Source organism: Xenopus tropicalis, chromosome 2, assembly GCF_000004195.4.
Source record: "Xenopus tropicalis strain Nigerian chromosome 2, UCB_Xtro_10.0, whole genome shotgun sequence".
Taxonomy (NCBI): Eukaryota; Metazoa; Chordata; class Amphibia; order Anura; family Pipidae; genus Xenopus; species Xenopus tropicalis.
In genome coordinates this window covers 14,477,202-14,603,064 of record NC_030678.2, presented here as the reverse complement: position 1 = coordinate 14,603,064, position 125,863 = coordinate 14,477,202, and the positions used below count along the sequence as shown (strand labels likewise).

Sequence of the window (125,863 nt, the reverse complement as noted above, 5' to 3'; positions counted from 1 at the left end):
GTTTTGTGCCTTTCCACAACTGAAATGGACTCATAAGAAAATATTTTATGCCTTAAACCCAGGCCCGGATTTGTGGCGCGGCTACAAAGGCATGCTGCCCAAGGCGCACTGATATTCTGCTCTCATACGGAGCAATGGGGCCCTCTCCCCACTGCTTCCTATGTAAGTTTAAATGAACATGCAAATGCGCACAGGCGGGGGGTGAGCGTGAATGGGGGCGGCCTTGGGGCACCCTGATGACCAATCAGGCGCTGCTTTAACCAATAGGTAACATTTAGTGAGTAGGGTCATTTTGGCAACAAAAATGTATTTGCCTAATTTTTAAAACATTATACTAACTAGTCATACTCAGAGTTCCTGGACCGGTATAACTCAGCCTTTATAGGATCCTAGAACCCCTCAGTGACTTCTGATATCCTTATCATTTACAGTAGGGGGTACATTATCCCTTATAATACATGAGTGATACTCAGAGTTCCCTGTATAACTCAGCCTGCAGCCTTGTGCCTTTATATGGGCACAGAACCCCTCAGTGACTGCTAATATCCTTATCATTTACAGTAGGGGGTACATTATCCCTTATAATACATGAGTGATACTCAGAGTTCCCTGTATAACTCAGCCTGCAGCCTTGTGCCTTTATATGGGCACAGAACCCCTCAGTGACTGCTAATATCCTTATCATTTACAGTAGGGGGTACATTATCCCTTATAATACATGAGTGATACTCAGAGTTCCCTGTATAACTCAGCCTGCAGCCTTGTGCCTTTATATGGGCACAGAACCCCTCAGTGACTCCTAATATCCTTATTATTTACAGTAGGGGGTACATTATCCCTTATAATACATGAGTGATACTCAGAGTTCCCTGTATAACTCAGCCTGCAGCCTTGTGCCTTTATATGGTCACAGAACCCCTCAGTGACTGCTAATATCCTTATCATTTACAGTAGGGGGTACATTATCCCTTATAATACATGAGTGATACTCAGAGTTCCCTGTATAACTCAGCCTGCAGCCTTGTGCCTTTATATGGGCACAGAACCCCTCAGTGACTGCTAATATCCTTATCATTTACAGTAGGGGGTACATTATCCCTTATAATACATGAGTGATACTCAGAGTTCCCTGTATAACTCAGCCTGCAGCCTTGTGCCTTTATATGGGCACAGAACCCCTCAGTGACTGCTAATATCCTTATCATTTACAGTAGGGGGTACATTATCCCTTATAATAGATGTGTACGTTGGGTACCCGCGTGTGTATGTTGGGTACCCGTGTGTGTATGTTGGGTACCAGTGTGTATGTTGGGTACCAGTGTGTATGTTGGGTACCAGTGTGTGTATGTTGGGTACCCGTGTGTGTATGTTGGGTACCAGTGTGTATGTTGGGTACCAGTGTGTGTATGTTGGGTACCAGTGTGTATGTTGGGTACCAGTGTGTATGTTGGGTACCAGTGTGTATGTTGGGTACCAGTGTGTATGTTGGGTACCAGTGTGTATGTTGGGTACCAGTGTGTATGTTGGGTACCAGTGTGTGTATGTTGGGTACCCGTGTGTGTATGTTGGGTACCAGTGTGTATGTTGGTACCCGTGTGTGTATGTTGGGTACCAGTGTGTATGTTGGGTACCAGTGTGTATGTTGGGTACCAGTGTGTGTATGTTGGGTACCCGTGTGTGTATGTTGGGTACCAGTGTGTGTATGTTGGGTACCCGTGTGTGTATGTTGGGTACCAGTGTGTATGTTGGGTACCAGTGTGTGTATGTTGGGTACCCGTGTGTGTATGTTGGGTACCAGTGTGTATGTTGGGTACCAGTGTGTATGTTGGGTACCAGTGTGTGTATGTTGGGTACCCGTGTGTGTATGTGGGTACCAGTGTGTATGTTGGGTACCCGTGTGTGTATGTTGGGTACCAGTGTGTATGTTGGGTACCAGTGTGTGTATGTTGGGTACCAGTGTGTGTATGTTGGGTACCCGTGTGTGTATGTTGGGTACCAGTGTGTATGTTGGGTACCCGTGTGAGTATGTTGGGTACCCGCGTGTGTATGTTGGGTACCCGCGTGTGTATGTTGGGTACCCGCGTGTGTATGTTGGGTACCCGTGTTTATGTTGGATACCCGCGTGTGTATGTTGGGTACCCGTGTGTGTATGTTGGGTACCCGCGTGTGTATGTTGGGTACCCGTGTGTGTATGTTGGGTACCCGCGTGTGTATGTTGGGTACCCGCGTGTGTATGTTGGGTACCCGTGTTATGTTGGGTACCCCGCGTGTGTGTGTTGGGTACCCGTGTGTGTATGTTGGGTACCCGCGTGTGTATGTTGGGTACCCGCGTGTGTATGTTGGGTACCCGTGTTTATGTTGGGTACCCGCGTGTGTATGTTGGGTACCCGTGTGTGTATGTTGGGTACCCGCGTGTGTATGTTGGGTACCCGCGTGTGTATGTTGGGTACCCGCGTGTGTATGTTGGGTACCCGCGTGTGTATGTTGGGTACCCGCGTGTGTATGTTGGGTACCCGCGTGTGTATGTTGGGTACCTATGGGCCGTACTGCTGCTCTAAACACATCTGCATTCTCCTGCCATAGGTTCCTTTATGCTGGTTCAGACCTTAAAAGGGTGGGTCACCTTTAAGTGAACTTTTAATATGTTACATTATCCCTTATAATACATGAGTGATACTCAGAGTTCCCTGTATAACTCAGCCTGCAGCCTTGTGCCTTTATATGGGCACAGAACCCCTCAGTGACTTCTAATATCCTTATCATTTACAGTAGGGGGTACATTATCCCTTATAATACATGAGTGATACTCAGAGTTCCCTGTATAACTCAGCCTGCAGCCTTGTGCCTTTATATGGGCACAGAACCCCTCAGTGACTGCTAATATCCTTATCATTTACAGTAGGGGGTACATTATCCCTTATAATAGATGTGTACGTTGGGTACCCGCGTGTGTATGTTGGGTACCCGTGTGTGTATGTTGGGTACCAGTGTGTATGTTGGGTACCAGTGTGTATGTTGGGTACCAGTGTGTGTATGTTGGGTACCCGTGTGTGTATGTTGGGTACCAGTGTGTATGTTGGGTACCAGTGTGTATGTTGGGTACCAGTGTGTGTATGTTGGGTACCCGTGTGTGTATGTTGGGTACCAGTGTGTATGTTGGGTACCCGTGTGTGTATGTTGGGTACCAGTGTGTATGTTGGGTACCAGTGTGTGTATGTTGGGTACCAGTGTGTGTATGTTGGGTACCCGTGTGTGTATGTTGGGTACCAGTGTGTATGTTGGGTACCCGTGTGAGTATGTTGGGTACCCGCGTGTGTATGTTGGGTACCCGCGTGTGTATGTTGGGTACCCGCGTGTGTATGTTGGGTACCCGTGTTTATGTTGGATACCCGCGTGTGTATGTTGGGTACCCGTGTGTGTATGTTGGGTACCCGCATGTGTATGTTGGGTACCCGCGTGTGTATGTTGGGTACCCGTGTGTGTATGTTGGGTACCCGCGTGTGTATGTTGGGTACCCGCGTGTGTATGTTGGGTACCCGTGTTTATGTTGGGTACCCGCGTGTGTGTGTTGGGTACCCGTGTGTGTATGTTGGGTACCCGCGTGTGTATGTTGGGTACCCGCGTGTGTATGTTGGGTACCCGCGTGTGTATGTTGGGTACCCGCGTGTGTATGTTGGGTACCCGCGTGTGTATGTTGGGTACCCGCGTGTGTATGTTGGGTACCCACGTGTGTATGTTGGGTACCCGCGTGTGTATGTTGGGTACCCGCGTGTGTATGTTGGGTACCCGCGTGTGTATGTTGGGTACCCGTGTTTATGTTGGATACCCGCGTGTGTATGTTGGGTACCCGTGTGTGTATGTTGGGTACCCGCATGTGTATGTTGGGTACCCGCGTGTGTATGTTGGGTACCCGTGTGTGTATGTTGGGTACCCGCGTGTGTATGTTGGGTACCCGCGTGTGTATGTTGGGTACCCGTGTTTATGTTGGGTACCCGCGTGTGTGTGTTGGGTACCCGTGTGTGTATGTTGGGTACCCGCGTGTGTATGTTGGGTACCCGCGTGTGTATGTTGGGTACCCGCGTGTGTATGTTGGGTACCCGCGTGTGTATGTTGGGTACCCGCGTGTGTATGTTGGGTACCCGCGTGTGTATGTTGGGTACCCACGTGTGTATGTTGGGTACCCGCGTGTGTATGTTGGGTACCCGCGTGTGTATGTTGGGTACCCGCGTGTGTATGTTGGGTACCCGCGTGTGTATGTTGGGTACCTATGGGCCGTACTGCTGCTCTAAACACATCTGCATTCTCCTGCCATAGGTTCCTTTATGCTGGTTCAGACCTTAAAAGGGTGGGTCACCTTTAAGTGAACTTTTAATATGTTACAGAATGCCCTGTTCCTAGCAACTATGCAATTGGTCCTTATTGTGTATTTTTATGGTTTTTGAATTATTTACCTTCCTCTTCTGCATCTTTCCCGCTTTCAAATGGGGGTCACTGACCCCGGCAGCTAAAGAACTATTACTCTGTGAGCTTCCATTTCTATTACTATTGTTATTTTGATTCCTTATTCTTCTATTCAGGTCCCTCCTACTCATATTCCAGTCACAAACCACTGCCTGGTTGCTAAGGTAAATATAACCCTAGCAACCAGATAGTTGCTGAAATTCCAAACTGGAGAGCTGCTGAACAAAAGGCTAAATAACAGAAAAACCCACAAATAATAAAGAGTGAAGACCGATTGCAAATTGTCTTAGAATATCATTGTCTACATCATAGTAAAAGTTCATTTTAAAGGTGAACAACTCCTTTTATATCATTCATAAGCCCCACAGATACATACTGTTTATTGTACCGAGATGTGAGGAACCCACAGGCCCCGGGCAGGAAACCTGAGATGCTGGATTGTTTGTACACAAGGGAAGGGAATGGCTGTGTAAGCAGGGAACAGCTGGGCCCTGACGGGGGACATTCCAGACAAGGATGTTCAGCTTCTCACTTCTACTGTAAATGTCAGGGGGGAAAGTCTATTGATGGCTAATGTTGGGGGAATTTATACATGGGGGGGTGAGCCCATGGCTGTGAGGTGTCCGGGGGTCAGAGGGGTCATTAGCTCAATGTATATCCCCTTAATGACACATGGGGCTTCTGGGAGGGTAAGTTATTTTACTCCTACGAATTTTTTTACGTCAAAAAACTCAGAGAGAGGAAGAGGAGCACCGCCCTGAGCCTTCAGCAAGGGGAGCGGATATCGTCCTTTTTTTGGAAGAGCCGGCACTCACTGAGCAAATATTCAGGCTGAATTCTTCATTAAAAGTAGTTTTATTGGAGAACCATAATTGCCTTATGCGTTTCATGTTCAGACAATTGATCATAGGACTGAGTGTCAGTGTGGCAAAAATTCTGCGGGGGTAGGGTTGCCCCCCAGCAGGTATTAGTCCGGCCTAGCTGGCAAATCGCAAGTTAAGCCCAGTGCCAGTATTACACATTTACTGGCAATATACCTGCTGGTAAGTCTGTAAGGCTGGCAATTCTACCTATAGATCCCTCCCTTCCCTGACTCTCTCTGTGGCCAATCAGCACCTTTTAAATAGAGACAGCGTCTGCCCCACCCATGTCCCCACCCCACCTGCCCATTTCCCTGCTCCACCCATTTCCCCACCCCACCTGCCCATTTCCCTGCCCCACCTGCCCATTTCCCTGCCCAACACTCCCATTTCCCTGCCCCATACTCCCATTTCCTTGCCCCATACTCCCATTTCCCTGCCCCACACTCCCATTTCCCTGCCCCACACACCCATTTCCCTGCCCCACACTCCCATTTCCCTGCCCCACACACCCATTTCCCTGCCCCATACACCCATTTCCCTGCCCCACACACCCATTTCCCCGCCCCACACACCCATTTCCCAGCCCCACACACCCATTTCCCCGCCCCACACTCCCATTTCCCCGCCCCATACACCCATTTCCCCGCCCCACACTCCCATTTCCCCGCCCCACACACCCATTCCCTGCCCCATACTCCCATTTCGCCGCCCCACACTCCCATTTCCCTGCCCCACACACCCATTTCCCCGCCTCACACTCCCGTTTCCCTGCCCTGTGACATCATTGCCTGCCCCCAAATAACATCATCACCTGTCACCCAAACCCAAAGGTCAGTATTTTAAAGAAAAATGATGGCAACCCTGTTGGGTGGTGGATATATTTACTTTCAATTCATTACCCAACTTGTTGGTCATCCAGTTCTTCATATCCATCCTAGGCCACGCCCTCTGAGTAATGCACCCCTATTGTAAAACATAAGGATATTGTAAGTCACCAAGAAGTTCCAAGACCCCATAAAAGTACAAACCAGTGAGCCGAGTATTTTTTACCAGTAATGAAACACCAACAGTGGGAACATTAATTATTGTAATACATCAAATCCATGAATATTCTGTAAATTATATCATTATAAACGGAGCTTAGTAATGTCATGAGTTATATTTGGTGCTTTGGCCTCAAACTTTTTGGGTCATGGGTTATAGAACTACTTGGTGACTTATATTATCCTTATATTTTATAATTGGGGGTACATTATTCACTATATCACACATTAGATTCAGTAACTCATATGACACAAATGATATTATATAAACCCCACTTGTCACTGATGACATCAGCTGTATCTCTGTACCTAATGGTGCCTGATCACCACTGGATTTCACTACAGTGACCCCTTCTCTGCTCCCCCTGTACCCCCCCCCCCCCCCCATCGTGCACATGCACGTTTATTTCACTCACATACGGAGCACTGGGGAGAGGACAGGCTGGAGTTTTCTGTGCATCCTGTTTCCTGTGCTCTTTATGGGAGCAAAATTTACATGTGGCTGGGCCCCCCCCCTCCCCTTGGCCCCTACCGCACTTACCTTTTACATGCCAGAGGGGGTCTGGGGGGGCTGCATTACTCTGTGGGGTATTGTACATATGGCCATTTGTGTTAACATTAAGGTCTGATCATTTTGTGAGGTTGGAACCCATACAGCCCCCGCCCTATGGGACTTTCAATATATATATATATATAAAACAGTCCACACGACAGCACCACACCACACAGCTGCCCCTGTGCACGGGATATCATATAAATATCAAAATAAAACAGCCAGCACCAAGGGTCTTTGTATTTCAAAAAATCTCTTGAGTATTATAATTGCATGTACAACCGACGTTTCGGTCCCTTTTGGGACCTTTTTCAAGGTCCCAAAAAAAGGTCCCAAAAGGGACCGAAACGTCGGTTGTACATGCAATTATAATACTCAAGAGATTTTTTGAAATACAAAGACCCTTGGTGCTGGCTGTTTTATTTTGATATATATATATACAGTATAACCTAGGGGCGAATCAAAGCAAGAAGAGAATAATAATATTCATAGGCAGATTTTCAATAAGGCTAGAGGCTAAGCCTCCCCAATCCTGTACTGTCCTGGAAATCTTCTCCTGTTCCTGCAAGCTTCATTCTGCTGTAATCAGTGCCAGTGTTATAGTGCCAGAATATCAATGTCTACATCATATAAAAAGTTAATTTAAAGGTCAACTACCCCTTTAAGCTAACTGATCCCAAACACAAATGTATGGAGAACCCCTCACAGAAGTGCCTGTATAAATACTTTTACACCCTAAGCATTTAGGGTAAAAAAAAAATACCACTCCCACCCGCACTACTGCGCAGTATCCCTGGGCGTCAGTGGGAACCGCAATATGTAGTGGGAGGTTACTTTTTTACACCAGCAGCAAATCCACTAAGTGTCACATTAGCTGTAGGTCAGTCTGTGTACGGCCCCTCTTTAGCCCCCCCAAACAAATATCACCCTCCGTCTATGATAATATTGCAGCTCACAGTCACTAAGGTGAAGGTGCAGTCATTATTCCAAGACACACAGTATAGCTGCCATGGGTCCAGCACTATGAGGCTCATAAATGTAAGTTCATTGGAGCCAAAAGCTGTTGGATCTGGAGATCGGCACATGTGTAATGACTGAAAAATTGTGGTGTGTATCATAATCAGGCCCGGACTGGGATTCAGTATCAGCCCCGGCATTTCAAGTGCACAGAAGCCCAAGCAGCTCCCCCCCAGCCCAATCAGTCCGGGCCTGATCACTATAATATTATGTGGTTTTGTGCCTTTCCACAACTGAAATGGACTCATAAGAAAATATTTTATGCCTTAAACCCAGGCCCAAGGCGCACTGATATTCTGCTCTCATACGGAGCAATGGGGCCCTCTTTTGCAGCCTTGTGCCTTTATATGGTCACAGACCCCTCAGTGACTTATAATATCCTTATCATTTACAGTAGGGGGTACATTATCCCTTATAATACATGAGTGATACTCAGAGGTCCCTGTATAACTCAGCCTGCAGCCTTGTGCCTTTATATGGTCACAGAACCCCTCAGTGACTGCTAATATCCTTATCATTTACAGTAGGGGGTACATTATCCCTTATAATACATGAGTGATACTCAGAGTTCCCTGTATAACTCAGCCTGCAGCCTTGTGCCTTTATATGGGCACAGAACCCCTCAGTGACTGCTAATATCCTTATCATTTACAGTAGGGGGTACATTATCCCTTATAATACATGAGTGATACTCAGAGTTCCCTGTATAACTCAGCCTGCAGCCTTGTGCCTTTATATGGGCACAGAACCCCTCAGTGACTGCTAATATCCTTATCATTTACAGTAGGGGGTACATCATCCAATATATATATGTATGATGTAAGAAAGAACAATATGTGCCATGCAGCTGTTCAGGGATACGTCTGTGACTAACTTATATGACTTTAAGTTATGTATTGCACTGTTGGGACGTTTGCTATGCCAACCACCCACGTCAATGGCATGCTTCAAATCCCTTTTTTCAATTAGCATCCTTATTAACATGCAGCCGGAGACAATGGCAGTGGGGAGATAGTTTGTGACATCCAGATAGCTGAGACAGGAGTCCTTTCCAAAGTTTGCCTACACATTTGGGGGATTCTTCTGTTCAAGCAGTGATAACACACATTTAATGTGTTTGCACAGGCAGAGAAAGGGACTCTGACGTTGGAAACTCTATTACTAGAAAGGCACAATGCAAACCACACAAAATAGCCGGAGACACATCACCAAATGTCACCAATGTGAGCGAGGAAAGTGGAATTTGATTGGGGTCCTGTTGGCCCCGGTCATGAGGCTAGAGGTAGATTTAAAAGAGTGCCTGCTTGGTGCAGTCAGGCAGAAATCCGCGACCCCCTGACAAGCCTTCTCCCAAGGCGCACTTTGCTCCGTTAGATGCTAATATAGGGAATTCAATTATGAACGGACTGGCAATTCTTGGGTTAATTATTGCAACCATTGCTTTTGTGACTCGCCAAGTGAGGTCTTCTCCACTGATGGCACAGAACCTGCAGCTTAGTGACGGTATGTTCCCCCCTTGCCCATCTCTGGTGGCATCACTATGTACCATGGGATAATAGATATCATTAGATAACCTGGGGGATGTAATTAGTGGCTCCTTCTAACGAATATAATCTGCATGGCATCTCCTTATTGGCACCAACTTGCTGGGATCAGTGTTTCACTCTGTTATTTTTATAGCCACTGGAACTTCTTTTTTAAAAGGCTAAAAATTGTGACTTTTTTTATTTGAATTTCATTTGAAAATTCTGTTTTACTGAAAATGTATTTTCTATGAATTTTGTGTCTTTTGGATCTTTTGTTGCCTATGTATTAAAAAATTCCCAGACTCATTCTATCAGAAGTTTGATGAAATTTGAAAGAGAGGTTGGTTAGTGCCTTTTGGATCTTTTTTGCCTGTTTATTAAAAAATTCCCAGACTCATTGTATCAGAAATTTGAAAGGGAGGTTGGTTAATAACTTTTGGATCTTTTTTGCCTGTTTATTACAAATTTCCCAGACTCATTCTATTGGAAATTTGATGACATTTGCTCTTTGATCCACAGATGGAAAAAAAGAGAGGTTGGTTTTATTTTTTGGCAAAAAGGGCAAGCTGTTTAAAATTGATTTACCTTCAAAAATATATCAAATTTGGTGTAAATTAATGATAAATGTGTCTAAATCAATGTATAACCTGCCGCAACCCATTCAAATGAATCGGATGAATTTAGCAGCAAATTATGGAGTAAAAAAGTGGTGCAAAAAACAAAAAAACTGTAAAACGCATGTCAATATAATTTCCCTGGTTAAACCGAATCAGGTTCTATTAGCCATCACAATTTCTTCTCTTTTCAGCGTATTTAGGAAAAATCTTGAATCGGAAGCATTAGACTGCAAATGAAAATCACATTGTTCCATTCATTTTCAATCGGCAAAAATGTTATAAAAAAATAATAACAAATATAATGTAAAATAAAATTGCTTGAATGTAAAAAAATCCATTGACTTTATAGGTCGGATGGGTTAAATTTGCCGTTTTTTTGATTGATCAATCTTAAAAATTTAAGTTCCAAAAATGTAATTTTGAAAAAATTGGAGATTGTGTTTACTTAACATTTGTTTATAATGAAATGTAATAATTAACCCCTTAGCGTATCAGCCAATCATCATGTCTAATTGGCTTCTTATGGTTCAAAAGATTTCCACCTTATGTTTGTCCCTTGACAATATGGGGGGCAAATATGTGCAAATTGGAAGCAAAAAAGAGTGAAAAAGAAAGGCAACATTGGCTCGGTTATGTGCTCATTTTTGAGCCATTCCTTCTGTTCCCCTAGGACTCCCTGTATGTTCATGAGAGTTTGTGTGATTCCTTCCCCCTTACTATTGGCTTTACTTGCCCAATTTCTCATTCACTCTAACTATGCTGTGTATTCCTGGTGCAAAGTCTGAGCAAAAATACTGAAAGCCAATTTGTATGAAATTCAGTGTTGTTATTGTGACCATCTCTGTCCCTCAGAGGAAAGATTAGAGACCCTCATGGAAGAGCTGGAGCCGGAGCAGCAGGAGCGCATTGTGACTTTTTTAGCTTTGTTGGATAAAGCAGAGAAAATTGCCAGTTCCAGGTTCGCTGGCAGAATTACTGGAGTCAGAGGTAAGGATTATTATTATTATTGTCCACCAGATCCCATAGTATATTCTACAGTGATCAGGAGGAGAAGTGCCCTAGTGCATCTCCGGCTAATTTAGCAATACTTATACTGAGCCAAACCGACATCTTATGTGGGGTCCGTTCCCAGATTCCAGGGGCCCCAGGACCAAGCAGCCCATTGCCACATATAAACAGTCACTGGATAGTGCACATTGCCCAGATTTGGATAGGGATTGGCAGCCTTACACATAAGCGGAGTATAGGCACTATAACACTGGCACTGATACACAACATTGGCCCCACTGTAACTAGAAATGAACAAAACAATGACAAAAGTAAAAAAATGTAGTAAGTGCAAAAAAAACAACAACAACAAATATATAAAAGCACAATGAGCATTTTCAGGGGGAAAGACCATCCATCTGTTAGGATAGGGGATAGGGATATTATAGATGTCAGGTGACAAAAAACAATTTAATTTCAGCTAGAGATTCAGCCTTTAGAGACTGTATAGTACCCTGTGTATAGTACCTGTGTATAGCACCCGCATATTGTACCCGCGTATTGTACCCACATATAGCACCCGCGTATAGTACCCGTGCACAGTCCCTGTGTATAGTACCTGTGTATTGTACCTTCGTATAGTATGAGTGTATAGTACCTGCGTATAGTATGAGTGTATAGTACCTGTGTATAGTACCTGCATATAGTATGAGTGTATAGTACCTGTGTATAGTACCTGTGTATAGTACCTGCGTATAGTATGAGTGTATAGTACCTGCATATAGTATGAGTGTATAGTACCTGTGTATAGTACCTGCGTATAGTATGAGTGTATAGTACCTGCGTATAGTATTAGTGTATAGTACCTGTGTATAGTACCTGCGTATAGTATGAGTGTATAGTACCTGTGTATAGTATTAGTGTATAGTACCTGTGTATAGTACCTGCGTATAGTATGAGTGTATAGTACCTGTGTATAGTATTAGTGTATAGTACCTGTGTATAGTATGAGTGTATAGTACCTGTGTATAGTATGAGTGTATAGTACCTGTGTATAGTATTAGTGTATAGTACCTGTGTATAGTATGAGTGTATAGTACCTGTGTATAGTATTAGTGTATAGTACCTGTGTATAGTATGAGTGTATAGTACCTGTGTATAGTATGAGTGTATAGTACCTGTGTATAGTATTAGTGTATAGTACCTGTGTATAGTATGAGTGTATAGTACCTGTGTATAGTATTAGTGTATAGTACCTGTGTATAGTATGAGTGTATAGTACCTGGGTATAGTATTAGTGTATAGTACCTGTGTATAGTATGAGTGTATAGTACCTGTGTATAGTATTAGTGTATAGTACCTGTGTATAGTACCTGTGTATAGTACCTGTGTATAGTACCTGTGTATAGTATTAGTGTATAGTACCTGTGTATAGTACCTGTGTATAGTATTAGTGTATAGTACCTGTGTATAGTATGAGTGTATAGTACCTGTGTATAGTATTAGTGTATAGTACCTGTGTATAGTACCTGTGTATAGTACCTGTGTATAGTATTAGTGTATAGTACCTGTGTATAGTATGAGTGTATAGTACCTGTGTATAGTATTAGTGTATAGTACCTGTGTATAGTACCTGTGTATAGTACCTGTGTATAGTATTAGTGTATAGTACCTGTGTATAGTATGAGTGTATAGTACCTGTGTATAGTATTAGTGTATAGTACCTGTGTATAGTACCTGTGTATAGTACCTGTGTATAGTATTAGTGTATAGTACCTGTGTATAGTACCTGTGTATAGTATTAGTGTATAGTACCTGTGTATAGTATGAGTGTATAGTACCTGTGTATAGTATTAGTGTATAGTACCTGTGTATAGTACCTGTGTATAGTATTAGTGTATAGTACCTGCGTATAGTGCCTGTGTATAGTACCTGTGTATAGTACCTGTGTATAGTACCTGTGTATAGTATTAGTGTATAGTACCTGTGTATAGTACCTGTGTATAGTACCTGTGTATAGTGCCTGTGTATAGTACCTGTGTATAGTGCCTGTGTATAGTACCTGTGTATAGTACCTGTGTATAGTACCTGTGTATAGTATTAGTGTATAGTACCTGCGTATAGTGCCTGTGTATAGTACCTGTGTATAGTGCCTGTGTATAGTGCCTGTGTATAGTACCTGTGTATAGTACCTGTGTATAGTACCTGTGTATAGTATTAGTGTATAGTACCTGTGTATAGTACCTGTGTATAGTACCTGTGTATAGTACCTGCGTATAGTGCCTGTGTATAGTACCTGTGTATAGTACCTGTGTATAGTACCTGGGTATAGTACCTGTGTATAGTACCTGTGTATAGTACCTGTGTATAGTGCCTGTGTATAGTACCTGTGTATAGTACCTGTGTATAGTACCTGTGTATAGTACCTGTGTATAGTACCTGTGTATAGTGCCTGTGTATAGTACCTGTGTATAGTACCTGTGTATAGTACCTGTGTATAGTACCTGTGGGAGAGGGAGAGTTGCTTCTCAGGTAAAGTTACAGCTGCAGATTCTAATTTTCAGGCTTCATTTCTGCACTGCATCAGTATGTAATATCTCCCGAGCCCTGTCTGCATCTGTGACTTGATCAGTTTTACTGTCTATCAAGAAAGCTGTGCTCTGATTGAAGAATCCACAATTAGAAAGATCCAATCAGAACGGAGCTTGCAGGAACAGAAGATTTGCAGGACAGTGCAGAAAGGGAGTGAGGTTTTTTTGTTTCTTTTAAGATGCCAGGCAAGTTTGGGGAGACTTAGCCCCTAGCCTTATTGAAAATCCGCCTATAGGCCTTACAGTTCCATTTCAAAGTGACCATTTGGCACATTTTATGGCAACCTGTATCATTTTTATATAGCTTTATATTCTTTCTATCTCTATAACCATTAATCACATGGAGGGGTGCTCACAGGTCCCACTACTTCTGGCAACTAGCATTTGCCTGCATAGAGCTTTTCATTGGGCTGGAGGGTTTGGTATAAAGCAGGGATTCCCAATTGGTTGCTCTGCCCCCCCCCCCCCGGGTGCCCCAGGCAATGGATAGGGAGACCCCACATGGCGGGGAGGTTTGGGGTGCGCGCTGAATTCCTGCCCTGGATACCCCTACAGTTGTACTAGGTGGATATTATAACAACATTTTTTGCTATATCTGTAAGGCTGTTGATGATGGAAGCCCAAATCCTGCACTAGAATGGGAGGGGGTTGAAAGCAAGGAAATTTCAAAACTCGCCATAATAATGGCCAACCTCTTGCTCTGCGACTATTGCTAAAGTGCAACTCCCAGCATTGCAACTCCCAGCATTGCAACTCCCAGCATTGCAACTCCCAGCATTGCAACTCCCAGCATTGCTACTCCCAGCATTGCAACTCCCAGCATTGCTACTCCCAGCATTGCTACTCCCAGCACTGCAACTCCCAGCACTGCAACTCCCAGCATTGCTACTCCCAGCATTGCTACTCCCAGCATTGCAACTCCCAGCATTGCAACTCCCAGCATTGCAACTCCCAGCATTGCAACTCCCAGCATTGCAACTCCCAGCACTGCAACTCCCAGCATTGCAACTCCCAGCATTGCTACTCCCAGCATTGCTACTCCCAGCACTGCAACTCCCAGCATTGCAACTCCCAGCATTGCTACTCCCAGCATTGCTACTCCCAGCATTGCAACTCCCAGCATTGCAACTCCCAGCATTGCTACTCCCAGCATTGCTACTCCCAGCATTGCAACTCCCAGCATTGCAACTCCCAGCATTGCAACTCCCAGCATTGCAACTCCCAGCATTGCTACTCCCAGCATTGCAACTCCCAGCATTGCTACTCCCAGCATTGCAACTCCCAGCATTGCAACTCAGAGCATTGCAACTCCCAGCATTGCTACTCCCAGCATTGCAACTCCCAGCATTGCAACTCCCAGCATTGCAACTCCCAGCATTGCAACTCCCAGCATTGCAACTCCCAGCATTGCAACTCCCAGCATTGCAACTCCCAGCATTTAGTGTTTTCCAGGAGACTGATTAAGCTACCCTATGTATTGGAAAGGCTTCCCAAGTGATCTTGGCTACATACTGTAAATGCTAATGGAAATATTGGAACCCTACATACATGAATAGTCTGAGACTTATAACATCTCCCCCCATTATAGCCGGACCCTTGTAAGCGTCCCTTGAGCCCAGATATTTCCTTACCTGACCGGAAGTGGGAAAGCCAGAGAAGCTTCTGCTAAAAAAAAAAAAAAAAAATTTTTTTAAAAGTTGCATATTGACTGCCCAAAAGCTAAACTTCACCAGGTTCCCCTTACAGCACCCCCAGTTAGCTGTCAACCCCGATGGCCCTGTAAGTCTAACAAGGTGTCTATCAAGAGGGCTCCCTTCACCTTTTGTATCGGTTATTGATTGCTTTATATGTTACTCTGTATGTCCAATGTATGTAACCCACTTATTGTACAGCGCTGCGGGGTATGTTGGCGCTTTATAAATTAATGTTAATAATAATAATAATAATAATAACTACGTCCATTCTCCTGATTGGTCACTCTCTGATCATCCTTTTTGGCTTAAATCCATAGCTACCACTTATGTGTTGACATAAATATAGGTGAAACCTTGAACTAAAACATATACAGGTATAGGACCCATTATCCAGAATGCTCGGGACCATTCAGGGTATTCCGGATAAGGGGTCTTGCCGTAATTTGGATCTCCATACCTTAAGTCAACTAAAAAATAGGATTGTTTTGCAACCAATAAGGGGTAATTATATCTTAGTTGGGATCTAGTACAGGTAATGTTTTATTATTACAGAGAAAAGGGAATCATTTAACCATGAAATAAACCCAATAGGGCTGTTCTGCCCCCAATAAGGGGTAATTATATCTTAGTTGGGATCAAGTACAGGTACTGTTTTATTATTACAGAGAAAAGGGAATCATTTAACCATTAAATAAACCCAATAGGACTGTTCTGCCCCCAATAAGGGGTAATTATATCTTAGTTGGGATCAAGTACAGGTACTGTTTTATTATTACAGAGAAAAGGGAATCATTTAACCATTAAATAAACCCAATAGGACTGTTTTGCATCCAATAAGGATTATTTATATCTTAGCTGGGATCAGTTACAAGGTACTTTATTACTAAAGAGAAAAAGGAAATCAATTTTAAAATTCTGAATTATTTGATTAAAATGGAGTCTATGGGAGACAGGCTTTCCGTAATTCGAGCTTTCTGGATAACGGGTTTCCAGATAAGGGGTCTGAATACCTGCATAAAATATACCTATAAGTGCTTATATAGGGAAGAGCTGATATGAATAGAGGTTCAGTTATGCCAAGGCATGGGCAAGTGTAAACTCCCTGAATTCTGCATACAGTAACTCCCTGTATTGTGGGGCCGGCATTGTCAGCGGAGGCGCTTGGGAGCTCTATTACAGGGTGTTTAGGCAGCCTTATTGCCTGGATACTCATTTTATAAATAGGAAGAATGTGAAACTATGTACATTAAGGGCCCTAAATGAGGGAACCGGGCTGAGCAACCGATGTAAATGTTACTCGTGTATAAACGGCATAAAGGCAAGGAAAAAAGGCCCCGTCCAATGAAATGCGCCCCTTTTGTTTGTATACGGCCTGGGTCAGCAGGTCAGACTCCTACATCGGCCCCCTCAGAACGACAAGGGGGTTTGTGCCATTTATCTGCACAGAGGTACAGTGCATTCTCTGATTGGCTGGAAATGTAAAGGGGAAGTTCACCTCAAAATTAATTTTTACAATGATGTAGAATAGTGGTATTCTCAGGCACTTTGAAAGTGGTCTTCATTTTTTTCTTGTTATTTTGAATTATTTGTTGTTGTTGGGCAGCTGTCAAGCTTGGAATTTTAACAGCTTAATGGCTTAATTACCCCAACGAGCGGGCAACAGTTGGAAGGTCAGAATGGAAGAAGAATAGTAAAAGGCCTGAATAGAAAGTTCAGAAATGATGATATAATAAAAGCATTACTATTAATCATTAGGGTTTTTTTTAGCTGTTTCCAGGGCCAGTCACCCTGACAACCAGATAGCATTTTCAGATGAAGGCCAGAATAAGACAGAAAAGGAAGGTTAATAAGTGTAGTAATAAAAACAAACTGACCAACTGAAAAGTTGCTGAGAATAGGCCCATCTATAAGCTTCCATATATACTTTATTGTTTATTTAAAGGTGAACTAAATTTGGACCAGTCACTAAAGCTTTAAATAGAGGTGTAGGTCTTACTGAGAGATTGAATAGTTAAGGGGCCCTGCATGGAAAAATCATAAAAAAATGTCATAAAAAAATTACAATAATAATAAAACTGTAGCCTCACAGAGCAATACTTTTTGGCTGCCGGGGTCAGTGACCCCCATTTGGAAAGAGGCAGAAGAGAAAGGCAAATTATTCAAGAACTATAAAATTAATTAGGAAGACCAACTGCAAAGTTGCTAGGAATAGGCCATTCTATAATAGACTAAACGTTAACGTAAAAGTGAACCTCCCCTTTAGATGTAGTTTTATAGAGAGAATGTCAGTGGGTATTGATACCCCAGGCACATTATATACAGTGAGAAGCAGTGGGTACGGATGGCAGATATTCAGGCCCTGGCACTATAACACTGGCACTGATACACAGCATTGGCCCCACTGTAACTACAAATGAACAAAACAATGACAAAAGTAAAAAAAAAATAGTAAGTGCAAAAAACCAACAACAACAAATATATAAAAGCACAATGAGCTTTTTCAGGGGGAAAGAGTTAACTTACTGTAACCCCTATTTGGCTGATAAAGTCAAGTTTGTCCAGCTAGTGAATAGCGCATGGGGTACATGTGACTCTGCTTCACAGAATGGGCCTTCGCTATACGGACGATTGTATAGGTATTTGGGATGAGGTGTTATCAGGGCCGGAACTAGGGGGAGGCAGAAGGGGCAGCTGCCTAGGGCACAACGACTGGGGGGGGAGCCTCTCCTTCCTACTCCTAGTCCGCGCTCCATTGTCATTGACCCGCCGCTTGTCATTACGGGGTGGGGGCAATGACCCATCACATCGCACCCCCCCAAACTGCACTTGCGCCAAAGCACACGCGAGGGGGGAGAAGGTGCAGGGCGAGGTGGTCGAGCGGCTTGCCTAGGGCGCCCAGTTGGGTGATTTCCATTCTCTATAGGATATGGAAAGGGATCTCACTATATACAGAAAAGTATATGTAAGTACTGGGGATTCTGTTACAGGGCTCAATTCCAAGTTCTATATAATAAACCCACTTTCTACCCCAACAGGACCCCCAGCCAGGGTTGGACTGGGGGAAGCAGGGTCCCCCGGGGCCCTACACCCTCCCAAGGTGCCTCCTCCAGCCGGGTTCCCCGCCGCGCACCCCTAACCCTTTCCAGCAGGGGCCCCTGTTCGACGTCCTCCCCTGAATGCACGTATATGAAACGCATCAGGGGAGGACATTGGACGCAAAAAGAAGCGGCAACAGGGTTGGGTCTAGGCCGCTGCGGCCCACCAGGGCCAGGGTCCACCGGTATTTTCCCGGTGTCCCGGCGGCCAAGTTCGACTCTGCATCCATCTGTTAGGATAGGGGATAGGGATATTATAGATGCCAGGTGACAAAAAAATTTAATTTCAACTAGTGATTTAGCCTTTAGAACTGTATAGTACCCTGTGTATAGTACCTGTGTATAGTACCTGTGTATAGTACCTGCGTATAGTACCTGCGTATAGTACCTGCGTATAGTGCCTGCGTATAGTGCCTGGGTATAGTACCTGTGTATAGTACCTGTGTATAGTACCTGCGTATAGTACCTGCGTATAGTACCTGCGTATAGTGCCTGCGTATAGTACCTGCGTATAGTACCTGCGTATAGTGCCTGCGTATAGTACCTGTGTATAGTGCCTGTGTATAGGTACCTGCGTATAGTACCTGCGTATAGTACCTGCGTATAGTACCTGCGTATAGTGCCTGCGTATAGTACCTGTGTATAGTGCCTGTGTATAGGTACCTGCGTATAGTGCCTGCGTATAGTACCTGGGTATAGTGCCTGCGTATAGTACCTGCGTATAGTACCTGCGTATAGTACCTGTGTATAGTGTCTGTGTATAGGTACCTGCGTATAGTGCCTGCGTATAGTACCTGCGTATAGTACCTGCGTATAGTACCTGCGTAAAGTACCTGTGTATAGTGCCTCTGTATAGTACCTGTGTATAGTACATGCGTATAGTACCTGCGTATAGTACCTGCGTATAGTACCTGCGTATAGTACATGCGTATAGTACCTGCGTATAGTACATGCGTATAGTACCTGCGTATAGTACCTGCGTATAGTACCTGCGTATAGTACATGCGTATAGTACCTGCGTATAGTACCTGCGTATAGTACCTGCGTATAGTACCTGCGTATAGTACCTGTGTATAGTGCCTCTGTATAGTACCTGTGTATAGTACATGCGTATAGTACCTGCGTATAGTACCTGCGTATAGTACATGCGTATAGTACCTGCGTATAGTACCTGCGTATAGTACCTGCGTATAGTGCCTGTGTATAGTGCCTGTGTATAGTACCTGGGTATAGTGCCTGTGTATAGTGCCTGCGTATAGTGCCTGCGTATAGTGCCTGTGTATAGTACATGCGTATAGTACCTGCGTATAGTACCTGCGTATAGTACATGCGTATAGTACCTGCGTATAGTGCCTGTGTATAGTGCCTGTGTATAGTGCCTGTGTATAGTACATGCGTATAGTACCTGCGTATAGTACCTGCGTATAGTACCTGCGTATAGTACATGCGTATAGTACCTGCGTATAGTGCCTGTGTATAGTACCTGCGTATAGTACCTGCGTATAGTACCTGCGTATAGTACATGCGTATAGTACCTGCGTATAGTACCTGGGTATAGTACCTGTGTATAGTACCTGTGTATAGTGCCTGGGTATAGTGCCTGGGTATAGTACCTGGGTATAGTATGAGTGTATAGTACCTGCGTATAGTACCTGCGTATAGTACATGCGTATAGTACCTGCGTATAGTACCTGGGTATAGTACCTGTGTATAGTACCTGTGTATAGTGCCTGGGTATAGTGCCTGGGTATAGTACCTGGGTATAGTATGAGTGTATAGTACCTGTGTATAGTGCCTGTGTATAGTACCTGTGTATAGTACCTGTGTATAGTGCCTGTGTATAGTGCCTGGGTATAGTACCTGTGTATAGTACCTGTGTATAGTGCCTGTGTATAGTGCCTGGGTATAGTACCTGTGTATAGTACCTGGGTATAGTATGAGTGTATAGTACCTGTGTATAGTGCCTGTGTATAGTACCTGTGTATAGTACCTGTGTATAGTGCCTGTGTATAGTGCCTGGGTATAGTACCTGGGTATAGTACCTGTGTATAGTACCTGCGTATAGTACCTGCGTATAGTGCCTGTGTATAGTACCTGTGTATAGTACCTGGGTATAGTACCTGGGTATAGTACCTGTGTATAGTACCTGTGTATAGTACCTGGGTATAGTACCTGCGTATAGTACCTGCGTATAGTGCCTGCGTATAGTACCTGTGTATAGTACCTGGGTATAGTACCTGGGTATAGTACCTGTGTATAGTACCTGTGTATAGTACCTGCGTATAGTACCTGCGTATAGTGCCTGCGTATAGTACCTGCGTATAGTACCTGGGTATAGTACCTGTGTATAGTACCTGTGTATAGTACCTGCGTATAGTACCTGCGTATAGTACCTGCGTATAGTGCCTGCGTATAGTACCTGCGTATAGTACCTGGGTATAGTACCTGTGTATAGTACCTGGGTATAGTACCTGTGTATAGTACCTGTGTATAGTACCTGCGTATAGTACCTGTGTATAGTACCTGTGTATAGTACCTGCGTATAGTACCTGTGTATAGTACCTGCGTATAGTACCTGTGTATAGTACCTGTGTATAGTACCTGTGTATAGTACCTTTGGGAGGGGGATGAAAACTGCAGCAAAAGTTCTGAGTTGATTCTCAGGTAAAGTTACAGCTGCAGATTCTTATTTTTAGGCTTCATTTCTGCACTGCATCAGTATGTAATATCTCCCGAGCCCTTGTCTGCATCTGTGCCTTGATTGGTCAATTTTACTGTCTGTCAAGAAAGCTGTGCTCATATTGGAGAATTCGCAAGAAGAAAGATCCAATCAGAGCACAGCAGAACTGGAGCTTGCTGGAACAGGAGAGATTTCCAGGACAGTGCAGAAATGGAGTGAGGTTTTTTTGTTTTTTTTTTAAGGTGCCAAAGCAGGTTTGGGGTGACTTAGCCTTTAGCCTTATTGAAAATCCGCCTATGGTGGGACCTACTGTAAAACAACAGCGATGTAACTGCTGTCCAACTGAAACCTATAGAGCAGATACATATAAATGTAACCTTGTCCTGCAGTTTGTAGAGATCAAACTTTCATTCATGTTCTCTCTGCTTGTTTTATTTCCAGCGAACACCAAATTATTTGGAAAGAAGAACAGAATGGTAAGGGGAATTCATTCATGTTCTGTACTGTATCACATGTATTGATGTATTGCTGGCCTCGGCTCATGCATTATCCATAGACACCAACAATATGATCACTAGGGGCGCTCTTCTACAGAGATAACAGGAGTTTAGTCGGTCATCCTGCGATGGAGCAAGTTGGGCAGGCTGTAGTAGTTCCACTGGTTGCAGTTGGTCTCTTCAGACAGACAGCCCTTCCCATTAAGACATGAGACTGTATCCATTCTCCTAGAGTGGTAGTGACTGTCATCTGGGGGGGGTGGGATAAAGAATACAGTATACAGAATATACATAGTCCAGTCAACAGGTACTGGGTCCAAATCGTTCCCATGTTAGCCTTCCCACTTGCATCACATCCAACCCCCCAGTTTGCTATCCCACTCCATGTTGTACAATGATACCCACAGGGCCAGAGTTCCAGAAGGCAACAGAGACATGGGAACATGCCTCTGCTGCCCCCCCCCTCGAGCTGCACCCTAGAAACATGCCTCTGCTGCCCCCCCTTGAGCTGCACCCTAGGAACATGCCTCTGCTGCCTTCCCCCCCCTCAAGCTGCACCCTACATGCCTCTGCTGCACCCGCCTCAAGCTGCACCCTAGGAACATGCCTCTGCTGCCCCCCTTGAGCTGCACCCTAGGAACATGCCTCTGCTGCCCCCCCCCTTGAGCTGCACCCTAGGAACATGCCTCTGCTGCCTTCCCCCCCCCCTCAAGCTGCACCCTAGGAACATGCCTCTGCTGCCCCCCCCCTTGAGCTGCACCCTAGGAACATGCCTCTGCTGCCTTCCCCCCCCCACGAGCTGCACCCTATATGCCTCTGCTGCACCCGCCTCAAGCCGCACCCTAGGAACATGCCTCTGCTGCCCCCCCCCCTTGAGCTGCACCCTAGGAACATGCCTCTGCTGCCTTCCCCCCCCTCAAGCTGCACCCTACATGCCTCTGCTGCACCAGCCTCAAGGTGCACCCTAGGAACATGCCTCTGCTGCCTTCCCCCCCCCTCAAGCTGCACCCTACATGCCTCTGCTGCACCCGCCTCAAGCTGCACCCTAGGAACATGCCTCTGCTGCCCCCCCCTCAAGCTGCACCCTACATGCCTCTGCTGCACCCGCCTCAAGGTGCACCCTAGGAACATGCCTCTGCTGCCCCCCTTGAGCTGCACCCTAGGAACATGCCTCTGCTGCCCCCCCCTCAAGCTGCACCCTAGGAACATGCCTCTGCTGCACCCCCCTCAAGCTGCACCCTAGGAACATGCCTCTGCTGCCCCCCCCCTCAAGCTGCACCCTAGGAACATGCCTCTGCTGCACCCCCCCTCAAGCTGCACCCTAGGAACATGCCTCTGCTGACCTCCTCGAGCTGCACCCTAAGAACATGCCTCTGCTGCCCCCCCCTCAAGCTGCACCCTAGGAACATGCCTCTGCTGCCCCCCCCTCAAGCTGCACCCTAAGAACATGCCTCTGCTGCCCCCCCCTCAAGCTGCACCCTAGGAACATGCCTCTGCTGCCTTCCCCCCTGCCCCTGCACATATAAATATACCCATACTGTACAAGGTCCTCTGTAGAAATGCTTTTAGACACTTCTAATATTTCCTATTAATTAGCTTCCTCCTTAGAAGGCCGTTTCATTCTATTTCTCCCTTATCCATTCCGTGCAGGAGGAACTACGAGAGGAACACTCCCATCCCACCTTCCATGTGGAAGAGCCAGTTGACCAGACTGAAGAGCTGACGGAGCTGAATCCTGTGCGAGGGAAACACTTTAGGAAGGCAGCCCAGTCCTTACCCAGGAAATCAAAAAAACGGGGTCAGTTTATGACATAAAAGCTTCCAATGACTGAAAGGAATTTGTGTTGGGAAATGGAGATTTTGTGCATTTCTGGTTTTGGCATTAATTGTACCGAGCAGGGAGATTTCAGGTGTTTGCCAGCTGTGATTTTTAGGAGCAAAAGTGCCTAAAATGGGCCCCATTAACCCTATGGTAATCATCATTAGCACCAATACTTGGCAAAGGATTCTCACTAGACACTAGGTTTGCCCAATAGCAGTAACCCATAGCAACCAATTAGATGCTTGCTTTTAAACAGTTGACCAGTAAATTCTGCCTGCTGATTGGTTGCTATGGGTTACTGCTTCTGGGTAAAACATAGTTTCTTTTATTACAAATCCCCCTTACTGCCTTATTTTATTAACTCTTTGACCTGAAGCCATATGATAAGTCTGATGGATGTTTAAGAAAGACATAGCAGTTTTATTATTAATGTTTATTATAATGGGTGTAACAGCCTATTTACTTATAGAAGTGTGCCAGAAGTATTGTCTCAGTGCAAAAACTCCCAGCAGAATGAAGGGAGCCACAATGGGCACTGGGCGGTTTGGTTGCCACCCCAATGGGAAATGTACAGAGCTCAATGGATCATTCCTATTACAAACAATGGGAGGTGATAGGATTTAACATACAGATTTCACTGTATGTATAAACACTGGGAATGAAAGGCAACTTAAGGCAACCCATAAACTTGAGTTTTAGGGCGACAGTTGTTGGCCTCAGATTACTTTCCCTGCTTCCCAAGTTTTCCTGTATTAAGTAACCGCTTCAACAAAGATATTTTTAATGGTTTTTCTTACTATGTAAGGGTGAAGACCACACAGAGCTACTAGTAGCAGATACTTGTCGTGGCTACTGAAACAGACAATGCTGATCATTTACTGATAATTGTCTCTACGTGTGTATTTTAGCAGAGGCAATTTGCAGTATTGTCTATGGCAGGGGATTTTCTGGAGTTTAGTAGGTGTGACAAGTAGCTGCTACTAAGTAGCTCTGTCTTTTTTCACCCTAAGGGGCACATTTACTAATCCACGAATCCGAATCACGAATGGGAAAAAAATCGTATTGAAAACGAAAATTTCATAAGATCGCAAATATCACGAAAATGTTTTTACGAAAAAATCGTATTAGTCACGATAATATCGTATTGGCGATCCGAAAGTCACTAAATTTTCGTAACGAACAATTGTAAACAGCGGTAAATCCTTTCCGATTTTTTTGTCCAAACGTCCGAAAAAGTCGTGCGCCGTCCGAAAAAGTCGTGCGCCGTCCGAAAAAGTCGTGCGGACGCCCGAAAAAAATCTGCGAAAATACGCTCGGAGCATTCGTGTTTTTGTAAATGTGCCCCTAAGGGTGAAGACACACAGAGCTACCAGTAGCAGCTACTAAAATAGACAATGCTGATCATTTACTGATAACTGTCTCGTTGTGTGTTTTAGCAGAGGCAATTCTCAATATTGTCTATGGCAGGGGATTTTCTGGCATTTAGTAGCCGTGACAAGTAGCTGCTACTAAGTAGCTCGGTGTGTCTTCACCCTAAAGCTGATCAACCACAGAAAGATCTGTTTTATTCAGACCAGTGCTGTCCACCCATTATAATGATATTTCAAAGTACATCGAACCAAACACTTTTTTTTTGTGGTTAAGTGGCCAACAAAAGAACTTATGTATTCGCCCTGTTTTATATTATCTCCTTCCAATGCAGAAATCAGATCCTGTATAGAACTCACATTAACAAAAAATGTAAAATATATTAGGCTCTCTGTAAAGAAAAACCCATGCCTATAAGGTTTACTGGCCATATATAGACAAATTAATTCAAATAATTAAAATTTATTGTTGATTATTTTAAAATTATACATTAATACTAAATAAAATGTAATTGATTAATCAAATGTTAAATACATCACTGCCACTAAGTCGCTTGATGTAAGTAGGCGGTGCCATTGCTAGGAATAGCCCCACTGTACATGAGATACGCAGCATAATTACATCCCCCAGAGAATGGCCTCAGTAACAGTATGAACTGGACAGAAGCCAGTAGTGACTAAATTCTGAAATATCCCTCCGTTTGTTGCAGCATGCTTCTGGAAATACTGCATTCAGAACAAGTAATTCCGTCTCCACTTCAAACGACCCAATTCGGCGACTAAAGGAACACGACAATGGAATTCTTTCAACTTGAAGATTCCGCACTGAAGTGAAACGCACGGAATGATGTTCTGCGCTTCCTCGTTTTTATGAAACGAAACATGAATCATTTTATTTTTATGTTATGGGAAAATGAACTTTTTTTCAAGTAATTTTATTCTGAAACCTTTCTGGAACGACATTGTGTTGAATGACGCGAGACAAAAGGCTTGTAAGGAGCTAAGCTTTGGGGGTAACTCTTGTACTGTTTGTGTGTTGCTATAGGAATCTTATCGTTGTAATTATGAACTCTGTGAAAGCCCAGGGTTACTGTATTTAGCATAGCAAGACCCATAGTAATAATAATTACTGACGTACAGGGACTACAAGCACTGACTGTACCAGTGTATGGCATATAGCGCCTGTATACACCCTAGTCACTAATATGTGTGTCTACTGACATCTTACTGGAGGGGGCAAATCTGTTAAAACTGGCAGATTATGGTGCCAATTCATAGCTTCTTGATTATATGGGCAGCCCATTGTATGACAAACAAATGATGGTCTTTATCAACCGATATCTGATTGGGTTTGAGCAGATATCAATCAGGCTGGCCTGAATACTCCAACAGATAAAGACTGCATTAGTCTAGGTATGTAGTCCCCTAAATAAATGCAGATCACTGGCCCATATAGTGTCCATTGTTCCAATGGCCAGGCATTAGGGTTTTTATGTTTTTTTTATTAAAAACTTTGCAAGAAAAGATTATGTTGGCCAATGATTCCAACTTATAGAATACAACCCAAATCCCCTTCCCCCCCAGTCTACTGGCTAAATGTCCTGATGAAAAACTTGTCAATTAGACAAAAGCAGTTATTAGTCTTAGGAAGAGTCTATGCCTTTTCCGGAAGGGGGCGATGGAAAATCAGAACTATTTACAGCCATAGGAATTTGTTGCTCCCGGGGGCCTGAAGGAGCAAAATCCAAAATAGTGAGCCTGGCAGGTCCAGAAAGCTCCAAGTCCCATGTAAGACATTAGGAACAAGATGGGGGTAACCAAACAGAGTACCGCTAGTTTGGAGAACTGGTCAATATATATTGCAGACATAATTCTTATGGCACAAATACTAAGAAAGGACAAATACTAAGAAGAATGTCTTTGTCAGAGAAAAGTGTTTGCCTGGTGTACAGCTCCCACAGTTAGTCATTACCCTAAAACCCCAAAATGCTGTATTTTGGCAAAACCAGAGGGTTTTAGGACCAACTACAACAGCGTGGGGATGTCAAACTAGTGGACCATCGGCCACTGGCTGAGAATGATGGGGGCTTCTCTGGGGTTGGTAACCTTTATTTACTGGAAACACTGCCCTTTCACTAATATCCTAAAACATTTTTGGTATCTAGACTACCTTTGCTGTTCCCAGAAGTAGCCCAAATAAGAATTCTAGAATGTTAGTATTTATATATAGTTAGATTGCAACGTAAGGGAAATGTAAACCCCTTAAAGCAAATGAATGTGATTTAGTGCTCCTGAGTACTTTTGCAATTTATAGGGTTTTTTTTTTTTTTTAGTTTTTACTCTGCTAATATAATGAATTTGAAATAACAGCACTCCCTGCTCTTCATTTTGGCTGTCTGGCCACAGTTGGTAGCAAATGATGAAAAAGACAGCCTTGTGATGTGGCCACACCCATTCCTCGCCCCCTCCTCTCTCCTCAGGATCACGCTTGCGCATCCATTTAACTCACTTACGGAGTCCTGCGAGTCCTGTCCCCAATGCTCTGTGGTACCCTCTACCCAAATCTGCAGAGACTGATGGTGGCATTAAAAGAATTGGCTACTGCAGCAAGGCCCATTGGGTTCAACTGCATACATCTCATTGGCCTGAAACCACCAGAAAATAGAGAGGAGATCCCTCCCATGTATTTACCCTGGGCAGGTGCAGTTTTCTCATAACAGGTGCACCGGCCGGGGTGCCTAACTTTTGGCACCTCCTAGTGCAGGGATCCCCAACCTTTCTTACTCGTGAGCCACAGTCAAATGTAAAAAGACTTGGGGAGCAACACAAGAACCATAAAAGTTCATGGAGGTGCCAAATAAGAGCTAAGATTGGATATTAGGGGTCTCTATGCACACTATCAGCTTACAGGGGGCTTTATTTGGTAGGAAATCTTGTTTTTATTCAACCAAAACTTGCCCCCAAGTCAGGAATTCAAAAATAACTCCCTGGTTTGGGGGCACTGAGAGCAACATCCAAGGGGTTGGGGAGCAACATGTTGCCCCCGAGTCACTGTTTGGGGATCAATATTCTAGTGGATTAGCCTTTCCTTCTCCTTTAAAGTCCACCCTTGCGTGTAACGCTTCAGTTGTTTCCTGCTCCCCTTACAAGAGCCCCTAAACTTGAGTTGACTGTCAATAGAATTTCTAACCTATTTGTACTGGAAGAAAATATGAATCGGAAACAGTGAGGGGCGGGCACAAAACTAATACCAAAAGAATTGCAATCAAACTAAAAGAAAAAATAAAGTAGGAATTATTATTAGCGCTGAGGACACTTTATTTGTATTATGAAGGAGTCTTGTAATGACATATAATTATAATAATTTATTATGAGCCTGTATGTATGAGTAGCACCATCCTATCAGTAGAAAGCGCAAAAATACTTTGCCAAAAGGGTAATTACCAAATCCCCAGATAGTTAGGTACTTGGTACTTTCTTTACGTTATCAAGCAGGAGATGCAGGAAACTGTGCCGATGGTGAAATACAACGACCAAAATATATTGTAACCTAAATATCCACGAACTGTACCCAGACTTGTAGGGGTTAAGTCATAGAGCTTCACTGTCCCTTTGTTTTCTTGTATTTAACATTGTGTTATTGATTTTATTTTCCATCATTCCTGCGCTGATATAGACTTTATATTAATCGTTATGGATTCATTGTATAAATTGTACAAAGTATTATTAGGCATGTTGTCTATTTCTATATTTGGTGCCGTGTCTTCTTGTGTCTTTTGATGGATAGTGAGTAGAATGTGTCTGGAATAAATATTTCATTCTGTTTGTAGAAGGAATTTGTTTTCTTTCACATTATGTTTTGGGGTTCTGTACCAGCCCAAGGCCCCACAGCCCTTTAGCAGGGAAGATCTGCGCCCCCAAAGATGCCCCAGTAGACCCCCATCTTCTTCTCTGCTGATTCCCAGCACATACTCTGTACTTATGTCCCTTACCTAAGCTTAGGGACCCCCCACACTATACTGTTTATATAGAATATAACAGTCACATGACTTGGCAGCTCTGAAACCAGTGCAAATTGCATTGGAATATAATAATCAGCCCTGTAGCATCAGCTTATATGACAGATGAACCTCATTGTGATGATTTGCAACGACCCCCAAGGTTAGCTTCTCAACAGCTGCCCAGAGCGCACTGAGCATGTGCAGTGTCACTGACACTTCTAACAAAATGTTTTAGAGATGCTGAAACTTTAAGCTGGTGTAGTAAGTTCAGTGTAGATCTGCACTTGCAGAGTGAAAGATATTTTATTGCGCAGGTCTCTTTAGAAAGTAATTAGAGGTTTCTTATCATTCCCATTCTTCAGTTCTGTGGAGAACGATGTTGTTACACACGCCACAGGCCGACACCATTACAATTTGGTTTTAATCTTTTATTTCAGTATAAATCTTTAAGGCATGTGAACAAAGAATACAGCAGGTACATGAGAAAACACTGAGAGAGTGGCCTGTAATGGAACTTATGGCTAAGTCAACACTTACATTTAACCCTTAGCGGGCAGAGAGCGCTCACAGCTTGCATAGACATGTGTCTCCAAAAGACATGTGTATAATCAGTACTGGGCTCATATTAGGGCAGGTCTCCAAGCTCAGATCTACAAACAGGCCAGGTTTTTCAGATAAACTAACTAAATACAATTTTTCCAAAAAATTATTAAAGTATTCTGACACATGTAGGGGCTTCAGGCTTAGGGCAGTGCTGTCTAACAGGTTCCAGAATCAAGGAGTGCTGAGTTGCAGTCAGTGCACCTGTATTACTCTCTGGTGGCAGCCGCTCCCTTATTTCTATTACTATTGTTCTGCTGGAACCTTTAGGCCAGGGGATCCCCAACCTTTCTTACTCTTGATCCACAGTCAAATGTAAAAAGACTTGGAGAGCAACACAAACCCATAAAAGTTCATGGAGGTGCCAAATAAGGGCTGTGATTGGCTATTAGGCAGCCTCTATGCACCCTATCAGCTTACAGGGAGCTTTATTTGGTAGGAAATCTTGTTTTTATTCAAAACTTGCCCCCAAGTCAGGAATTCAAAAATAACTGCCTGGTTTGGGGGCACTGAGAGCAACATCCAAGGGGTTGGGGAGCAACATGTTGTCCCGAGCCACTGGTTGGGGATCACTGGTTTACACTAATGGTAAAAGGGTTGTACCAGTGGAGAGAATGCAACTTACTGCCTACCTCTGCCTGAATGTGTGTGCGCTGACAGACATGGGATCAACATTCAGATTGGATATTGGGGTGAAAATGCATACTTTAGTGTTTCTGCACCCAGCTGTGTGCACACTGAAGGGCTGACCCCATGCCTAGGAGAACAAACATACAGGAGAGAGTTTAGCCTTACATGGTACAAAAGAAAGAAGTGCCCTCAGGATTGCAATTCTTTGGTTATACCCCAGATCCAAAGACTCTTAAAGCCCCAGTTCTGGTAATCCTCATTAGAAAGCAACCAGCAGGTAGCACGCACAGGTCTGTTATTTAAGAGCAAACATCTGATTGGTCTATATAGGATTCTAGACCAAGAGCAAAGTCAAAGGTTCATGAACTGCACAAGTAGATCATTATTATCAGAAATGCAGTCAGAATACTGGTCCATTCATTTGTCCTCCAGTACATCAGCACTGGTAGACATGGACAAATATTGCACAGGTTGGCATTATGAAAGGGGAGGAAGCTTTTGATATTCTAGATAGCAGATGTGGCTCTACAACTCCATTCACCTTCTCTACCTGGTTTAGACCATGGATGGCTGCCCCCTAGGGGTGGCATATTGATTAAAACCCCATAGGGAGCACAGAAAATAGACAAATTATTGATTGTCATCAATATACCATATAAGTTAAAATCACTTATGGTTCTTCTGAACCGTGTAGTATACAAATAAAAACTCAAATATATAAGTGTTTCTAGTCAAAGAGAAGAAAGGATAGAACTTCTGTATTCTATTCTACTGCATTAGAGGAAAAGAGAAACCTAAATGGTCCTGATATTAAATATAGACATAAGTAACATAAGTTTGTTGAATATTTCCTTACCTTGGACCTGAGGGAAGATGCCCTCTGCTCTTGGGGATGTAGGGGAGGTTCTGCGACTGCTTAATATACTTTAGATACCCTAAGCCAAGTAGAGACCAAGGTTGCTCCCATCCCCTACCTCAAGGTAACAGAAAGAAGATGTATCCTTTTCATCTTATCTCTTAGGGGAGATGTCCTCTACTCTTGAGGATGAAGGGGAGGTTCTGCTACTTCAGCTTAATCTGCCTTAGATACCCCAAGCCAAGAAGAGACCAAGGTTGGTTCTTTTCCCTATCTCCAAGGTTACAGAAAGAAGTTTCTTCCTTTTCAGAATCCCAGGTCTTACTGACTTGGTGATCCTCAACAGGGGGATGCCAGGAGTCAACTTTTGGATATTTTCATGGTGTATTGCATCATAGAAAAAATTCTCAATAACCTTTTAGACCAGTGGCTGTCAAACTCTTTTAGGTCAAGTCCCACTTGAAGGTTCAACCTTTGGCCAAGGTACCCCTTCAAGGTACCTCCCTTAGATCATGACCTGAGGACAGCTGTAGGAAAATATTAGTGCACAAGACATTCAGCTTCAGGTATCTCATCCTGACATTCAAGGTGGGCTATCAAGGGTATCTAGAAGAGCAAATATTCTCCCCAATGCTTACATAATTGGCCTTCAGGCTAAACCTACAGAGAGGGGCCAGTTCCACAGCAACAGTAGCTCCTTTGTTAACACTTACCAAGGTTGAATTTAGAGAATAGGGGCTCAGTTCATTGTTGGTTGACAATTCTGCTAAGGACATGTTTGGCTGACAAGGATTCTCTGAAGCTTATATCTAGCCCTGACCTAAAGTATCCTCAGCAAGGTATGCTATACAATATGGAACAATGCTTTTTTGGCAAACAAGAAGAACATTGGACTTGTCAGGATTCCATCTTTTCAGAGCAGTAAAATCTTGTTCCTCAAATGAACAGGTGTGGGATCAATTTTCCAGAAACCCAGTATCCAGGAAAGTTTCAAAATTCACCAATGCCATTACCTGTCCTATTTAAACAACATTTGCTAATATGTTTGAGTAGTCTTAAGGTATGGCGTTTCACATTACAAAATGATCTCTTTTCTGGAGAACCCCAGGGCCAGGCAATTCTGGATAATAGATCCCATATCCCATAAATGAACATAATCTGTTGCAAGGTTATACATTTCCATCAGACAAACAAACATCAATGTGATTGATTCACTTTCTGCTACATCTGGTAAATGGTATGAGTATTGGCCCATGTTGTTACCATGATAGAAGGGGTTACATGTTTGCTGCAAACAGGCGGTTCTAAAACATGGGCCCCGTGTCCTTTTCATTCTCACTGAATTTTTTTGGCAACTCTAAAATAGGCATATTCGATCTCAGAATCGGCCGGGCACGTGTTGGTGAACTCATCTCGGGCGAAAGCGCTGTTCAGGTATCTCCAAATGCCCGTCATGTCAGTCGGGATCTCAAAGTTCCTGTACTTTTTGGCTACAACCTTGAAAAGGAGAACGTTTGTAAAGATGGTGCATGAGATGTTTTTCTATATAAAATATTACAAATAGAAAAGGATGAAGTCTTTTGATGGTTCCTTTAGTCTGTTAGTTTCCCACCAAGCTGATACTATATCTGCCTGACTGGTAAAAAAAGATACTTCATGCCAATTTTATTGGTAGGACGGTAGGACAGAGGGACAGGTATTTACCTGTAAAGGTGTCAACCCTGAGTTAAAATAAAAGTTCCGCTAGTTGGTTCTAGGAAGAGCTTCTACCAAGTTCTGCTGGACTGGTTGATGGATGTGCCCTAAACCTACATAAGATGCTCCTTCTGCAACTGCCAATGGTTACACACATATGGAGAGATGTATTGAGGACAACTATAGCTGCAATGTGACACCAACTAAAACGATAATGTATGTACCAACCATCTTGCCTCTTGCAATAACTGCTCTGTGCTTGCTAAAGTAAAGCTGGCCATAGAAGGCGCCTGACCAAAATCTGCCGTCAGGGCTGAATCGGCAGAAGGAGGTAGAAATCCTATTGTTTCTACCTCCTTATCTGCTGTTTCAGCTCTGAACAGTGTGTGGCGGATCTGACGATGTCTCGTGCAACGATGGTCGCACGAAACATCGTCAGATCGCCACGTGTGTGGCCACCTTTACTGCCCTTGACAAAGAGCCATGGGTATGGATAAACCATTATCACACCCCAAGAAAAATGCCCTGTGTCTTGTCTTAAGGCCCCCATACACGGGCCGACATGGGTCCCTTGGACCGATTCGGCAGCTAATGAGCCCGTGTATGGGCAGAACAGAGCGGCCTGGCCGACCGAGATCTGGCCTGAAATTGGCCAGATCTCGATCGGCCAGGTTAGAAAATCCAGTCGGATCGGTGACCACATCGGCTCGTTGATGCGGTCCCCGAACCGACTGCCCCATAACCACCGTAGGTGGGGATATCGGGTGAAGATCCGCTCGCTTGGCGACATCGCCAAGCGAGCGGATCTTACAGTGTATGGGCACCTTAAGTCTAGTCTAATAATCATGACAGACAGGGGCTCATAGTGGGTACTGTGCTAGTCCATTGTTTCCTATTAACTAGGAGCCCATTGATACCAGAACCTTTCTGTCTAGTTTATGGACACATTTTTATCATCAGTTTATCTTCAAAACAAACCTTAATAATCTGGAGTTTGGGTAAAAGGTTGCAATCTGCTAATGTCAGTTCATTCCCATCCAGGAACTTCCTATCAGAGATGGTGATGTCCTCTGTGCTGTAGGCATCAATCTCATCCGGCAGTGGTGTGTTCAAAAAGTCATCCAGTTTTCTCAAGGACCTTAGGAAGCCTTTCTCTAAAGCTGAGATGCAGGGAAATGTAGGGGGCATTAGTTAGTAGCCCCCCAACACCAAATGCTTCTTATGAAGCAAACAGTACTGGTGGAGATCTAATTCAGACACAGCAGGATACAAATCTAGAATGATATTTAGACCAGGTAGATAAATAAAAGCTAAAAGCTGATTGGTTGCTTTGGCTTATGTCTTTAGATCAGATGTATGTAACCCCATAAAGCTGGGGGTACACAGAGCATTAAGCAATACTAAAAGCAAGTATTAAAAAGGCCTCTACTTACCGGCATTCAGATCTTTTCTAGGGTTCTTAATGTAGGCCGAGAATTTTGCAAACACATCATTCCCTGCTGAGCTGGATTCGGGGTGCTTTGGTGCAAGTTTGGGGTATCTTAACAAGGCAATCAGAATTGCATATTGGTACAAAGGCAGTAATATCAGCGTCGGACTGGAGACCTTTGGACTCACCAGAGGATCTGACCCCCAGAGCCATGCTATTGGCCACTCCTCACTCCACTGCCACCAACCACCCTCAATGCTGTTGATACCACCCACCCCACTGGCAGAGACCCAATCAAATCATTTTAACACTGAGCACTGTCCTGTTTATTATACTATTCCTTGAAGTGTAGAAGTGTCATATATTACCTCGGCATTGTCAGTCTTTCTTCCAAAAACTCTTCAATTTTATTCACATCGGTTTTGACTTCTCCATCAAATGTCATGAAAGGTGGATTTGTCCCAGGAGCCAAGTTCTGTAAGTCTGCTGGTTTCCTACATTGGATAACACAAAGGTTTGTGTACAGACAAGAACAGAACTTCTCAAGAACCTTCCTAGGGCACCTTGGCTGGATTATTAGGGATGCTGATACAGTCCAAGAAGTATTTGGCCAGTCAGATGTTTGGTGGCCTGCTGACCCCAACGATATCATATACAATGGATATCAGTCAGTTTGGGAATTGGGCAGCTCTGAAAATTTCAACAGGTTGGCCAGTAAATGGTGCATCAACAAATGAGCAAGTGAAGAGGGGCCACAACTCCTATTCACTTTCTGCTTTTCCAGTCTTTTGTGCAGATATGAAGGTGGCCATACCCAGTGGCAATTCTAGCTTATGAGTTGCCTTGCAATTATGGAGGGGCAGGGGACAATCGCTAGTGCAGAGAGTTCAATGGTGCTGCCTGCACTAGAAGGGCTTTGGTTTAACAACCAAAGATTTGGCTCTGAAAGTTACCCAGAACAGCTTTTAGATGACCCAGGAAAATGATGGGGCACTGCCAACAAAGACAAGTTTGTTAGATATATATTGAAGCAGTAGAATTCTTAATGAATCAGATAAAAGTGAGTGTAGGACTGGCCAGAGCTGGGGTGAGTGAGTGTAGGACTGGCCAGACCGGGGATGAGTGTAGGACTGGCCAGACCGGGGGTGAGTGAGTGTAGGACAGGCCAGACCGGGGGTGAGTGAGTGTAGGACAGGCCAGACTGGGGGTGAGTGAGTGTAGGATAGGCCAGACCGGGGGTGAGTGAGTGTAGGACAGGGCAGACCGGGGGTGAGTGAGTGTAGGACAGGCCAGACCGGGGGTGAGTGAGTGTAGGACAGGCCAGACTGGGGGTGAGTGAGTGTAGGCAGGGGCGCTTCTGCCATGAGGCGAGTTGAGAAACTCGCCTCAGGCGGCAGAAGCGCCCCAGTTACAAGGGGCGGCAAAAAGCCGCTCCTGGTAACTTTAAGAGCCGAATTTCCTGTTTTTAAACCGGAAATTCGGCTCTTCTAGTGCAGAGAGCGCAATTGCGCTCTCTGCGCTAGCGATCAGACCGCCCCCGGACCCGCTCCTGCGCTGGAGAGGTAAGCGCTGGGGAGCTGGAGGGGGGCGGCATCCAGGAGCCGCCTCAGGCGGCAAGAGGGGCCCAAACGCCCCTGAGTGTAGGACTGGCCAAAGCTGGGGTGAGTGAGTGTAGGACTGGCCAGAGTGGGGGTGAGTGAGTGTAGGACTGGCCAGACCGGGGGTGAGTGAGTGTAGGACTGGCCAGACTGGGGCTGAGTGAGTGTAGGACTGGCCAGACCGGGGGTGAGTGAGTGTAGGACTGGCCAGACCGGGGGTGAGTGAGTGTAGGACTGGCCAGACCGGGGGTGAGTTAGTGTAGGACTAGCCAGACCGGGGGTGAGTGAGTGTAGGACTGGCCAGACCGGGGGTGAGTGAGTGTAGGACTGGCCAGACCGGGGGTGAGTGAGAGTAGGACTGGCCAGACCGGGGGTGAGTGAGTGTAGGACTGGCCAGACCGGGGGGTGAGTGAGTGTAGGACTGGCCAGACCGGGGGGTGAGTGAGTGTAGGACTGGCCAGACTGGGGGTGAGTGAGTGTAGGACTGGCCAGACCGGGGGGTGAGTGAGTGTAGGACTGGCCAGACCGGGGGGTGAGTGAGTGTAGGACTGGCCAGACTGGGGGTGAGTGAGTGTAGGACTGGCCAGACCGGGGGTGAGTGAGTGTAGGACTGGCCAGACCGGGGGTGAGTGAGTGTAGGACTGGCCAGACCGGGGGTGAGTGAGTATAGGACTGGCCAGACCGGGGGTGACTGGGACGTAGGTGGCCAGCGTGAATATATTGCAATTTATGGACAAACAATCCCAAATTTGCTTAAATGGGGGGGGTAGTCTCTGTCTATAGGTTTTTCACGTTGCCTTGTGGCAGGAGTGCCCCTGACCCTACCATGTGGGACCCCTCATATGCTTTCTGTCCATAAGGCCTGTAGCGCAATCAAGCAGAGAGCACACAAGACCAGCCCATGTATGGCCACCATTACACAACTGGCTGATCTGCTCCTCCTTGGAAATAAAAAGGAAAACATCAGTTCCAATGAATATATGGTATGGCCTGTATCTATCTCAGGGCTATACAGTGGCGTAACTAGGGGACCACAGGCCCTGGTGCAAATACTGGCCAGGCCCCCCCCCCCTCGCCGGATGATGTGTTGTGCACTTGTTCTTACCTTTAGGCCTCCGTACAGTGTGCGCAGTGACACCGGTGACGCCACTGGGGCTAAATACTGTATTAAAATGTGGCAAAACAGAAAATCCTATTCCTCTAACTAGTTGCATTAATAGAGACAAAGCTAAAATCCCACAGGCAGGGGCACATGATCATTTACAGCCTATATTAAATATGACATATTCAACCCAAAGCTTCTTCTTTTTACCTCTTGAGATCCACGGTGGTGACATTAAACACCACACCCTTCAGCCAAAGGATCATAAATAAACGCTGGGAGAACGGGCAGTTTCCGATACTTTCGCCGTCGCTGCCAGCCTGCGGGACAAGACAAACAGAGGGCTCAGAGATAGGCTCGGGGGGCTACAACTGGCCCATTGTGATCTCCATTACATTCCTAGGAAATATGGGAGAAGGTTCCCGGAACTATGGGGACAGTCAGGGTAGGACTGGGGGGTGCAGGGCCCACCAGGGCTGCTGCCTCGGGGGCCCCCACTCCCCCCAAGGGGAAATTCATTTGCATGAAATCTTTAAATCAGGGGTCTCTCACAGATCCTTTATTGCCCCCACAGAGACCCCTGTGTCTTTTATCAACCTTAACCACTATGTAACAGCAGCATCATATCCCAGTAACCCGTAGCAACCAATGACACATTTTCTTTCATTATTGTAGAGGAAACACTAATTTCTGATTGGTTGCTAATAAAAACCATTCTCTGGCATATTTGTGCCAAGATCCAGAAGCCCCTTCTGGGGCTCATTTATAAACACTGGGTAAATTTGCATCTACGCAGTAACCCATAGCAACCAATCAGTGATTAGCCTTTTTTTTGAGGCAGCTGCAAGTAGAACAGTGAAATCAAACATTTCATTGGTTGCCATGGTTAACTGCCCAGGTGCAAATTACCCCAATTCTTAGATGAAATAAAATACAAGTTTTTTTTCAATTCCTTTCAGCTCTGGCATTTCCATGATGATGAGATCCCTCATTCTGTGTATCAGTGAAATACCTGCAATCGGAGCCCATAAAAGCCAGTATGGCAGCAGCGCAGCGGTTACAGCCCCACAAGGGCACCCTTGGGAGACAAAAGAAAATGGGATTCTCTCTGCTCATTGTATGGGACATGTGAAATGATCTGGAGCGGGTCCATAACAAACAGAGAACATGCCCAAGCTGTAAGTGAGAGTGACCCCGGCCAAATGAACTCCTGTCCCGGCCAAGAGACTTCCAGCTGGGCTGTAAAATGCAATTTACTGCTGCGGGACAAGTGCCTGGGAAAGCACGTTTCTCTCATTTGTGCCCCATTGTCCTGGCAACAGTAAATTTTCCCCAGTCGGATAAGGCAGGACGGAGTAGTTTTCCATGAGCGGGGGCATTCTGCTTACATGGCAGCGCTGACAGTTGCCATAGTGCAGGACCAAGTAGCAACCAATACATGAGCTGCGTAGTTTAACCTATGGAATGCCAGCATGAAGCTGGGCCTGCCCGAGAGGGGGGGCACAGGAGGCAGCGACTGTTAGTTATATACAGAATGCCAGTCTTACGGAAGAGCAATGGGGCCAGAAACAAAAAAAACATTTTTGATGAATTTCTGACTTTTCTGAAGTTATAATTATGAGATAAAAAGTCAGAATTTGACAAATTCTGGGAACTGGCACTTTTATTGTAGTGTCACCCACTGTGACCTACAGCACTTATATTTGCCTATTTGTGTCTGTAAGTTACCCTCCAATATAGATTGTAAGCTCTACGGGGCAGGGACCTCCTTCCTCTTGTGTCCTCGACTCTTAACTTATTGCTGCTGTATTTATTTGTATTTATTATTATACTTTGTATTTATCTATTATCTTATTAACCCCCAGTTTGTATTAATGAATCCTACAGTACAGCGCTGCGTACATAAGTAGCGCTTTATAAATAAAGATATACATACAAAAAAAATCAGAATTCCGGGTTTAAAAGAATTTCGACTTATTGAAGTCAGATTAAAAAGTCAGACTTTCAACAAAAAAAGTAGAAAAGTCTGGATTATATATTTCTAAGTCAGAATTTTGAGTTTTAAGAGTTATAATTCTATATAGTCTGTACAATAGGAAGCTGAGATTGCTGGGTAATGTAGGCTAACATCAGCTGGCAGACTAAGGCACAGTAATCCAAATGGGGTCACTGACCCCGGCAGCCAAAAACTATTGCTCTGTGACCTTACAGTTTTATTATTGTTTTTACTTTCTATTCCTTATTGTTCTGTTCAGTCCCTCTCCTGTTCATATTCCTGTCTCTCGTTCAAACCACAGCCTGGTTGCTAAGGTAAACAAGACCCTAGCAACCAGATAGCTGCTGAAATTCAAAACTGGAGAGCTGCTGAATAAAAAGCTAAATCACTAAAAAAAAAAACACAAATAATAAAAAATAAAACCCAGTTGCAAATTGTCTCAGGATATCATTGTCTACATCATACTAAAACTTAATTAAAACATCCACTTTAATATTTTCCAGTGATAATGTGTCAGATTCTGAGGGGGCAGCCATTAGGCACAGAGCGCAATAGATCTGAAGGGCTTTTGTGACTGCACATGTATGAAGTGTACGGCAGGGTGCAAACATAAATAAAGGGGGGTTGTTCTTAGTGCCCATAGGGTGCAGCACAGAGCACAAAGACCTGCTTCTAACATGAGTACAGAGCTGCCTGCATTCCCCAGTGCTGTGTTTATTAGGGGTGGGCTGGGGGAGGCTGCATTATGCAATAAATAAAATCCAAAATATACACCCTTTGTACTGGCCCTGTTCCTCTGTACAAAGTAAAGGCACAGGTGAGGCACAGACAGGTAAATTTGTGTAATGAGATGCATAGCTGTCGGCTGCAACCTGATGCAAAAGAGAGATGGGGCAATTCTAACGATAACAGTCACAGTAGGAAAGATTTGTGCAACGTGTAACACCCCCTAGTGGATGCACTTAGGGTATTACATGCCCCTGTGGAGCGGTGCCACTCGGCCCTATACAAATACAGTAGCGCAGAATTCTATAATGTGCTTGTGTATTGGGATCATACTGCATAAAGCATGGCCAAGGCCTTACTAGAAATAAAGGCACACAAAAGCTTTTTATATTATATATATATTAAATAATATATATCATTACTGCAGCACATTGTGACCCTGTAAGAGTTAAAGGGAGAAAAGTGAGAGAGTGGGATAAAAAGGGGGGAGAGATGTGGGTGAGAAAGGGCAAATGGCAGAGGCGGGCATCTCTGCAGTGGGACCCACACCCAGCGCAATGTGGGCATTGAGCATAGAGTTAAATGCAAGTGTGGGCAGGGTGGGGCTCAGAGGCGGGCATCTCTGCAGTGGGACCCACACCCAGCGCAATGTGGGCATTGAGCATAGAGTTAAATGCAAGTGTGGGCAGGGTGGGGCTCAGAGGCGGGCATCTCTGCAGTGGGACCCACACCCAGCGCAATGTGGGCATTGAGCATAGAGTTAAATGCAAGTGTGGGCAGGGTGGGGCTCAGAGGCGGGCATCTCTGCAGTGGGACCCACACCCAGCGCAAAGTGGGCATTGAGCATAGAGTTAAATGCAAGTGTGGGCAGGGTGGGGCTCAGAGACGCAGGGGGTGCAGTTTGCTGAACACAGAAAGGAACAGTGAGAAAGGAAAGGAAGAGAGAGAGAGACTGGCACTGAAATGATTAACCCCTGCTGTGCCCCCAGTTTCACCGGGTTGCTCTTGTACTTGACACAGAAATGTATGAGCTATGTCATCAGCAGGAAAAGGGTTAAAGTCTCTTAGGCAAAAATAAGAGTGCCTACGTGTCTGTACATGCCTGTCCCAGTGTGCCACTAAGGTCACCTAACTCCAAGGTGACTTGTAATAGCCTTACGGCACGCACCGGGGGGGTTATTCCCTAGCAATACAGAACATTCTGCTGTGTGACAGAAAGCTAGAAAGCTAGAAAGGAGTGCAGCACAAGGCAGGGAGCTTGGCGCCCAACACTCTAGTGGGTGTCAGTGTCTCTAGTGGGCCCTGGGTGTCAGTGTCTCTAGTGGGCCCTGGGTGCCAGTGTCTCTAGTGGGCCCTGGGTGCCAGTGTCTCTAGTGGGCCCTGGGTGCCAGTGTCTCTAGTGGGCCCTGGGTGCCAGTGTCTCTAGTGGGCCTGGGTGTCAGTGTCTCTAGTGAGCCCTGGGTGCCAGTGTCTCTAGTGGGCCCTTGGTGCCAGTGTCTCTAGTGGGCCTGGGTGTCAGTGTCTCTAGTGGGCCCTGGGTGCCAGTGTCTCTAGTAGGCCCTAGGTGTCAGTGTCTCTAGTGGGCCCTGGGTGCCAGTGTCTCTAGTGGGCCCTGGGTGCCAGTGTCTCTAGTGGGCCCTGGGTGTCAGCTTCTCTAATGGGCCCTGGGTGTCAGCTTTTTTAGTGGGCCCTAGGAATCAGCTTCTCTAGCTGGCCCTGGGTGTCAGCTTCTCTAGTGGGCCCTGGGTGTCAACTTCTCTAGTGGGCCCTGGGTGTCAGCTTCTCCAATGGGCCCTGGGTGCCACCATCTCTAGTGGGCCCTGGGTGTCAGCTTCTCCAATGGGCCCTGGGTGTCAGCTTCTCTAGTGGGCCCTGGGTGTCAGCTTCTCTAGTGGGCCCTGGGTGTCAGCTTCTCCAATGGGCCCTGGGTGTCACCTTCTCTAATGGGCCCTGGGTGTCAGATTCTCCAATGGGCCCTCTGTGTCAGCTTCTCTAGTGGGCCCTGGGTGTCAGCTTCTCTAATGGGCCCTGGGCGTCAGCTTCTCTAGTGTATCCTGGGTGTCAGCTTCTCTAGTGGGCCCTGGGTGTCAGCTTCTCCAATGGGCCCTGGGTGTCACCTTCTCTAATGGGCCCTGGGTGTCAGCTTCTCTAGTTGGCCCTGGCTGTCAACTTCTCTAGTGAGCCCTGGGTGTCAGCTTCTCTAATGGGCCCTGGGCGTCAGCTTCTCTAGTGTATCCTGGGTGTCAGCTTCTCTAGTGGATCCTGGGTGTCAGCTTCTCTAGTGGATCCTGGGTGTGAGCTTCTCTAGTGGATCCTGGGTGTGAGCTTCTCTAGTGGACCCTGGGTGTCAGCTTCTCTAATGGGCCCTGGGCGTCAGCTTCTCTAGTGTATCCTGGGTGTCAGCTTCTCTAGTGGATCCTGGGTGTCAGCTTCTCTAGTGGATCCTGGGTGTGAGCTTCTCTAGTGGATCCTGGGTGTGAGCTTCTCTAGTGGACCCTGGGTGTCAGCTTCTCTAGTGGGTCCTGGGTGTCAGCTTCTCCAATGGGCCCTGGGTGTCACCTTCTCTAATGGGCCCTGGGTGTCAGATTCTCCAATGGGCCCTCGGTGTCAGCTTCTCTAGTGGGCCCTGGGTGTCACCTTCTCTAATGGGCCCTGGGTGTCAGCTTCTCTAGTGAGCCCTGGCTGTCAACTTCTCTAGTGAGCCCTGGGTGTCAGCTTCTCCAATGGGCCCTGGGTGTCAGTTTCTCTAGTGGGCCCTGGGTGTCAGTTTCTCTAATGGGCCCTGGGCGTCAGCTTCTCTAGTGGATCCTGGGTGTGAGCTTCTCTAGTGGATCCTGGGTGTCAGCTTCTCTAGTGGATCCTGGGTGTCAGCTTCTCTAGTGGATCCTGGGTGTCAGCTTCTCTAGTGGATCCTGGGTGTCAGCTTCTCTAGTGGGTCCTGGGTGCTGCTTCTCCTAACACAGAGGAACCTTTGCACCCTGCATTGATCGCTACAGTGCAGTTGAGCCAAAAGGCGCACGTGCCACATGTACACTGAACAGCAGAAATAACACCAGTTAGACTTAGAACATATTCAGCACAATGGCTCCCACTTTGCGATAAAGCACATGCGCAGTTACATCCATTTTGGCGAATTGGACGCAAACGGGAAAAAACATGATGACTGTGCCCTATTGCTCTGCCCCCCTACTTGCACCCTACCATAAGTGCCCTGTGTGGCTAGAAATAGAAAGCCACTATTGTTACTGACTGTAAGGTGAATGTCCCCTTTAATTAGCGCTGTATGTATAATACCATGTGTACGCCAGCCCCACAGCAGCGCAAGGAGATTCTATAGTTTATGTTGGTCTGCAATAGTCAAATGGCTGGAAAGTGCCTGTCAGGGGGCCAGTAATCCTGTGCAATGCCCCCGGGCACGTGATTAAGCACTAACAGGAATTTATGTGGTGTTGCAATAGATTAGTGTTAATTCTATTGGGTCTTTTCCTCAGTTATTCCTAATCCTTTCTTAATAACCCGGCAAAATAGCAGCCAGATATTCACCAGCACCGCAGAGCGACCTCCAGCCTCATTCATTGCTTAAAAGGAATTAGAACGTAAATAAGGGTGCCTTGTACTGGAACAGTGGGGCTCAGAAAAGCAGATTATTCCAAGGCATTTTAATCAGGCTCCCTGTTTAATGCTTTTTAAGTCTTCTTTTAAACTCTGAGTATCTATCACTATGTATGATATAATGTAACCCCTACTGTAAATGATAAGGATATTAGCAGTCACTGAGGGGTTCTGTGCCCATATAAAGGCACAAGGCTGCAGGCTGAGTTATACAGGGAACTCTGAGTATCACTCATGTATTATAAGGGATAATGTACCCCCTACTGTAAATGATAAGGATATTAGCAGTCACTGAGGGGTTCTGTGCCCATATAAAGGCACAAGGCTGCAGGCTGAGTTATACAGGGAACTCTGAGTATCACTCATGTATTATAAGGGATAATGTACCCCCTACTGTAAATGATAAGGATATTAGCAGTCACTGAGGGGTTCTGTGACCATATAAAGACACAAGGATGCAGGCTGAGTTATACAGGGAATGAGTATCACTCATGTATTATAAGGGATAATGTACCCCCTACTGTAAATGATAAGGATATTAGCAGTCACTGAGGGGTTCTGTGACCATATAAAGGCACAAGGCTGCAGGCTGAGTTATACAGGGAACTCTGAGTATCACTCATGTATTATAAGGGATAATGTACCCCCTACTGTAAATGATAAGGATATTAGCAGTCACTGAGGGGTTCTGTGCCCATATAAAGGCACAAGGCTGCAGGCTGAGTTATACAGGGAACTCTGAGTATCACTCATGTATTATAAGGGATAATGTACCCCCTACTGTAAATTATAAGGATATTAGCAGTCACTGAGGGGTTCTGTGACCATATAAAGGCACAAGGCTGCAGGCTGAGTTATACAGGGAACTCTGAGTATCACTCATGTATTATAAGGGATAATGTACCCCCTACTGTAAATGATAAGGATATTAGCAGTCACTGAGGGGTTCTGTGACCATATAAAGGCACAAGGCTGCAGGCTGAGTTATACAGGGAACTCTGAGTATCACTCATGTATTATAAGGGATAATGTACCCCCTACTGTAAATGATAAGGATATTAGCAGTCACTGAGGGGTTCTGTGCCCATATAAAGGCACAAGGCTGCAGGCTGAGTTATACAGGGAACTCTAAATATCACTCATGTATTATAAGGGATAATGTACCCCCTACTGTAAATGATAAGGATATTAGAAGTCACTGAGGGGTTCTGTGACCATATAAAGGCACAAGGCTGCAGGCTGAGTTATACGGGGAACTCTCAGTATTACTCATGTATTATAAGGGATAATGTACCCCCTACTGTAAATGATAAGGATATTAGCAGTCACTGAGGGGTTCTGTGACCATATAAAGGCACAAGGCTGCAGGCTGAGTTATACAGGGAACTCTGAGTATCACTCATGTAATGTATTATAACGGATAATGTACCCCCTACTGTAAATGATAAGGATATTAGCAGTCACTGAGGGGTTCTGTGCCCATATAAAGGCACAAGGCTGCAGGCTGAGTTATACAGGGAACTCTGAGTATCACTCATGTATTATAAGGGATAATGTACCCCTACTGTAAATGATAAGGATATTAGAAGTCACTGAGGGGTTCTGTGACCATAAAATGGCACAAGGCTTTTCTCCTAATTCAGCCCCAGTTTTCCTCTAGACTTTAATAGCGTTTTCATGTCATAAACAGTGAGATAAGTTTTTCTTATTGAGCATCAGGCTCTGGGAAAATCTGGAACTTAATCAGGAGATAAGATTGTCTCATCAAATTGAATGTGGCCCAATTTGCTAATTGCAGCCCAGAGGGAAACATAAATTGGAGCACTGCCCCCCCCCCCCACCCCACCCCTCAGCTTCTGAATAACCTTCAGCTCAGAAACTGGGCAGAAGTTTTGAAGGTGAGTGACTGTAAATAAGGAAACAGAGTACATTTTCAGATATGTTTGCTTTTACTGATTATTATATACTTGTGAGTGGCCTTTATTTTAAATTGCCACTTTTTTTAATGTTCCTGCTGAATTGTGCTTAGTACAGGGGAATCCCTATGCTGCCATAGTTTTATGGTATCTCTCTGTACAGGCTATGAGCAAACTTAGGGGGCTGTTCCCGCTGAATTGTGCTTAGTACAGGGGAATCAATATGCTGCCATAGTTTTATGGTATCTCTCTGTACAGGTTATGAGCAAACTTAGGGGGCTGTTCCTGCTGAATTGTGCTTAGTGCAGGGGAATCCCTATGTGCCATAGTTTTATGGTATCTCTCTGTACAGGCTATGAGCAAACTTAGGGGGCTGTTCCTGCTGAATTGTGCTTAGTGCAGGGTAATCCCTATGTGCCATAGTTTTATGGTATCTCTCTGTACAGGGTATGAGCAAACTTAGGGGGCTGTTCCTGCTGAATTGTGCTTAGTACAGGGGAATCCCTATGCTGCCATAGTTTTATGGTATCTCTCTATACAGGCTATGAGCAAACTTAGGGGGCTGTTCCTGCTGAATTGTGCTTAGTACAGGGGAATCCCTATGCTGCCATCGTTTTATGGTATCTCTCTGTACAGGCTATGAGCAAACTCTCAGTATCTATCACTATGTATGGTATAATGAACCCCCTACTGTAAATGATAAGGATATTAGAAGTCACTGAGGGGTTCTGTGCCCATATAAAGGCACAAGGCTGCAGGCTGAGTTATACAGGGAACTCTGAGTATCACTCATGTATTATAAGGGATAATGTACCCCCTACTGTAAATGATAAGGATATTAGCAGTCACTGAGGGGTTCTGTGCCCATATAAAGGCACAAGGCTGCAGGCTGAGTTATACAGGGAACTCTGAGTATCACTCATGTATTATAAGGGATAATGTACCCCCTACTGTAAATGATAAGGATATTAGCAGTCACTGAGGGGTTCTGTGCCCATATAAAGGCACAAGGCTGCAGGCTGAGTTATACAGGGAACTCTGAGTATCACTCATGTATTATAAGGGATAATGTACCCCCTACTGTAAATTATAAGGATATTAGCAGTCACTGAGGGGTTCTGTGCCCATATAAAGGCACACATGGCTCAGTACCAGTGGGTGCAGTGCCCAAAGGGAATCATATGCACACAATGGAAATGGCAGATTATACTAGACTATTTCCAGTAATACCAATTAAACATTCTCATACTAACAGCTGAGAACAATTACCAATTACTCATCATTATCAACATGGCTGCTGATCCGCCCCAGGGCCGGAATTATTAATAACAACCAATCAGTGACTACCTTTGATCACATGCTAGAGAAAGAAAAATAAGGATGTGATTGGTTACCATGGGCAACTGCACTGTTGCACTCATATATTACCAAATCTGATTAGAATATTCATGAGATATTCAGGTTCCTTCACTACAGTCGGGTTTGGTAATAACGATTATTATTATTAACATTTATTTATACAATACAATAAGTGGGTTACATACATTGGACATACAGAGTAACATATAAAGCAATCAATAACCGATACAGGAGGGGAAGAGAGCCCTGCCCAAAAGAGCTTACACTCTACAAGGAGTAACATATAAAGCAACCAATAACCGATACAAGAGGGGAAGAGAGCCCTGCCCAAAAGAGCTTACACTCTACAAGATTACTAGATGTATCATGTGCTCTCGCTACTCGCTGCTCCCCAAATAGCCGGCTGCCTTCAAATTAAAGTACAGAAATAATCCTTTTAATGCTCCGCCATGTGCAAATTACAGTCCAAAGTAGTAACCGCAAATTATAGGGGGAGAGCCTCAGCGGCCACAAGGGTCGGCCTTCATTTACTCTGCTTGTTCTTCTAACATTCTGGGATATTTTAGGCACTCTGCCACAGCCACTGACCGATATATATATATATATATATATATATATATATATATATATATAGGTGTGGGACCCGTTATCCAGAATTCTCGGGACATGGGGTTTTCCGGATAAGGGGTAATTATATCTTAGTTGGGATCAAGTACAGGTACTGTTTTATTATTACAGAGAAAAGGTAATCATTTAACCATTAAATAAACCCAATAGGGCTGTTCTGCCCCCAATAAGGGGTAATTATATCTTAGTTGGGATCAAGTACAGGTACTGTTTTATTATTACAGAGAAAAGGGAATCATTTAACCATGAAATAAACCCAATAGGGCTGTTCTGCCCCAATAAGGGGTAATTATATCTTAGTTGGGATCAAGTACAGGTACTGTTTTATTATTACAGAGAAAAGGGAATCATTTAACCATGAAATAAACCCAATAGGGCTGTTCTGCCCCCAATAAGGGGTAATTATATCTTAGTTGGGATCAAGTACAGGTACTGTTTTATTATTACAGAGAAAAGGGAATCATTTAACCATTAAATAAACCCAATAGGGCTGTTCTGCCCCCAATAAGGGGTAATTATATCTTAGTTGGGATCAAGTACAGGTACTGTTTTATTATTACAGAGAAAAGGGAATCATTTAACCATGAAATAAACCCAATAGGGCTGTTCTGCCCCAATAAGGGGTAATTATATCTTAGTTGGGATCAAGTACAGGTACTGTTTTATTATTACAGAGAAAAGGGAATCATTTAACCATTAAATAAACCCAATAGGGCTGTTCTGCCCCCAATAAGGGGTAATTACATCTTAGTTGGGATCAAGTACAGGTACTGTTTTATTATTACAGAGAAAAGGGAATCATTTAACCATGAAATAAACCCAATAGGGCTGTTCTGCCCCCAATAAGGGGTAATTATATCTTAGTTGGGATCAAGTACAGGTACTGTTTTATTATTACAGAGAAAAGGGAATCATTTAACCATGAAATAAACCCAATAGGGATGTTCTGCCCCCAATAAGGGGTAATTATATCTTAGTTGGGATCAAGTACAGGTACTGTTTTATTATTACAGAGAAAAGGGAATCATTTAACCATGAAATAAACCCAATAGGGCTGTTCTGCCCCCAATAAGGGGTAATTATATCTTAGTTGGGATCAAGTATAGGTACTGTTTTATTATTACAGAGAAAAAGGAAACCATTTTTAAAAATGTGAATTATTTGATTACAGTGGAGTCCATGGGAGATGGCCTTTCCATAATTCAGAGCTTTCTGGATAATGGGTTTCCGGATAAGGGGTCCAATACCTGTGCCTATATATAGTATGTGCCCCCCACCCCGGATTTACTATTTGCAGGCAAGAACATGCCACTTGCAGGCCTCTGCCTGACAGGAGTATAACTGATGTAGTAGGGACTAGCAGAATGCTAAAATGGCCGCCTCCAGGTTGCACTTACCACAACAACCCCACAGACTACAGGGCACAGAGTGGGGGAGGGGTGAGCTCAAAGCAGTAACAGAAATATGTTGCCATTTCCAGCCTCTGTTACAGCAATATCACTGCTGACAGGAAAGGACTTGTAAATGGCACCACCTGCGGCCCTCATAGTGTAACAGTGGGGCAGGCCTAATACATGGCCACATGTACACAGCAGCAATTCATAGTTTTGAAGCACTTTCTGATCAGGTCCCTAGTGGGAATAAGTCAGTGGGAAAGACCCATCTCTAACATGGCAGGTTTTTACTTCATTGCCCTGTCTGATGTAGCTTGGTCCTATGAAGTACTATATACAGTATATCTACTGGTCTGGACACACCCGTAGTGCCCCCTTCATGATGCTGTAGGCTGGACTACTAGCATTTCCCCTTGCAAGAAAAACATTTTAAAGGGAAAGTGTCATACACTTTATTGAAACTACAGCATAGGCAGTGAAACCTAATTTGCTTGGAGTTATAACTGTAAGAGCCCAACACAACTGGGGCCACAGTGTCCCCAGGAGGCACACACCGCCTAATGGTACACATAATAGTCATAAAAGAAAAAGACTATGCACAGAAGGCATGGGGCAAATAGTAAAACAATGGGGTGCCTGCTCAGACAGGGGTTTGTATACATTCATAGGCAAACCTTACCTTGACAAAGAGTGATATGTCATGTTCCTGGGGGGCTTCAGGGGTCTGTAATGGTGTCTCAGGGCTACTGGTGGGGTTCATGCCATTTTCTTTGATTTCTGTTTCACCCCCAGAGCCAGGCTCTGCATCCAGACTCTCCTCTGCTGTGTGCCCTTCCTCCTTTGATGGACTCTCCTCTGTCCTACCATCTTCAGGGGACTGTTCCGGAACAGCACATGGTTCTACTACCAAGTCTATCTGAGATGGGATATTTGTGTTTTTTCCATTTTCTGATGAGGGTTCCTTTATTTTTACATTGTCCACCTGTGGTGCATCCGGCACATCTTCTCCTGCACCGGAAGGTTCTACCAACTTCTTTACTGCATCTCCCTGTTCACTTTCTTTGCCCTGCTTTTTTGTGTCTTGCCCTATATCTGTTTCCTCCCCCTCAACTTCACCCTCTGTACGTCCATCATTGTTTTCCACCTGGTCAATGTGTCCCTCTCCCACTGCTTCCTCTACATCCTTGTTATCTTCAACCTCTCCTGATTGCCCTTCAGCTTCTTCTTCTTCTTCTCTTTCTTCTTCTTCTTCGCTTTCACTTTCCTCCTCCTTATCCTCAGCTGCTTGCTGTTTTTCCTCTGTGCCCCCCTCAGCTCCTTGCTCCTCAGATGCTAAATATCCCTCTATTTTGGTTTCTTTTTGGTCCTCCCCTGTTTCCTTAGATACTACATCTTGCTCCGTCTGCTTTTCCCCAACTCCTCCATTTTGCTCTTTCCCCTCTTTCCCGGTTGCTACATCTTGTACCTTTTCCTCTTCCCCAACTCCTCCATCTAGCTCTTTCCCAGTTGCTACATCTTGTACCTTTTCCTCTTCCCCCACTCCTCCATCTTGCTCTTTCCCCTCTTTCCCAGTTTCTACATCTTGTACCTTTTCCTCTTCCCCAGCTACTAGATCTTGCACATTCCCCTCTTCCCCAGCTACTAGATCTTGCACATTCCCCTCTTCCCCAGCTACTAAATCTTGTACATTCCCCTCTTCCCCAGCTACTAAATCTTGTACATTCCCCTCTTCCCCAGCTACTACATCTTGCACATTCCCCTCTTCCCCAGCTACTACATCTTGCACATTCCCCTCTTCCCCAGCTACTACATCTTGCACATTCCCCTTTTCCCCAGCTACTAAATCTTGTACATTCCCCTCTTCCCCAGCTACTACATCTTGCACATTCTCCTCTTCCCTGTTTACTTCATATTGTTCTTTCTCCTCTTCCTCATCACTGCTGGAGGACTCTTCAGAGCTTTCACTGCTAATACTTTCATTCTCAATTTCTGTTCCTTCCTCCTTTCCCTCTTCTTCTTTATCAGCATCATCTCCCTTTGTTTGTTCTTGTGGAACATCTCCCTCACTCCCTTCCTTAGTATTGTCTCCCAATTCCGTCTGCTGGGGCTCATCACCAGCAGGTTCATTTTCTGTTGGAGGCTGACAAGGTCTCCCCTCAGCCTCTTGCATTGCTTCTTGCCCCCCTGGAGGTTCTTTTTCAGTTTGAGGCTTAGGAGGTTCACCTTCTGCCACTTGCTTTTCTCCTTGATTCCCTGGAGGTTCCTGTGAACTGTCAGTTGTTACATCTGGATCTTTCTCTGCTTTACCATTCATTCCCCCAGACCCCTGGCCTTCATTGACAAGACCAGGCTTCCCATCTTCTTCTTCTGTCTTAGGGTTCTTTTCTATGTGGGCAGTGGGGTCTGTTTCCCCTACAGGTGATTTGGGTTCCTTATCATTCAGGTTTGTTTCTGCTTCAACGTGTGGCTGACCCGCAGACTCTGCCATGCTTGCCCCTTTGGTACTGTGTGCCAGTTCTTTCTGCCGCAGAGATTCTGCTTCCTTCTCCCCTGCCTGCGGAGCTTGCCTGCTTCCTTACTGATTATGGCGACGACCTGGATAAGTAAAGGATTAGTGCTTTTCAAGTCACAGCTCTCTGCACATGTTCACTCCAAATCCTCTAAGTCTGAGCAGTTCAGCGCTTGTGCTCCCCTAACAGCACTTTCCAAATCTCACCACACCCAGCCCCACACCCCTCCCAGTGGTACCACAAGGCTCTGGGACGCAACAGTAGCTGCTTTACTTGTGATATGGTGTAGGTCATTTAAATAACATCTGACATGTGTGTGTGTGTGCATTAGCTATGAGCTTTGTGCAGCCACCGGTAATACAGCAGCTGGAACATTAATGTCTGACCTCAGAACTCACCATGAGAGTGCAGGTTAGGTACACAGCGCCCAAGTCTGTGTTAGACTCATGCTATGTACCAGAGATTTCTTTAGGAGATGCATTGATATGCTATTGTTTAATCCATCTCCATGCACCCAAAAGAAACAGTAGCTGTGGAATAGCAGGCATAGTAGGGAGAGATGGTGTCTCCAGTGGGGGATAATAGCCTCTGGGAAGGGACTGGGGCTGTGGGATAGCAGGTATAGTAGGGAGAGATGGTGCCTATAGTAGCAGTGGGGGGATAATAGCCTCTGGGAAGGGACTGGGGCTGTGGGATAGCAGGTATAGTAGGGAGAGATGGTGCCTATAGTAGCAGTGGGGGGATAATAGCCTCTGGGAAGGGACTGGGGCTGTGGGATAGCAGGTATAGTAGGGAGAGATGGTGCCTATAGTAGCAGTGGGGGGATAATAGCCTCTTGGAAGGGACTGTGGCTGTGGGATAGCAGGTATAGTAGGAAGAGATGGTGCCTATAGTAGCAGTGGGGGGATAATAGCCTCTGGGAAGGGACTGTGGCTGTGGGATAGCAGGTATAGTAGGGAGAGATGGTGCCTATAGTAGCAGTGGGGGGATAATAGCCTCTGGGAAGGGACTGGGGCTGTGGGATAGCAGGTATAGTAGGGAGAGATGGTGCCTATAGTAGCAGTGGGGGATAATAGCCTCTGGGAAGGGACTGGGGCTGTGGGATAGCAGGTATAGTAGGGAGAGATGGTGCCTATAGTAGCAGTGGGGGGATAATAGCCTCTGGGAAGGGACTGGGGCTGTGGGATAGCAGGCATAGTAGGGAGAGATGGTGTCTCCAGTGGGGGATAATAGCCTCTGGGAAGGGACTGGGGCTGTGGGATAGCAGGTATAGTAGGGAGAGATGGTGCCTATAGTAGCAGTGGGTTAATAGCCTCTGGGAAGGGACTGGGGCTGTGGGATAGCAGGTATAGTAGGGAGAGATGGTGCCTATAGTAGCAGTGGGGGGATAATAGCCTCTGGGAAGGGACTGTGGCTGTGGGATAGCAGGTATAGTAGGGAGAGATGGTGCCTATAGTAGCAGTGGGGGGGATAATAGCCTCTGGGAAGGGACTGGGGCTGTGGGATAGCAGGTATAGTAGGGAGAGATGGTGCCTATAGTAGCAGTGGGGGGATAATAGCCTCTGGGAAGGGACTGGGGCTGTGGGATAGCAGGTATAGTAGGGAGAGATGGTGCCTATAGTAGCAGTGGGGGGATAATAGCCTCTGGGAAGGGACTGGGGCTGTGGGATAGCAGGTATAGTAGGGAGAGATGGTGCCTATAGTAGCAGTGGGGGGATAATAGCCTCTGGGAAGGGACTGGGGCTGTGGGATAGCAGGTATAGTAGGGAGAGATGGTGCCTATAGTAGCAGTGGGGGGATAATAGCCTCTGGGAAGGGACTGGGGCTGTGGGATAGCAGGTATAGTAGGGAGAGATGGTGCCTATAGTAGCAGTGGGGGATAATAGCCTCTGGGAAGGGACTGGGGCTGTGGGATAGCAGGTATAGTAGGGAGAGATGGTGCCTATAGTAGCAGTGGGATAATAGCCTATGGGAAGGGACTGGGGCTGTGGGATAGCAGGTATAGTAGGGAGAGATGGTGCCTATAGTAGCAGTGGGATAATAGCCTCTGGGAAGGGACTGGTGCTGTGGGATAGCAGGTATAGTAGGGAGAGATGGTGCCTATAGTAGCAGTGGGGGATAATAGCCTCTGGGAAGGGACTGGGGCTGTGGGATAGCAGGTATAGTAGGGAGAGATGGTGCCTATAGTAGCAGTGGGGGATAATAGCCTCTGGGAAGGGACTGGGGCTGTGGGATAGCAGGTATAGTAGGGAGAGATGGTGCCTATAGTAGCAGTGGGGGGATAATAGCCTCTGAGAAGGGACTGTGGCTGTGGGATAGCAGGTATAGTAGGAAGAGATGGTGCCTATAGTAGCAGTGGGGGATAATGGCCTCTGGGAAGGGACTGGGGCTGTGGGATAGCAGGTATAGTAGGAAGAGATGGTGCCTATAGTAGCAGTGGGGGGATAATAGCCTCTGGGAAGGGACTGGGGCTGTGGGATAGCAGGTATAGTAGGGAGAGATGGTGCCTATAGTAGCAGTGGGGGGATAATAGCCTCTGGGAAGGGACTGTGGCTGTGGGATAGCATGTATAGTAGGGAGAGATGGTGCCTATAGTAGCAGTGGGGGATAATAGCCTCTGGGAAGGGACTGGGGCTGTGGGATAGCAGGTATAGTAGGGAGAGATGGTGCCTATAGTAGCAGTGGGATAATAGCCTCTGGGAAGGGACTGGGGCTGTGGGATAGCAGGTATAGTAGGGAGAGATGGTGCCTATAGTAGCAGTGGGGGGATAATAGCCTCTGGGAAGGGACTGAGGCTGTGGGATAGCAGGTATAGTAGGGAGAGATGGTGCCTATAGTAGCAGTGGGATAATAGCCTCTGGGAAGGGACTGGGGCTGTGGGATAGCAGGTATAGTAGGGAGAGATGGTGCCTATAGTAGCAGTGGGGGGATAATAGCCTCTGGGAAGGGACTGAGGCTGTGGGATAGCAGGTATAGTAGGGAGAGATGGTGCCTATAGTAGCAGTGGGGGGGATAATAGCCTCTGGGAAGGGACTGGGGCTGTGGGATAGCAGGTATAGTAGGGAGAGATGGTGCCTATAGTAGCAGTGGGGGGGATAATAGCCTCTGGGAAGGGACTGGGGCTGTGGGATAGCAGGTATAGTAGGGAGAGATGGTGCCTATAGTAGCAGTGGGGGGGATAATAGCCTCTGGGAAGGGACTGGGGCTGTGGGATAGCAGGTATAGTAGGGAGAGATGGTGCCTATAGTAGCAGTGGGGGGGATAATAGCCTCTGGGAAGGGACTGAGGCTGTGGGATAGCAGGTATAGTAGGGAGAGATGGTGCCTATAGTAGCAGTGGGGGGGATAATAGCCTCTGGGAAGGGACTGGGGTTGTGGGATAGCAGGTATAGTAGGGAAAGATGGTGCCTATAGTAGCAGTGGGGGGATAATAGCCTCTGGGAAGGGACTGAGGCTGTGGGATAGCAGGTATAGTAGGGAGAGATGGTGCCTATAGTAGCAGGGGGATAATAGCCTCTGGGAAGGGACTGGGGCTGTGGGATAGCAGGTATAGTAGGGAGAGATGGTGCCTATAGTAGCAGTGGGGGGATAATAGCCTCTGGGAAGGGACTGGAGCTGTGGGATAGCAGGTATAGTAGGGAGAGATGGTGCCTATAGTAGCAGTGGGGGGATAATAGCCTCTGGGAAGGGACTGGGGCTGTGGGATAGCAGGTATAGTAGGGAGAGATGGTGCCTATAGTAGCAGTGGGGGGATAATAGCCTCTGGGAAGGGACTGGGGCTGTGGGATAGCAGGTATAGTAGGGAGAGATGGTGCCTATAGTAGCAGTGGGGGGATAATAGCCTCTGGGAAGGGACTGGAGCTGTGGGATAGCAGGTATAGTAGGGAGAGATGGTGCCTATAGTAGCAGTGGGGGGGGATAATAGCCTCTGGGAAGGGACTGGGGCTGTGGGATAGCAGGTATAGTAGGGAGAGATGGTGCCTATAGTAGCAGTGGGGGGATAATAGCCTCTGGGAAGGGACTGGGGCTGTGGGATAGCAGGTATAGTAGGGAGAGATGGTGCCTATAGTAGCAGTGGGGGGATAATAGCCTCTGGGAAGGGACTGGGGCTGTGGGATAGCAGGTATAGTAGGGAGAGATGGTGCCTATAGTAGCAGTGGGGGGATAATAGCCTCTGGGAAGGGACTGGGGCTGTGGGATAGCAGGTAAGGTAGGACTGTACTAATACAGGCAAACTCATCTATAATAAACAGTTAAAATATTGCAGATTCTAAACATTTAGAAAGGTTTGATGTGAGAAGCCAATAAAAGATCGGGTCGGGCCACAAATATGCCATAATAGAGGCTGTGGGTTTGGATTAAAGGTTTGTATATAGGGTTTATTTGGTGAGGGACAGATCTAGTGATTAGGGGAAACCCTGAAAGAGATTCCTCTGTGCCTAATTGAGCGTTGCTTCTATATAAAACCCTGACAACTCTGGGACCCGCCCCTTTGCCTTTAATTGGCCCCTTCCCTGTAATTCTTGTCGCTATTTCTGAAGCCGCATCTGACGCCCCATGAGGTAACGGGGAGATAAGCGAGAGCGCGGCAAGGTGAGTGCTATCAGCCCGGTGTTTGCCTTTAGCACTGCAAACAGAGCGGCCATTGTGCCCAGGGCGTCAGTGCGTAGTAAGGGGAATGGCTGAATGAGAGGGTTTTTTCCATGAGAGAGAATAAGGGGACCTGGAGTTATTTAAGGTAAGTCCCACCCTATGGGGGCCCCTCGTATTGTCATGAAACAGGCAATTTAATGAAATAAAAACCCTCAAAACAAATTTATGTACAATTGCTCATATTAGCACTTTTAAAGTTTACATTTTTTGTTTCTAGTTTTCAAGATATTAGCAGCTTTTACTCTGCTAATGTAATAAATTTGTTACAACGGCGCCACCTGCTGCTGTGCTCAGTCGGCAGAAAATGAAGTCAGTGAGCAGAGAAGAGTCACGTGGCGTTTCTCAATAAGCCCCTTCTGGTAACTTTAAGAGCTGAAATTCACACTTTTAAAACTGAATTCCCCCCTAGCAGTGGCACCCCTCCAGCTGGCCCACCCGAATGCAAGGTGCCCCCTCAAACCCGCTGCTTTGTGTTTGACCTACAGGTTATGTGGAGCACTCTCTTCACTAGCGATGAGCCCCACCTCGGCCCCCTCCAATGCAAAAACTCTATGCGTGGAGGGGCAAGGGGGCATTTGGGGAGAAATGCCCCTGGTTAGTGGGTCTGTAGGGGCAAAATATGGGTTGGATTGTGGCTTATCAGGTGTGCTCAATTGGACCCATCCAGCTCTCCTGTTGGGCACAGCACTGAGCTCAATGGGTCGCTGGTCTGAGGTTCTATGAAACAATGGGGCCGGCAGGACCCTAACTGCTCAGCTTCATTAATGCTCCGTTTCCTAAATGCCACTTTTTACACCATTTATTTACCCAAAGTCCCTTTATAAATAAGCCCCTATAGTTCCTTATAGTGGGAGCAATGGAATGGTCTGGTACAGTGCGGGAAGGGGCGCAGCTGTGTGGGCCAAGCATGAATATAAAGGGCACAGGGAGAGCACATCAGCATGTGTCACTGTAACATGAAGGGGTTAATGCATCGCTGTCACCCCCCCCCCCCCGGCATAAGGACCTTACCAGCCAGGTATTAGGTTTATCCTCAGACAAGGACAGGTGATTCCTACAGACTAATGAGCTCACCTGTAGCCAACAAGGGGTATGGGGGTATTATGGCTATTGGTGGGGGGAGCTGGGCAGCCCTATGTGAATACATACAGCTACTATGTAATTATGGGATGTATCCCTAGCAGGCAATGTATACGTGTGATTGGCTTAGGCCGAAATCACAGTGATAATGACCCAGTCTTGGCTGATCAGATAGAGATCTAACTGCTAACATTGCACTAGACCTGGCCAAGCGGTATAAATGCCACATATTATCCTATTCTTGCTGTGGTTAAACTTCTCCTGGGCACCCCCTATGGGAAGAAGCTCTGAAACCCTTACCCTGAATTTTCTATTTAGACTGTACCAGGGCGCCCCCTATGGTGAGAGAGAGATCTCTAAAACTCAGTGTTGCACAAGTGTGCCCCCTATGGGAAGGGAGGGCATGATTCCGCCGTATGATCTATAACAAAACCTAATCATTGGAATAATAGATAGTAAGCTCTTGTGGCCAGACTGTATTTGTTCATCGTTGAATTAACCATTGCAGTGTAGGGCTATAGAAGCGTTAGTATCGTTATAAGCAGAGTCTAGACATACAAGGTATCAAAATGGTACCCTGTAGTTGTTCATGGCGATTGAAGGAGGATTCTGGGAGTTGTAGTTCTAAGTCAGAGGAAATACACTCTCTGCCGCACTGAGCTACAGTATATGACTTGCTGTGGCAGTGCCTAATACTGACCAGTAGATGTCGCTGCCGCCCGGCCAATACCGATCTGTCAGATGACGTCATAGCGGCGGAACTTGCTACAGGGTGTCAGGGGGAGCCGGTAACAGGCGGTGCGTATCGCTCGCTGAGGGCCCTGATTGGAACCGATAACGGACGGGCCGAATTGGGATTGAGAATGGGAGAATAGTTCGGCCGCAAAGCTATTTAGAAGCGGAGGCTCTGTACGTGTGGGAGCGGCCGAACCGCACAGCATGGATAAAGCCTTCAGGGAGTTTGCGGCGCAGATCGGAGCGTATCCAACAGCGGCAGCGGCAGAGTCGCCACAGACAGCGAACGACTGGGATTTCCTGGACATAGACATGGAAGCTATAGACCTCCGGTCCCTGCCCACTGCCCTCATCGGCTGCAGCCTGGACCCCACTGTCTTCTACGATGGGCTCTACCGGGTGAGCTGCATGGGCCCGGCCTGCTCTGGGGGGCTGCTCTGGGGGGTGGGGGGCTGCTCTGGAGGGGGCTGGGGGGCTGCTCTGGGGGGGGCTGGGGGGCTGCTCTGGGGGTGGGGGGCTGCGGCTGTGTGGGGCTGGGGGGCTGCTCTGGGGGCTGGGGGGCTGCGGCAGTGCCGGAATCCTGGGGGTAAAGACAACCGCGTTTATGGGGGGGGATGTATATGCAGAACATGGGGGAGTTACTGGGGGGTACAGACAGAACATGGGGGTGTTACTGGGGGGTACAGACAGAACATGGGGGAGTTACTGGGGGGTACAGACAGAATATGGGGGTGTTACTGGGGGGTACAGACAGAACATGGGGGAGTTACTGGGGGGTACAGACAGAACATGGGGGTGTTACTGGGGGGTACAGACAGAACATGGGGGAGTTACTGGGGGGTACAGACAGAACATGGGGGAGTTACTGGGGGGTACAGACAGAACATGGGGGTGTTACTGGGGGGTACAGACAGAACATGGGGGAGTTACTGGGGGGTACAGACAGAACATGGGGGAGTTACTGGGGGGTACAGACAGAACATGGGGGTGTTACTGGGGGGTACAGACAGAACATGGGGGAGTTACTGGGGGGTACAGACAGAACATGGGGGAGTTACTGGGGGGTACAGACAGAACATGGGGGTGTTACTGGGGGGTACAGACAGAACATGGGGAGTTACTGGGGGGTACAGACAGAACATGGGGGTGTTACTGGGGGGTACAGACAGAACATGGGGGTGTTACTGGGGGTACAGACAGAACGTGGGGGAGTTACTGGGGGGTACAGACAGAACATGGGGGTGTTACTGGGGGGTACAGACAGAACATGGGGGAGTTACTGGGGGGTACAGACAGAATATGGGGGTGTTACTGGGGGGTACAGACAGAACATGGGGGAGTTACTGGGGGGTACAGACAGAACATGGGGGAGTTACTGGGGGGTACAGACAGAATATGGGGGTGTTACTGGGGGGTACAGACAGAACATGGGGGTGTTACTGGGGGGTACAGACAGAACATGGGGGAGTTACTGGGGGGTACAGACAGAACATGGGGGTGTTACTGGGGGGTACAGACAGAACATGGGGGTGTTACTGGGGGTACAGACAGAACATGGGGGAGTTACTGGGGGGTACAGACAGAATATGGGGGTGTTACTGGGGGGTACAGACAGAACATGGGGGTGTTACTGGGGGGTACAGACAGAACATGGGGGAGTTACTGGGGGGTACAGACAGAACATGGGGGTGTTACTGGGGGGTACAGACAGAACATGGGGGTGTTACTGGGGGGTACAGACAGAACATGGGGGAGTTACTGGGGGGTACAGACAGAACATGGGGGAGTTACTGGGGGGTACAGACAGAACATGGGGGTGTTACTGGAGGGTACAGACAGAACATGGGGGAGTTACTGGGGGGTACAGACAGAACATGGGGGTGTTACTGGGGGGTACAGACAGAACATGGGGGAGTTACTGGGGGGTACAGACAGAACATGGGGGAGTTACTGGGGGGTACAGACAGAACATGGGGGTGTTACTGGGGGTACAGACAGAACATGGGGGTGTTACTGGGGGGTACAGACAGAACATGGGGGAGTTACTGGGGGGTACAGACAGAACATGGGGGAGTTACTGGGGGGTACAGACAGAACATGGGGGTGTTACTGGGGGGTACAGACAGAACATGAGGGAGTTACTGGGGGGTACAGACAGAACATGGGGGAGTTACTGGGGGGTACAGACAGAACATGGGGGTGTTACTGGGGGGTACAGACAGAACATGGGGGAGTTACTGGGGGGTACAGACAGAACATGGGGGTGTTACTGGGGGGTACAGACAGAACATGGGGGAGTTACTGGGGGGTACAGACAGAACATGGGGGTGTTACTGGGGGGTACAGACAGAACATGGGGGAGTTACTGGGGGGTACAGACAGAACATGGGGTGTTACTGGGGGGTACAGACAGAACATGGGGGTGTTACTGGGGGGTACAGACAGAACATGGGGGTGTTACTGGGGGGTACAGACAGAACATGGGGGTGTTACTGGGGGGTACAGACAGAACATGGGGGTGTTACTGGGGGGTACAGACAGAACATGGGGGTGTTACTGGGGGGTACAGACAGAACATGGGGATGTTACTGGGGGGTACAGACAGAACCTGGAATGGGGGAGCATTAGACGTATAGAGAGAGGCTGTTACAGTGACTAATGGGGGTATAAGAGGGAATAGACGTGGGTGTTCGGTTGTACCCATGAACCTTAAGAACCCAATATCCTGCATTCTGCATGTTAATAATGTAATAAAACTGAATTTGTGTTACCGGCGTTACACAAATGTGCACTTACCGGTGTTACACAAATGTGCACTTACCGGTGTTACACAAATGCGCACTTACCGGCGTTACACAAATGCGCACTTACCGGCGTTACACAAATGCACAAAAACTGATGGGAATGTGTAATGGGCTGAATTAGTGCTTATAGGGGCTGACTGGCATGGAGTAGGGGGCACTGAGACAGACTGGTGTATAGTATAGAGTCAGCTTGGGGTGCATAGTGGGTACAGTAGCGGGTACAGAGAGGGCTAGGGTACAGTAGCGGGTACAGAGAGGGCTAGGGTACAGTAGCGGGTACAGAGAGGGCTAGGGTACAGTAGCGGGTACAGAGAGGGCTAGGGTACAGTAGCGGGTACAGAGAGGGCTAGGGTACAGTAGCGGGTACAGAGAGGGCTAGGGTACAGTAGCGGGTACAGAGAGGGCTAGGGTACAGTAGCGGGTACAGAGAGGGCTAGGGTACAGTAGCGTGTAGAGAGAGGGCTAGGGCACAGTAGCGTGTAGAGAGAGGGCTAGGGTACAGTAGCGGGTACAGAGAGGGCTAGGGCACAGTAGCGGGTACAGAGAGGGCTAGGGTACAGTAGCGGGTACAGAGAGGGCTAGGGTACAGTGGCGGGTACAGAGAGGGCTAGGGTACAGTAGCGGGTACAGAGAGGGCTAGAGTACAGTAGCGGGTACAGAGAGGGCTAGGGCACAGTAGCGGGTACAGAGAGGGCTAGGGTACAGTAGCGGGTACAGAGAGGGCTAGGGTACAGTAGCGGGTACAGAGAGGGCTAGGGTACAGTAGCGGGTACAGAGAGGGCTAGGGTACAGTAGCGGGTACGGTAGCGGGTACAGATGCCCAGGGAATAGAGTAGCTCAGGCTGCCGCACACCGCGGGTTATCACCACAGAAGCTGATCTAGTTGCTCAGGGTTGAGGCAGCAGGGTATTAATTCGGGGGGGCGGGGGGGATATATTGCATGGGCTGCTGTAACAGTGGGGATTTGCCACTTCCTGTGAGAGCAGCCATGTTGCTGACTGTAGGCGGAGATACACACTTCTCTCCTCCCACATTTGGGCAAATTGAATAAAGCCGGCCATATATATGGACAGGGGGAAATAGGAAGCATACACTGACTGGCACAGAGAGAGGAGGAGATGCTGATTGGCTGTGGGGGGAGGGGGCAGGACAGAGAGCAATGAGGAGTCACATAAGGATAAACTCGCCAAAGCCCATTGGATAGAGCCAGGGCAGTCCTTTATTCCACCATTACTAATCAATATGTTACCAGTCCCTGACTAGAGATCTGCTGGGGGCCCTTGGGGCCAATATTCTGCCCTGTATGGTTAGCTGTATGCTTAACTGCGCGCCTCTCACTCTGCCTTCTCATTGGTGCATATTGTGCCCATGCCTGGAGCACCCACCTATCATTTCCTTATACTGTGCTGCTGTACATTGGCATTTGGTGCGGCCCATTTTACATTATAGAAGGCAGGGTACAGGGTTTGGGGTTCAATTCCGACCAGAGCACTATTGCCCATAGGCAGCCCATACCCCTCCCACCCTAACAGAGCTTCCGTTTCTGGCACTAATCAGCTAAATGGAGGAAACTATAGCCTGTCACTCATGTTTCCAATTAGCATTAAGTCATCAGATAACGGCAGTAGGCTAATGCCATGCTCCCGCCCCCTCCATTCAATTGGGTAATTAGTATAATGCAAGCGCATCTCCCCCCCCATAACCCTCGCCTGCTTTTATTCTATTAAAAGTGGAAATTATTTTGTCAGAATGATAGATAAAAATAGAACCGACTAACACAAAGGGGGGGGGGGGGGGGGTTGTGCAGATGAACTGTGTGCAGAATTTCATTGGTTACTGCCTATATTATAGATCATTCCTGCACTAAATGGAACATAAATGTTTTGGGGCAACATGCTTCTATGTACTGGGAGCTGCCATGTTGCTTGCCCACATCCAACTACAGACAGGACACCTATACAAACTGCATTGTGCATATCCCCTAACTGATCTACGTTGCAAAGTACTGACTAGAGTTTTGGGTTCCAGTCGTGGGTGGGACCTACTGGGAAGTGGGAGGAGTTAAGAGATTTGGGCTTGGTCTCACTCCACAGACAACACAAATGTCTGTGACTCTTCCCTTCATCAGGCGTACAAGTGAACAGTATCCTTATATTTAAAGGGTAGGTCTAACTTAACTCCACCCACCCATAATCAGTGGACAGTGTGTTTTATCATGTGACATTTTGTGGGTGGAGCTAGATGGATACATGGTGCCTTACAGTGATTCTTTGCGCCACTGGTGCCCAGTATATATTATTTAATACATACAATTTCTGCTTTTCTTGTGTTATTGTATCTCTTTAGCCCACATCAGGGGTATTTCATAAGGGTCCCTTAAATAATGGGGCTGTTAGATTAGCGTTAACCCTGAAGATTCAGTATGGGCAGCAGCACCAATAGGAACAGAGCAGCCGGCCGTGCGTGATAATGGAGATTGCTACTTCCTGCAAGTGCACGTCAGGACAAGTGGTTGCCATGGAGACCCTTGTACGCCAATCCCATTGTCAGAATGCTGTGATTGTGTTATGGGGATGAGAGATGGAAAGGACATGTTTTATGGGGGGGGGGGGGAGGATGACTTTACCCAGGAATATGTGAGAAAGGGACCCTGGCAGCCTTTAGGGTGAAGACACACAGAGCTACTAGTAGCGGCTACTTGTCACGGCTACTAAAACAGACAACGCTGATCATTTACTGATAATTGTCTCTACGTGTGTTTAGCAGAGGCAATTCTCAGTATTGTCTATGGCACGGGATTTTCTGGCGTTTAGTAGCTGTGACAAGTAGCTGCTCCACGCGTCTTCGATCTTAACATCTATTTACAGTCAAGTGACATTAAATCCCATAATATTCTGCTTGCTATACCATCGCCTAGAAATGGGCCAGGCTTTCCATGAGGGCCACAGTCCTTGGCCGACTCTTCTGCCCCCCCATAAATTACAATTGTTGGGTTGTAGGTTGAGCAGTTAATTTATCCCACTTTGGCCACCCTTGGTCTAGTTCCATGTAAAACAAAGGAGGCACTGGACCCCCTACTCCTCTGCTACAGCTCCTCCCTGTTCAGGGGATTTAAAGATTGAGGGGGGTCTTTTACCCTAATTTGGTGGAACTGGCCAATCGTTACATCTTTATAGAAACTAGTGTATTTATTGGCCTACTTACCTTTGGCCTGCCCCAAACCCATTCTCAGCATCTTTATGTCTACCAATCAGATCAGTTTCTGCCCAGGGTACGACGCTGGCCATACACGACCCGTACTGGGTGCTAACGGTGGAAACTCACTTAAAGGAACAGTAACACCAAAAAATGAAAGTGTATAAAAGTAACTAAAATATAATATGCTGCTGCCCTGCACTGGTAAAAGTTGTGTGTTTACTTCAGAAAGTCTACTATAATTTATATAAATAAGCTGCTATGTAGCCATGGAGGCAGCCATTCAAAGGAGAAAAGGCACAGGCACATAGCAGATAAAACACTATTGTATTCTACAGAACTTATCTGTTATCTGCTATGTAACCTGTGCCTTTTCTCCTTTTTTCCAGCTTGAATGGCTGCCCCCATGGCTACACAGCAGCTTATTTATATAAACTATAGTAGTTTTACTGTAGCAAACACACCAATTTTACCAGTGCAGGGCAACAGTGCATTATAAATTTATTACTTTAAAGCTCTTTCATTTTTTGGTGTTACTGTTCCTTTAATTAGGGTTTGGCTTCAACTGCTTATGTGACTTGCTGCATTGTAGGAATGCTCCATAGCCACTAGGGGGTGCACTGGAACACATCATTATGCTGAAGCTGTATTATATAGAGGTATTTAGGGAATTTATTTCTGGTGAGTTGTTATTTAGGACTTGACAGGCTCCTAAACATGCCTGGCCGCAGTGCTGGCCCTCCTGCATCAATATATATTTATTGCCGTTGCCACTGGTGTTTATATAGTACCATGGCTACTCCCACTCCTCTATATTAATGCACATAGGCAGTGAAGTAAAGGCCCATATCCTCTTATTCCATGTTATGTTACAAATGGAAGAGGAATGCTGTTTAGAAACAGATAATTGACGTTTTTGTTAAAGAAAATGCTTTACTTTTAATGTAAATGAATTTGAGCTTCTGCAGGTCAGTCCCTGTGCTGTTACACAGCAGTGCCACTAGGGGGAACATCCCCTCACATTATTGCATAGTTCCACTGCCCAATGGAAACAGAGCAATGCAGTCATGTGCTTGGAGCCAGACAATAGTGGAAACAGGATGGGAATGGTACCGGCACATACAATTTCCAGGACACCCCAAGCCCAACATCCCCATCATGCTCCCACGATGCTTTGCTATGAGCCCAAGGCTCAAAGAGAGATGATTGGTTCATCTACTGGTGGATGCCACAATGTGCAACTTCTTGCTGCAAATTTAACCCTTCAGATACCTCAGCACCTTATGGGCTTAGTGTTTAACCCAATCATTGCCAGTTTTATACCTGTTGCTTTTTATTGGCTTAGCATTTCACCCAATCATTGCCAGTTTTATACCTGTAGCTTTTTATTGGCTAAGCATTTAACCCACTTGTTGCCAGTATTGTACAGCTTTTATGCCTCTACATTTTAATTTCTTACCATTTAACCCATTCACTACCAATGTCTATTAAACAGCCTTATACTTCTAGCATTTTATTGGTTTGGCATTTAACCCATTCAGTACCAACTCAGCATTTAACCCACTTTTTGACAGTTTGAATTTCACAGATTTTATATTTCCTTTTCTGAGTTTGATTGGCTCAGGTTTTAACCCAATCAGTGCCATAAATATTTTAGACATTTAGCATTGTATTGGCTATGTGCCAGCATTGTACAGCATTTATACTTCCAGTACCTTATTGGTCTAGCATTTAACCCTCTCACTGCCACGGATGAAAAAGCTTTTATTCTTCCAGCATTTTATTGAATTAGCTCTTAACCCCTTGACTGCCAGTGTTGCAGAGCTTGCACTTCCAGCATTGTGATGGCTTAGCACTTAATCATAATGAACTGCAGAATTTTTTAATGTATCTGTTTTTAAAGGGTAAGTAACAGATAACAGATGTAAATAAGGAGAAATGGAAAACAGAACAAATTATTTCTGTTTGAAGGAAAATCTAGGTTATAATTTCCAGTAGGAAAGAAGAAGAAACCCTGATACTAGAACATTTGAATTTTGTTCCACAAAAGACCCCCAAGTGTTCCACTGATTCAGTCTTTTCCAAATCCCCATGGGTTTAGCCCAGTATTTCCCATAATAACAATTAGTACATATTTCCAGCATCATTGTTTGTGAGTGCAGGATCTTCTCACATTGCCAAAGACACATGCGATGGAAAGAATATATGAAATATTGTATTGTTGTGTGGGATATTTGATGGTCAGGGAAAGTTTGGTGTGGCTTTTAACCCTCTGAATGCCAGCACTGCTTGACCAACACAATCTAAAGAGGAGGTTTTGGTCCCTATGTGGCACACACACGAGTACGTAGGGGATAGGGAATCGCTAATATAGGATATCGCCTGGGGGCTCTAATAGCTGGCAATTGGCGCTGACAGCCAGTTTATTTGATGTCCACTAGAGGGAGCAAGTGCTCATCTCATTTTATTTGCACATTCTGAGTGCTGTGAAAGAGACTGGAGCTGAGCCGTCGCTGGGCTGACTGTCTCTGTTCCTGAGTGCATTGGTGTTGGCTCTGGATAAAGTTTGTTGAATTGGGCTTAATTGTGCTTAATTTGCTGTCATTGGCACATTGATCTATAGGCTACAAGCAGCTCTTGGGTGGGGCTCAGGGTGCCATAGCAAATTTGATTTTGCTTATATTAAGTAGGACCAAGGGCCCTTCAGTTGTTGTTGTACTACATTACATTAACATTTATTTATAAAGCGCCAACATATTCCGCAGCGCTGTACAATAAGTGGGTTACATACATGGGACATACAGAGTAACATATAAAGCAATCAATAACCGATACAAGAGGTGAAGAGGGCCCTGTCCAAAAGAGCTTACAACTACAGTTCTCCCTAGTCTTGGGCAGCCATCAGCTCTCATGGATTCAGGGGGCTGCACTTTAAAAATTAAAAATTAGATGGCAAGCTCTTTGGGGCAGGGCCTTCTTTACATCTTGTATTGTTTATTGGCTGCTCTGTATGTGTGCATGTAGTGTATGGGATACACTAGCCATTCATTATTTATTTTTGCCCTGCTCTGTCCCCCCCCGTCTTGCCCCAGCTGTCCCCCCGTCTGGACCCTGCTATCCCCTCTCTGAGCCCCACCCAAGACATTTGCTCCTTTTTGACCAGGTAACCTGACTTATGATTCTAATGGTCTCTAGCCAGATCCCTTTTGAGCAGCTTGCCCCTGCCAGGGTGTGTTTATACAGGTATGGGATCCCTTAGGGCTCTGGCACATGGGGAGATTAGTCGCCCGCGGCAAAACTCCCTGTTCGCGGGCGACTAATCTCCCCGAGTTGCCTTCCCCCTGCCATCCCACCGGCGAACATGTAAGTCGCCGGAGGGATGGCAGATGTGGCGGGGCGATTTTGGGAAATCGCCGAAAAAGACTCACGATTTGCGCGAAATCGCGCCGCCGCGTCTGCCATCCCGCCGGCGACTTACATGTTCGCCGGTGGGATGGCAAGGGGAAGGCAACTCGGGGAGATTAGTCGCCCGCGAATAGGGATTTTTGCCGCGGGCGACTAATCTCCCCGTGTGCCAGAGCCCTAAATGCCAGAAAATCCCCTGCCATAGACAATACTGAGAATTGCCTCTGCTAAAACACATAGAGAGACAATTATCAGTAAATGATCAGCATTGTCTATTTTAGTAGCTATGACAAGTAGCTGCTACTAGTAGCTCCGTGTGTCTTCTGGGAACTACTTGGTGTCTGTGTAGTCTTTATCACTTGGGCTGAGGGCCCATTTTCAGGTCAGTGAACTCGGGGCCACACTCATTTCTTTCCTGAATTGTTTTATTATTATTTTCCATGCAAACAAACCCATAAAATCGTAGACAACTCCATGACTGGCCGGTCACTACTCCACACAGTCCCAAGAGGGAACAGAATAACATTCGTTAGAGATTAAAGATTTGTGCTTATTCCTCAAAGCGGCATTCCTTCTATCGGCAGTCACAGAGCCAAACACAGCCAATCACACTTGTTTCTGCCATAGTGGCCCCAGGTATAGGTGTTATCCAGTTATGACCAGTTTCACTATGAGTTGAGTGTATGAGTTTTGGGTGCCCTGCAATGATTTTGCTGTGGGGCCCATTTGGCAGTGGCCGAGGGGCTTTGTTAATAGGAGCAGTGGAGGCAGTGCTATAATCCTGACCGTGTGGGGGGGGGGGGGGGGGGGGGTGGAGGGGATGTGATGTAAGTGTATTTATTTAATGCTTTTGCCTACAAACGACTCGTTAATTATCTGCTCTCGTCGTATAAAAGAAAAGCAATGGATAGAGAATCGGCACGTCTCCGCCGAGATATGATTTACCGGCTTGTTAGTTAAGAGCCATTGAACATTACTCCGAGGCAGCGAGTTTCCAGCCTTCTTGCCAGGAACATTATGGGATGATGCAAAAGCCATTAGGTTGGTAAATAGGCCCCATGGGGCCCAACTTGTTCCTTGTTTACAGTACAGATGTTTCCCAGAGGTTTCACACGGGCTGCATTCACACTTCTCAAACTCGGAAGGCTCGCTATATAAACGTAATACTGTAACATCCCTATATGTTTTAGCTGAACTGGGCATTAGGAGTTATAGGTAGGCGTGTATGGACCGGTCCATTCCAGAAAGTAAGAAGTATTTTGTGCCAATCACGTGGCAGTAGTCCGGTTGTATAGTCATCCAATTAAAATCCACTGATGAACTGCGAACATTTATGACACGGCCATACTTGCATTCTTCCATTAAGCAATTAAGTAATAATGTTATAAAAAGCAGAAGGAAAACATCATCTTTCATTTCACTCTCCCAGCCAGCAATTACATGTATAAAGCCTGGCACACAGGCAAGCAGCCTGCACCAATCTGGCTCACTAACCTATACAAACCAATCACACGCCTCCTATCATTAGTTGAACTGCAGCAGAGCAGTATATGCCAAGTCCTGATTGGTTGCTGTGGGTTACTACACCTGGATCATGTCTTACTACATTCCAGCTGGAGCTAGGGTAGTGATCGCACTGTAAGGGCCGTGGCAGACGACTAAACTCCCCGATATGCCATCTCACTAGCTTGAATGTAAATCGCCGGTGGGATGGCAAATGCGGTGCCGCGATTTCCCAAAATCATGGACGTTTCCTCTCAAGGCAACTTCCGCGATTTCGGCATATGCCATCCCGCCGGCGATTTACATTCAAGTCACCTGCGACAAATCTCCCCGTCTGCCACGGCCCTAAGGGTGAAGACACACAGAGCTACTAGTAGCAGCTACTTGTCAGCTACAGAAACAGACAATGCTGATCATTTACCCATAATTGTCTCTGTGTGTTTTAGCAGAGGCAATTCTCAGTATTGTCTATGGCAGGGGATTTTCTGGCGTTCAGTAGCTGTGACAAGTAGCTGCTACTAAGTAGCTCAGTGTGTCTTCGCCCTTTAACTGGGCATACACCTAAAGCTCTGCTCATACTCAAACAAGAAGGTTATTGCAAGATTTGGCAACCTCAGCGGCTGACCAATTAGTCTGATGCAGTTGCTCATTGATTGAGCATCAGATTACATGGGGGAGCCAAGCACATCCTCAGTTTGATCAGAGATTGATCTGGAAGGCGCAGTTTTGGGGGACGGTCATTCGCTAATTCGGTGGTGGGAATCAGCACGTCTCACAGGCCATTGGTCTATCTTCCCTTAAGCTCTTGTCAAGTAAATAGCTTTTCCTCCCTTTGTGTTCGGAGGGGTCCCGTGCCAGTCATGGGGCTGGCACCCTGTTGCACCCCAAAGTCTCAATGCTAGCTAGGGTAAAATGTGTAGGTGATGTTTATTCCTTAAAAATGAGGAAACTAATGTTTGTCTGTAAAGGGTTAGGCCTTAACCTAATTAGTTTCATATCATAGCCGCCTCACTCCTATATTCCGCTCACAAATCGTACATGTCTCATTAGGGATCAGTTCAGACGCATGTTGCATGGCTGCTTAGAAAGTAGTTTAGTCGCCGTGCATAACACAGTTTTGGTATGTGTGAGTAGGATCTGATCCAGTTAAATCTATGGGTACTCCTGAGAGCATCTGTCCCTCTAATCTTATGTGCAGCCAGTCAGAGCTGCTGCCTTATGTAGAATGCAACTATGCACTTGGTCTTACCGTCGCAGATCGGGATTCGAACTCGTGTTTTGATAAATCTGCCCCTTTGTGTTGCCATCTTTCCTAATGCAGTAATCTGAGCAAGAGGCGGGGCAAGTAACATATATGGGCGGGTCACTAAAGTATAGGGTCTTGTGAATGACGTGCAGGGACAAACAAATCCTATTGATGGGCAGGGCTATGATGCAGTACCTTAAGTTAACTTTTAGCATGTTATAAGAATGGCAAATTCTTAGCAACTTTTCAGTTGGTCCTAATTTTTAATTTCTTATTTGCATTCTTTTTCTGATTCGTTCCGTAGTTTTTGGCCCCCGGTAGCCAAAAACTATTGCTCTGTGAGGCTACAGTTTTATTGTTATTCTTACTTTTTATTAATTATCTTTCGATTTGGCCCCTCTTCTATTCATATTCCAGTCTCTCTCCCTTACTGCTGCCTGGTTGCTAGGGGAATTTGGACCCTAGCAACCAGATACCTGCTGAAATTCCTGGAGAGCTGCTGAGAAAAAAGTGAATTTTAAAGTGAACAAGCCCTGAGCTCTGTATCAGTTAATATTTTTCAGCCCTGAATTCTGCTGGACACCTGCTGCCCCTCTCTGCGTTTAGCCCTCGAGGCAGTGATCCAGATTCTGATTGGTTCTGAGCCCAATTACTGACATCATTGGACAGAATGCATAAATCAAGTGTCAGACAGGCAAGCGTTAGGGCGGCTTCATCAGCTTTCCAAATAATGCTGTATACGAGAATTTCACATCCGACCAAGCGAAAGCGATTTTCTGATGACATTCCCAAGTGGTTAGCCAGTCTGGCATTGTTTGCGCAGCGAGACGGGCGACGATACGTTGGAAACTGTCACGGTACGTTAGCGAGAGAGCTGGGAGAGAGATGATTTCCATTTGCTCAGCATCATGAGACTCGCTCACCTGAGCTGCTGTCACTGGAAACAAATTGTCGCTTTTTCGGAGACAGGCTCGATGGCTACGTGAGCGTTTGTCTGGCACAGTCGGCGACACGGGCATGGAAATACAAACTGTAGGGTCCGACTGTGTGAGAACTGGGCTAAAATACAGCAAGGGGACTGAGCAGAGCCTGCCATGGGATTCGCTTGTTAAAGGAAAAATACACCCCCGTAAACCCCCAGTATATAATACAGAAGATGTTACACTGGCCATTAAAGGGGTTGTTCACCTGTGAGAATTTGCAATTGGTCTTCATGTTTTGATCATTTTTGACACTTCAGTTATTTCACTTTCAGTTCAGCCGTTCTCCAGGATTTCATCATTTATCAGTTGCTAGGGTTCAGACTACCTTAGCAACCATGGAGTGGTATGAAAGAGGTAAATTGATAGGAAAGGACCTGAAAAGAAAAATAAGTAATAAAAAGATACAATAACATTAAAATTGTAGGTAGTCTTACACAGCAATATTGGCTGCTGGGGTCAGTGACATCCCCCCCATCAGTGAAAGTTGGAAAACTACAATTGAAAAGTTGTTTTGAATTGGCCATTCTATAATATACTAAGAGTTAACTTAAAGGTGAACTTATCCTTTTAATGTTTTTACTTTACTTTTAATTCCCTAGCCAGTATATAGTGCAGGAGATGTTATGGTGACCAGTGACAGTAACCCCCTTAACAGTACATAGTACAGGTATGGGATCCCATATCGGGAAACCCGTTATCCAGAAAGTTCCGTCTCCCGTAGACTCCATTATAAGCAAATAAAGTTTTAAAAGTGATTTCCTTTTTCTCTGTAATAATAAAACAGTACCGTGTTCTTGTTCCCAACTAAGATATAATTACCCCTTATTGGGGGCAGAACAGCCCTATTGGGTTTATTTAATGGTTAAATGATTCCTTTTTCTCTGTAATAATAAAACAGTACCTGTACTTGATCCCAACTAAGATATAATTACCCCTTATTGGGGGCAGAACAGCCCTATTGGGTTTATATAATGGTTAAATGATTCCCTTTTCTCTGTAATAATAAAACAGTACCTGTACTTGATCCCAATTAAGATATAATTACCCCTGTCGATTGTACTCCAAGCATTACGGTACCCCAGTGCAGAAGAGTTCATGGGCAGGTACAATGCCCTTTCTGCCCCTTTATGAAAGCTTGTGGGTGCAGCCCTGCTTATGGAAATATAAACAATGGGGCGAGAGGTCGGAGGACTGATTCCCCTTCTATTTGCTGATCCCTGCTATACAGGAGCCTTAGTCACAGCCAGCACAACAGAAACTCTTCCTTGTGGTTTGTTCCACTGTGTATGGAAAGTCATGTGATAGGAAAGTGTCATAGATTGAACATGGGAATCTGCCAGGGCTGAGAGACTCCGGGCCCCCAGGTAACGTTGGGCTGCCCCGGGCTTGGCCATAGCGGGGCCTGACAGGGCGGCAGCTGTCGTGCCAACTACACAATAACCTACAACATGTTTATTTTTTGCTGAATTTCCCTGTAGGCCTACTCTCTGTCATAGCGTGAAGCCGACCCGGGTCAGGCGAGGTGATATTATTCTGGGCCGCACTTGACAATGGACTCTTGAGCTGAAAGTACATAGAAACACCAGCTTGAAATCACAAATATCTGTTTGAGCAGTGGCACGGCCTTTGTCAGCAGAATCTCATTGTTGTCTTTCTGCAGAAAAAGTTGTTGAAGCCGACCGCAAGCAGATTCCTCCGCCTGTGTATTTTGTGCTGTCGCTATATTTGTGCCTGAAACGATAGATTCTTTGGGCGCTGTCATGCAACCTGCAGTGTGGCGTCATTGTTTCCAAAAAACTAGGCAAACATCATGTGACACAATGTGTACAGTTGTTCCCTTGTCAAAGGGCAAGTAAAACCTGTTACAAGATACAAGGGTTAGGATTACTGATATCTGATAAACCACGGGCCCTGTACCCAGTGTCGGGGGCTCATAAGTGTTCCTCCTCTGTTCACTCATATTCTCTTCTCTTTACATCTTTATTTATCCTGCTTGTTCTTATAAAGAAATGAAGAATGGCCAAGGAACAGGGATAGGGGGCCAAATGGTTGGGTGACCAGCCATTCCCACTTACACTAGGGATCACCAATGTTAGTAGCGGGGGCTATTTTAGCCATAGTTAAAGCATTAACCATTTACAAGGCTCAGTCTATAGAATATGTGGCTCTATGTAAATTGCTGGCAAAGAGACAGTCTTTTACCTCCCATAGCCTTCCTACTATGTTATAATTGTCTTATAAGAAGCCAGCAGGGGGCTTTGTGATATGCCTGAAACACCACATACAAGCTGCCATTTTATTACCCCAACACATGAGCCCTACCCCCCCCCCCCCAGCGAACACCCAGCAAAAGACAAGACTGATGTGTTTGTTTTTCTTTTCTTTTTTTCCCCCATTTATTCCCCTTCATTTTCCCAAAAGGAAATAAAGACAGCTGGAAGGCCATCACATTCCTTATCTTTTTAATATGAGAGTGTTTACCTGATAGTCATGTGACAACCTGCATCCTCCTTATCTGTAATTACAGCCTGATAAAGATATGATTAACAATCCTTAGTTTTAATTGTTTCCTCCTTTGGATATCTGGTGGCTTTAATAGAGGTAGGTAGAGCATGAGAAATAAAGGGGAACTAAGAACGTCATTAAGTTGTGTCTGAGATGTATTAGAATTATTCTTTATTGGATAACACTGACATATTCCGTAGCCCCTTACAGACATCACTCCCCAGTGGAGCTTACAATCTAAGGTCACACACGCTAGGATCATTTTAATCAGGAAACAATTAACCCATATAGTGTGGGTCCCCTCGGGCAGTCAGCCCTACCTGCTTAGTAGAATGGAACTGCGATAAAAAAAAGTCCAACTTCTTCAGTCTTCTCCGTGAACCGATGGCGCCTATGCCTGCCATCTTAATTCAATCGTTTGGCCCTAGGGTTAAAATTAAGCAATTAAGATCATCCTGCAACCCCCTGCAGTTCCAGTAGTTGTACTTCAGTTGAAGAGCTATGTTTGCTTTTCCTTCTTATAAACAGTAATACTTAGTATTTAAAGTCATTTATCATTTACCCAGAACATTTTCTGGCCTAAATGCCACCTATGGATAATGAACAATGGATTTAAAAATGGGGTGGGGACTACCACAAAATGGGTGCCAGGGCCAGCATGTGACTATACTGGGCAGGGCCTGTGCATGGATATAGAGCTGTCAGATGGGTCATAATTGGTCCTTGCCTCACCCCCATTAATGATTGGGAGCCCAAAACCCTGCAGTAATTCTTGACGTTCTTGCAGTGGAGTAAGCAAGCTCCAACGATATGGGGGTCCCGTATTCCATGTGTAGCTTGCTTGCCCCCTTAACTAGCAAGGACTGCCCTGCTCTAGGGATGCTGGGAGTTGTAGTCCCACTGTTGTTCCCTGCTTAGGCAGCAAGATGATTTCCCCAGTCCCTGGGTTAAATAGTTGGCAGGGTGACTACAAAACATTGAAAAGCAGTTATATTTTATAGAGAAGCGGTGACCTTATAAACGAGAGCAGCTTGTAAAACGTTCTGCCAACAGACACGCATCACCCATTCGAAAGAAAAGATACTGTTCATGTATTTTCTCTGCCTACTCGGCCCCGGCCTAATATTCCGCAGACTTTTTTCCACTGGCCGCCACAACAGCTGGTTTGCATATCAGGGCTATGGAATCAGTGTTTCCGTGAGGGCCGGTCCATTCGCTATCAGGCTGGAGAGACACGGCCAGAATACCAGGACTCTCTAAGTGGGGACTATCAGCTGCAAATATTTCCTTTCTTCAGATTCTTCCTCCCCACACACTTAAGGAGAGATAAACCCATTGACTGCCCTGTGCTAAATATATATATCTATCTCCATGGATTTGTATTGAATAAGGGCATTTGTGGACCCAGGCATGTGTGGAATTGTTGGGCCCTGTTCAATGTATGATCTGAGAGGGGTGGTGCAGCAACTTTTCAGTTTGTCTAAATTTTTTTGGATTAAGGTGGCATTGCATGGGAAGGTTTATGCTGCCAAATTGGCCGGAAAGACCTGAATCAGAAGCATAAATTTGCCCAAGTAGGGGGCCCTCCGACAGGCCTCCCTGATGGATATCTATCCAAATATTGGTCAGGTGTCGATAGGACAGGCTTAGTTTTTCTGTCAGATCAATGAATGAGCCAATGAGGTCCTCACTCCGACTTCTTGTATGCCCTTCATTGGAGGAAATATTCACTCATTTGGCGGCCTTGCCAAACGGGCAAATCTTACCATATATGGCCCCCTTTCCTCTTCTGCCTCAAATGGGGGTCACTGACCCGGCAGACAAAAAACGATTGCTCTTTTAGGGTACAATTTAATTGTTATTGTTTTTTCTTACCTTCCTATGCAGACCAAATCCAATTCATATTCCTGTTTCTCATTCAAACCACTGCCTGGTTGCTAGGGTAATTTTTAGGGATGCATCGAATCCAGGATTCAGTTCGGTATTCGGCCTTTTTCAGCAGGGTTCAGATTCGGCCGAATCCATGGTCCTCGCTGAACCGAATCCAAACCGTAAGTAGAATTAATTAGCATATCCTAATTAGGATTTGGAAGGGTTAAATGTTAGGGGGAAAAAAATTAACCATATGGTTCGGTATTCGGGCTTCGGGGGTTCAGCTGAACCCAAAAAACTGGGTTTGGTGCATCCTTGGTAATTTTGACTGTGGCAACCATATAGCTGCTAAAACTCCAAACTGGATAGTTGCAGAATAAAAAGCTAAATAGAAACCACAAATAAAAGCCAGTGTACCCTTTATCACTCTAAACAAATTTCCCAGTAAAACCCCTCAATACACCATTGTAACTAAATAAAAAATAATATATTTCCTTTTAGCCCAGGGAAAGTTCTAACCTCTGTTCTACATTCCTCCCTGTTTGCCGCGGAGTTTCCTTCATCCTACTTCCTTTTAAATGCAGCTTAATGCTACAAGTCATTGTACCGAGTCCCAAACCATTTCATGGCCTTTTAATAGGTATCCATTCTGAGATGAATCTGGGTTTGAGATGTCATTGAGATAAGTAGGCAGCCATGGCAATATCACAACAGACGACTTTCCATTGGTGGGATAAAATGTGTCTTACCCTGCCCTGCCCAGTTAGCCACGACCCACGCTCAGCGCTACCTCATCAGTCTGTAATTATATGTTCGATCATATAGCGTGTCTACTTGGAACTTCTTAAAGATGTACTGTTGGCCCACTCCCAGACCTCCCAGAGCTAATGTTCTTTCTGAGCCAATGGTTGTTGGACTTTTTTAGAGCAAGGATCAACTTTTTTTTTTCAGGGTCCCCTTTGGCTTATAACAAGGTTACAGTTATATCAGAAAACCGGCAATTCGTCCTTTAGCCAGGCCTGATCTGGCAATCTGTGGCTTCTAGCAAATGGCACTTACCCTGACCTTCTCTTGTGGCATCGGGTGGACCTTGCACCTAGGGCGGGAGGCCTGGGTTGGCCTAGATGTGGCCCAGTGTGCCCCCGAACACTGTGTGACTCCTTCCCTGCAATGAGTTATGTTAATTCTTTATTGTGAAGTTTTTAATAAAAAACATAAAAACCCTGCAATGATGCGTGAATTGTGTATTGGGAGGGAGAGACACTACATTGTGGGGAGACAAATTGCATCTGTACAGCTTGGCTTTATCTCTGCTCTTCAATTGAGGAGTCATAGGAACCTGGCAGGTAGCATCCACTGTCACTGTGTAGATACTGGTATTTGAGTAAATTAGAGCTATTTTTACTGTTTAGATACTGCTATTCGGGTTACAGTAAATTACAGCTATTTTTTACAGTTTAGATACTGATATTTGATTGGTTGCAGTGGGTTACAGTAAATTACAGCTATTTTTAAGGTGGAACTTAGTCTCAAAGATATTCTGTTCCTTGGGTCCTCAAAAGCCAGCATCAGATTGAATGGACTATTGTCCATGTACGGATGCTGCATTTATTTCCATTGCTCGGTGAAATGTGGCTCCTTGGCTGGAGAGCTGGTGGGATTTCCACTGGGCCAGTTAACGGCTCTTCATGAAGTGCTGAGATTAATTTTTCCACCTTCTCCATATGAGCAAAGGTCTGAGTGACCTTGTTAACTTCATTTATTTTCCAGTACAAGTACATTGCTATCCAACTGTTCCATGAGGTGGGCTGCATTTATTTATAACCCACCGGCTGGTGGTCTGGATGTTGTTCAAAGCATGATTAATCCTATACGCACTCTGGACCACCAAAGGCCCCATTGCCAGTGTTTTACCATTGAGAAGGACTCGCAATATACACTGTGACCTAATGAGATCCAGGTTCATGCTAAACAAAAGGTCCATAAGGTGCCAACTACCGAAAATAAGACACTGTCTTATATTTTTTAAGCTCCAAAATATGCACTAGGTCTTATTTTCAGGGGATGTCTTATTTTTCCATGAAGAAGAATACAGTACACATTTATTCCATCGTTTGGGCGAGATTTATCCCCCAGCCCTAGGTGGGTGTCTTATTTTCAGGGGGTGCCTTATTTTCCGAGGGGGTGAAAAATCAGGGGGGTGCCTTACTTTCGGAGGATGTCCTATTTTCGGGGAAACAGGGTAGGGGCAATGGAGGGGTGCTAGAGCTGTCTGCCCAGCACTAGTGTGGGCCATGGGGGAGGGAAAAGACTGCACAACTGGGCAAACTAGAGTATGGGCAACTAGTTGTGTAAATATTGTATACAAAAAATAAAAGGCAAATTCCTTTGTGCTTTTGTCAACCTTCCAAGGTATTTAGCAACAGTTCTATCCGCATTTTATAGTTTGCGCCAAGGTTTTTTTTGTGTTGAGATTGGAGAATCTTGTAGCACAACAACATTTATACTTTGCATGGAGACCTCTTAGTATTAGGCTGATGTCCCACGGAGAGATTTAGTCACCCGCGATAGATAACTGCCACCGCGGGCGCCGAATTTCTTCAAAATGCCTCTCCACCAGCAACAATACGAATCGCTTTGTTTTTCCGAAGCTCTGTGCCTTTAGTAACACTTACAGAACATGATTACTTTGGACTTTAGCTGCTACTGAATAACTATAGCTGCGCATAGATCATCATATTCTTCAATGAGCAGATCTTTACCCGATATGAACACAACAACTGGGCCAAAATAGATAAGAGAACGGAATCGGAGCATTACTGCAGTCCTTTCCCCGGCAGGGTGCACGGACCAATAAGCTTCTGACTCTGGAACTGGAGGGGCTAAATCGGCAGCTCCTGTCGTCACATGTAAGGTCAACGGTTATTGTCACCTTAATGTATTAAATTCTAAAGGTTTAGAAAATTCTGGGTGTTCTGGCTGCTACAGGCAAACATGGAGGGGAGGAGGGAAATGAATTAAATATAGTAAAAAATAGAAGCAGTTGCACAAACAAAAAAAAAGGAAACTGCCAATGAAATAATGTGAAGTCGCCCTATGCAGTCGCTGTTTCCTGCCTGAATAATACGCTTGCGTCTCTGTTGAAATATCGATGAGCTGATTGTGTGACAGTGACTAATAGGGTTACGCCTGTTTTGACCTGGGCAGCCTGGTTTTCGGAAGGACTGTCCTGGTCAAAACTGCCGCCCTGGTTTTGCAAATTAGGGAAACTGGACAGGGCTCTCCAAGACTGACTGCCATAATCCTCGTCTATGTGACGTCATCTTCCCCGCCCTATGGCGTTATCACCCCGTTATGTTACCTCCTGCGCTCCTGCCCGGCACTCTGAACGGGGAAAGTTGGCAACCCTAGCAACTGGCTATTGGGCGGTTTTATGTGACCAATGAGCTTTACAGGTTGAAAAGGTTATGAACGGGCCCGGACTGGCAATCTGTGGGTTCTGGCAAATGCCAGAGGGGCTGCCATAGACTGTCACTATTTATTGGGCTGGGAGGGGGGCTGTGTACTTGGAATGCCAGGGCCTATTTTGTATCCCAGTCCAGACCTGAATAGGAAATAAGTGAGTGTCAGGGCAAAGAGACAAGTAGAGATATTTATTAGTGACTCTGCTGGCTCCGTTGGGGAGTTCTGTTCTATTTTGGGCTTATTCATCACTGGGAATTATGACTTTGAGGCATTGGCCGTTTATCAGCCTGTGTGGCTGCGATGCATATGGCCATTCGCTACAGGGGCTCATTGTGCAAATCTGTTCGGGGCATTATTAGTAAGCAAAAACACATTTCCCTTATTGTTTTCTGCAGAACAGCTTGTTATTTTCTATCTCTGCCTGTGGAAAGTTGCCCAATGGAAGAACTTACTCACAAGGGTCCCTGTGACACAGATATGGTCATGATTCCACTTTCAGGCTGTTGTGCCATTTACACACACGCTCAGATCTTTCATTCGGAAAGAGTATGAAATCTTATTAAATATTATTTTACTTCCCTTAAAGGGATAGCTCACCTTTAGATTATCTAATGATGTAGACCGTAATATTCTGAGAAAATTTGCAATTGGACTTTTTTTTTTAGTTCATCTATCTGTTTCAGCAGCTTTTCAGTTTGGTATTTCAGAAGCTATTTGGTTGCAAAGGTCATGTTTTCCCTAGCAACCAGGCAGAGGTTTGAGTGCAAGACTGGAATAAGTATAGGAGGGACACTGAGTAGGAATAAATGTAATTAACAATAAAATTGTAGCCTCACAGGGCAATCGTTTTTTGGCTGCCTGGGGTCAGTGACCCCCATTTGAAAGCTGGAAAGAGATAGAAGAAGAAGAAAGTGGTAAATAACTCAAAAACTGTAAAGAAGAAATAATGAAGACCAGTTGCAAAGTTGCTACACATAGGAAATTCTGTAACATATTAAAGGTGAATCACGCCATAAAAGAAAAGAGCAGCGCCGGATTTTGTTTTCAGACGCCGATACGCCCCCCTTTCTCTGCCCCCTCCCCCCACAGGATCGCGCCCATTACGTTTTCTGCTGGTCCCATCCCCAGTGCTCTGTATGTGAGGGGCATGCCACCCCAAAATTTATGCCGCCCTAGGCCCAGGCCTTTGTTAAATTATCTTTTAGTATGATGTGATTTTATGAGACGATTTGCAACTGGTCTTTATTTTATGTGTTTTTTCAGTTCTTTTTCAGTTTTTTCCTTGGCAGCTTTCTAGTTTGGTATTTCAGCAGCTAACTGGTTACTAGGATCATATTTACCCTAGCAACCAGGCAGTCATTTGAATGAGAGACGGAAATTTAAATAGCTGAAGGACTGAATAGGAAGTAAAGTAATAAAAAGTAACGAAGTATAGAACTGTAGCCTCAGATACCGTATATACTCGAGTATAAGCCGATCCGAATATAAGCCGAGGTACCTAATTTTACCTAAGAAAACTGGAAAAACTTATTGACTCGAGTATAAGCCTAGGGTGGGAAATGCAGCCGCTACTGCTAAGTTTCAATAATCAAAATAAATACCAATAAAATTACATTAATTGAGGCATCAGTGGGGTATATGTTTTTAAATATGTATTTCAAAGAAAAACAATAAACTAACTCTGTAAGCGGAGAACAGGGTCAACAAAAACAACAGGCACTGGAGGGTCTGGTTGCAGGTGGCCTAATTTGCACACAAAGGAGAGAGGGTGCTAGTCTGGAGGCACCCATGGCAACCGACTTGAGTATAAGCCGAGGGTGACTTTTTCAGCACATTTTGGGTGCTGAAAAACTAGGCTTATACTCGAGTATATACAGTAAATAGTTTTTGCGTGTGTTGGGTTCAGTGACCCCCCATTTAAAAGCTAGAAAAAGCCAGAAAAGGAAGGCAAATAATTAAAAAATGATTTTAAAAAAAGTAAGTAATACAGGATCACCTACGTGACTGCAAACTTGTAGATGATTTGGCTCGGACACATTTGAACAAAATGTGCTGATGTAGAGCTTTGCATGTAGCCATAGGCGTCCCGTAGGCACGGCATGCTGGGAAGGTTAGCATCAGTCATTTGCAGCCTGAATCCCAGTTTGTCGGGTGTCAGTCATTCCTTTGTGTGATACATGTTGTACCAATTGGGCTGTGCAATCATTTGCTCTTTTACAGGTACGCGGCCCTGCATTAATAGCCCCAGAAGTGGTCGCCCAACATGGAAGACCACGTTGGCTGATGGCCGCACTTGTTAGCTGTATTGTGTCACTGACCAATCCCTGTGTATGGTGTTACTAGCCAACAGGCAAATGTGTGTCAACTTCATGTGTCAAATTTCCCCCCCTTGTTGGTCTGGTCTGGGGATCAAGGATTTGTGGCCTTGTCTCATTGGTTAGTATAGTGGCCACCAACCCCTTGGATGTGGCTCCCAGTGGCCTTTTTTTTGAATTCCTGGATTGGAGGCAAGCCAATCACAGCCCTTTTTGGGAGCCTATGAACTCTTTTTCATGCTTGTGTTGCTCCCCAACTCTTTTTACAGTTCATGGGTAAAAAAGGTTGGGGAATTCTGGGTTGGAATAATCTTCTGTTCTTGTGTTGATCGATGGTTTGGATGGAGGGGAATGTTTTTGGCAGAGCAATTAGAAGTTAAGATCAGATTAGCCCAATATTGGCCACCTTAGGTGGGCATGCCGGGGGAAAGATGCTTGTTTGGCGACCTATCTTAATGAGTGGACCTAGATTCAATGCTCAGCACTTAAGGGCAAGTGGAGCTTTCATTTACTTTATTTATTTAACTGCTTTGGACAGAGGGGTTCCCGTACAAGCAAATAAACTCCCCCCATGGGTGACTAGTTAGTGCCCTTGTTCTGTGGCTGAAAGGCTATATTTTTTCTGTTATTCCTGCCACGTTCTGTTTTTCTGCTTGCCTGTCAGTGAACTCACTTTATTTTGCAATATGTTGCACCAGATTCACCCTTGTAGCCTCACCTTTAACCAGTGGAAAAATGTTGTTTACTCGACCAGCACGAATTATTGCAGAGAGATTCACATGAAAGCGCTTAGTTCTGTCAAGTAATGGAAACTGTTAGGGCTTTATCTGTTCTTGTCACAAGGTGTCTGCTTATATCACGTTTGTTTGTTTCTTTAGCCAATACTCTTCTTTAAAGTGACCCTGACACCCGTAACCCTGACACCCGTAACCCTGACACCCGTAACCCTGACACCCGTAACCCTGACACCCGTAACCCTGACACCCGTAACCCTGACACCCGTAACCCTGACACCCGTAACCCTGACACCCGTAACCCTGACACCCGTAACCCTGACACCCGTAACCCTGACACCCGTAACCCTGACGGTACCAGGAGACAATCCTACCTATTGGTTTTGTTAATCTGTATAATGATAACTGCTCCTAATAGGAATATGTTAGCCAGCCTCAGAGCTGCGGGAGAACGGCTAAGGGTTCCTTATCATCACCCTTAGCACTTCTGTTGTGTTATAATTATCAAAGGCAAATGGTATACATGGCTTGGTGTGGGAGAACTGTGGCTTTAGAGCAACGGAATAACATGTTCCTCACCACCCCTTTTGATGTTGCTCCCAGTGGCCTCAAAGTAGGTGCCATTTTTGCATTTCTGGATTGGAGACAAGTTTTGGAAGCCCAGAGACACAGTTTACACCAAGCAGAGCCTCCACTTTTTACATCTGAGTGTGGCTCACAAACAAAAAAGATTGGGGATACCTAATTTAGAGATACTGAACTACAGGTCCCAGTCAAAAGGCTGTTGGTGGGATGTTGGGAGTAATTTGGATGGTTAGATGTTGACCCATTCTCTCTCAATATATCAACCTTTGCTTCTTCTTGACGCTCTTGTAGCTTGACTTTGTTGGAGTTGCTTTGTGATTGGAAAATGTTGCACGTTATGTTGATGACTTGATCCATTGTATTTGGTGTGGGGAAATGGAGCAATAAGATCTCCAAAAACTGGAACTTTTGATCTGTAAAATTCAATAGCAGATCATATATCCAAGCTAATGTTCAAAATAGTAGCCACAGATTGCTGGTGCCAAGTCGTCTGTTCCTAGAAAACCCACAAAGCTGCATCCGACACAACAGCAATGGCAGTAGATGAGAATGGGCCTAAGTCTTGGACACCAGTGATCAGCAGTCTATTTCCTATTGGGTAGAGCAATTCGACTGCCATGATGTAGAAATACAATGTTATCGTTTGGTATCAACGAGCAGCCATTTTTTCTTGAGCCTGTGGATAGGGTTATAAACAGTGGGCACCAATTGACCTTGCCTTCCTCCCCAGCTGGGTGCTTTATGGACACAGTTACTGTTGGGGAGAGTGGAACCTTGAGATCTTTGAGCATTGGCTGCACAAGGCACCTCTCTCTTTATCTCTTGTCTTTCTCCTGGGTTGTATTTAGGGTTGCCAGCTTTCCTTAAGGTTGTTGCTGGCCAGGGTATGATGTCGGTGGCCCACCCAAGGTGAAATAGAGAGCAAGGTGGGTTAGAAAGTGAACTGGGAGAGGGGATAGGAGGTGGGCAGGAGGTGGTGGACCATTTATTACAAATATTGTTTTTTTACCAGCTAGGCCGGGTGAAATACTGGCCAGGTAGCAACTATAGTTGCATTGCATTAAAGTTGCCACAAATGGGACACAAGAAGATCACTACTGTGACTGAGGCCTTAGAATAGACAAAAACATTTCCAGAAGTCTATATGTGGGTGCAGTCCTCACACCAATGAGGTGAGCTGAGCTTATTATGTTTCACGATAAGCCCCGGTGAGCCTTGTGGGAATTTTTTTTTACCAGCTTAAAAGAGATGGATTGGTTACTTCCTTGGGTTCTAGGACAAACATACACTTCCACTGAGCTGTAAATAATCTGGAATGTGTACTCATGACAAATCCAATATGTTTTTCCATAAAGCAGCTATGGGAAGGATGAGCTCTGTTGGCAGGTAGACAAGAGCCGGGCTGGGTTTAAAATGATATATCTGACTCTTTATGGAGGTTATTGAGTTGGCGGATAGAATTTTGGCAGCTGCTCAGTAATGACAAGGTGAAAGGAAGTAGAAGTGTAAGCAGGGGATAAAGGCTGAATCAGGGCAAATATCAACAAAGGAGAGAAGCGTGTCAGTTACAGGCCTCAAGTAAATCCATGGAATGAACTGTAAAGCAATGAGAAAATATACTGGGGATGTTCAACCACTGGAAGGGACTTACTGTACCTACATGTGGTTATCCCCTTTATAAATAGAAATATGTTTTTCTTTGTCTTGTTTCTTTAAAGGTTTTGGAGGCTCAGCTGGCAATGTATGCCTTAAAGGAGAAGGAAAGGCTAAGTCACTTGGGGGTGCCAAAATGTTAGGCACCCCCAAGTGACTTAGATCGCTTACCTTTTACCCCGAGCTGGTGCCCCTGTATGGAGAGAACAGCACCAGCCCGGGGTAGCAGCGAGCGCTTCCTCCTTCCTTTTCACTTGCGCGCGCATGCGCAGTAGAATGAAAAGCCGAACTTAAACAAGAAATTCGGCTTTTCACTCTACTGCGCATGCGCCGGCCAACGGATTTCACCGGCAGAAGAGAAAGGAAGGAGGAAGCGCTTCCTACAGGTACCCCGGGCTGGTGCTTTTTTCTCCTAATAGGGGCACCAGCCCAGGGTACAAGGTAAGCGATCTAAGTCACTTGGGGGTGCCTAACATTTTGGCACCCCAAAGTGACTTAGCCTTTCCTTCCCCTTTAATGTGGCCTTACACGGGAAAATTTAAGCTGCCGATTCGGGTCCTTTAGACCAGAAGCCATGCCTCCTTGACCGATATCTGGCTGAAAATTGATTGGCCAAACGATCAAATTAGCACAATATTGCACGGAAAAGCTCCACTTGTTTGGCGAAGAAGCGCAAGAGTTTGCATTTCAGAGCTGATATCTGCTACGTGTGCCTCCACCCTGGCGATTCACTGGTAGAGAAGAAGGCTGATGCCAGTGTAGGGGCTGCTTTTTGCCCTCTGTTTTTTCCGCAGGCCGAGAATTAGCCCCGTGTGGCATTAAGGCCCCCATACACCTTAAGATCCACTCGCTTGGCGTTGCCGCCAAGCGAGCGGATCTTCTCCCGATATCCCCCACCTACGGGTGGGCGATATCGGGAGAATCTAGGCTAATTCAATCGTTTGGCCCTGGGGCCGCATCAACGAGCCGATGCAGTCCCCGATCCGACTAGATTTTTAAACCTGCCCGATCGAGATCTGTCCGATTTCAGGCCAGATATCGGTCAGGCAGGCCCGTCAGTAGTGCCCATATATGGGGACCTTTAGCCTTGCCATACTTGTAATAATTATTAACAGTAGCAAATGTTTATATGACATTCTCATCATTCTTGAATATACTGCCACTGAGTCATTTATTCCATGTTAAATAATGAAGCAGAGTCATGGTGTATATATGGGTGGAGTCCCTTTATTAAAGGAATACTGTCATGGTAAAACATGTTTTTTTCAAAACCCATCAGTTAATAGAGCTTCTCCAGCAGAATCTTGCATTGTAATCTGTTTTTCCCATGGGGCTAGCCATATTCTTTATTTCCCAGGGTGCCACAGCCATGTGACCTGTGCTCTGATAAACTTCAGTCACACTTTACTGCTGCGCTGCAAGTTGGAGTGATATCCCCCTCACCCCCAGCAGCCGATCAGCAGAACAATGGGAAGGGAGCAAGATAGCAGCTCCCAGTAGGTATCAGAATAGCACTCAATAGTAAGAAATCCAAGTCCGGCTTGGGACTCCTCCAGTTACATGGGAGTAGGAGAAACAATAGGTTAGCTGAAAGCAGTTCTAATGTGTAGCGCTGGCTGAATGCTCAGACTCAGGCACAATGCACTGAGATGGCGCCTACACACCAATATTACAGCTACAAATACATTTGTTGGTTCAAGAATAAAATGTTAAATGGCAGAGGGAATTATTTGCTAAGTTCCATGAAACATTCTCTCACAGTGAGAGGAGCCGTACAATTTGCCGTATTGAGGCTAGCCATAGTGCCAGCATCTCTCAGTCGGCTGGATTAGAGCCGGGGGCGCGTGTCTGACATTCTCGCTCCTGAAATAATCACCCACGGGAGATACGAGTGGAAAGAATACAATTCCCCGAATCCTGCGATGGGGAGGAGAAAAATAAAGAACAATGTTCTTATTGTCTGTTAATTATAGCTGGGTTAGCCAAGGCATTAAATAGTAAATAGGTTTTCCGGAGATGAAAAGAGGCGATGGCTTCCCACCTGGGGCAAGAATGGAACCTTCCCTTCATGTTCTCTGCATGCCGCTCTCTAACGCCGGCTAAAGTCGTGTCATTGGCGTGTAATTAGCTGGTGTTCCGGGGGTGCGGCCGAGCGGAGAGACGGAATGGGCCCTTCATGGCATCAAAGCAAGCCAGTGATTAAATGTGACCACTAATGTGCTGTAAATGGGAAACTTCCTCCATGAATGGCGCTGTTCACTCTGAAGGCAATTTGCTTGTGCCGTTATATGACATGTGTTCCACACGTGCCTGCCATTGGTCAGGATAAAATGGCGGCATCGAAGTCATCCGTGTCATTATTATTATCTATTATTATTATCCTTGGTATAGGGCTGGATGTTGTGCACTGCTTTATAGCTTATGTTTCAAGTTGAGCTCATAGCCTTATAGCCCTATATCAGAAAATGAACCCCCTACTGTACTTGATAAGGATATTAGAAGTCACTATGGCAGAAGATACAAGGCTGCAGGAACTCTGAGTATCACTCATGTATTATAAGGGATAATGTACCCCCTACTGTAAATGATAAGGATATTAGCAGTCACTGAGGGGTTCTGTGCCCATATAAAGGCACAAGGCTGCAGGCTGAGTTATACAGGGAACTCTGAGTATCACTCATGTATTATAAGGGATAATGTACCCCCTACTGTAAATGATAAGGATATTAGCAGTCACTGAGGGGTTCTGTGCCCATATAAAGGCACAAGGCTGCAGGCTGAGTTATACAGGGAACTCTGAGTATCACTCATGTATTATAAGGGATAATGTACCCCCTACTGTAAATGATAAGGATATTAGCAGTCACTGAGGGGTTCTGTGCCCATATAAAGGCACAAGGCTGCAGGCTGAGATATACAGGGAACTCTGAGTATCACTCATGTATTATAAGGGATAATGTACCCCCTACTGTAAATGATAAGGATATTAGCAGTCACTGAGGGGTTCTGTGCCCATATAAAGGCACAAGGCTGCAGGCTGAGATATACAGGGAACTCTGAGTATCACTCATGTATTATAAGGGATAATGTACCCCCTACTGTAAATGATAAGGATATTAGCAGTCACTGAGGGGTTCTGTGCCCATATAAAGGCACAAGGCTGCAGGCTGAGATATGCTTACCTTTCATACCTTTGTGCAGCTCAAAAACAATGTGGTGAAGTAGGCAAAAATCGAGGGACCTTAGGGCAAGGTTAGACGAAGCGTATATATCAGCTTATCTCATCCCTGTGCTTTTCTGGCTGTTTCTGTACCCTCCCCTGTGTGCCTGCCTTAAGGACTATGGCAAGTGCCAGAGTGTGGGCACACAGTGCAGCGGATTGGAGGTCGGCCTGGCAGAAAAGCGCAGGAGGCAGATATTCGCTTAGTCTGACCTCTCCCTTAAAAACTTTTATTTAATATTTAATTAGTAAATTGGGCACATGCAGATAAGGAGGATTTTTCCCCAGAATTGGGAGTGTTGGTTTCTTTCAAAGTTGTGAGTAAATGGAATGAATTCCATCGGGTGTGGTGTCTTTACCTCATCGCTATTTATGAATAACCCCAGCACCCAGCCAATACTTTGCTTCAGGAACGGGAACATTTACCAAACTTTTCAGTTTCAGCAATGAATCCCTAAAGCCACGCGTTCCGCACATCCCTGAGTGTTCATCTTATCTGTAGGGAAATAACAACATAAACACAAGTTTTGCCACTTTGTCTCTTTAAAGCCTCACCCCTTTAAAACCCATTGACACCTTCAGCCTGGCTAATTGGCAGATTGCTTTCTACACATTCCCTATGAGTCACTAATTAGCCGAGACACACATACATGTCATTTACATACAGTTATAGGTGCATTGCACATGGGTTTGTCAGACATTGGATGGAATTTCTGAATCTCCTTATACTGTAACTGTCCCGGCATTAGCCGTATATCCGAAGAGAAGATTCATGAACCCGCGGGCCAGAGGTCACTCCAAAATCCTTTCGTAACTTCGTTCTAAATCATTTTCACTTGCCAGATGTTTAACTCGGATGCATTTTTGCTGCAACATTGCAGGACAAAATGTGAAAGCGGTTTCAGACTTTGGCAACTAAGGCCTTAGCGTGCCGTATTCTGGGAATGCACCAAACACACAACTTTTGTCCGTGGGCAGATTTATCAAAACGTGAGATCTCACCCCACTTTCTATTTATTCCTATAGGATTTTTACAAGTGTATTTATCTGTGAAAGTTACTTATTGAAAAATATGCTTTGGTGGAAAGCCCTAATTTCGCTTTTTTTTCTAAGTCTGCCCCTAGGGGCGTGGCAGACAGGGAGATTAGTCGCCTGCGACAAATCAGTATCAGAAGGCTGGGTCTAGACTGGCTAGAATGTAAATCACTGGTGGGATGGCATACGCGGCGCCGAAATTGCCGAAGTTTCCTCTCAAGGCAATTTCGGCAAATCGCCGCGCTGCGTATGCCATCCCACTGGCGATTTACATTCTAGCCGGTGGGATAGCATTTTGGGGAGATTAGTCGCCCGCGACTAGGGGGATTTGTTGCGGGCAACTAATCTCCCCATCTGTCACGGCCCTTAAAGGAAATGTAACACTACATTTTTTAAAGTAAAAAAGCTATTCTACCCTGCACCAATAACTGCCCTATCCTGCACCAATAACTGCCCTACCCTGCACCAATAACTGCCCTATCCTGCACCAATAACTGCCCTATCCTGCACCAATAACTGCCCTATCCTGCACCAATAACTGCCCTATCCTGCAAACCCCTTAGTATTTTAAATGCTTTAATAGAAAATACCTGCTACGATACGGCGATACGGCGAAGGAAGGAGCAGCATCCACTATGCGACGATCGATTGATCAAGTCTAGCCTGACTCCTTCCTATACAGAAAGACGGCTAGACTCGATCAATCGATCCTCGCATAGTTGATGCCTGCTCCTTCCTTCTCCCTATCGGCTTAGTTCAATTGACAGGAAGCCAAGTTTTATTTGCCTAAATTCAGTTTTTTCAGTAATGGTGCCTGACAGTTTTTTTATTATAAGCTGAATGTGCTTAACTACATTTTTGCCCAATTTGTGGTTTGAATGCATGTTGTTTCCTTCTGAGCAGACGAGGGCCCTGCTATTATTAACGTATGTGAAAAGAACCCTTGCCCTCAGCTGCCTCAACTGGTTTGACTGGTTCCTAACACAGACATTGCCAGTCCTATAAAACAATCGGGCAGATTACCCTACGCTTACATTGGGAGGTAATTTCACGGCAGGAATTTTCCGACACGCTAGGTATCATTTGGTTTATTAGCTTAGTGCATTCATTTATAAACATTTATAATGAAATCATTTCAATTATGCAGGATGTGGATATCATACAGTCATGGCCAATAATATTGCACTTTTATTTCATCAACTCACAAATGACTATAAAGATTACAGAACTTACAGAACAATGGTTTTTGGTAACATATTTGTTGAAAAGCATAAGTGAAATGAGGTTCTTCCCATAGCAATGATTGGGCCTGTTACTGCAGATTGCTCCAGTTCTACCAGATGTGATGGTTGCCTTCTCCCAACTTTGGTTTTCCGTTATCTCTTTACAGTGGGATTTTGATCTGGACTCGTTGTTGGTCACTTCAGAAGAGACCAGCATTTTGTCTTTCACCAGTTAGTGGGGTTTTTCAAATGTGTCGGAGACCCAGCCTTCTGTTACTAGGCTCAGTATTGCACTCCAAACATGCCTTGGTAATGTTTCTGATTTAATACAGGTATAGGACCCATTATCCAGAATGCTCGGGACCAAGTTTATTCCGGATAAGGGGTCTTTCCGTAATTTGGATCTCCATACCTTAAGTCTACTAAAAAATCAATAAAACATTAATTAAACCCAGTAGGATTGTTTTTCATCCAATAAGGATTAATTATATCTTAGTTGGGATCAAGTACAGGTACTGTTTTATTATTACAGAGAAAAGGGAATCATTTAACCATTAAATAAACCCAATAGGGCTGTTCTGCCCCCAATAAGGGGTAATTATATCTTAGTTGGGATCAAGTACAGGTACTGTTTTATTATTACAGAGAAAAGGGAATCATTTAACCATTAAATAAACCCAATAGGGCTGTTCTGCCCCCAATAAGGGGTAATTATATCTTAGTTGGGATCAAGTACAGGTATTGTTTTATTATTACAGAGAAAAGGGAATCATTTAACCATTAAATAAACCCAATAGGGCTGTTCTGCCCCCAATAAGGGGTAATTATATCTTAGTTAGGATCAAGTACAGGTATTGTTTTATTATTACAGAGAAAAGGGAATCATATAACCATTAAATAAACCCAATAGGGCTGTTCTGCCCCCAATAAGGGGTAATTATATCTTAGTTGGGATCAAGTACAGGTACTGTTTTATCATTACAGAGAAAAAGGAAATCAGTTTTAAAATTCTGAATTATTTGATTAAAATGGAGTCTATTGGAGACAGGCTTTCCATAATTCGGAGCTTTCTGGATAATGGGTTTCCGGATAAGTGATCCCATACCTGTAATATAATAATAATACAGACACAAGGCACTTAGTTCCAAAGACAGCAAAGCAACCCCAAAACTAGATATTTGATTTTTCTTTGAAGGCTTTTATTTTTTTGTTTTGGCTCTCAATTAGCCTCATCTGCAGGACATTGTTTCAGAAGGATTATGGCTCGTTGAATGTGTGTTTGCTCATCTCTGGCAGCAGTGGGGTGTTCTGTGGTCCCCTGCCCTACAGCCCCCTCTTACTGAATTGGTAACAGGTGCTGTGAGTTGAGTCTGTTGGACCCCGCGTGTGTGTGCAGGTCAGCTTGAACTGATCAACATTCCCCCACCACAAATCAAACTATCCCTCTCTGCAAGGCTTGATCAGTTTTCCATATGTCCACATCCAGGGAAAGTGGCTACAGTGCAATGGACCTTAAACTTTTGATAGCATTGAATATGGTGGCTGAGCTGTCAACCAACCAACCAACCTTATTTCAAGTGTGAAGAGGAATTCAGGCCCAAAACACAGGACTGGATCATGATCTCCGTTATGACATGGGGTTGGTTGACAGCTCTGATGGTGGACACAGAAACATATCAATCTCCAGGGATGGAATTGGAGCCTTGAGGTTGTCCATGCTTCACTCTTACATGCTCAACTGCTCGCATAGTTTTCTGCTGTTCTTTATTGTCTCCATGATCATCGTGGTGCACACAGACAATAAATGGTTGACCGCGTTCTTCTTATTTTCTTTATCATTGGTGAGTTTCCTCTTAAAAGAGAATGACCTGCTGGAATAACTTGTAAATTGTGCCAATAATTGTGTCCATTTTAGAAAGTCTATGTGGAAATCAGATGAGGGCAGCACAGGAGGAACAAGGAAGGTAATAGCAATTGCTTGCGGAGGGGTTTTATAAAAACAATTTACAAGACCCCAATACTAACTAGATGCATACCAGACAAGCAGAACTCAAACAAATCAGTGCTGAATGGGTTACTTTGTGTGTCTGCGAGGCTATGGCAGGTTTCTCCAGAGCACTGGAAAGAAACCATGGGGGATTTCAGCACACAGGAAAATGTGGTCTTCATTTAGTAATTTCCATTGACTTTGTACATTTCAACTCTACACTGGTTCGTTAGAGAGGGGGGTTATTACTTTCTTCTGAAACTTCCAGCTTGTAGGAACCGCGTAATATTTTCTTGTGGCTTTTGGGTTATTAATGGAAAAAACGGTCACATGAAGTGACCATCATCTGGGCTTCTGTGTATGTTTCCTTTATCTCTGCACCTTTAGCCTCCTCCAATAATATCATTCTGTGCTTACTATTTATATTGTATTTGTTAGGGGTTATATTTTATTCTGCTTACAGAAGACTCAATTACATGGTGCTGTTGTTTTTTAAGGAATGGCTCAGTCAGCAGTATTAGGAAGCAATATGGCAAATCCTGCCGGGTACAGCTCTTTGAGATACTTGCACTGTGTGGCTGCAAAGGGAACGGCACACTAAGAGGGGATTATCTTCCTTAGAAAAACAAGTTTTTATATACGAGCTGGTAAATTTGGGCAAGAGAGGCTGCTGTGCCATATAGACCTTTGTCTTACTGAGAAGAATAGGATATTATACAGGTACCTGTACTTGATCCCAACTAAGATATAATTACCCCTTATTGGGGGCAGAACAGCCCTATTGGGTTTATTAAATGGTTAAATGATTCCCTTTTCTCTGTAATAATAAAACAGTACCTGTACTTGATCCCAACTAAGATATAATTACCCCTTATTGGGGGCAGAACAGCCCTATTGGGTTTATTTAATGGTTAAATGATTCCCTTTTCTCTGTAATAATAAAACAGTACCTGTACTTGATCCCAACTAAGATATAATTACCCCTTATTGGGGCAGAACAGCCCTATTGGGTTTATTTCATGGTTAAATGATTCCCTTTTCTCTGTAATAATAAAACAGTACCTGTACTTGATCCCAACTAAGATATAATTACCCCTTATTGGGGCAGAACAGCCCTATTGGGTTTATTTCATGGTTAAATGATTCCCTTTTCTCTGTAATAATAAAACAGTACCTGTACTTGATCCCAACTAAGATATAATTACCCCTTATTGGGGCAGAACAGCCCTATTGGGTTTATTTCATGGTTAAATGATTCCCTTTTCTCTGTAATAATAAAACAGTACTTGTACTTGATCCCAACTAAGATATAATTACCCCTTATTGGGGGCAGAACAGCCCTATTGGGTTTATTTAATGGTTAAATGATTCCTTTTTCTCTGTAATAATAAAACAGTACCTGTACTTGATCCCAACTAAGATATAATTACCCCTTATTGGGGGCAGAACAGCCCTATTGGGTTTATTAAATGGTTAAATGATTCCCTTTTCTCTGTAATAATAAAACAGTACCTGTACTTGATCCCAACTAAGATATAATTACCCCTTATTGGGGGCAGAACAGCCCTAGTGGGTTTATTCTGGATTCTGGACAACGGGTCCTATACCTGTATATATACAATAAACCACGTTCGCTTTGTGCCCATCACACTTGGTTCTGTTCATTCTGTAGCATTAACAGATGCTACTACTGTGTTTCTACAATAGACCCATGGACTTATACATTCATGTTTTTAGCTAATATTAATTAGCTAAAATCTTGATCTTCATATACAGTAGGTATTTCAGTATTTGATTTATAATAATATGGGGTTCACCAGTGGTGACCTGTGCTGATTTTTCTGACTTTCTCTCTGTCTTGCGTGTATGAATGAATATCTCCAGGTTGAGAATGACCTGCCAAAGTACCAGGTATACCCTATCCCCTATGTGGGACTATCCACACCAGCCCTTTCTTATTTCCTATTTAACTTATAATTCATTTGGCACTATCTTTATCTAATTGTTATGAGGGGTGAGCCTAGATGCCAGGTTCTTTGGGGGGCACCATGGGGACCAGTCTGACAGTGAATACTGTACTCCAGCTCTGGTAGTGAATTAGTCTCTCCTCTATAATTCACACTATGCTTTGTGAACAGTTGAATTGTTTTTTAATAACTTATTGTTATACATTTTTATAAATTGTTATAAAGAACGGTCCTCATTTCTATACAATGATTATATTTTTGATCATTCTAATTCCCCTTCCATATAGAAAAAAACAGTGCGTGTATATGCCATCTATTGTATTATTCAAGTTTTCCACCAACCTTCCATTCTCTGACCCACAATGGACCGGGCTATTATGCACGCAACTAATACTGGTAGTATTTTAGGGGAATGTTTTAACAGTTCTAGTAACCCATAGCAACCAATCAACAGGTAGCAGTTTTTAGTCTTTTGTTTAAAAGCAAACATCAGATTAGTTGCTATGGGTTACCAGAACTGGAGCACATTTTTATGTGTTACTACATTATCTTCTTTGTTTCATGAGCTGATCTGGTCACTGTATTTGTTTCTTGAATTGGCCAGTGTCTGCACAGCTTTTTATATAACTGAATCTCAAAAATGTTGATGGGAAGGAGCCAAACACATAACAAATCTCATCAGGGCTATTAATACCCTTTCCACAACATACACTTCCTTAATGCATAGGCTCCAACACGTACGACTAGACAGTGGAAAGGAATAAGCTAATCACGGCTCATCGCTCCCTGTTGCCACCTTTCCAAAAGTCCATCTACCTTTACAATGTCATGTCAGTCAGACCCATCCTACCCATACAAGGGGACTCCAGCATCCCCTCAGGCAACATCAAAGCTGCTGGGTGGAAGCCGGTGGAATATAAATAAAAAGTTGCTCAGAAAGAGGTAGCTGTGATGATAGGATTTGAAGTGAGAATTCCATGGCTCTTCATCGGGTGCTTAGGACAAACCCCATCACAGAGTAATGTAAAGATATGAAGCAGACATAGGCCGCTAAATATAGAGCAAAACTCGTTAAGGTATCTGGTTTCAACACTGACCTATGTTAGTAGTGTTAGACTCTGATGGGTAATGTGGAATTATGGTGCCCATGTAGAAGCAGCTCTATCACTTGGGTCTATGTGGGAATGGAGCTGCTAGCAGCCCTCGGGCCAATATTCAGTTCATAGCGAAGGTAAATGTAGGCCAACGGGAGAGGATTGCACCATGAAGCCAGTATGGTCGATGAAAGAATCTTCTGGTAGATATGTGTGGGGAGGGAGTCGAGGAGGGCCCATAAATAGGCTGAAAAGCTGCCGACTTGGTCTGAAGGTGTCGATTCAGTCATTAAAATCTGCCCCTGCATTGCCAGCTTTAGTTCAGTACAGTGACTAAGACTTAAGTATGAGGACAAATGTTGTAGTTCTTCCACCTGTCATACCAGCAGTAAAAAAAACAACTGGCTGCACAGTCGGGTTTGGGTGCTTCTCCGGCACAGGACAGAGCATGAGTCCAAAAGGCATGATATTAGTGGGGCACCAAATGTCCCTAAAAATGTCCAAATACTGAACCAAATCAAATGCCTAATTTGGGTGTTGAAATCTGAGCACAATCAACAAAACTGCCCCATCTATGCAGCCGGCCATAGTCACATGACGTTCAGTTATTTATTAACATTCAGCTTGAATTTCATGAGCTTTGTTATATATAATATATATATAATAATATATAATATAACTTTTTTATCAATTGGGAATTATTGCCCAACAATCTTGAGTTTAGGCAAAAGTTTTTCTGTGTTTTTTCAACTTTGGTTTTGTTCCCCCGTACTGATATATTTTTTTTGCGTTTTTTTACTTGTTTTTTTCTCCTGTATTTCTGCTATTTTCTTCTAATACCCCTTTTTAATTTTTACATGTTTTCCAGTTAAACAACCGTTTTATTTGGGGCTTTGTTAAGGCTATTGAAAATGCACATTTTTATGTAGAAATAAAGCAGGAAACAGGAGAAATAGAAAGGGCCCTTTGGGTTTTGGGTTTGGCTAAATATGAAATATTTGGTCAGGCCCAGACGGGCAATCAGTGGGTTCTGAGGGGCTGCTGTAAGATACCATAGCCCAGTGATCCCCAACCTCTTTTAAAGTTGTTCCTCATGAGGTGGGCATTTTTTTTTTTTTTTAAATCTCTGGCATAGGGACAAGTTTTGGAAGCCCAGAGACAGTTTTATTGCAATCAGAGCCTCCTGCAGTCCAGCCGTCCCCGTGGGGCTACCAAATAGCCAAGCACAGCCCTTATTTGGCACCCCCAATAAACTTTATCCATGCTTGTGTGGCTCCCCAACACTTTTTAAATCTGAATATGTATGTATGTATATATGTATGTATAACTTTATTTATAAAGTGCCACAAGGGTACGCAGCGCTGTACAATCTTACAATATACACAATTACACACAGGGAGGACAAGTGTTATAATAAATAAATACAATAAATATAAATAAATACACAGGGAATAAGTGCCATGAGGTATGAGACACAGTAGGAAGGAGGTCCCTGCCCTGTAGAGCTTACAATCTAAGTGGGTAATCTAATATGGCTCACAAGTTAAAAAAAGGCTGGGGATTCCTGCCCTAGACAAGTCACTATTTATTGGACTATTGGGCCTATTTTTGTCTATTATTTATCTCATTCCAGACCTGGATTTGGTAAAATGCTGAATTTGGTACATTCCTGTTCTGTGTATCCACCAGGAGGAGACACCTACTGCAATGCCGGCCATTGTTTCATGAAGTCAATTGATGATTTGTCTTCCAGGTGCTACAGAGTAGTCTCTTGGCTATTTGTGTCTGATCACCACAAGATGGGCTCCAGGCTGGACTAATGAATAGCCGCGGGGCCCCTAGGCTTAAATTATTCCTCTGGCACAGAATCATTTCACAGAAAATGCACCTTAATGTAACAGATGTTGCCGATGACTTTTTACAACTCAGTGCCGTTCTTTTCTTGTTAAAACTTGAGTTTTATTTATGCCCCCAGAGAGGGTTGAGTTTAATGACAGCGCTTTGTCTCTCCGTTCCTCACACATGAACTCCATTCCCAGCGCACTGTAAGGTCAGCAAAAGAAAGAAACATCTGCATATTTATCATTTTCAAATCGTCGGAAAAATGCCACACCCCACATGTGTGCGTTTAATTGCGCGGCTATGTACACACGAGTGAGGTCAGCTATTTCAAACGAGGACAAGATGCGAAACCTGCAATTGGGATCCAGAAATAAGCAGCTGGCGAAGCCGACTTGAGCAATTAAATAAATTATAAGGAACAAAGATGCCGGATTTAGAGCTTATGAAACGCTGCCATGAAACTGGTCAACTATAGAATATTTTCCAGAGTGTTTGGGTAATTATGTTAAACATAACCTTAGCGCACAGTGTATATCTCAGGAGTCTGGAGAAAAAAGGCCTTAAGGTGCTGAGTCTTTAGGTTATATGTAGGCACGGGCGCCATATTTGTTTTCAGCCTATTCTGAGTACAGGTATGGGATCCCTTATCTAGAAACCCGTTATCCAGAAAGCTCCGAATTACGGAATGCCCGTCTCCCATAGACTCCATTTTAATCAAATAATTCAGAATTTTAAAACTGATTTCCTTTTTCTCTGTAATAATAAAACAGTACCTGTACTTAATCCCAACTAAGAAATAATTACCCCTTATTGGGGGCAGAACAGCCCTATTGGGTTTATTTAATGGTTAAATGATTCCCTTTTCTCTGTAATAATAAAACAGTACCTGTACTTGATCCCAACTAAGATATAATTACCCCTTATTGGGGGCAGAACAGCCCTATCGGGTTTATTTAATGGTTAAATGATTCCCTTTTCTCTGTAATAATAAAACAGTACCTGTACTTGATCCCAACTAAGATATAATTACCCCTTATTGGGGGCAGAACAGCCCTATTGGGTTTATTTAATGGTTAAATGATTCCCTTTTCTCTGTAATAATAAAACAGTACCTGTACTTGATCCCAACTAAGATATAATTACCCCTTATTGGGGGCAGAACAGCCCTATTGGGTTTATTTAATGGTTAAATGATTCCCTTTTCTCTGTAATAATAAAACAGTACCTGTACTTGATCCCAACTAAGATATAAATAATCCTTATTGGATGCAAAACAATCCCATATGGTTTAATTAATGTTTTATTGATTCTTTAGTAGACTTAAGGTATGGCGATCCAAATTACAGAAAGACCCCTTATCCGGAATACCCTTGGTCCCAAGCATTCTGGATAATGGGTCCTATACCTGTACTTTGTGAATGGAAAGGCAGTCACTGAGGAGCTTATGGTAAAAGGAAAAAAAATAAAGCCCAGTTACAGTGATGGCACCAATGTGTGTGGGTTGTTTATGGGTTTTACCAGAGGGAAGGCAGGGCTTTTGCCTGGAGCCCTCAGAATCACAGGGGCCCCATGGGGGTGAAATGCTGATTAGAGTAAAAACAACATTATAGTATTTAACAGTCCTGAGATGTTTTTAGTATATACGTGAGGAATCTCCTGTCTGTAAGTTTGGAATTTTCATTACTGCCAGTAATCATCCCTGTCTCATAGTCACTGGGCTATTTAGCTCTAACAATGGTGGCCAAAACGAAGGAAAGGCTACGTATTGTGTGCCCTTACTGGTATTTATGGTTATGATGCTGTATATCTTGATGAGATAATCTGCTTCCTATTCATGGAACCATACGTCTGTTTCCTGGAGCAGCTTTTGCAAGATGCGTGTTTTTATTGTTAACAGTTTAGTTTGTGCGTAGTTTGGGGGTTAAAGCTTCTTATCAGCTTGGCCGGATACCACCCAGTTTATTCCAAATTGGTACCTCCAGAAATCCAGTAGTTCTACCAGCTGTCTGACCTGATCAGTGCTTGTTTTAAACAATACTGGCCCTCCATTCATATTAATTTACCACTGGTACACTTGTCGTCGGGTTGAGTGGCAGGAGAAGTGGACCAATAATCTAACTTCTCCTGACTAAAAGTGGCCATACCCCTAGGGCCAAACAATTAAATAAATATGGCGGGCATAGGTGCCATCAGACCAAGGATCACATCAGCGAGTCAATTCGGTCCCCAATCCAACAGAAAATCGAACCCGCCTGATTGAGAAATCTGCCCCTGTTTGGCCACTTTAACTGAAAGAGACTTTCCCAACCAAAGGAAGTTTTTTTTACAATCTGCACATATGGGATTGGCTGAGAAGTCATTAATTAGCATGTTCTTCAGGAATATTTCTTTGCTTGGCAGATCCATGGGATAACCATGGTATAATTATCCTATTGAAACAGTAAAGTTGGCCATACACGGGCCGATTGTAGCTGCTGATATCAGTCCCTCGGACCGATGCGGCAGCTTATCGGCCCGTGTAGGGGCAGGAACGAGGGGCATGCCCGACCGATATCTGGCCTGATATTGGCCAGATATCGATTGGGCAGGTTAAAAGATTTAGTCGGATCGGGGACCGCGTCAGCTCGTTGATGACTGCCCCATTGCCACCATTATAATTCGATCATTTGGCCCCAGGACCAAACGATCGAATTAGCTTACATGTTCCCCGTAGGTGGGGATATCGGGAGAAGATCCGCTCACTTGGCGACCTCGCCAAGCGAGCGGATCTTCATGTGTATGGCCACCTTTAGTGGTAGTACTGAAGACTGAAGGTGTCTGCTCAGTAGGCCCTGTAGCTCCTGGTTTATATTTATGGAGAAAACCCCAAAGAGAATAATAGGGCAAGAAATCCAAAAACTGCTCAATGAGCTGTAGCTGCCTGGTTATCAAGTTAGAGCCATCTTCCTCTTGCTCAGAGCAGACAGATTTCCAAATATTGCTGAATCTCTCCAAGGCCAATAGGTCCAATGGCTTCCCTCAGTTCTGGGGGACTTGCACATGCTGAATATTGTCATTTTCCTGGGGGAACTATTCCTCTGTACTTCTGAAGGGCCTCCCGTTGTAGAAAGAATGATCATGCTTGCTCCAATACATGGAAAACTACAATGACCAGAGAAGGATCCTTATTTATACAGGTGGTGCTATGACAAAATACACTTTCCCTGATTCACCTTAAAATGAAAATAGACAAGCCTATACTATGGGAGGATTCCTAGCAAACGGCTAGCTAACTTGTTTTGGGGCACCTGGGAATTGTAGTTTGACCACAGCAGGAGCACCATATTTTTCCTATCCTACTCTTATGTTGGAAACGCCCAAGCTAGGTGCTAAGTGGAGATCATTTACTTTGTTACACAACACTAGTGAATAAGCCTTAGACCATCCACCCATGACTCCCTAGCGGAGACAATATGGCTTCCCTCTGACAACATGGCTGAGCCAATGTAATGGAACATATTTGGAGAGATGCCTTGTAGACAGCTATAATTATAAAGGTTGTTTGGCTGCATGTATCTTCCAAACAGATACAGCAAATTTTTCTGATGATGTTGCACTTGTAATTACTGTGAGACAGGTACAATTTAGTAATTGAAATGTCTGCCGTTAGTCTGTTTTTATAAAGTTATCATTAGTTGTGTGCAAGAGGCTTTGCTTGAAGTGCGGATAATCAGTTTTTAGTCTCGCAGATGTTTGGTACTAGTGACCCACAACTGTACCCTCTGCCTTCAGATTTTTGGAGGGGCTCTAACTTTATTTTCCTAGAAACAGGGTTCTGTTGGTTCTTTATAACTGGTTGGAATGGGTTATGTACGTAAACAACATCAGTTTGTTCAGACACACTGGGTTATGTTATAAAACAGTGGTTCCCTTTAATACTGTTCCTCATGTTGTGGTGACCCCCAGCCATAAAATTATTCCTAAGACCATCGGAAATATGATGGTCTTAGGCTACCCCTATGAACGACCCCCAAAGGGGTCCCGACCCACAGGTTGAGAACTGCTGTTAGAAAGGTTCACTCTAGTGTAGTAATGCATAGTAACTAATCCTGTCTGCTGTATTTCTGTAACTCTACAGCGCCAATACCAGTGGGTTGCAAACATGGCTGCCTGCGTAGCCGCCATAGCTAGTCTTTGTACAGCAGCACCTACACAGAGTCCCCTGGGAACATGACATTTTCTTATTGGATTGATGCTGATACAGTTGTAAAATGTCTGATATTCTGGGCATGACAATTAGTTTTGTCCAAAAATGTGGATTTTTGAAACATCCCAAATTTCCTGGCCTGACTCAATGAGGTGGCTAAATAAGTGATTTTTCTGTGAAACGGGTTCCAGAAATATTTTTTCACAGGGTTTTTTTTTTTGCTGCTTTGTTCTCCAGGTGGACTTGTGTATGTAAGATGGATCAGGGGAGGAGGAAGGGCCACATTTTTATATAGGTATCTGTGTGTCTGTGCCTAGGGCAGCAGATTTAGGGGGACCTATACAAAAATAAAGAAATGCAAGATTAATTAAAAATCCCCCCCCCCACAAGGGTCATGATTTGGTCCGATGCCTACGGCAGCACCAGATGAATATAGATCCAGTCACAAAGTAGGGGTGCGAGTCCAAAGTTGGATGGGAGTTCCCAGGGCCCACCGGGTACCCAACTCAAGGGTCCACCACTCAGCAACCGCCGTGCCCCACTTCACTGCGCTACTTACTGAGCTGTTAAAATGAAAGATTACTGTGCGTTCCACTGTGCACAGCCATCTTTCATTTTTTAACAGCACAGTATGGAGTGGGGTGGCTGGTTTGCAGGCAAGTGGCAGGGTTGGGGTCCCACCGGGTTATTTTTCCTGGTAGCCCAGTGGGCCAGTCCAACCCTACTTGTGTCTATCATTTCTGGCCTATGATTCTGGTAGTGGGATTCCAGCAGCTACGTTGTATTGTAACATATATCAGCTACCAATATCAATAACACATTTTCTAAAACTGAGTTTTTTAATTAAATACAAGATAAAGTTGGGGGGTACTGCATTTTACACAGCATTGCTTGTGGATTCACATGATATTTGTTTTGGCTCAAGGCCTGGGCTGTGCCTTATATTATTGTGCCAATCAGTCTTCTTTATTTGCTCACTTATTATCAGGCTATTGCCTTATTCATGATGTAATGGTGCTTGATGCAATGTTGTTCTAGGGGGTGGGTTCCTTAAGCAATGGATGGGTTCATGGACTTATTGGCTAATTCCACAGAATCCCATAGCATGAAATAAGATTTATCTCCTAGGAACCGCAGCGCTCGGCTCACAGCACACATCAGCAATGAATATTTCCTACCGGCGGAGCTCAGTTAGTGCTGCGTATAACATCTCTCACTTATATAACAGCAGGAAGGAAGCTTTGTTTTCCCAGAGACAGAATTACAGGAAGGAAATGCTTAAAAAAGTAAATCTCAATGGCTCTCATTCCAGAAAATATGCAGAGAATTTGTGCAATTCATATGCAATCAGCTGCATTTTACTGCAATTTGTGATATTCTGGGCATTGTGGATTTCCCCCTGTACTTTTACCTTGAATATACCTTATCCTCAGCTATGTTAGAAGCATTGTATCGTTATTTATTGTGCTGCAGTTACCAAAGTTTAAAAGATATGTATGTGTTTCAGTGTGAATAAAAGGATAATCAAAATATAACCAATTTTGCCTCTGCCACATTAGTGCTGTAAACCTTCCAAGCTGGGAAGGCTCACTTTTTGTCTGCAAGGTCTCTAATAAAGATCTTTGGGCAGATATCTGTCGGAGGGGCCCAAGCACGAGCAGAGAAGCTGCTGACATAGGGCCGAACTGCTTTAAAGGAAAACTATACCCCCAGAATGATTATACTGATTGCCTATTAAAGAATCTCGTCAAACTAGAATATATATATATATATATATATATATATATATATATATCAGTAAATATTGCCTTTTTACATCCTTTCCCTTAAGCCGCCATTTAGGGAGGTGCTGTGTGTTCCCTCAGAGATCAGCTGACAGGAAGTAATGTAACAGGAAGTAGTGTGGGAGCAAAAGGCAGAACTGTGTACATTCATTGGCTGATATAACCCTTTTCTCTGTAATAATAAAACAGTACCTGTACTTGATCCCAACTAAGATATAATTACCCCTTATTGGGGCAGAACAGTCCTATTGGGTTTATTTCGTGGTTAAATGATTCCCTTTTCTCTGTAATAATAAAACAGTACCTGTACTTGATCCCAACTAAGATATAATTACCCCTTATTGGGGGCAGAACAGTCCTATTGGGTTTATTTAATGGTTAAATGATTCCCTTTTCTCTGTAATAATAAAACATTACCTGTACTTGATCCCAACTAAGATATAATTACCCCTTATTGGGGGCAGAACAGCCCTATTGGGTTTATTTAATGGTTAAATGATTCCCTTTTCTCTGTAATAATAAAACAGTACCTGTACTTGATCCCAGCTAAGATGTAATTAATCCTTATTGAAGGGAAAACAAACCTATTGGGTTTATTCAGTATTTAAATTATTTTTAGCAGACTAAAGAGACCCAAATTTTGGAAAGATCCCTTATCTGGAATACCCCGGGTCCCGAGCATTCTAGATAACTGGTCCCATACCTATAGTAACTTTTTACCCCAGAGTTCATTACTGCAGCTTATTATTACATGTATATAAGTGGCATTTGTGGGAGACATTCAGGGTAACCTTCCCACAATGCTCAGTGCCACGATCTGTCAGTTTGTTTGTTTGTAGCCAGTCCTTATCTTGGGACAGTGTTTACTGCCTGGAGGGAAATGCTGTTTTTTGTGATCAGACAATAAACTGTAGCCTGTTGGCGCCTGAAGTATAAATATTTGCTCTACGTTTGGGTATATTGTATTCCTGAAAGGTACCAGGCTAAACCGGCCAAGGAATTAGCTGCAGAGATGAAGAATGTCCAACCTTTATCCTCTTGCTGTGTGACACCCCCTGAGCTAAACAGGCTGTTCATCTTTAAATTAATGTTTAGTATGAAATAGAGTCAGAGACCATTTGCAATTGGTTTTCATTTTTTATTATTTTTTGTGGCTTTCCAGTTATTTACAGCTCTCCAGATGGGAATTTCAGCAGCTTTGTAGTTGCTAGGGTCTTGTTTACCTTAGCAACCAGTGGTTTGAATGGGAGACTGGAACATGAATTTGATAAAGAATAGAAAGTAATAATAATAATAATAACAACAACAAATTTGTAAGCTCACAAAGCCATAGTTGCTTGGTGTCTGGGTCAGTGACTGCACATTGTATGTATGGGTACACTTTCCAGCCAAGGAAGTACGGCTGACTGGTAAGGTGGCTCAGTATAAGAGCCATGGCTTCAGAAAGGCAATGTGATTGTAGCGTTTCTTCCAAGAGCTTACAATCTGCCATACATTAATAGAGTGGATGAGTTCACACACCGAGGCACCAGGCATTCCAGTGGGATCGCTGCAGACATAGCAAATGATCACTCCATTAACCCCAGAAATGCCAGGTAAAGCACTGCAGAAATGGACAACAAGCACAACAAGCACCTAGAGAAGCCAGTAAGATCACTGCAGAATTAGACAGATCGAAAACATTATCGCAAGCTTTTATTCTTTTCCAGTTCTCGTGTGCTGCTAGTCTCTCTGCCTCCCTCTCCATAGCTCAGTGATCCCCAACCAGTGGCTCAGGGGCAACATGTTGCTCACCAACCCCTTGGATGTTGCTCCCAGTGGCCTCAAAGCAGGGAGTTATTTTTGAATTCCTGACTTGGGGGCAAGTTTTGGTTGAATAAAAACAAGATTTCCTACCAAATAAAGCCCCCTGTAAGCTGATAGTGTGCATAGAGGCCCCTAATAGCCAATCACAGCCCTTATTTGGCTCCTCCATGAACTTTTATGGCTCCTCCATGAACTTTTATGGTTGCTCTCCAAGTCTTTTTACATTTGACTGTGGCTCACGAGTTAGAAAGGTTGGGGATCCCTGCTGTAGCTGAATGGCAGTAAAAAAAATCCAAGATGACCATGTATTCCACAGTGGCACGTGCGTCCATCTTAGATTTTTCTCCAAAACTTTAAAACAACTATTGCCACATGTACCCTGTAAGTGCCAGCAAGCCCCAAATCATGCCTTGAATGCCTGAGAGAGGTCATGAAATTCACAAGCCCCCCCACCACAGTCCCTGCTGCCCCCATTAGTGATTGCCCTGTCAGACCTGGACTGGGAGTCAAAATAGGCCCAGGCATTTTAGGTACACAGAGGCCCAAACAGCCCCCCAGCCCAATAAATAGTGAGTGTCTGTGGCACCTTACAGCCCCCTGGCATTCCCAGTACCCAGAGGCACAAACAGCCCCCCCCCAGCCCAATAAATAGTGACTGTCTGTGGCATCTTACAGCCCCCTGGCATTCCCAGTACCCAGAGGCACAAACAGCCCCCCCCCAGCCCAATAAATAGTGAGTGTCTGTGGCACCTTACAGCAGCCCCTCTGGCATTCCCAGTACCCAGAGGCACAAACAGCCCCCCAGCCCAATAAATAGTGACTGTCTGTGGCACCTTACAGCCCCCCTGGCATTCCCAGTACCCAGAGGCACAAACAGCCCCCCCCCAGCCCAATAAATATTGACTGTCTATGGCATCTTACAGCAGCCCCACTGGCATTTGCCGGACTCTATGCTCCAGGTTGCTAGGGGCCCAGGCCCAGACTGGCAAACTTTGCACCTGTTGTTACATTCTACCTTGTTTACTGGAAATAGTTAAAACATGTTAAAATATAGATGGAAAATGTTCTTATGATCATTTTCTGCACTATTTATACCAGTTTCTTGTCTTACCAACAGCCCCCTGCCCACACCGGTCCAGGCCAGTTATCCCACAGAGACGGCCGGCGTCCCAGAACCCATTGTTTGATGTTTGTTACAAGTCAGAGCTGGATCCTGCCATTAAGTCACTGTTTCTGAGGCGGAACAGCTTTGGCTAAATAGAAAGTTACTTCTCTGGGCTGTTATGTAAATACCCCACGTTAGGTAAGGGTGAGATCTAATCTGCAGTGTTCCTTGGAAAGGAATTAAAGCTTCTTTTTCTAACTCACTGCTGTTTGCTGTTCCAAAGAAAGTTTTGTTTTCCATACTTTAAGAGGTACATGTCCAAATAAATCTGTATCCGGCTCCCTGCAGAACTGGGCCAGTGGCGCCATGAGATTATATAACATACAGTGCAATCCTGCCCTAATCTTGCAGGCACCCTACCTCTTATGGCAACTTGTTTTGTTGATGAAATCAGCTATACTGGCACACTGGTACTAGCAGCTACACTGGCACACTGGTACTAGCAGCTACACTGGCACACTGGTAGTAGCACCTACACTGGCACACTGGTACTAGCAGCTACACTGGTAGCAGCTACACTGGCACTAGCAGCTACACTGGCACACTGGTACTTGCAGCTACACTGGCACACTGGTACTAGCAGCTACACTGGCACACTGGTACTAGCAGCTACACTGGCACACTGGTACTAGCAGCTACACTGGCACACTGGTAGTAGCACCTACACTGGCACACTGGTACTAGCAGCTACACTGGCACACTGGTAGTAGCACCTACACTGGCACACTGGTACTAGCAGCTACACTGGCACACTGGTACTAGCAGCTACACTTTCACACTGGTAGTAGCACCTACACTGGCACACTGGTACTAGCAGCTACACTGGTAGCAGCTACACTGGCACTAGCAGCTACACTGGCACACTGGTACTTGCAGCTACACTGGCACACTGGTACTTGCAGCTACACTGGCACACTGGTACTTGCAGCTACACTGGCACACTGGTACTAGCAGCTACATTGGCACACTGGTACTTGCAGCTACACTGGTACTAGAAACTACACTTTACACAGGGACCAAAAACATGGCGGATGGCACTTATTTTTTGCACTTTGTTCCCAGCCATCGAATTGAGCCCTTTTGCCTGTTTGAGTGAATGTCAGTGTGGATATTTGCAATGTTCTAGAGGTAAACAGGAACTGGGGGCCAATATGTTTATCCTCATTAATGAGCAGATAAAACAGTTATGCAGGGCTATTACTACTAGACAATGCAAGGCAAACACTGTTATTGCTCCCTGCAGATAATTCTATGCCATGTAATCCTTTTATCTCTTCTTATCTAAGAAGCTCTGAAGCATTGTAACTCAGATATCTATAGAACAATGGCAACGGCTGCAGATTGGAGATGTGTGTGTGTATAGGTGTACCTGCCGGATTGGGGGTGTTTATTTGTGCCCTGGGTACCCCTGGAACTATAGCAGGGTGACTGTTACCCCAATGTTTCTATATATCTGTAACCTTGTTATGGGCTAAGGGGCCCCAACCTGAAGGCCAGTTAGGGGGGGATTTGGGGTGAGTGCTTATTTGTGCCCTGGGTACCCCTGGAACTATAGCAGGGTGACTGTTACCCCAATGTTTCTATATATCTGTAACCTTGTTATGGGCTAAGGGGGCCCAGCCTGAAGGCCAGTTAGGGGGGGATTTGGGGTGAGTGCTTATTTGTGCCCTGGGTACCCCTGGAACTATAGCAGGGTGACTGTTACCCCAATGTTTCTATATATCTGTAACCTTGTTATGGGCTAAGGGGCCCCAACCTGAAGGCCAGTTAGGGGGGGATTTGGGGTGAGTGCTTATTTGTGCCCTGGGTACCCCTGGAACTATAGCAGGGTGACTGTTACCCCAATGTTTCTATATATCTGTAACCTTGTTATGGGCTAAGGGGGCCCAGCCTGAAGGCCAGTTAGGGGGGGATTTGGGGTGAGTGCTTATTTGTGCCCTGGGTACCCCTGGAACTATAGCAGGGTGACTGTTACCCCAATGTTTCTATATATCTGTAACCTTGTTATGAGCTAAGGGGGCCCAGCCTGAAGGCCAGTTAGGGGGGATTTGGGGTGAGTGCTTATTTGTGCCCTGGGTACCCCTGGAACTATAGCGGGGTGACTGTTACCCCAATGTTTCTATATATCTGTAACCTTGTTATGAGCTAAGGGGGCCCAGCCTGAAGGCCAGTTAGGGGGGGATTTGGGGTGAGTGCTTATTTGTGCCCTGGGTACCCCTGGAACTATAGGGGGGTGACTGTTACCCCAACGTTTCTATATATCTGTAACCTTGTTATGAGCTAAGGGGGCCCAGCCTGAAGGCCAGTTAGGGGGGGATTTGGGGTGAATGCTTATTTGTGCCCTGGGTACAACTATTCTCTCTGTGTGACATTACCCTTAGCCATTTGATCTTTTGTTTTCCTATTATTAAAGTTCTCCTTTTGCCTTCAGATAATGCTGAACAATCAGTTATTTTGTGATGATTGTGACTGTTTAGTTCCTGACAGGCTGAAGTGGCCCTCGCAGATAGGAATGGTTAAGGCTCAGGCCCCACCTGCAGTAACATTTTCCATCTTGAGACCGGCCGGAGAGCAGAGCGCATGTAGTGTGCGACTGCTGAATAGAATTACTAGCAGTGGAAACTATGCAGTAAGAGTTCTTGATAAAGCTGCAGCTATGCAAAACTCAGCTGTTTTTTCCATTCTCCAAAGCAGAGAGAGAAAAAAAGGCCAAGAGAATTAGCATAGGGAAAGTGAGTAATGCTGACGTCAGCCCAGGGTACAGAGCCCCCGGTGGCTGCTTGGCAGCACTGCTCACACTTCAGCTCAGGAATTTGCCTCCCTATTGGCCCAGAAGTGAATAAGTTACCCCGGGAGGGAGGGGCAAGGCCGGCTGCTTTATAAACACACGTGAGCGTTAGCTCAGCTTTCTTAAAAACTCAAGCGCTCACAGAACCTCAACAGCTGCCTTGGCTTAGAGATATCAGCCGTAACCATGCACTTCAGGAACCTGAACTACAGCTTCGCCTCTCTGGTAGCCTGTGTGGCCGAGACCGAGCTCTTCTATCAGAGTGAAGCCAGGGTAAGCCTATGGGAATTACAGCTTTACTTATTGTGATGGCTTGCTGCTGGCTGTGCTGCACTCTCTGTGGGTAAGCAGCCATGACAATGTGTGTGTGTGCCGCAGCATCAAGCTCTTTATTTGCAACTACATTTCCCAGCAGCACCCTTCATCCTATGGGTGAAGACACACACTGCTACTATAGTAGCAGCTACTTGTTGTGGCTACAGAAACAGACAGTGCTGATCATTTACTGATAATTGTCTCTACATGTGTTTTAGCAGAGGCAATTCTATTTGTCAGGGGAAATGGCAGGGGATTTTCTGGAGTTTAGTAGCCGTGAAAAAGTAGCTGCTACTGAGTAGCTCAGTGTCTTCACCCTTAGTCTGTCAGGTGCTGCTGGGAGATATCTAAATAGACAGTTTAAAAAATGCAGTCTTACTGCTTCTGTTCTGGGCAGAATAGGTTTGCTTGATAGTATTGATCGTAAGCTCTTATGGGCATAATGTTTACTGTGTCTATGGGATGTTGCTAAGTCCTGTATTTACTCATGTCTGCACTTGCAGATTGATAATTATTTTGGTTATTGGGAGTATTAAGGGTTGGCGGTGCTTGTGGTATTATGTACCATGCATTCATACTGAATCAGCGAGTAATTACAGATGGAGTCGGTTGTACAAAACTGTGTATGTTTGGAGCCGGCGCGTGTGAATGCATTGCCTGGCACTGCCAATGGGCCGTATTTCTGAGCGCCAAGCTTTGCATGCTGTATTCTATCCTCTTAAAGGGACATTACCTGATTTTGTATACTCCATATAAACCAGTAAGTGATACCTGCTGCAGTGTCTACCTAAATTCAGTGGCTTATATTCTGCAATAACCTGGGTAATGCAACTATGTTCAAGGTTGCAGCCCCCAAACTTCTAAACCCCCGGTCTCTATGTAGAACTGAAAGCCCATTTTTCTATAGGGGGACCGACAAGACACATAAAGATACTAGTAGCGGCTACTAAAACAGACAATGCTGATCATTTACTGATAATTGTCTCTACGTGTGTTTTAGCAGGGGCAATTCTCGGTGTTGTCTATGGCAGGGGATTTTGTGGGGTTTAGTAGCTGTTATGCTTTAGGGTGAAGAACAGGAACAGCACCTCTTGTCTTTGTAGATTAAAATGCCTTTATTGCAACATTTTGCAATTGATAAAAGCTTGATAAAAGGTCTTGTGACCTGAAACGCTGCTGCTGCTATTGTTGTTTGCCCCCAAAAAAATGTTGCAATAAAGGCATTTTAATCTACAAAGACAAGAGGTGCTGTTCCTGTTCTTCTGTACCTGGATGTGCCGATGGAAAGTGGCCATTGGGGAACCTGCATTACTTCTAACTAATCACAAGGCTTGGTGCTGACTACTACTCTCCAAAATGCTTTAGGGTGAAGACACACAGAGCTACTTAGTAGCAGCTACTTTTTCACTGCTACTAAACACCAGAAAATCCCCTGCCATAGACAATAATGAGAATTGCCTCTGCTAAAACACACAGAGACAGTTATCAGTAAATGATCTGCATTGTCTGTTTCTGTAGCCACGACAAGTAGCTGCTACTAGTAGCTCTGTGTGTCTTCAGCCTTTAACTTTATCACTGCCACATCTTTATACTTCCAGGATATTGTATGGAGTCACTAGATTGTATGCGCCGGCTGTGATATACTAGGGGAATGTGGTCTTTAACTGATAAATATGTTACTGCCTAAATCCGCTTTCAGAGTTGCTTCTCATCCCTAGCAGCTTGCTTATTGATTTTGGTCTATTGACATGAGTGCAACTGGACAGACTCCCCATATAATCAACCCCACAGGTCACAGCGGTGCTTTCCAGGAACCTGCACTTTCCCAGGCCCTAATTTTTATATTTACTGACTGACATCTCGCCATATATCCTGCATAATTGGTTGAATATTTGTAATATTATGCTATCACATAAGTGAAGTGGAAAATTTACAGTGCAAAGTGCAGCAGAACATGCCCACAACTTTATAAACAAACAGTCATAATGCGTTATTTGATATGGAACACAATATTCAGAAATATTGCAGATTATTATGTAGTGTGGGGCCCTCTGCTGGAACATTACTGAAATGCATTTTGTTTAAAGTGAAGGGACAACTATGGAGTTTGTAATCAGGGCTGGGTAAAAAGTGTATTTGCTATATAACTCCCAGCATCCTGTAATAAAGGGGCCACCTGAGTTTAATAGTTTCCCCATAAGGATGAGATTTGGTTATGGGCTAAGGGGGCCCAGCCTGAAGGCCAGTTAGGGGGGGATTTGGGGTGAGTGCTTATTTGTGCCCTGGGTACCCCTGGAACTATAGCAGGGTGACTGTTACCCCAATGTTTCTATATATCTGTAACCTTGTTATGGGCTAAGGGGGCCCAGCCTGAAGGCCAGTTAGGGGGGGATTTGGGGTGAGTGCTTATTTGTGCCCTGGGTACCCCTGGAACTATAGCAGGGTTACTGTTACCCCAATGTTTCTATATATCTGTAACCTTGTTGTGGGCTAAGGGGGCCCAGCCTGAAGGCCAGTTAGGGGGGGATTTGGGGTGAGTGCTTATTTGTGCCCTGGGTACCCCTGGAACTATAACAGGGTGACTGTTACCCCAATGTTTCTATGTTATATGTAACCTTGTTATGAGAGTATGTGTAAGTCCTGACTGAATGATGTATAACAAATAGTAGATTTAAAAAGAATTGGATGTTACCCCCTGGCATGTTGTTCCATTGGCTGTTTGCAGTGAGGTGAATAGACTACACACTGAGCATTATTAGGTTAATGAATGTGACCGTGTGTGTGTTGCTGAGTTTGCATGTACAGAGAGCTTTGTATATACACAATTTGCTTATTATGTACAGGGCTCATGTACAAAATGGATTTTCCCTCCCAGCATTTAGGACATTCTGTCTTGGCAATATCAGTTTCATAGAACAGTCTCGGTCTGTGCAGGGATTCTTGGCTGATGGGAATTTTTTTTCAGTATTTAGTACGACATTCTTTCCACGGTGCAACAGTCTCAGCTGTTTTTCCTTTCCAAGAAGGAAAATGACAGCTGCTCCGCTGGAAAATATACTAATTTACTGTACCCAGTCTACATAGAAATTTGTCATCACCTCTTTAAATAAGTAGAAATTTGGGGCTGCAGTGATTTATGTGGCTCAGAACCCCCTCTGTAGGATCCCGGGGTAAATAAAGCTACAGATTTAGCCTTAGCGCAGACTCGCTGGGAGGGCACTTTACAAGTTACATGAAATTGGCAGTTGCTTTATTGGGAACATGTGTTGCTGAATGCCGTTATGTTCAGGTTACTGAGCAATCACTATTGGAGTTTCCGAACACTTCTGACCTATCAGAAATTATAGGCCCCATAATACTTATTTACAGTGGCCGTACACGCTGCAATCCACTCATTTGCCACCAAACGAGTAGATTTTCTCACAATATGCCCACCTAAGGTGGCTGATATCGGGCTAATTCGATGTAATCGCCCTAGGGCCAAACGATTGAATTAAAACGGTGTGCATAGGCGCAGTCGGACCGAGGGCCACATTAACAAGCCGACGTAATGGAGAACCAAACCTGCCCGATCGACACCTGGCTGATTTTCAGGCAGATATCCATTGGAGAGGGATGCCCATACACGGGCACATAAGCTGCCCAATCAGTCTAAAGTACTGAATACTGCCTGGGTATGGCCTCCTTTAGTAAGGTTCTACCCCCAGGGGGGCAGTATTCAGAGGAAATTGTGTATTTTTGTGTGTTTTTTATATAGTGGTGGTTAATGTAAATGTGTAAAATCCCCATAAATACGTCCATGTTGTCCTAATCTTTTTCATAAATTTGTTTTGATTTCCAGACAAAATTTGAATCGCTCTTTAAGGCCTACGACAAGGAAGCCACCTTTCAGTATTTTAAGAGCTTCAAGCGGGTGAGGATCAACTTTAGCAATCCCATCTCTGCGGCCGAGGCCAGGATCCAGCTGCACAAAACCGAGTTCCTGGGGAAGGAGATCAAGTTATATTTTGCTCAGGTGAGCTCAGCTTCTCGGTTTAGCAAATATTTGTATGGACATGAAATGAACAGTTTCCTTTATAAATATTTCTATTTATTTGCATGTTAATGCGCCAGACCTTCGTTTCTGTATGGCAGCACCAGCTTATAGGGTATAAAAGCAAATATATATATAGAGATTTTCAATCTGGCACTTAGTGCAGAGAGCAGCATCGAAAAATGACCCTTCTAAAGGGGCCGCGCACTGTAAGATCTGCTCATTTTGCAAGGTCACCAAACGGAAGTATTTTTTCCCCGATATGCCAACCTTGGGTGTGCCAATGCGATTGTTTGGCCCTAAAGCTGGCCACACACATGGAGATTTTCGATCTTTCGTGAGACCATCTGACGTTCAGGGCTGAAACGTTAGACATGGGGGTGGAAACAATAGGATTTCTACCTCCTTCTGCCGATTCAGCCCTGAACATAGATTTTGCTTGGGTGCCTTCAATGGCGCCCGATCAAAATTTTCTAACCCACCCGATCGGCGAGTCGACCGATATCAGCAGCCTCCTGCGATATCGGTCGCCTCGCGACTTGCCATACAAGTGGTTTTGTATGTGTATGGCCACCTTAAGGCCAAACAACTGCATTAGAATGGAGGCGAGGACTGTATCAATGAGCCAATTTGGTCCTTGATCTGACCCAATCAAGCCCACCCAATCAATATCTGGCCAATTATTGCTCAGATATTGGTAGGGGAAGCCTGTTGGAGGGCACAGGTAGATAAGTTGATGGTCTGAAGGACCCAAATCAGCAGCTTAAATCTGCCCCTGTATGGCCACCATAGACCATGACTTTAGAAACCCTATATACTACTTAGCTGTGGTAGCTGCCATTTAGGTTTCAGCGGGGCTGTATACTGCACATGTTTTAGTGGAGTTGGGCCAGATAGGATGAAAATCTTGTATAAAATAAAATTGTTGTTACTAATAAATGTATATTATGTGCAGGTACTGGGGAACCACATATAACCATTAAATCAGTGGCATAGCTACCATACACCATATAACCCAAGCCCAGAGATCAAGGGGGCAGTTATGAACATTATTATTTCATTATGATGTTGTGTATGAGAAGCTGACTGACCAGTTGTCTCGTGTGTCCCATTCCAGACGCTGCACATAGGAAGCCCCCATCTTGCCCCACCAAATCCAGAGAAGCAGTTCCTGATCTCCCCTCCCTCCTCACCTCCCGTGGGTTGGAAGCAGATGGAGGACACAAGTCCCGTGATCAACTATGACCTGCTATACGCCATCTCTAAACTCGGCCCAGGTACGTGTTATTGAGTTTAGTGACAGGCTGAGAGTTCCCATACTGATGCCTAGGGATGGCGGCTGGGCTGCGGCTGCACCCAGAGCTGTGGTTATAGTTTGTGCTGTATGAGGATAAAAAATTTCAGGCCAGATATCGGTCGGCCAGGCCGCTCTGCTCTCCCCATACACGGGCCGATTAGCTGCCGAATCGGTCCAAGGGACCGATATCGGCAGCTATAGTCGGCCCGTGTATGGCCACCTTAAGCTGCCGACGCAGTCCATCAACAGCTTTTATCATCCAATGTATGGTTATACATATGTTATACATCATTCAGCCAGGACTTGCACATACTCTCATAACAAGGTTACAGATATATAGAAACATTGGGGTAACAGTCACCCTGCTATAGTTCCAGGGGTACCCAGGGCACAAATAAGCACTCACCCCAAATCCCCCCCTAACTGGCCTTCAGACTGGGCCCCCTTAGCTCATAACAAGGTTACAGATATATAGAAACATTGGGGTAACAGTCACCCTGCTATAGTTCCAGGGGTACCCAGGGCACAAATAAGCACTCACCCCAAATCCCCCCCTAACTGGCCTTCAGGCTGGGCCCCCTTAGCCCATAACAAGGTTACAGATATATAGAAACATTGGGGTAACAGTCACGCTGCTATAGTTCCAGGGGTACCCAGGGCACAAATAAGCACTCACCCCAAATCCCCCCCTAACTGGCCTTCAGGCTGGGCCCCCTTAGCCCATAACAAGGTTACAGATATATAGAAACATTGGGGTAACAGTCACCCTGCTATAGTTCCAGGGGTACCCAGGGCACAAATAAGCACTCACCCCAAATCTCCCCCTAACTGGCCTTCAGGCTGGGCCCCCTTAGCCCATAACAATGTTACAAATATATAGAAACATTGGGGTAACAGTCACCCTGCTATAGTTCCAGGGGTACCCAGGGCACAAATAAGCACTCACCCCAAATCTCCCCCTAACTGGCCTTCAGGCTGGGGCCCCCTTAGCCCATAACAATGTTACAAATATATAGAAACATTGGGGTAACAGTCACCCTGCTATAGTTCCAGGGGTACCCAGGCACAAATAAGCACTCACCCCAAATCCCCCCCTAACTGGCCTTCAGGCTGGGCCCCCTTAGCCCATAACAAGGTTACAAGGGAATATAAAGGAAGCATCGGCATGGTGTGGGTTAAGCACCCTGCGGATATCCTGCTGCTCCCAGCAGTGCTCTGTCTGTGGAAAGATGGACTTAGAAAAATATGACATTTCACCAGAAATTTACAGATTGTGTACCTTGGACCTGGCCAATTTTCCACAGTTTCCAGACAATCATTATGGAAGCTGCCCCCCCGCCGGTGAGATACGGGGGGAGATATTACACAATAACCCCTTTACTCCCCCCTCGTACTAATGTGGGAAATCTGGCTGCGTTTCCAGCCCGGTGCTTAGTCACTAAAAGCAAATCTCCGGCTTTCTATAAAAAGGGGCTATTGTTGTTGGAAGTAAAAATTCCAAATTGTGCTGTGAGGTGGGAGAGCCGGAGACTGATGTAGCGGCAATATAATAAATCTCCCGAATGTGAGTGAGTTTGGAACGCAAGGCATGGCTGCCCAGCAGAGGGATTAGCGGTTAGTAAGCGCCATTCATACACGCACTGTATGTGATTATTAGGGCCACGCGTCATTTATTAGTTTCCATTTCTGGGAGATCCTGCAGAATAACGGCGGGTTACCACGACCCATTGGAGACATTGAAATACTCTTACAATAGACAATGGGAATTAATCTCATCAAGCAATGTAGGTGCCATTCCCTACTGGAAAGGGGCTGGGGGCCCAGTAACAACCCTAATGCAGCTTTCCATAGGGAATACACCAATCACTCCTAAGGGAAACAACCCTTTTTATTATGCACAAATCTACAGGCTTTGGGATAAATATTGGGATATAAGCAAGTGGCCTACATCATATATATATAATGTAAATGGTGAAAATATTACAGTTTCAACTTTCCTGCCCACTCACACAGGTAGATCTCTGCACAATAAATGGGGTAAATCCCCTTTTTTTCCAAATCATTGTTATTTGGTTACCAAGGTGATATCTATCCAAAACCACATGGGGTTAATCATAGTTGCCCTATAAAGCTACCAGCCCAAAAAGTCTGGGCGTTTTGACTATTTTTTACTGACATTGTTTCACAGTAGATTTTGATCATTTTCATGATTTATAATGGTTGTTAATGTAATAATCTGGTTTGGAACAGTTCCCTAAGCCCCGCCCCCTGTTCCCCTGCTGATCTGGCTGACTACTTTGTGACTCAAATAAAATATAACAGTAGTCGCCTGCCCTCAGCCTCCTCCCAATCCCACAATTCCCTGCTGCACACGTGATGTCAATAAGGAAAGGAACATCCCAGTGCAATGCATTGTGGGTTATGTAGTTCCTGCATGCTGTCTGTAAGCTGTGGAGAAGTTGATACAATTTGTAACATCAGTGTTTTAGTCCCTCCTCCCCTGCCAGGATTTCAAATGATGCAGAAAGAGAAGAACTGTTTTGCAGCTGGATTTCAGCATATAAAATGGTATTTATTCCTACTTTTGGAAGGAACAGATTACAGGGATATTAGGGGTTTCTGTGTTGTGTTGGTTCAGGAGCCGAAGTTCCCCTTTAATTACAGAATTGTGGATTTCTGATAGACTGTATGAATGATCGTTTTTTTTTTTTCCTTTTATTTCAGGAGAGCAATACGAATTGCATGCTGCAACAGACACGACTCCAAGCGTTGTAGTTCATGTCTGTGAGAGCGATCCAGAGAATGAACTGGAAATCGAGGAAGATGAAGATGGTATGAGCAAGCCCAAGCCAAAAATCATCCAGACAAGGAGACCAGAGTATATGCCTATCCATCTAAGTTGAAGTGGGGTCGGCAGCATTTTGCGGTGAAACCCAATGAACTCGTTGAAATCTTTTACTGCAGGAAACGGCAGAGCGCGGTGTAGGACAGCTGCGGTAGTGGTCTGACTTTGTCAGTCGGCAGAACCAAACCAGGACGTTTTGTGTTTGCTTTTATTTTTTTGTATACGCCGAATGCCAATGTAACATTTGGAATGTCCCGCCGGGTTGATGGAAACGTGGAAAAAAACTGAAGCTTCACGAGCATATTTAGCTTGATTATTCTTTTCTAGAGGGTCTAGGAAAAGTGGAACTTTAAGGGCCCCTCGTTTGCTGGAAGTGCGGAACCAGGAATGTCGTCGATATAACGTCACTGCGGTGTATTGTTGGAGAGACTGTGCCCAAGCACACAGTATAGGACGCCATATCTCCATCTTGTATGATGGAACCTTTTCATCGTTCCAGAACAAGAGGAGAATGGATCAATGTGGTTTTTTTTTTTTGCATGTAGACTATATGATTTTTTCTAAATATTCTACTTTGTGTTAACAGCTGCTTACTTGGCCCTGCGAAATCCAAACCCTGTTATGTGATCACAAAAGGTAGAACGCATGGTCCATTATTGGGAAACACTGTGGCACTACAGGGAGGGCCCCTGTTATGTTTTCTAGCGAATGAACTGTAATGTACGCTTTAACGCAAGGGAAAATGTGCTTAGGTTTCTGTTTCTCTATAGGGAAATGTGTAATATAGAACTAAAGCCAGGCTGGCAAGCTCGCTTATAAGTTACACGCTGAAATAGGGCACAATGGGATTTTGTAATTGTGGGATATACATGTTGGTGGCTGCAGGGTGAGCCTATTGCTTTACCTGTTGCAATTCTGTCTTTCTTGACAAGAACTGAATGAATTTAAAGTGTTATTAATTCATATCAGCCATTTTTTTCTTGTCTTAGACTTAGCCTATAGCCGGGGAGTAAGCTATCAATGGCATTACAGGCAAGCCAAGGTGGAGCTTTAGAAATCAATCCATTGGGTAAATGCGGCTAAGCCCCATACCCAAAAAATAGAATATGTTTAAGATTTAACTATGGTGGTAAAGGAATGTGACTCGCGGGTGGTCATTTTTTGGGTAATCCAGTGCCTTTCACTTTGGTTATGAATGGGGGGGTATCACAGTGTTAGAACCGCTGTACCTATTGTATCCTTCCCCAGTTCTATTTCCCTCATCTGCCTGTTCTGATGACAAGCTGGCATTGCAGCCCCAATACAGGTTTTGCTTTGCCATACTCTGCCCGCCCAGATAATGAGGGTAACGTTGGCAGCACCTTCTGTGTCTTGTAATAAACCAGATAAATACCTCCCATTGTAATAGGCCTCTGGGCACCCCCCATGTAGAGCGAGAGAGGTTTCTACGTGTGTTGTGTATTACGTCTGGTTACTACTCATTCACATTGTTTTTGAAGTCTGCTTTTAAACTGGAAGTTTGAATCTCTCTTTTCTGTTTTATATTCACTTGTATTAAGATAATAAACTTCCTTTGTTATTAGAATGTATATTATTTCATGGTAAAATGATTCCCTTTTCTCTGTAATAATAAAACAGTACCTGTACTTGATCCCAACTAAGATATAATTACCCCTTATTGGGGGCAGAACAGCCCTATTGGGTTTATTTAATGGTTAAATGATTCCCTTTTCTCTGTAATAATAAAACAGTACCTGTACTTGATCCCAACTAAGATATAATTACCCCTTATTGGGGGCAGAACAGCCCTATTGGGTTTATTTAATGGTTAAATGATTCCCTTTTCTCTGTAATAATAAAACAGTACCTGTACTTGATCCCAACTAAGATATAATTACCCCTTATTGGGGGCAGAACAGCCCTATTGGGTTTATTTAATGGTTAAATGATTCCCTTTTCTCTGTAATAATAAAACAGTACCTGTACTTGATCCCAACTAAGATATAATTACCCCTTATTGGGGGCAGAACAGCCCTATTGGGTTTAGTGTTTCAATTATTCTTTGGAGCTCCCTTCATTCTACCAAAATTACCGAAAAACCCCTTATCCAGAAAACCCCAGATCCCGAGCATTCTGGATAACCGTTCCCATACCTGTATTGCACTGAGAGTGCAGGCAGCACAGAGGGAGGAGGAGGAGGAGAGTAAAGCTTAGCCATACATGGGAAGAGCCACTTGTTGCAGATCTTTATCCGGTGTGGATGCCTGTGTCCGTTGTTTAACCTATGGGATCCGTGTGAGGCAAACTAGTAACCGTAACTATATTTCTGTAAAGGGAAATAAATAGAGCCTGAAACAAGCTTATAAATCATGCATATTTCCCATTTAAAAAGAGGGAAATGGAAGACAAAGAAGTAATTTTCCATGTTATTAGCACTCACTGTTTACTGTCTGTTTGCTGTTTCCAGCCGGAGCAAAGCTTAATGTAACGTAATTACAGGCAGATTTATGGGCTCGGAAAATTCATTTTATCTCTGTCCTGCAGTGTGTAATCCCTCACATATCACTATGCAGAAATACTGTTTGTGTGGAACAGGTGGGCCCTCCGTGCACTTACGGCTATAGGGACCTTCCCATAGGAAAGCACTCATTCTGTGCCAGGGATCTCTCTCATTCACTGCTGTTGTTAAACTGGAGCTCCCTAAACACCCATAATGTTGAGGGTGATAAGAGCTGTACTCCAACGATGTGTAAAGAGAAAAGCATTGCAGCTGTTTAGCAGCTTAAAGGGGAACTCCACCCAAACACAAGCTTTTTAAAAAAGTAAACAGTTTCAAGCAACTTTGCAATATACATCAATTAAACAATATTCAGCCTTTTCATGATGTTTAATGTAATAATTTGGTTTGGAACAGTTCCCTAAGCCCCGCCCCCTGTTCCCCTGCTGATCTGGCTGGCTACTTTGTGGCTCAAATAAAATAGATAGTAGTCGCCTGCCCTCAGCCTGCCTTCAGCCTGCCTCCTCCCAATCCCACAATCCCCTGCACATGTGATGTCAATAAGCAAAGGAACATCCCAGTGCAATGCATTGTGGGTTATGTAGTTCCTGCATGCTGTCTGTAAGCTGTGGAGAAGTTGTTACAATGTGTAACATCAATGTTTTAGTCCCTCCTCCCCTGCCAGGGTTTCAAATGATGCAGAAAGAGAAGAACTGTTTTGCAGCTGCATTTCAGCATATAAAATGGTATTTATTCCTACTTTTGGAAGGAACAGATTACAGTGATAGGTATAGTAGGAGGTTCTTAAGGTCACGGGCCAGTTGTAGCTGCCGATATGGGTCCCTTGGACCGATTCGGCAGCTTATCGGCCTGTGTAGGGGCAGAAACGATGGCCATAACCGTATTCCCTTGTTCCTAATAAAAACTCCCCAGCCTGGAATAAAGAACAACAAAAGCCCATTATGAAAATGTAAGTGCTGATCCATACAATAAGCTCATTTTAGGTTCCACTGTTGTGATGGGTCCCATCTAACTGGGGGGGGGGGGGTTGTTTATCTTACTGCGGCCGTGTATGTTGCTATGCCCTTTGGCAATGTCACTCTAATGGCAGCCTGCATTACACTATAGATTTTTTTCAGGGTATTTTTAGAAGCCTAAAACAGGCCTGCTAGTGATTAGGGCACACTGAGATAAGATACAAATGACCATTGACAAAAAACTGTTGGGAGCTTTGTTTTTACACCCGTACGGGATAAACATGTCCCTTATCTTAAGATATAAGGATATGAGACGTCTCCATTAGGTTCCAAGTAACTGGAAGGGAGCTGATTTATTTATATTCTTTCCTTACGATATGCAAGTTTCTCTGTATGTGACCTCACTAAGCAGCATTTATAACTTGTTATAGCGCTAAGTACAGCTTATATAGTGAATAATGTACCCCCTGTTGCAAAATATAAGGATATTATTAGTCACCAAAGAATTCCATGACCATATAAAAAACACGAGGGTGAAGGCCAAGGATGCATTGCGGCACTTGTACGCCTGATTCTGTGCCGCGTGGAACTCTAACCCACTCCTTCAGGATCCAACATCACTATAATATAATACTTATCACTACAATAAGGGGCGTATTTATTATGCTGTGTAAAAAACGGCGAGAAAATTTGCCGGGCTTCGCCGTGTAATTTTTTTACATGTTTTTTCTTCCACCAGAACTTATGGAAAATAACAGCGTAATATCCAGCGTTCAGACGGCAATCTTTTCCATTTATTTTACACAGCTTTTTTACTCTGTTGTTTTGGCCAATTCGTTTTACACAGCATAATAAATACGCCCCTAAGACTGCACTAAGCTCAGTCCCAACACCAGGAAACCCTCTCTAGGGCCCCCATTACACACACACACACTACACACCACACTCAGGTAGAGACACTGGGGTTCGGTTATAAACGTATCAATAATTGCAGGTGTGCAACAATACATACAACCATTGCACACATTGACACCATTTATCAAAGGTTTTTGGGTCCAAAGATGATCCTTGCAGCTCCCTCTAGTCCCTGGCCCCATGGTGCCCAACCTGTCTGCTCTTCAGAATCGCTCTAATGTGCACCTATTGACCCAGGGAAATCTTGGAGCAACTGCCACCTTCCAGCTGGCGCTAATTCCAGGGTTCCCTCTATGGGCTCTGTCAGTAGTCTTGTTCTCTGCACCAGTCTGTTCTGGCATTCAGATATGTGTTATATGTACCATTAGGATATGTACCATTCGGGCAGGATATGTACCATTAGGATATGTACCATTAGGATATGTACCATTTGGGCAAGATATGTACCATTAGGATATGTACCATTAGGATATGTACCATTAGGATATGTACCATTTGGGCAAGGTTTAATGTTTAATCTCCCCAGGGTGCCAGCCCGTGTAGCACTAGCTTTATACTTATACTTTATACTTAGAGCTGCATGGTTATAGTGATAAATATATACTTGGGATATGACTGTAACATATGCTGCCAGTGTGTACAGCATAATCCAACTCTAATAATGTCTGGTTATATTTAACATTTCTTAAATATATTTTAAAAAGAAGCAGTAGCCAATAGGAATGGTATAAGCCCTGGGCAGGGACACTGCTCCTTTCTCCCAAGCTGACAGGGAAGAATGCATTGCCAAACCGTGACAACTTCTGTATGTGCTGAAACCAAAAGCACTGGCCAACGAGCGCCACCTTGTGGCCAATGTACAAAACTACATTTGGAGAGATTCTCCAGAAAGTCCAGCCTGAAGGCCAATTAAGGTGAGATCTGAGGAGAAAGCCTATTTACTTCTCTAAGTACATAAGGATACATGAGTGTTTTCATATATGTCCCCTAATTATCACCCAAAGGGGGTCCTGGCCAGATATGAACATCAAAGTGCATTAGAACATTGAGGGGGTGATTTATCAATGTTCAAATTAGAATTCAATTTTTTTTGCGCTAAAACTCCCAATATTCAAATTATAGTTCCAAATCTCAAATGTTAGTTAGGTGCAAAAAATCTGAAAACTTGAATGTAGAACTCTTTGAGGTAGAAAAAAAACCTAACATACTGTATATGGGGACATGTGTTCTTACCCCATCTCACCCTAGTCTACCCTCTAGGACAGTGGTTCCCAACCTTCCTAATGCCGCGACCCTTTAATACAGTTCCTCATGTTGCGGTGACCCCCCCCAACCATAAAATTATTCCTAAGGCCATCGGAAATGTGTGTTTTAGGCAACCCCTGTGAAAGGGGCATTCAACCCCCAAAGGGGTCCCGACCCACAGGTTGAGAACCGCTGCTCTAGGATATAATGGGCATTTTTGCTGGAGGTAATGTTCTCAAGACTCCGAGCAAAGGTGATTTTTTGCCTGGGGGGGGGTGGCAGACTGATACCCAAGTCATAGAAGAGGACCAAGGGGCTGCCAGGAGGAGAAAACAAGCCTGGAAGGATACCATAAGAGCCCACAGAATGCCACCTTGACCCTGCCAGGAAAGTTGCAAAGAGTATGCCAAGAGAGTGACTGCCACCTCTGCTTATAGTGTCCAACCCACTGAGCTGCCTGTGGTGTGCATGTAGGGTTTCTGTGTGCAGGGTGAAGGTGGTTTTTACAGTTTATACCTTGGTGTTCGTATTTTGTTGCTGGTTGCCCCCCTCCCCGGGGCAAATACACTTGGGGCAGCCCACATTTGTGTACAAGGTTTCTTATTCTCTGCCATTACTGGGGGGGGGGGAGATGGTTGGTTTGCCTGGCCGCCAGCAGACACAGGGGGGCCAATCCCAAGACACCACTGCCGATCCCTTCCGTGTCTTTATGTCATTGATGGTGTGAATATTGATTTACTAAGCAGTGAAATCAGAATTGATCTAATTGTATGGATTTCTGTATTGAATGTTCTAAAACACCGTGGAAAACAGTTGTAGAGCAGTTGCCCTGTGGCACTAATGCATTTAGCAGTAAACTGAAAAAAATCCTTATTTTTCCTTTGTATATTTTCTACATTAGTAGGTAAATGCCTAGTGATTAGGGATTCCATTGATCAAAGCACCAATCAATATGTACATGTAATTGAATGCTGCAATATGGGCTTTTTCCTGCTGTTTAGCATGTAATTCTTTATAGTAAGAGCACAAATTGTGATTCTCTGGCGCCCCCTGTCAGCCGCCCCTGTCACTCCCACCTGCCCCCAGGTTGGGGCACAAGCGCATCCATTTGTGTCACACACGGAGCATTGGGCACAGGACACACGGAAATCTCCAGCGCACCCAGACCCCAGCGCTCCGTATGTGAGCGAAGCTGAAGCGTGCCCGGGTAGCCCCTAAATTAGCCCCTAAATTAGTGGCGCCCTAGGCCTGGGCCTTTGTTGCAGGAGGCACAGAAGGGTACTGGGTATTTACGTTGTAACTCCTGGCTCAGATATACCGCCTGGGAAACCCCACATGTGCCCTGAGGCTCAGGGTGTCCAGTTAGAGACAATAATACTTTTAAAAAGACCAGACTATTGAACTGTTCATGGTTATTCATTAGTCAGAACAAGTAGCAGCAGGATGACTTTACAGTAGTGATTGTCAGACCTTTTCAATACAAACCCACCTTGGAGGCACAAACTTTAGTTAGAGTTTTTCATAGCTCATATCATGGAGGTCCAATCTTTGGTCAGGGCTCCCCTTAGCTCATATGAATCCTGCCTTGGATGCCCAACCTTTGGTCAGGACCACCCTTAACTTGTATGAAGCCTATCCTGAATGTCTTTGTTCAGGGTTCTTAGCTCATATCAAGCCCATCTTGGATGCCTAACCTTTGGCCATGGCACTCTTAGCTCATACCAAGGCCATTTTGGATGTCCAACCTTTGGTCAGGACCACCACAAACTTATATGGAGCCTATCTTGAATGTATAATCTTTGGTTAGGGTTCCCCTTAGCTCAGTTTAAGCCCATCTTGGATGTCCAACTTTTGTCCAGGGCCACTCTTAGCTCATATCATGCCTTTCTTGGATGTCCATCTTGGGCCAGGGCCACTCTTAACTCATACCAAAGCCATGTTGGATGTCCAACCTTTGTCCAGGACCACCCTTAGCTCATATCAAGCCCATCTTGAATGTCTAATAATTAGACATCCAAGGTGGTTTTGATATGAGCTAAGAGGAACCCTGACCAAAAAGTAGACTCTAATTTTTGATTAGGGTTCCTTTTAGCTCATATCAAGCCCACCTTGGATGTCCAACCTTTGGCCATGGCCACTCTTAGCTCATACTGAGCCCATTTTGGACGTCTAACCTTTGGTCAGGGTACCCCTTAGCTCATATCAAGCCCATGTCTAACATTTGGTCTGGGTTTTCTTAGCTCATAACAAGGTCACAGATACAGGAAACAGCCTTTCCGCCATGGTTCCGGGAATATCTAGGACAACAAATAAACCTTAACCCAAAACCTCAGCTCAAAGGGAGGTTAGGGTGAGCTTTGGGGTCAACTTGGGGTTCAGGAGTTTCTACAAGAACAAATATCACCCTAATGGATCAAATTCTAACAGTTCAGAAAATTGGGGGGCCAAGCTTACAGAGCTCATCAACATCATTATTTGTGTTATACTATCTGAGTATCATACCATTAATAATGGTGAACTGGCCCTTTAATTCATTACCAGGAGTGTGTATTTAGCCCCTATGGTATTATCGGTGATTAATGGTGTTTGTGCTGCGCTGTCTGTGCAGAGACGCCTGTCAGAGTGCGAGTTCTGCCCTTTCGCTGTGGGCCCTGGGCTTGATCTCTGTATTGTACTTGATTAAATGGAAAATTCATTACAAGCTCATTACATTTGTGGCCGTATCTACAGATCTGCGCGGCAGCTGTCATCATGTTCCATTTACTGGGGCAAACCTAGGGTTCTAACGTAAAGGCCAACGGGGCAGCTGAATATACTGATAAATGGAGCTTTCATAGGTTTCCCGGCAGCTCAGTCCTAATGTGCATTAAAGGCAAAGTAATACCATAGTCTTAATAATTCATAATGTTTTTTTCCAACTCATATTTCTCTAAAGGGGAAACATACTGTATTACAAGCTAATCAGAAGCGCCTTATTGATTACAGGAAGGTGCCTGCCATTTCTGGGAGATAGTTCTTTCCTAGTTACTAGGATGTTAAACATCAGGCATTGTGCTATGGGATAGTTCTGCTGCATCGTATGGGAAAGGCTGCTCATTCACTATGTGCTGGGCAGGGGGCAAAGGGCAAATCACAGGAACAATCTGCCATTTATATTTCAATTTGCACCCTGCCCAGCACAAAGGAGGATTGGCGCAGGTCTCTACATTCAGCAGTGCTGTAATCCCGAGGGGCAAACATTTAGGGGTCCCCTCTTCTGCCCCCCACCTGTTCTGCCCCGTATTTACTGCCTGCCCTATGACAAGTAGTATGTGCCAGACCCCGGCTTTTTATATTAACACTTAGGGACACACCAATAAGCCCCTTAGAGCTCTTACACTTGGGTCCGTAATCTCAGTAAATGACCCTCGGGTGTTTGGGTAAAATATCTCCTAAAGTGATTTATTCTCACTCTCTCCCCATATACAGGCTATGAGCAATCTAAAGGCATTGTTCACCTTTAAGTTACATTTTAGTATGTTATAAATAGTTAATTCTAAGCAACTTTTCAGCTGGTCTTGATTTACTCTTATTTGTAGTCTTTGAATCATTTGCCACCTTATTCTGACTCTTTCCCGCTTTCAAACGGGGTTCACTGACCCCAGGAGCCAGAAAACTATTGATCCGTGAGGCTACAATTTATTGTTACTGTTATTTTTTTTTACTTACCTTTCTGTTCAGGCCCTCTCCTATCCATATTCCAGTCTCTCCTTCAAATCAATGCCTGGTTGCTGGGGAATTGGACCCTAGCAACCAGATAGGTGCTAAATTTCCAATCTGGAGAGCTGCTACATAAAAAGCTAAATAATCTAAAAACCACAACTAATACAAAATTAAGAAAAATACTAAAAGTTTCAGGGTGAGCAACCCCCAGGGGTAGGCAGGTACCTCTTCTTTTACATACATCTAGTTCCGAACCCTTTCCCCCCACTGCAGAGCCTTCTGTCAGACGGGGAGATTAGTAGCTGCTACTTGTAACTTGCTACAGACATAGGTGCCCAAAAAAG

At 44.9% G+C, this 125,863-nt stretch overlaps 2 protein-coding genes across 3 annotated transcripts; one reads left to right on the top strand and one right to left on the bottom strand.

Moving 5' to 3' along the window:
• Positions 1-29,227: 29,227 nt before the first annotated feature.
• On the bottom strand, positions 29,228-51,037 carry clic6 (chloride intracellular channel 6). Its single transcript, XM_002941877.5, has 6 exons — positions 49,034-51,037; positions 36,935-37,044; positions 34,393-34,518; positions 34,029-34,135; positions 33,574-33,755; positions 29,228-32,397 (listed from the first exon to the last, which is right to left on the bottom strand). Exons 1-6 carry the CDS (start codon positions 50,840-50,842, stop codon positions 32,236-32,238), a joined length of 2,496 nt encoding a protein of 831 aa, XP_002941923.2. The 5' UTR covers positions 50,843-51,037; the 3' UTR covers positions 29,228-32,235.
• Positions 51,038-57,309: 6,272 nt separating this feature from the next.
• Positions 57,310-117,840, top strand: rcan1 (regulator of calcineurin 1). 2 transcript variants are annotated; one of them, XM_031895830.1, is made up of 4 exons: positions 57,310-57,730; positions 111,850-112,023; positions 113,159-113,318; positions 116,063-117,777. In XM_031895830.1, the coding sequence occupies exons 1-4, from the start codon at positions 57,536-57,538 to the stop codon at positions 116,239-116,241; spliced, it is 708 nt and encodes a 235-aa protein (XP_031751690.1). In that variant the 5' UTR covers positions 57,310-57,535; the 3' UTR covers positions 116,242-117,777.
• Positions 117,841-125,863: the final 8,023 nt, after the last annotated feature.

Coding starts and splice junctions, on each gene's coding strand:
- clic6 (XM_002941877.5), bottom strand. CDS start 50,842: ATGGCAGAGTCTGCGGGTCAGCCACACGTTGAAGCAGAAACAAACCTG. Junction 34,136..34,392: donor GAAAGACTGACAATGCCGAG/GTAATATATGAC, acceptor TGCCTTGTTAAG/ATACCCCAAACTTGCACCAA. Junction 33,756..34,028: donor TAGAAAAGATCTGAATGCCG/GTAAGTAGAGGC, acceptor CCTGCATCTCAG/CTTTAGAGAAAGGCTTCCTA.
- rcan1 (XM_031895830.1), top strand. CDS start 57,536: ATGGATAAAGCCTTCAGGGAGTTTGCGGCGCAGATCGGAGCGTATCCA. Junction 57,731..111,849: donor TCTACGATGGGCTCTACCGG/GTGAGCTGCATG, acceptor TTTGATTTCCAG/ACAAAATTTGAATCGCTCTT. Junction 113,319..116,062: donor CATCTCTAAACTCGGCCCAG/GTACGTGTTATT, acceptor CTTTTATTTCAG/GAGAGCAATACGAATTGCAT.